The sequence below is a fragment of the Camellia sinensis genome, chromosome 7, assembly GCF_055761805.1.
Source record: "Camellia sinensis isolate YWXY chromosome 7, ASM5576180v1, whole genome shotgun sequence".
Classification (NCBI taxonomy): Eukaryota; Viridiplantae; Streptophyta; class Magnoliopsida; order Ericales; family Theaceae; genus Camellia; species Camellia sinensis.
In genome coordinates, this window is record NC_138967.1 from 43,419,078 (window position 1) to 43,563,256 (window position 144,179).

General features: G+C 38.3%; 5 protein-coding genes across 5 annotated transcripts; 1 reads left to right on the plus strand and 4 right to left on the minus strand.

Annotated features, from left to right (window-relative positions):
• The first annotated feature begins 36,261 nt into the window (after window positions 1–36,261).
• Window positions 36,262–38,705, plus strand: LOC114318954 (serine/threonine-protein phosphatase 7 long form homolog). The gene is made up of 4 exons (XM_082877045.1): window positions 36,262–36,431; window positions 36,530–36,814; window positions 36,986–37,591; window positions 37,695–38,705. Exons 2-4 carry the CDS (start codon window positions 36,680–36,682, stop codon window positions 37,896–37,898), a joined length of 945 nt encoding a protein of 314 aa, XP_082733171.1. The 5' UTR covers window positions 36,262–36,431; window positions 36,530–36,679; the 3' UTR covers window positions 37,899–38,705.
• Window positions 38,706–41,533: 2,828 nt separating this feature from the next.
• LOC114290650 (uncharacterized) lies at window positions 41,534–56,874 on the minus strand. Its single transcript, XM_082877809.1, has 4 exons — window positions 56,512–56,874; window positions 51,633–51,711; window positions 49,355–49,433; window positions 41,534–42,955 (listed from the first exon to the last, which is right to left on the minus strand). Exon 4 carries the CDS (start codon window positions 42,868–42,870, stop codon window positions 41,827–41,829), a length of 1,044 nt encoding a protein of 347 aa, XP_082733935.1. The 5' UTR covers window positions 42,871–42,955; window positions 49,355–49,433; window positions 51,633–51,711; window positions 56,512–56,874; the 3' UTR covers window positions 41,534–41,826.
• LOC145794639 (protein FAR1-RELATED SEQUENCE 5-like) lies at window positions 45,346–47,399 on the minus strand. The gene is made up of 2 exons (XM_082877046.1): window positions 46,230–47,399; window positions 45,346–46,142 (listed from the first exon to the last, which is right to left on the minus strand). The coding sequence occupies exons 1-2, from the start codon at window positions 47,396–47,398 to the stop codon at window positions 45,986–45,988; spliced, it is 1,326 nt and encodes a 441-aa protein (XP_082733172.1). The 5' UTR covers window position 47,399; the 3' UTR covers window positions 45,346–45,985.
• LOC114280975 (protein FAR1-RELATED SEQUENCE 5-like) lies at window positions 47,408–48,391 on the minus strand. The gene has a single exon (XM_082880651.1). The coding sequence runs from the start codon at window positions 48,389–48,391 to the stop codon at window positions 47,408–47,410; it is 984 nt and encodes a 327-aa protein (XP_082736777.1).
• A 703-nt stretch (window positions 56,875–57,577) lies between the features above and the next one.
• LOC114311620 (UPF0481 protein At3g47200) lies at window positions 57,578–59,353 on the minus strand. Its single transcript, XM_082880652.1, has 2 exons — window positions 58,893–59,353; window positions 57,578–58,518 (listed from the first exon to the last, which is right to left on the minus strand). The coding sequence occupies exons 1-2, from the start codon at window positions 59,328–59,330 to the stop codon at window positions 57,670–57,672; spliced, it is 1,287 nt and encodes a 428-aa protein (XP_082736778.1). The 5' UTR covers window positions 59,331–59,353; the 3' UTR covers window positions 57,578–57,669.
• Between the last annotated feature and the right edge of the window lie 84,826 nt (window positions 59,354–144,179).

The window sequence follows — 144,179 nt, forward strand, 5'->3', positions numbered from 1 at the left end:
GATTGTGGAGCTTGAAGCTGTGAATCAAGCCTATGCCAACAATCGAAGGCTGAACGATTAGACTTTCCACAAATTTGACAAACAATGCTATAATTGGATCGATTTCTAGGCTGATACATGTAATGATTCTGATTCGAAGATCTGCCTCTGTTTCTTCCATTAGTAGATCGATTATTGCCTCAATAAGAACCACGAGATGAACCTCGACCATGATAAGATGTAAATCCTTTAGAAGAATTTGAATCCCTCATTGCAGCAATGAGAACTACATCTTCATCATCAAGAGCAGAGGCAGCAAGACTTAATTGATCAACAATATGCTTGATGTTGTTGAGATAGATCTCCATAGAATCTGAATTCTTTGAAATGGAAGTTAATTTGTTTTTGAGTTGATGAATATGTTTCCTGGATAAGGAAGTAAAGTTCTTCTCCAACCATAGCCAAACTTCATAACTGGATTGAAGATGAAGAACAGTAGTAAAGATTGATGGTGAGAGAGTAGCTGTGATAGGCTTAAAAGATGAGCATCGATAAGCCTCTACTGAGATGCTTCAGGATTGACAATCATTGATGTTCCAGATTCATTGCAGATATGATCAATAGGACAAGGATAAGAATCATTGACAAACTTTAAGAGATCTGTAGCTCGCAAATGATAAAGTTCGTATTGTCTAATTTGAAAATTAAGAAAGAACTTAGATTAGAGATCAACATATGAAGATTAGAAAGAATAGTTGGAGACGATGAAGATGAGCTTACACCATTGTTGATTGCTCGGTGGAGCTATGTGTGCTCTGATACCATGATGAAATTCACAAACTCTTCATTGATTATTAACTCTGGTTAAATCCATAGTTTTTATAGCAACAGCGAACACCTACTATTTATTCAGTCCTCCGGCTTTCAAAGCCTCAACAGCCCACAGGAGTTGTTCGTACGGATCGGTGTCCACCTTCACCTTGTTCTTACCTCTTGCCTCAGCTTGGTAGAAGGTTTGGATTGCTACATCAGAGCGGAGCCCCGTTGTTGTCGACATGCCATTGTCAGAACTTGGGATGGCTTCAAGTTGGCTGAGCTAAATTACAATTCGCCCCAATAGCGGGGGCTCTTCCGACATGAAATTCCCAGCATACGATGCAGTCGGTGGCGGAGCCGACATTCCGTAGGCTAAATCAGCCACAGATCTCTGAAGATCACCAATCATTCCCATCAACTCAAAAGTGGTGGGCTCACGGGTTTGAAATAACTGGGGTTCCCTGATTGGACGTGCGGCCGGTGACCTGGGTGGGTGTTGTACTTCAACATCGGTCTCACCCTGTATGGTGATTCCTTGGTTTAGTGCAGCTGCCATGACCACAATTTGTTCTGAATTCTGTGTCATCATGAGTCTGCTGAACTGAACAGAGATGATGCGACTGGTGGCTGACGGATCTGATGAACTGGTGAGCCTGGACTGGCCCCTTTCTGCCTTGCCTCAGCGAAGGAGAACACTGGTTGCTCTGAACCGAATCTCTGGACTGAACGAGAAAACAGGCAGCATCTCAGCCCAATTTCACCAGAATAGACATAAGTATAGCTGAATAATTGTATTCGACCACTGATCACTGTTCCCCAAATTACTGTCCCAAAACTAAATCCGATACCCGCAGATATAACTGATTCTCAAAATACTGATGCCCGCAGACCTGATACTCATACTTGCAAACTGATACGTGCATTCCAGTTGAGACACACTCTAAAAGCACATAGAGAGCAAATAAGAGCCAAAACAACCCTATGTTGGGGTAGGGTTTCCCTGTCCTATTTTGTCAGGAGCTAGGGTTTCACTATGCACGCAGCAGTTTCAAACAACCTATAATCGGGTGAGCAACCTGTCCTAGTTTGGGATAGTCACTATGGATTCCGATATGCACTAGGTCGAATGGTCAAAAGGGGTGCCCCGGAAAAAATCGGGGTTTGTGTTCCCATCGTGGCAGAGCCCGTAACCGGTCAGCCTTACGGCACGCTTCTCAAAGCGAGCCCCCGGCAAACCGTTCAGGAATAGCAGATGGCAAACACGGTGTCTTTGGCGCACCAATGAAAATGCAATGCAAAGAAACACATAAGTATAGTCAAAACAAGATATCATGAGTTCGAGTCAAGTTCTCTAAATCCCCAGCAGAGTCGCTAGAAACGGTAGACGCGCCTGAACGTCCCGGGAAAATCCCGTTTTGTTCATTGGGCTCACTACAGTTCGGACTCAATGTCACGATTCTTAATCTGATCTCGCAAAGTGCAATACGAGATTGATAAATCACCAAAGAGTCCAAATCCGGCAAATCATTTTAAAAAATTGATTTTTAGAAAGAAGCGCCAAACATGGACTGCTTTGCCAGATACAGAGTCGCCACCTAAATATTTTATTTTGGGGGAATTTAAGAAACCCTAACTTGTGCCTAAGGCCACGTGTCCGTCATCACCAAAGTTGCCTCGGCTCGGGAACTTGGGTACGATTGGGGAAGGTCATGCAATGAGAACCCCCGCTCGCCCGATCAAAGATCGACCACTACTAAACATGATAACTTGTTTTTGAAAACATATGTGCTCTTATTCCGGTTTATTAGCCTAGAATGATAAAGGATGCATGAATGCTTGAGTTGCCTTGTCGGGAAATCCATCGCGATGCCCCGGCTTGCCTTTGTTTGCAATTGATTTCAAAAATTTGCACAAAGCTCCAAAAAGATGAAACTCCACCCCGACGGACTGTGGGAAGGCTGCCGACCAGCTTATAGGGATGGGAGACCAACTACCGACCACCTTTTCATGGTGGAAACCAAAGAAGGTGGTCGACCTGCCAGAAAACATGGTTGGTCGACCAGTTTCTTTTCCTGGATTCTGTTTTTCTGCAATAAAGGGAAAGAGAGAGGCACGACAGGGTATTTGCAACACATGTGTGCATGACCACTCTCCCCGTTATTGCATTAGCTCTAGGGAGTGTAGTCCTCGACCCTCGGGCCACCGGTCGCACATCTCGATGCATGATGGCCGAGGAGTCGAATTGCACGACTCAATGTGAAATGAATGCACATACAAGCACCTAAAGCCAACAACTCCGTCATGGGTAGTGAAGAGTGTCGGCGACCGGGAATCGAGGCACGTTTCGTCACTTTGAGTACGAAACGTCCCTCATTTCTCGTGTTCGGACTAACTCCTATTTCGAACACAATGCAACAAACAATGGCATGCACAATGCGACTTTCAGTATGCAACCTAAATGCTATGCAACTAAGTGATGCAAACATGCAAATGATGACATACAAATATGCAACTAGCATATACAATGCTATGAACAAACAATGGCATACTCAATACACGTGGTACTTAGCATACACAATGCACCTAAGAACTAACATACACAATGAGATGAACAAAGTATGCACAATGCAATGATCAATCATGCGACAATGTAGCATACTCAATGCTATGGAATACAATGGCATACTCAATGCAAAAATGGACTTAAACCAAAATGGATGGGCCTCAGCCACACCCAAATCAGTGGCCAAACATGATGAAAACAAGACTCCAAAACTCATGCTAGCATACACAATGCAAGGACCTAAGCCCAAGGGCACAAAATGCAACTCTACAAAAGCATTGAAAGGATGAAATATGGCATACAATGACACATGTTCCAGCTCTGAAATGACATACAAAATGGCTCCGAATCATGCAAACAACTCACACAATGCATGTTGAAAGCTCAAGTACCAAAGCTAGTGAAGCACATTACACTAGAAGCATGCAAGGCGATGCTCAAATGACAAAACCAACTCCAAACAGACCTTAAGCAGGCCCAAAACAGTGGCAAAGTGAGCCAAGATGGTGGCTTGAAAGGCATAAGAATGAAGCTTAATGCAAAGGCTCATAAATGGGGTATAGTGATGCAACTCTCAAACATATTGAAAGAGTGACGAACATGAGAATATGGCCAAGAAATAAACTCTGAAATATCATGCTCAATGATGCTAAAACATGCAAACACCTCAAGTTAAGCATGTAAGGGGATTCAAAACTTAAGGCTAAGCAAGGCTATTACACTACAACCATACATGGCAAGCATCATTCGACCAAGGGACCTCAAAACAGAGCTAAGGCAGCCCAAAATATGAACAAAATCAGTTTGGAGCATGGCCAAAATATGCTAGCATAGAGGGCCAAAACAACATGCATTATAAGCTAGTGAACATGATTTACACTACAAGCATGTGAAACATATGAGAGGCTACCAAACCAGCCAAAAAAAGAATCATGGCATGCCAAATGATGGCCAAAAACCCACTGAAACATGACCAGTACATGCGAGAATGAGGTGTTACTTTGATAGGCTATGCAAGGGATTGTTCTACATATGCAAGAGGCAAACAAAAGGTGACCAAACCAGCCATAGACAAAGTCTAGGCAGGTCCTAAAAGTCACTAAAAAGGGCCTGAACCAAGGCTAGGAAGTGTGAAAATATATGCTCCCTTAGAAAGCCAAAAATGCAAGCAAACAAGGCCAAAAGAGAGAGGGTCACCCTCTTTGATTTTGGCCCTCAAAACCACATGCCAACCACTGAAAATCCGCTGGATTTCAGTGGCTAAAGGGCCAAGCAAAGCTCAATACAAAGGTCTCATGGCATGGCTCAAAATAAGGGTAAATAGAACATGCAAGAGGGTAGATGACCCCAAACACCAAAAAAGCCTTAAACAAACATGAAATCACTTAAATATGAACCTTTTTTCAGTTGACAACAAAGCTCAAATAAGCATGCAAATGAGGCTAAGAGAAGGATCAAAATAGTGCTTAAAAGAAGGAAAAGTGATTACCCTTGAAGCTCAGCAAAACCGGCAAACTTTGGGACCAAAAACCAGCTCTTTAACCTCTGAAAACAACCTCCAAGAACCTCAAATCAATGGTGGAAGTGTATGGCTATGTGATGTAGTGTAAAAGGGTCAAGAACAATGCACCTTATGAGCCAAAATATAAAGATATAGAGAGATATGTATGCCTAAGCCTTAGAGGATTTTTCCGAACCTGGTTCAAGGAGGGGGAGGGCCTCTCTTATAGACAAACAAGGCCAAAGCTTCTTCAAGAAGCTAAAAACAAGGCTCAAGATCCTCCATACACGTGTATGGAGGATACAGTCTGTGCCTTCCAGCTGGCACAACTGGCATGCACTCAGACAGACAAAACAGGAGGAAGCTGGCCGACCAGAAGAGGTGGTCGGCCGACCACTTTCCCTGGTCGGCCGACCAGGGCAAGTGGTCTTCCACAAAACAAGGTGGTCGTCAGGCACAATAGGTGGTTTGCACTTTGAAAGCAAGCTAGTGATGTGGTGGGAGACCAGCAAATGTGGCCCAAAGACCAAGAAAACCAGCTTCCCGACAAGAAAATCGGCTGGTGGGGAGAAAGTGGTCTCCAAGGAGAAAAGGTGGTCTCCCACCCTTGTACCACCTCCCAAACAAGGAAAGCAAGGTTCATGCCAAAAATGAACCAACACGGATGCAAAACGAGAGTTCGGGGGGCAAAGCGCGCGGCCGGGTGCCCCGAAAATTGGCTGTTGAGCACCAAAAGTGGCGTACGGCCACAAAAGTGGTCTCCCGGACCATAGTGTCACTCTAGATAGAGGAAACAAGATGTGTTCCAAAAACCGTGCCAAATGGAGAATGTTAAGCGGTCCCGAGCCGAGGCGCGCGACCGACGGCTCTGAAAACCAAAAACTAGTCTCCAAACGGGAACAATGGCCTACGACCATGAAAAGTAGTCTACGACCACTGAGAGATGGTCTACAAGACCTCTCCCTCCCTCCAGGAAGAGAAAACAAAACTTGGTCCGCGGACCGAGTCAAAGTACAAAGGGTCCCGAGGTCCGGAGGCGAGGCTCTCAACCAAGACTCCGAAACCTCGAAACGAGCACAACATGCGCGATCACCGAGCGCTCAATCGATGACGTCTGAGTCTTAAGGTCGGTCAAAAATGGGGTGTCTACAGTTGCCCCTCTTTGACAAAACTCGAAAGTCATAAGTGACGGGAGTGAATGTCAAAGATCAGAGACGACCCATTTTTGACAAGGCCGAAGACTTAGATAAACAGGCATGATAATCAAAGAGATATGCCCACAGGCAGGGACAGAATGCAAAAGACATGCACAAAGCCGAACATAACTTATGATCATGCAAAGAAAGCTATAACGAAGTAAATATACACAATAAATGCAATGATTTAAGCAGGTGAATATAAAACAAACTATATTACATGCAGAAAGGATGTAAGAGAATTATATAATTTTTACTACGTCTCTCACGAAGTACATACAATACCCTCTAGTTCGTCTAGTCGCTCCAGCTTCAAATGAACCGTACATACAATATCATGCCTACATAAGAAAGAAACTCAACAAGTATAATATCGTTAGAAACATGCATGGCAATGCAAGTGAAAAGTGCATGACAACGCAAGCAAAGTGTGGGTACATGACAATGCAACCTAAGCGTGACGCATAACAATGCGAAATGGGGTGCATAACAATGCAACCTAAGTGTGACACATAACAATGCGGAAGGGATGCATAACAATGCGACGAGACGTGCATACGGCTCGCACATAGCACAATACTGATTTGGCACGCAGCTTATTTAGGATATGATGTTGACTTGGCACACAGCTCACAACACAATATTCTATTAATTTGGTACACAGCTCACTCCGAACACACAGTTCGTCCTGACCACACAGTTTATTTCGAGCACACAGTACATTTTCAGGCACACAGCTCACTTTTCGAGCCCACAGCTCATTCTTTGGGTACGCAGCTCACTTTTCGGGCACACAGCTCATTCTTTGGGTACGCAGCACATTTAGGCACACAGATTATAACGCTGCTCAATCTGAACACTCAGTCCATAACACAGCATTCTGTTAGGTTGGCACACAACTCATAATACTGCTCAATCTGAAAACACAGCCCATAACACTGCATTCTGATTTGATTTGGCACACAGCTCAAACTTTTCAATGTGAACACGCAGCTCAAATTTGATTGTGAACGCGCAGCTCACGATTTGAAATCTGAACAAGCAGCTCAAATTTTGATTGTGAACATGCAGCTCACGATATGAACACGCAGCCCATATTTTGTTTGTGAACACGCAGCTCACAATTTGAAATATGAACACGCAGCCCATATTTTTTTGAAAGATCTGAACACACAGCTCAAACTTTGGTGGTGAACACGTAGCCCACATTTGCAAATATGAACACGCAGCCCATATTTTGTTGGTGAACACGCAGCTCACAATTTTGAATATAAACACGCAGCCCATATTTTGTAGGTGAACACGCAGCTCACAAAATTTTGAAATTCTGAATACGCAGCTCAACTTTTTGAATTTCTGAACACGCAGCTTCACTTCTTTTTTTTTTTTTTTGAAATTCTGAACACACAGCTCAACTTTTTTTGAATTTTCTGAACACGCAGCTCAACTTTTTTGAAGTGAACATGCAGCTCATGAATTTGAAGCTATAAACACGCAGCTCATATTTTTTTGAAATTTTGAACACGCAGCTCAACTTTTTTGAAGTGAACACGCAGCTCACGAATTTGAAATTATGAACACGCAGCTCATATTTTTTGAAGTGAACACGCAGTTCACGAATTTGAAATTATGAACACGCAACTCATTTATTTGTTGAAGTGAACACGCAGCTCATACTGTTGATTCTAAACACACAGCTCATTCATTTCACTTTGAACACACAGTTCATACATTTTATCTGCACGCAGCCTATTCATAAACTATAATTTGCACGCAGCTCACAAACTATAATTTGCACGCAGCTCATACATTTTATCTGCATGCGGCTCATTCATTTTATCTGCACGCAGCTCATAAACTACAATTTGCACGCAGCTCATAAATTTTATCTGCACGCGGCTCATTCATTTTATCTGCACGCAGCTTATAAACTACAATTTGCACGCAGCTCATTCATTTCAATTCTGAATGCAGGTATCCTTCCGTTTCGCATGGGGTTGTGGATCGATCCTGGCGAGGGAGTAGTATATGGAGCTCCCGGATGCTGTCCGACACATTGTAGACGAGGCAGGGTTTGGCCCATTCTGTGCAGGGTTGTCACGTCATCCAATGAGCAGGACCCTCCTGGGCGCACTTGTAGAGAGATAGTGGGAAACTACCAACTCCTTTCATTTCTCGGCTACCGGGGACATGATGATGACCCCATTTGACTTCTCCATGCTGACGAGCCTTGACCTGGCAGGCCGGCCGATCCCATACGATGTAGATATGGGCGAGTGGGAGGCAGCTTGGATTTACCTGCTTGGAGCTCGTCCGCCAATCGACAGATCATTAGGCAGGGTCAGGTACACCTGGTTCTCCAAGCGATACAGGAGGACTTCGCCCCGGACCATTGAGACCGTACAACAGTATGCCCGGGGATTTTTGATGTTCCTCATCAGGACCACTCTATTCTCCGACAGGGGGAACACAGTTGGGCTTTATCTACTTAGTGCTCTGGTGGACCTATCACGGGTTAGTCAATATGATTGGGGTGGCGCTGGCCTCGCTACCCTTTACTGCTACATGAGCACGATTTCCCTAGAGTGGGGAACCATATTAGGCGGCTACTGGCGAGCTTGGGAGGTACATTCTGCCCTCTTGATTTACAGTTCTGCTTTTCATTATCTGTACATTGCACACTGCACACATTAGATTCTGTATTCTACCTTCTGCACTCAGCATTCTGCATTTCCTATATATTTTGTATATTGTACACTGCATACAACATTCTGTACTCAGCATTCTGTATATTGACAGCCAATGTATTACCTTTCACAGCTGTAGGTTTATGCGTATTTCCCGTCATTGGCCCCTGAGCTGGAGGTCGAGACACCTCTTAAGATCCCCTTCTCGTACAGATTTGAGGGTCGGTGCCAGCCCAGGCCTCGAGAGACTTTTCCGTACCTCCGGCAGTTCTTTGATACTGTACGGGCGACGGAGGTAATCTAGAACTCTCAGTTCTTCATGCTTTCCGCTTTGATTTGTCTTGCATACTTATGACATCTAATCAATTTATGCACTTGCTACCCGCAGGTGACCTGGCAACCTTAGATAGCCATGCCAAGGAATCCTCGATTTCTGTTTGCTGGGGGACGGGGCACTTCGCGATACAAGGTTCTGCTTAAGGGACCGGTCGATAGAGCCTGGTTCCTCAGAGAGCTTTTCATGCGTTAGACGATGGGCAACTCCGATCGGGACGTTTCCTCATTGCCTCCACCAGAGATGCGGTCCGCAAGGGATCTCCATTTGTGTTCTGTTGTTCGAACACTTACCTTCAACTCACAGTACAAAGGTGCTGAAATGCTGACAAGGAGCAACATCTGCTGGGGAAGCCACGGATGCCGCTTTTCTTCCTGATCATATTCACAACTTTCCCTATTCTTCAACGGGGTGATAGACTAGGTTGGTTCAGTATCCAGAATTGAGAAGCACACCAGCTACCTCAACCTATGGGGCTTCCATACAGATTTCAAGTCGGAGATACACCCCTAGGTATTTAAACCAGACTTTAGTCTCGGAAATTCCAAACCTTTGTGTTCTAGACATCAGCCATTCGAACTCTAGTTTCCACCGTCGCAATTGATCTCCTAGGAACTCATTGCGAACACAGCCAAGATGCCTCTGGCAGGGATTGGTACTCCGGGAGAGCACTTCTGATTGTCATTCTGGCTTTGAGGAAGTTGACACAATATTCTATTCACTTGGAACACACAGCTCGTACGGCACACTGCTCATTCTGAACACACAGCTCATAACATAGTACTCGATTTATTCTGCACACGGCTCATACAACGCACTGCTCATTCTGAACACACAGCTCAAAACACAGTACTTGGTTCACTTGGCACACAGCTTATATATCGCACTGCTCATTCTGAACACACAGCTCATAACATAGTACTCGATTTATTCTGCACACGGCTCATACAACGCACTGCTCACTCTGAACACACAGCTCAAAACATAGTGTTAGGTTCATTTTGAACACACGGGACGGAAAGACGGAACTTGTAGGAGTTGCAACAAACTCAGATGCTCCGAATTTTCCCTCTTTTCTTTTGTTTTGCAACCTGGAACCTATAGCTTCAGATAGGTCCTGATTCTACTGCTCTGAGATGACCTGGGTTGAACCCTGTGATTTTATGAAAGAACGAATTCTATTTTTCACAAATGTGGCGAATGGCACAGCACTCTTGAGGACAAAACGATTCATTTTTGAAATTGCAATGAGAAAAGGGTTCTCAACCGGATATTGAGCCTACAGCTGACCACAGTCAAAACGACTCAACAAAGACAAACAAAAGGTAAACAACCTAAACACATCGAGAAACACTCGAAACGACTCAAAACAAGAATCAAGACAAAACAAAAGGCACGACACTCAGACGTGCACAGGGAGCCTGTTTCTCTGGGTATTGTTTCCCACCCTTTCTCATTTGTGATTCTCACATCACTCGGCTCTCAGGCTCCGTTTTTCTGAAAAGCCCTTTCCTCACTTTTTCTCTCAGCGCATATCTCTATATTCTTCAATCTCTCATTTTTTATCCCTCCCCTGGGTGGTTGGTGGATAAACAAGAAATTGCGGGCTCTTGCCCCTAGCATTCCGCTATATTCTTCTTCTTCTGGGCACAGCTATTGAGTTCCTCACACAGAGGTGTTGCACTACAACTGGGTGTGTAGCAAATCTGCAGCTAACATCGGTTGACGATGTTCTGCTGGGGAGTTTGGACATGATCAAATGTGTCCAGACGAGGGAGTGGAATATCTTGATCCATTCCAGTTCACGCTTTGCACTTGGCTTGATACCTCGTTACTTGGAGGATGTTGAGAGCTTTCAGCCCTTTGTTGTTAGCTTCAGTTATGCCCTTTGTGGTGAGTAGAGTGCCCTTTCTGGCAAGTGTGGTAACAATGGGGAAAAGACAGAGCACCTGACTCAACTGTGCCCCTAGTTCATCATTTTGACCATTTTTTTGTTTTGGTTTTCTACTAAAACAATTTTGACCGACATGAGAGTTAGATTAACATGCTTGTTCGATTTTCTGATTTAAAATCATGCAAGTCAGGTTATGAGCACTGAAAATTTTCCTTTTCTGGGTCCAAAAAATGGTCCAGTTTTGGAAAAATAGAATAATTTTCGAGAAAATTAGTCAACCTCAGTAAAAATTCTCCAAAAACTATTTTTGCAAATAGCCACTGCTTGACTAACACGGAACTTACTCTTGAGATGCACAACCTCATATCCAAAATAATGGAAAATTGCCCTTTGTCTGAACGGCACTGCATGGCAACTGAAAGTTTCCCCTAGTCTAAATAGCACCGCAGCACTGCACGGCAACGGAAAGTTGCCCCTAGTCTGAATAGCGCCGCAGCACGTGGCAACCAGTCTTCACAGTGACAATTACAACCAAATTCTTGGATACAAAGAAGACAAAAATGACCAAAACCATCACATGGACACAGTCAAATTTGAAGTGTTTTACGGCTGGACTTCAGAATGAAGTTGCCTACGTATCCCAAAGATGGGAATCAAGCCTTACGTAGTTCGGGTTAAGGTACACTCATGTATTAACCCTCACCTTTACGCTCTAACTTTTGCCAAGGCCGCCCTTCTGGGTTTTCAACCTTGCAAGCTATGTTTTTCTTTTCTTTTCAATTCTTTTCATTTCTTTTTTCATCTTTTCTTTTTCATTCTTTGTATTTTTTTTCTTTTCTCTTTTCTTTTTTCTTGCTCTAACTTTTGCCTGGGTCGTCCTTCTGGGTTTTCGGCCCAACGAGCCTCTCAAGGGTAAAAGTGTAGCTTTGTCCATGTCAAATGGTTTTGAGATCCTGAAGTCATCTGAATCCAGGAGAATAGCTGATGTTCACTGATGATGTAGGAGTCCATCTAATGGGAGCTGAATTTGCCCCTAGTGTTGTGGATAGGAACTCAGTTGTCCTTCAGCACAAACTTTCTTCTTTCCTCCCTTCTGGGATTTGGCATTCTTGCCAGTCTTCATTGATTTGCAGAATGATCCATCTTCGGCTCTTAGAGAACGTCTGATATTTTTTGCCTTTTGATCTAGCTTCGCAAGCTTCCTTTGATCACATCTGATATTCTCGCCCCTAGTTCATGGGCTGTGTAGACACCCCATTTTTGACCGTCCTCAAGACTTGGACGTCACCGCTCTAACACTCGGTGATCACCCTTGTTCGTGTTCGTCTTGAGTTCCCGGAGGTCTCGGCTACGCGCCTTGCCTCAGGACCTCCCGACTCGACTGTTTTGTGTCTGGTTTTGCACCAAACACTTGTGTTTTTCCTTGAAGGGGCAAGGAATGCCTTGTGAGGCATCCCCATACATCACCGGCCATGGCTCGAGGCCACCGGCTAGTGATTTTATGCCATCAGCAATATATATTGTCGGTCGGCATTCTTTGTTGCCGATCGGCCATTTATTTTGTCAAAGTGGCAATTTTGGATGGTCGATCATTGTTCATCTACTTTTAGTAGATATTTTGTGCCAGCTGTGATAGCTGGCACCTACTCTGTTCCCCTCCATACACGTGTATGGAGGGATTTCCCTCTTGGATGGCTTGTTTTGGAAGCCTTACAAGAGGGAGTTGCCTATAAGAAGAGGTCCCCTCTCTTGGAATTATGGTTAGAAAACATTGTTAGAGGAGCTCTGGTTCTAGGTTTAGGGTTTTGTATCTATCTTATATCTATATCTCTCCTTCTCTTGTATTGTGTGTGTTTAAGCCTTAGTTTTGTACACAAACACACACTACCACACCTTTCCTTGGAGCTGAGGCCCTTGAGGGTTGTCTTTAGAGTTTTGAAGTTGATTTCAACCTCAAGAAGCTGCTGGAGCTCCATTGTTGAAGAAGGTCTACAAGGGTAATCACTTTTCCCTTTTATCCCCCCATTTTTGCACACTACTTTTACCTATCTTGAAACTATTTTTTGGCTTTGCATATAATACGTAAAAGTTCTGTTTTTAAGGCCTCTAAATAGTTTGTTAAGAGTGTTTTAAGCTTTGGGGTTGTTTGACCCCTTTTAAGCCTTGTTTGGCCCTTGTTTTGTGCTATTTTGTGTGAGCTCCGGGACCATAGTGTTTAGGCCTCCTCACCACTGAAATCTTGAGGGATTTCAGAGGTGAGGATGGTGCCTTGAGGTCCTAAGAAGGAGAGGGCCACCCCCTCTCATTGTTGTCCTTGAAAAGGGCACTTTTTGCCTCTTGAGGGAGCACCTAGCTTAGGCTCATGTTGACCATGCCTTGGCTGTTTTTTATGCTTATTATGTCATAATATAGCATTTTTGTATGTTGGTTTTGGTACACCATGCTTGCTTAGCATACATGCCTTGTAATGCCATTTTGTTGCCTTAACATGCATCTAGGTTTTAACCCTTGTTCAAGCATGCTTTAGGCCTAGCTTTGTGAAGCTTTCATGTTTATTTTGCCATGTTTAAGGCCTGCCCTTGGTTGTTTTGGTCGACCATAGCTTGCATTGCATGCCCCCTTTGCATTTTGGACTTGTTGGCCTTAAGTATATAAGTATGTAGCATGCCTTGTTTGTATCATTTCAATGGTTTGGAACCGCTTAACATGTTATCTCAGTCCTTATGACATGCTTGTATGCTTGCATTTAATCCTCCTTCAATGTGTTTAAAGGTTGTTACCTTATGCCCCTTGTTTAGGCCTCGGAGTATGCTTGCACTTTTAGACCACTTAGATGCCATCTAAGTGCACCCTTGGCTTTGTTTAAGTCTGCATTTGACTTGTTTTAAGTCCCCTTAGCCTTGTGAGGTTTGGTGGACTTGACCTTGGTTTAAGCCTCCTTGGCTTGTCTTAAGCACTTGGGCCATTGTGGCATGTTTTGCTTGCTTTGTTTAGTTGGTTTGGCACCTCCTATAGCAGGATTTTCAGAGCTTCATTTGCATGTTAATTGTCCATGCTATGCCTATTTTAAAGTGCGCTTAAAAGTTGCCTTTATGTGCTTAAATGTTGGTCCATGTTGTCATGTATGCTTGCATGTGCATTTGGCCTCATTTCCTTGGTTAATGGCCACTGTTTTGGGCTTCCTTAAGGGCTGCCCAAACGAGCTTAAGTCCATCCTTTGCTTGTTTGCATGCTTACCTTGCATGTTCGCTTGCATACTTGCATAAATGCATTGTATGCCCATGTTGCATGCTAGTTCACATGCCTAGGTTGCACTCCATCTAGCATGCATGCCTTGTTCCTTGATTTAGTGATGAAAGTCGGGCCTTTGTTTGTTGGTTTGCATTGCATTTGAAATCAACATGCATAACTTGGTCTCTTGGGCCATCACGCATTGAAATGCGCGATTGATGGTCCGAGAACCAAGGACCATGTCCCTTTGAGTCATAAACATGATAAGGGATATGGTTGGTGCATACATTGCTTGAATTGCATTGCCATGCAAAGCTCTGTCCTCTGCTGCTGTCAAACAGATTCTGCAGGAACTTTTTGCCAATCGACTGCACAGAGTGCCGACCGGCAATCCATCTGTGGCCGATGGATTCATTTTTGGCCAATCGACACCAAATCACAGCCGATGATGATTCCCTCCAGCCGATGGCATTCCCCAACATCCAATGAGCACATCCTGAGACTTTGGCAGTCTTTAGAGAAGCAGAGCAGGGAAAACAGAGGCGGCTTATGCATGGCACTGGACTTCCGAGCAAGACCCGAGCATGCGTGCATTAGACCCTCTTCCCAAGGCCCCTTTTTTTATTGCTTTTCTTAGCTTAGTTAATTTGTTAATTAATTAGGTGATTTGTAATAATTAAATAGCTTGCGAGTTAGTTAATTTGTATTATTCTTTCGGTCCCTCCGAGCGAGGGCGAATTTGTAATAAGTGTGGGTGAGTGTGTGCATGTCTTCCAACCCCCACTTCTTTCTCCATTTTACTTACCTGTTTTGATGGTTAGTAATAGGTCATGTTTAATTTAGCATACCTTATGCTATGCATGTGTGCATCATTCATCAGTATTGCATGCACCGGGCTCGGCGCATCATGCTAACAGCATTAGTATTTCAAATCTAGCTTGAATACATGCTACCTGTGCATTTTCACATGACATTCATAGACTAGCCGAGCCTACTCTAGTGACATTCCGTATGCGTTGCATTAGGCATTTAAACATGGACTTAGATCATGCATTGATTGCTAACGAGTTCTTTGTTTTGGCACGGAGTACGATGTAAGTATTTATGCTTTAGCATACCGCATGCGTGTGGATGTTGACATGACAGCATGCTTACCATGTGGCTAGATGCTTATGTGTTATAAATTGCCTGAATGTCTGTGGGTGAAGGTTGGATTGTCTGAGTTGGAATAGCTCATTGAAATCTGTGTTTTAACCTACTTACGAGTAGCAAATTCCAAAACATTTTTCAAAACAAACGGATATGCAATGCTGATTTCCAAATTAGGCGATCTAGTCTATACTTTTGTGCTGTGCGCATAACATAGTAATTCTAGGCTAATAATCGGGATAAGAACACATAACGTTTTCAAAAACGGATATCACGGTTAGTAGAGGCCGATCTTCGGATCGGGCGAGAGGGGGTGCTCATAGCTGACCTTCCCCAATTGTACCCTAGCTCCCGAGCCGAGGCAACTTTGGTGATGACGGACACGTGGCCTTTGGCACCGAGTCAGGGTTTCCTAAATCCCCCCTTAAAAAATATTTAGGTGGCGACTCTGTATCTGGCTAAGCAGTCCATGTTTGGCACTTCTTTTCTAAAAATCTGTTTTCTCAAAAAGATTTGCCGGATTTGGACTCTTTGGTTCGGATTAAGAACCGTGACACAAATCGAGTCCGAACTGTAGCACGAGGGCCTCACGCGGGCCCGTCTACAGGCTGCTTCTGATCTGGCCACACGGGCCTTACATTGTGGTTGACCGTTGAACATTCTGAATTAAGGTTCAAGGTTTGGAAGAAAAGGGGTTGAGTCTCGAGGCTGAGAGCGATCCTAAGCTGCACAATCTCAAGAGCAATTCCACCCAGGTCTTCGTAGAACCACGCAAAACATTTTTTGAAATTTTTTAAGAAAGCGACTAATCGCTCACGTCGAAGACAATGCAGGACCAATCTGGATCAAGCCAGGATCCTTCTCAGTACTCACATTAACAAACATGATCTCAATCATTAAGAGCTTAGCATGCCTCTCTTTCTCTCAATTATTCAAATTTTTTTGCAAATCCCGAGGAATTCCTTCCTCTTTGTTTTCACCACAGTGTTCAAAAAGTTTTGAAAAACTTATGTCAATGTAATGACTTAAAGGCACAAAAAAACAGGTGAAAAGTACTGTCGTTTTCATTCAAACTTCTGGCACAACTGGCGCAAGGCAAAAGCAAACACAAGAGTGTGAAAATTTACTACTGTTTCATTCAAATCTGTTGGCATTATTGGCTCCAAGGCAGAAACAGACTCAAAAGAAAATGAAAAGACAAACATAAAACAAGCAAGTGATATCCGAGGTAACACCCCCGAAATCACCCGACTCCAACAAAACAGGACTGACTCGGTACAACAAGGCAAACCCAAAACAAAAAGACTGTCTCAAAACAAAGAGACAGACTCAAAATAACACAACAGAACTGACTCAATACCCAAGCCAAAACGTAAAATAACTAGCATTCACAAATGCTCAAAACAGTGTGTGCCATACGCCACATGTGAAGTAAACTGAGCACCCCCCAGGTGGTTCATTCCCTGATCACATACTTGTATTATCCTCGAAGTTCACTGACCCAGTGACGATGGACTTTGCAGAACTAGGTGAGAGGATGATCTCATTGTCAATTAGATCCTGTACTTCGTGGCGAAGACGAAAGCAATTGTCAGTGGTATGACCAGTCTGTTGATGGTACGCACAGCACTGGGTAGCGTCATGCCTAGCTGGAAGGGGATTCGGGAGTGGGCGAGGCTCAAGAGGTTTGAGATGGCCTTTCTCAATAAGGATTTGAAGAGCCTTAGACAAAGGCATATAGAGGGCATGGAAGACCCTACGACCCCAGGGTTGGTACTTCGAGGTTTGTGGATTTTTGCCGGACGCACTGGCAAAGGGGTCGGTAGGTGCTGACTTGGTTTTCTGATCTTTTCCAGGTGCAGGGTTAGGGTTGGAAGGAACGGTTCTGGTACAACGGTCCTTATCCCGATTTTCCCCTTGGCTTGAACTGCTCTCACTCTGAGTGGGAAAAGTGCCATCCACAGTTTTTACAGCAACAGCGAGCAACTGCTGTTTATTCAGTCCTCCGGCTTTCAAAGCCTCAACAGCCCACGGGAGTTGTTCGTAGGGATCGGTGTCCACCTTCACCTTATTCTTACCACTCGCCTCAACTTGGTAGAAGGTTTGGGTTGCTACATCAGAGCGGAGCCCCGTTGTTGTCGATATGCCATTGCCGGAACTTGGGATGGCTTCAGGTTGGCCGAGCTCAATTACAATTCGCCCCAATAGCGGGGGCTCTTCCGGCATGAAATTCCCGGCATACGATTCAGTCGGTGACGGAGCCAACATTCCGTAGGCTAAATCAGCCACAGATCTCTGAAGATCGCCAATCATTCCCATCAACTCAAAAGTGGTGGGCTCACGGGTTTGAAATAACTGGGGTTCCCAGATTGGACGTGCGGCCGGTGGCCTAGGTGGGTGTTGTACTTCACCATCGGTCTCACCCTGTATGGTGATTCCTTGGTTTAGTGCAGCTGCCATGGCCACAATTTCTTCTGAATTCTGTGTCATCACGAGTCTGCTGAACTGAACTGAGGTGATGCAACTGGTGGCTGACGGATCTGACGAACTGGTGAGCCTGGACTGGCCCCTTTCTACCTTGCCTCAGCGAAGGAGAACACTGGTTGCTCTAGACCGAATCTCTGGACTGAAAGAGAAAACAGGCAGCATCTCAGCCTAATTTCACCAGAATAGACATAAGCATAGCTGAATAACTGTATTCGACCACTGATCATTGTTCCCCAAATTACTGTCCCAAAACTGAATCTGATACCCGCAGATATAACTGATTCTCAAAATACTGATGCCCGCAGACCTGATACTCAGACTTGTAAACTGATACGTGCATTCCTATAGAGGCACACTCTAAAAGCACATAGCAAGCAAATAAGAGCCAAAACACCCCTATCTTGGGGTAGGGTTTCCCTGTCCTATTTTGTCAGGAGCTAGGGTTTCACTATGCACGCAGTGGTTTCAAATAACCTATAATCGGGTGAGCAACCTGTCCTAGTTTGGGATAGTCACTATGGATTCCGATATGCACTAGGTCGAATGGTCAAAAGGGGTGCCCCGGTAAAAACTGGGGTTTGTGTTCCCATTGTGGCAGAGTCCGTAACCGGTCAGCCTTACGACACGCTTCTCAAAGCGAGCCTCCGACAAACCGTTCAGGAATAGCAGATGGCAAACACGGTGTCCTAGGCGCACCAATGCAAATGCAATGCAAAAAAACACATAAGTGTAGTCAAAACAAGATATCATGAGTTAGAGTCAAGTTCTCTAAATCCCCAGCAGAGTCGCTAGAAATGGTAGACGCGCCTGAACGTCCCGGGAAAATCCCGTTTTGTTCATTGGGCTCACTACAGTTTGGACTCAATGTCACGGTTCTTAATCTGATCTCGCAAAGTGCAATACGAGTTTGATAAATCACCAAAGAGTCCAAATCCGGCAAATCATTTTGAAAAATTGATTTTTAGAAAGAAGCGCCAAACATGGACTGCTTTGCCAGATACAGAGTCGCCACCTAAATTTTTTATTTTGGGGGAATTTAGGAAACCTTGACTCGTGCCTAAGGCCACGTGTCCGTCATCACCAAAGTTGCCTCGGCTCGGGAACTTGGGTACGATTGGGGAAGGTCATGCAATGAGCACCCACGCTCGCCCGATCAAAGATCGGCCACTACTAAACATGATATCTTGTTTTTGAAAACATATGTGCTCTTATTCCAGTTTATTAGCCTAGAATTGCTACGTGATGTGCACAGCATACAAGTATAGACTGGATCGTCTAAGTTGGAACAAAACATCTCATGTTTGTTTTTGAAAACGTTTTGCACTCGCAAGTAGGCTAAAATGCGGATTTTGCCACCCTCAAGTGGGCTTAGAAAACATGGTGCTTTGCCACTCTCAAGTGGGCTTAAAACTCGCAATCAATGAATTGTTCCAATTCAAGTAATCCAACCTTCACCCACAGGCATTCAGGCAGTTATATCGCATAAGCAGTTAGCCTCATGGCAAGCATGCTATCATAGTAGTCACTCGCACACGTGCGAGGATGCTAAAGCATAAATACTTATTGAGTACTCCAAGCCAAAACAAAAGCTATGTTAGAAATCAATACTTGATCCTAGCTATGTCAAGAATGCCTAATGCAACACATACAAAGTGCAACTAAGATAGGCTCGACTATTCTAAAATGTCATGTGAAATGCAATTTGATACATGTATTCAAACAGGAATTGAAATACAATACGGTTAGTATGATGCGCCGAGGCCGATGCATGCAAGACAGATGAATGAATGCAAACATGCGAACATAAGGATGCTAATTAAAACATGCCCTAAAACTAACCATCGTAAGCTGGTAAATAAAAGGAAGAAAGTCGTGGGGTTGGAAGACATGCATCACACACAAGCACACTTATTACAACAGTTGGCCCTCTCGACGGAGGGTCCGAATAAATAATACAACGCCAACTAGCTAATCTAAGCTAATCTAATTAAGCTAGTTATTACACAATCAAAATGAATAATAAATTACAGCTAATTATTACACAACTCTAATTAATTAACAAACTAACTAAGTAAGCAATTAAACTAGCATGCAAACTACATGAATGTGGATTGCCTCAGCTCTGCCTTGAATGATAAAGGATGCATGCATGCATGCTTGAGTCGCCTTGTCGGGAAATCCATCGCGATGCCCCGGCTTGCCTTTGTTTGCAATTGATTTCAGAAATTTGCACAAAGCTCCAGAGAGATGAAACTCCACCTCGGCGGACTGTGGGAAGGTTGCCGACCAGCTTATAGGCATGGGAGACCAACTACCGACCACTTTTTTGTGGTGGAAACCAAAGAAGGTGGTCGACCTGCCAGAAAACCTAGTCGACCGGCTAGTTTCTTCTCCTGGATTCTGTTTTTCTGCAACAGAGGGAAAGAGAGAGGCACGACAGGGTATTTGCAACACATGTGTGCATGACCACTCTCCCCGTCATTGCATTAGCTCTAGGGAGTGTAGTCCTCGACTCTCGGGCCACCGGTCGCGCATCTCGATGCATGATGGCCGAGGAGTCGAATTGCACGACTCAATGTGAAATGAATGCACATACAAGCACCTAAAGCCAACAACTCCGTCATGGGTAGTGAAGAGTGTCGGCGACCGAGAATCGAGGCACGTTTCGTCACTTTGAGTACGAAACGTCCCTCGTTTCCCGTGTTCGGACTAACTCCTATTCGGAACACAATGCAACAAATAATGGCATGCATAATGCGACTTTAAGTATGCAACCTAAATGCTATGCAACTAACTGATGCAAACATGCAAAGGATGACATGCAAACATGCAACTAGCATATACAATGCTATGAACTAACAATGGCATACTCAATACATGTGGTACTTAGCATACACAATGCACCTAAGAACTAACATACACAATGAGATGAACAAAGTATGCACAATGCAATGATCAATCATGCGACAATGTGGCATACTCAATGCTATGGAATACAATGGCATATTCAATGCAAAAATGGACTTAAACCAAAATGAATGGGCCTCAGCCACACCCAAATCAGTGGCCAAACATGATGAAAACAAGGCTCCAAAACTCATGCTAGCATACACAATGCAAGGACCTAAGCCCAAGGGCACAAAATGCAACTCTACAAAAGCATTGAAAGGATGAAATATGGCATACAATGACACATGTTTCAGCTCTGAAATGACGTACAAAATGGCTCCGAATCATGCAAACAACTCACACAATGCATGTTGAAAGGCTCAAGTACCGAAACTAGTGAAGCACATTACACTAGAGGCATGCAAGGCGATGCTCAAATGACAAAACCAACTCCAAACAGACCTTAAGCAGGCCCAAAACAGTGGCAAAGTGAGCCAAGATGGTGGCTTGAAAGGCATAAGAATGAAGCTCAATGCAAAGGCTCATAAATGAGGTATAATGATGCAACTCTCAAACATATTGAAAGAGTGACGAACATGAGAATATGGCCAAGAAACAAACTCTAAAATATCATGCTTAATGATGCTAAAACATGCAAACACCTCAAGTTAAGCATGTAAGGTGATTCAAAACTCAAGGCTAAGCAAGGTTATTACACTACAACCATACATGGCAAGCATCATTCGACCAAGGGACCTCAAAATAGAGCTAAGGCAGCCCAAAATATGAACAAAATCAGTTTGGAGCATAGTCAAAATATGCTAGCATAGAGGGCCAAAACAACATGCATTATAAGCTAGTGAACATTATTTACACTACAAGCATGTGAAACATATGAGAGGCTACCAAACCAGCCAAAAACAGAATCATGGCATGCCAAATGATGGCCAAAAACCCACTGAATCATGACCAATACATGCGAGAATGAGGTGTTACTTTGATAGGCTATGCAAGGGATTGTTCTACACATGCAAGAGGCAAACAAAAGGTGACTAAACCAGCCATAGGCAGAGTCTAGGTAGGTCCTAAAAGTCACTAAAAAGGGCCTGAACCAAGGCTAGGAAGTGTGGAAATATATGCTCCCTTAGAAAGCTAAAAATGCAAGCAAACAAGGCCAAAAGAGAGAGGGTCACCCCTCTCTGATTTTGGCCCTCAAAACCAAATGCCAACCACTGAAAATCTGCTGGATTTCAGTGGCTAAAGGGCCAAGCAAAGCTCAATACAAAGGTCTCATGGCATGGCTCAAAACAAGGCTAAATAGAGCATGCAAGAGGGTAGATGACCCCCAACACCAAAAAAGCCTTAAACAAACATGAAAATTACTTAAATATGAACCTTTTTTCACTTGACAACAAAGCTCAAATAAGCATGCAAATGAGGCTAAGAGAAGGATCAAAATAGTGCTTAAAAGAGGGAAAAGTGATTACCCTTGAAGCTCAGCAAAACCAGCAAACTTTGGGACCAAAAACCAGCTCTTTAACCTCTGAAAATAACCTCCAAGAACCTCAAATCAATGGTGGAAGTGTATGGCTATGAGATGTAGTGTAAAAGGGTCAAGAACAATACACCTTATGAGCCAAAATATAGAGATATAGAGAGATATGTATGCCTAAGCCTTAGAGGATTTTTCCGAACTTGGTTCAAGGATGGGGAGGGCCTCTCTTATAGACAAACAAGGCCAAAGCTTCTTCAAGAAGCTAAAAACAAGGCTCAAGATCCTCCATACACGTGTATGGAGGATACAGTCTGTGCCTTCAGCTGGCACAACTGGCATGCACTCAGACAGACAAAACAGAAGGAAGCTGGCTGACCAGAAGAGGTGGTCGGCCGACCACTTTCCCTGGTCAGCCGACCAGGGCAAGTGGTCTCCCACAAAACAAGGTGGTCGACAGGCACAATAGGTGGTCTCCACTTTGAAAGCAAGCTGGTGGTGTGGTGGGAGACCAGCAAATGTGGCCCAAAGACCAAGAAAACCAGCTTCCCGACAAGAAAACCGGCTAGCGGGGAGAAAGTGGTCTCCAACGAGAAAAGGTGGTCTCCCACCCTTGTACCACCTCCCAAACAAGGAAAGCAAGGTTCATGCCAAAAATGAACCAACACGGATGCAAAACGAGAGTTCAGGGGGCAAAGCGTGCGACCGGGTGCCCCGAAAATTGGCTGTTGAGCACCAAAAGTGGCGTACGGCCACAAAAGTGGTCTCCCGGACCACAGTGTCCCTCTAGACAGAGGAAACAAGGTGTGTTCCAAAAACCGTGCCAAACGGAGAATGTTAAGCAGTCTCGAGTCGAGGCGCGCGACCGACTGCTCTAAAAACCGGAAACTAGTCTCCAAACGGGAACAGTGGCCTATGACCACGAAAAGTAGTTTACGACCACTGAGAGATGGTCTACAAGACCTCTCCTTCCCTCCGGGAAGAGAAAACAAAACTTGGTCCGCGGACCGAGTCAAAGTACAAAGGGTCCCGAGGTCCGGAGGCGAGGCTCTCAGCCAAGACTCCGAAACCTCGAAACGAGTACAACATGCGCGATCACCGAGCGCTCAATCGATGACGTCAAAGTCTTAAAGTCGGTCAAAAATGAGGTGTCTACAGGGTGCTTTTGTTTGGTTGGCTCTGGAAAAAAAAAATACAAATAAACAAAAAGAAAAGTACACCTACTCCTAGTTGTCCAAAGTGAATTTGAAGTAACATGAACATCCAATTTAATTTCTACACTTTTGAGGAACTCTACAAGCCAGTAAGAACCATAAAAATGGATATGCTAAGGGTGGGGGTGTTAATTAAACGTTCATTATCCAGTTTGAACATTAATGAAAGTCAATTTGTTAGCCACGACTTAAACATATTTGAGACTGAAGACAAAAATCTAATCAAAGCCATTTTTACAATTTAATTTATTTTTTTCGTTATCGTAATTTTATGAGGCCCTTTTTGTATTCAATAAGAGAGGATGCTTGCTCCCTGTTTAGTTTATTGAGGGTCCACATTTTACCTCCTGTCATTTTGGTTTTTATATTTTTAATTAACTCAAATTTAATTTTAAATTTTAAATTTTATGTTAATTTAGTTTAATTGATAATATTATTAGTGTTTTTTACGAAAAATTATCACTAAATTTGTTGAGGTTAACTAACTGAGTTTAGTAAATTTATAATTTTGTCTTTCAAAATATGATACGTGAGAATTATGTGCATATTTTTTTTTTTTTTTATGAAAAGATAGTAGGAGTTATAATCAATTTGACTAAATTAAGACAAATTTATAAGTTCATGATCAAAATCGAGTCAATTAAAATTGTAAGGACCAAGATGGCACAAGAGTCAAAATATAAAGGGATTACCATCGTAGTTTGCCTTTGATAATTTAATATGTAAATACTTTCATTTACTTATTGAGAGATTTTTGACTATTTTTTTTTTTTCAAAAATTATTTTAACTATAATTGTTTTATGTATATACACAGTATAGTGAATATATAATAAAAGGAGAATTCTATATTACACACTTTATACCATATGTAATTTACCTAGAATTCTATATTACACACTTTATACCACATGTAATTTACCTTTTTAATTAGGGTAAATTATAAATACACCCCCTGAGGTTTGATTAAATACAAATGACCACCTGTAGTTTTGAAAATTACATTCCACCCTTTGAAATTTTTAATTTCATAATAAATCGCTCATTTTATTAATAAATTATCAAATCAATTAACAGTTTTTAATGATGTTAGAAATATGTTTCAATTAACAATTTAGGTAATTTTATTATTGTATAAAAGAGCAATTATGAATTTTATTTTTTTTAATTAATTCTGTGAAATAAATTTTTTTAATAAGGGGGTATTTGTAATTTTTCAAACCACGGAAGATAATTTGTACATTAAGCAAATCTCAGGGGTGCATCTATAATTTACCCTTTTAATTATTATATTATTTTGAGATATTTAGTTATGAATTTTTATATTTGATTATATATATTTAGGAAAAGTCTACAATGTGCACCTTATAAAAGGGCACATGATATGCACTTATTGTATGGCCCATATCGTGCCACATCATAAAAAATGACCTGCTAAACCGGTCATGTAACAGGTTATAGAAAAAATCATAACATTCATTGTAATATCATAACAATATTACAATGAATCATAACAATGTCATAATATTCACCAAAGTGTCATAACAAAGACACTATAAATCATAACAATATGATAACAACTCATAACAAATATAATTATTTGTAATTAATTATCATAACATTTGAATCGTAACATTTTTTATTATGATTCACCATGGCAAATCATAACTTTTGGTGGTACAAATCATAACTTTTAGTGATGAATCATAACCATAACACATTGAGTATAACTTTTTTTCCCACAATCATAACGACATTAACAAATTATCATAACTTTTATTAATGAATCATAACATGGCATGTTGATTATAATTTTGTCCCGAAAATCATAACAATATTAACAAAACATCATAACTTTTAAATTTTCAAACACAATTGATTGTGTAATCAATTGGTATAGCATATTGGACTGAATGGAAAATCATAATTGATTGCAAAATCGATTGGATTGAAAGACCATAATCGATTATACAATCGATTAGTGGCTAGAGTTTTGAACTTTCACAATTGATTGTACAATCCATTAGAATGTAAGGGAGATTGAAATATGACAATTGATTGCACAATTGATTGTAGGAATCCTTGATATAATAAACCTAATTGATTCAACAATCAATTCATTAATATCAATTTAGTAAATATTAGAATAGTAATTGATCGGTTTATCGGTTGCCATTTATATGTAATTTTGTTGTTATGTTTTCATTACCTCAAACATTATCACTAACAAAAACGCATGACACTCCAACTATGTTTCTCGTTTGTAATTCTGTCTCTCTCTCTCTCTCTCAGAGTCATTATCGTCAATGTTAATGTTACCTGAAATGTTGTTGCTATAACTATCTCATCGACTCTCACTCTTTCTTTCGTTGTCATTATTAGTGAATTAGACAATAATGTTATTGTTACCAACTTCAATTAATCATGCCCTTTGATCCACTGAAACACAACCATCATCATCGACTTAGCCCATTATAATAGCATTGTTGCCACTACTAGTGTTATGTTGTCATTATGTCCAAATGATGACATCGGGTATAAATGACTTTGACACACACTACAAGAATTTTCACTTTTGGCGACTAAATTTTTAGTCGCCCAAAGTCAATTTTTGTATACAAAAAATAAATAACTTTAACTTTAACTTTAACTTTAACTGTCAAAGTACATCTATGTACGACGACAAAAAATCATATATATGTACGACGACAAAAGGTGATTCATGTACCATGCCAGTAATTATCTGTTGGCTGCCAAAAGTTTTTTGTATCAGTAATAGTGAACTGCACAAACGCCAGGGATGACAAAAGTATTACATTAGTTCTATACAAAAGTGAAATTTCTTCTCCATATACCAAAGTATTACTCTGAAAGTCCACGCAACAAAGTCATCTACAAAAAACAAAAAAAACAAAAAAAAGTTAGAATTGGACCCAAAAATGCCCAACTTCATGAATGAATTTAGGAACAAGTGACAAATAACATATCAAAGAAGCAATCTTCCATGATGAATCAATTATCAGTCTTTCTAAAGTCTTTTGTTATAAGGAACATTGTTAAATGCAGAACAATCATTACTAAATCTGTCATTACTAACATAAAGCTAATGTAACAATCTTCTATTTGTATGCAACATGTATCCAAATTCTATGGCTAAACCAATATCAAAGCCCGATGTGAATAGAAACTATTCTTTTTACCAACTTCCTCATTAATTGTTTGCAAAAAACACTTGAATCATTAGATTGGATATAAAACTATCCTTACTTATTAATGTCTGTCAGTGCCATTTCATTGAAGATATTAGAACACGTGAGAAAAATGTGTCAATCAAAAAAAAGTTCAATCACAAAAAGAAATATGTAGAAATGTATGTTCAATCACAAAAGCAACCTTCCACGATGAATCAATTATCAGTTTTGGGTATATTCGGCTCTAACTCCTAACCAACGGATCCGAATTACATTCCGTTAGTTGTCACAAGTCCTATTTGTCATGGGGAAGCTGCCCGTAAGAGTCACACGGTGGTTCGGGGATTGTTTTGAATTTTCGCCCCCAAACTGCCATTTTTCGAGTAAGTTTTGGGCGTATTCGGCTCTAACTCCCAACCTACGGGTCCGGAATTACATTCTGTCAATTGTCACAAGTCCTATTTTTCATGGGAAAGCTGCCCGTGAGAGCCACATGGTGGTTCGGGGGCTATTTTGAATTTTCGGCCCCGAAACGCCTTTTTTTGGAGTAAGTTTTGGGCATATTCGGGTCTAAATCCCAACTTACGAGTCCGAATAACATTCTGTCAGCTGTCACAAGTCGTATTTGTCATAGGGAAGCTGCCGGTGGGATTCACACGGTGGTTCGGGGTTTGTTTTGAATGTTCGCCCCCAAACCGCCCTTTTTCGAGTAAGTTTTTGGCGTATTCGGCTCTAACTCTCAACGTATGGGTCCGGATTATATTTCGTCAGTTGTCACAAGTCCTATTTGTCATGGGGAAGCTGCCTGTGAGAGTCACATGGTGGTTCGGGGGCTGTTTTGATTTTTCGCCTCCGAAACGCCCTTTTTCGAGTAAGGTTAGGGCGTATTCGGCTCTAACTCCCAACCTACGGACCCGGATTACATTCCGTCAATTGTCACAAGTCCTATTTGTCATGGGGAAGCTATCTGTGAGAGCCACAAGGTGGTTTGGGGGTTGTTTTGAATTTTTGCCCTCGGAATGCCTTTTTTCAACCGAGTTTAAGGCGTTTTCGGCTCAAACTCGAAGCCTACGAGTCCGAATTACATTCCGTTAGTTCAATTCTCTTTCAAAAAATGGTTTTTTTTTTTAATCAATATTATGTTAAAGATTCCATGATTCTCATGCCATGCCATGCCAATTTCTTTATATCATCATTTCTTTATGTCATCACAAGTTATATGGCATCAAGCAATTTCCCAAATGCCCATTCCATTGTCATTTAATCAGACTTTCATCCCTTACATTCTCAAGAAACAAAATTAGCCTCAACCAACAACCCAGAAAAATTTAATCTTGCAAGTTCAAACCATCATATATTATATAGCCTACAATGAGATGCAGAAGCTTATGCGAACGATCTAGCATCTATCAGACAAATTTACCAAAACATGCACCAATGTCTTGTATAAAAACAGTGGATAACATTTTAGTGGTATAGCTCAGAATCATGAGTGGTAAAGTACGTGAAGTTGTAAATAAATCCTCTGTTTAAGAATAAATTAATAAACCAAATACGTCAAATTTATAACTCATTTACAAACAAACAGTAAATGCTAAACTCATTCTTGGGTCTTGATCTAATAAAGTGAATATAATAAAACCAAGTTTCAGTTACCTTCAGAGCATACATTGACAAGGTCATACACTACAAAACAGCCATAAGAGAGCACAAAATCTCTCAAGGATAATTTCTCATAACTTTCCTAACCATCTAAACTTGAAATATGATCAGTAAAACGTACTGGCTTGTCCACAGATTAAACATGTTGAAGATCAAGGAAAACTAGAAAAAACAACTGACAGTAAACAACATCAAAAAATGCATTACCTCCACAATGGCCATTAAAAAATGAGTAGATCCCACCAGGTTTCAACAATGAAGGAAGATGTTGGTGGATCTCTCTCATATCTTCATAATACTCCCCATAAGTGTCAAAGAATACACCTGGAAAAAATAGAATCACTAGTGAGAAAATAATATCTAATTTAATGAGGTTTGCATGTCTATGGGTTGGTATATTAAATGGGATGGAAAGGGGAGTGAGTAGTAACCACTAGTGAGAAAAGAAAGTAGATTCCAAAAGTTCATAATAAAGTACCACCAAAGTCCATTTCTGTTGCAATGGAAATTCAATATACTCCTAGCCACTTCTTGTGCAGTATATGCAACAGTGGTAGAAGTTTCCGTCTTGTTTCGATTTTCTTCAATACCAGATGTTGTCCCATCTATATCAAGTGATTGTGCATACAGAAATTTTCCTTTTTTGGTTTAAAAGAAATAGTTAAAGACTCAACTAATCATTCCACTTAGGGTCAGAGCAGAACAGATCAGTTGTGGCCTTGGTAGCAGGTCAGCAAGACAGAACAGATCAGTTGTGGCCTTGATCAGCAAGACAGAGCAGATCATCAATACACGGCCATACCAGCTTCATCTGGGTCTCAGCCAGAAGCAGTACTAACAGATTCTACCCATACTGGCAGCCTAGCAGCAAGCTCACCTTAGCAAAACTGGCAGCCCAACCCAGAAACTTGCAGCCAGATTTTACCCAGCAGTCCACCAGCCCTTCACCATCAGACCAACAGATTCAATCACCCACAGGACTTGACTAACAGCCTAACAGCAAGCTCACCTTACCATAGTAGCATCCCAATCCCAGAACTTGCAGCCAGATTCTGCCCAGCAGACCACCAGCCATCCACCATCAGACTAGCAGATTAGCCTAAGCATAACTGGAAGCAGCATAACAGACATCAAAGCACCAATTGCACCCACAATCTTAACACAACCATACCAGCAGAACCCCAGCAGATTGGATCAGATCACACACAGGACTGGACTTGCAGCCTAACAGCAAGCTCACCTTATCATACCAGCATCCCAGCCCAGAACTTGCAGCCAGATTCTACCTTCGCATTGTAACAGATCATCTACCCAGCAGATCACCAGCCATCCACCATCAGACCAACAGATTCAAACACACAAAACACCCCACAGGCAGAACCACAGCAGATTGGATCAGATGACACACAGGACTTGACTTGTAGCCTACCAGCAAGCTCCCCTTAGCAAACCACCAGCCCAGCCCAGTGGTTGCAGCCAGATTCTATCTTACACAGCCCACTTGCAGCCAGTACTTGACACAGATCACCATTGCAGTAGCACAACCAGACCAGCAGTAGCTAAACCAGACCAGCAGTAGCACAACATTGCAGTGTAACAGCAGAGCACAGATAGTAGCAGATTCAGCCTCCATTCCTGATGCAGTACTGCATTTGTTGCATATTATACACAAGATCAGTAACAGAGAACACCACAGCCATTTCAGAAGACTTTATCCACATTGCTACTCTCACCTTCACAATATCACACAACTCGTCCGAATTCGGTTGGATGCCCTGGAACACACTCTCATTTCTGTGTGTCCAGATGGACCAGAGAATGGGTAGAGGAATAACTGTCCAAATTTTCTTTTCCAACGTTTTCATTCTACACCCAGACCACCACTGTAGCACTCCATTGACGGAACCAGGAATAACCCACTGAAGACCCCACCATTTTACAATGATAGACCAAGGCCTCCAAACAAAAGGGCAAGAAAGAAGAATATGTTCCACTGTTTTAACCTCACTTTGACAAAACACACATACAATATTCGCATTCCCGTCAAGGATCCCGGGTCAATTGTCACAAGAACAATTCAAACTCGAAACATTCATAAACTTTATTAACCAATCATCAAATTTCCAATTTCAGTAGAAGAAAGTCATTGGTTCTTATTCTCATGGTATCAATGAATTCTAAGTAGTCATTACTCTTGGACTATGATAGAGTAATCTTAATTATTGATATGACCACGGTAATGTTCTTAAGCATTCTTAGAACTTGGAAAACTTTGTTCTCCCACTTCAAAATAGATAGGTCATGGCAAACGGTAAATGGAAGTGTTGTACGATGGAGGATTGCATGTTCAGGTGGTCTACAGCGGAGGTCTTCGTACAAATGAAGGTCAACTTGACCCATCCCGCATTTTCCGTCACCAAAGTATAACATGTGTTACAATTTGGACCAAACTGAAAAGAATATAATAGTTTGGTCATTTCAAAAACAAATGTAGGTCAACTTTACCCATGCCGCATTTTCCGTCACAAAAGTATAACATCTCTTACAATTTGGACCAAAGTGAAAAGAATATAATAGCTTGAAGTCCAAAGTGAGAAAGTATTCATAGGTAAGCAAGGTGACGGTGTAATTTACCATTTTACAAAATGTAAACCATGCCTTAATCTGTGAAGAAATTGTTGATGTAATTAATATCATAATAATTAATATTTATTATTACAAAATATGCTAACATAATTTAATATGAAGATTTAATAATTTCAATAAAGGTAAAAAAAAAAATATCATTTTGCCTCTCATACTATCGCTGAAAATTAAGTTAACCTGTATTATTTTAGTAAAATTAATTGTACACTTAGTTTATTTAATTTTGGATTAATTTTACCCCCGTTGTTAGGTTATGTTTGTAATCCAATGAAAGTTACTGACATGGAAATAACATTTGAAATTTCATTTTACTGTCCAAACTATCTATAAAATATCAATTAGACCTCCAAACTTCATTTTATTCAGAGAACTAATTGATATTTTGGGTGCCACATGAGCAACTTTTATTTTACGGGTATTTTTTTTAAGGTCCCTGATATTATGATTTTATAGTATAAAGAACATCAAATATTTGCATGATGTCTAAGGTCCCTCAACAACAATCCAGAGAAAATTGGTCCAGAGAAAATTCAAGTCAGAGAAAATTCAAGTCAGAGAAAATTGGTCCAGAGAAATTTTGAATTTCTCTGACCTCCTTAGCCTTTCATGGACACTGCCAGAGAAATTTCCTTAGCCTTTCATGGACTCCAGAGAAAATTGAAATTTATCTGCCGTGGGTTTGATCCTCTACTAGCAGCATCCTGGTTATATGATTATGAATTACAAATTCTTCAATTCTGCCAAAAGATTTCGTTAATGTTAATTCTGCCAAAAGTCTATATCTGCAATTGTTTGGTCTTTGGACTTTTATACATAAAGACTTTTGGTTGGTGACTTTTGGTGAAGTTACTGGATAGAGCCACACAAATTTCTCTACATAGCTTCATATCTGTTTTTTTTTTTTTTTTTTTTTTTTTTTTTTGTCTTTTGATCAATTTTGTCTGGTTTGATCAAAACCACAAATTTTATCTATACAATTTTCTCTAGATAGAGCCACATAAGACCACACAAATTTTCTCTACACAATTTTCTTTGGATAGAGCCACACAAAGTCACACAAATTTTCTCTAACACAATTTTCTCTGGATAGAGTCACACAAAGCCACACAAATTTTCTCTAGCATAATCTTCTTTGATAAAACCACACAAAACTACACAAATTTTCTCTACACAATTTGCTGCCAATGTGAGTCACTAAAATCAGCATCTCCCTCAAACATTAAGGTCAAATCCACTTTTATAGTGAAGTAGAGGGACTAACCTACTATTTGTAGTTCTATTTAATAAGCCAACTATACTCTTAAGTTGATTCTTGTCTGCTTGAGGGTTATCCCCCGATGATTGATCTACTATCTTTAAGCAGAGAAAATCTCTCTATTGCCAATAACTGCTTCGGTAAGGTATTCTCTGTTATTTTGTAAACAATGTAAAATTAAAGACGTCATTATAGAATGTATATTTTCTACCAAGAGGAAGATCGGGGTTGACTTTCTAAGCATTTTAGTATATTTGGTAATCTCCATGTTAGCTAATTTTGGTTGGATCAATTTGTAAGTTATATACCCAGTATAGCACTGCAAGCACATAGATTGGGGTCAAAGGTATCTCTATTGGTGTGCTAGCTGCTTTCTATATACTTCTGTGGATTTGTATAAGAGATAGAGAATTGAGCAAGAAGAAGAAGAGGAGGTTGTATGGACTAAGACTAAAAATTGAAGACAACAAAGTTGTATGGGCTTACCAGGCAGTGATGAGCTTCCAATTATCAAAGATCTATACCAACTATACATAAGTTTCATAGCTCACACTGGATTCAGATTCATTCTCTAGTTTCCTCAGACTGGATTTTCTCTGGATTTCTTTGGTACTCAGAGAAATTTCAATTCTCTCTGGTTTGAACCCAGAATTTCTCTGGGAAATTGACAGAGAAATTCTCTGAAGGATTTCTCCGGAAAATTTCTCTGGGCAAAGAATTTCTCTGGGAAATTCCCAGAATTTGTCTGGGTTGGATTGAATTTTCTAGCAGCATCCTGGTTATATGATTATGAATTACAAATTCTTCAATTCTGCCAAAAGATTTCGTTAATGGTACTGGATGTGTGGAACCTAAGGAAAATTTCTTTAATGTTAAACATGCCAAAAGATCCATGCTTGAAACCAGAGAAATTCTCTGGATCAACCCAGAAAGTTGAACCCAGAGATGTTGCCTTCCATAATATATACCTTTGACTCTAACAACCAAACAATGCAGAAAGCTGAGAATTTAATTACCAGAGCTAGAGCTAGATGAAACGAGAGTGAGCCAAGCAAGAAGAAAACGAAGCAGCATTAGAGTTCGCATCTTCTCTCTTCTTCACATCTTTCGGGGTTCAAGATTGTGCTGCTGGTTGTTGGTGTAAAAAAAAAAAAAAAAAAGAGATACACACACAGCAACACACAAGCTCCCTCACTCTCTCGGTGATGGTCTCGTCCTCCGCCGACTTCTTCTTGCAGATCATGCAAATGCCGTCTTCGTCGCAGGGGTGGTTGCTAGAGTGCGCCATTGAAGAAGGAAAGGCAGGCCGGGTTCCGATGATCATCTCAGCTCTCCATGATCGATCTGTATTTCAGAAACAGAGTGATGATGATTGCGTTTCCAATCACGAACAGTGAACTCTGTGTGTGTGCGTATTTGATCGTGGTGATGAGTGAGAGTAGAGAAAATGAAGGGGGCTGAATTTCTCTGTGATAGATGGGAGGGACCTTAGACATCAAAAAATAATATCGTGGATCTCTTCCATTACGAAAAGTGGGCGAGGGACCGTAGACCAATTTTCCCTTTATTTTATTATAGACTGTAATTGATGGTGGAGTAATATTTTATTTGAGTTATAGTTTGAGAGAAAAATGATATTTTGTAAAAGTGAAATTTCAATAAAAAAAGAAATTGTAAAAAAAATAGTCCGTGGAAAATAGAAAATAAAAAAATATTAATAAATTTGCATAATTATTTGACCTCACCAAATTTAAAAAGGTTGATTACCTCAACCCCCCATAATTTGGATCTGAGGGTACTGTTTGGGCCCGTGAGGCCCATCACGGTTTCTAAATTTGAATCCAAACCATTAATTTTGTGTATTTCATTAACACAAAAACATAGAGCAATCCGTGGTGGTCACTAAAAAAATGTATAAACTTGGTGTATTTAAAATTAAATCATCACTTTTTGTAATGACATTTGCGATAATTTGAAAAGATTATGATCATTTTAGGGACCTAATTTTTTTTTAAAAATTAAAATACACCTAAATTATTTATTTCTGATTATCAAAACGGGATGAATTGGGCCTCAAAAAGTCCAAACAATACGGTCCAGTCCAGATTGTGGACTGTAGGCACTCCACCTCCATTAAAATAGTTATATTTTGTTTCCAAAAAAATAATAGAAGACTTCTTAAAAGTCCACACAGTCTGTGCGTGTTTCCAAAAAAAACAAATTGAAACTTCCTACAAAATCAAAACATGCTTAATTTGGCCACCCAAAAGCTCCCACAGAAACATATGTTTTGGGGTTTTGGCATATCATTCTTCTCTCTCACGTTGCTGGTCTCAATTTCCCTCAACCCGCCAGTCTGATATTGTCTGTATCAGCCACTGTTTGATCCCACAATAGAGTTGTTGCTGCTGCCACCACAACTATTAGCCAACACCTTCATGCTGTGGAGACCTACGGTATGTTCTTTTTTTTTATTGTTGATATTGTTTGAGTCCAGGGTTTGCTGTGTTTTTTGGAGACTTAGTTGTTTTTGATGAGTTATATATGATGAAATACTCATGTTTTTGTTCATATTGCATATACAATACCCATTCGAATAAGAAAATTCTGAACTTCAAAATCTTCTACTATCCCTTTCTTACTTTTCTCCATAATAGGTAGGTTAGAGTTTTAAATTTCTTTGTCATTGAAAAGTGAAAGGAATTTCAGATTGTGCAGTAAAAAAACAGGGGAAAACAGAGGAATCAAACTAAGCCTAATTTCTGCTAGGATATTCATTGATTATAGTGTTACCCCATATTGTCAAATCTATCATAGTATAACTACAAACTCTCAACTCAAGAAATAGTGAAACCACAAAAACCAAAAAAAAAGTACAAAGGGAGAGACTAGTTTATAGCACAACAAAACCAGAAATTGAGACCTCATTGTCACTGGAATAGTTATTTTTAAAATTTTATTTATGATAGTCATTAATTTGTACAATCCTTGGAAGAGAATGATTTGGAGTTAGAAAATGAGCGCAACAGAGGACCTAAATAAGCTAAATATACCCATCCGAGACTCAAAACAACTCAGCCGTAGCAGTCCCCTAAGGTACCCACAACAATCCCCTAAGCTACATAAAATTGGTATCAACTAGCAGCAGCAAAATGGCCCAAAACAGAGAAGCAACAGCAGCATCTAGCCACAGCAACTTGAACCAGCAGCAACACCACCTGTACTTTAAACATTATTTGACCTGATTTGCTTCAAGTTGCAGATCCTGGACTGAATAAGAACACCCCTTAAAATGAGCATTGATCCAAAATGCCACTCTCACCATAATCAACTCACCGAAGTCAGCAAGGCAAAAAGGGTATCCACTGCGTCCCTCGTTGGTCGCCATGTGATGATGTAAATAGTCCAATCTTTAACAAATTTTTTTTTTTTGTTATTTTTTCTGGGTGTCCAATTGTACCATGATGAATTTGTTATACCTAACAAACAAATAAAGTGATTCTAACTTCCAGAAATTTATAAAATGGGACCTATTTAAGCTTCCAAACGATTTGTAAAATGGGACTTTACAGATTAACAAAGAAGTCATGGGAACAAGTTAATGCCATGGGATTTTCACTAATTTTCCCTTAAAAAATGGAGAGGGATGGAAAAGATCACTTTGAAGATGCATTCCAAAATGTTGTACTTGGAGAATGGAATTTAAAATCCTATTCTTTTCTCTCTCTTTCCTCCTCATCCTTCTCTTTCCCTTTTTGAGATGAAATAGAAAATAGAATATAGAATTTTGGCATTTGGTGCCACAGAACATGACGTGCAACATTTTAACTCTCAGTGTGCTTGTGCTTGGATTTACTGTTATTAAGTCATCAGTCTGCTACATTTTAAGGACTAGATGTTCTTCAATACATGAAATTAGAGAAAACATGAGACGGTAGTAACAGTCCCCATCAAGTCATCAGCTACAACTAGTGTGTGCTTGTATTATTGCGTCAACTAAATACAACTAATCAGTACATTGCTTTTCTTGTATTCATAGTATATATCTCTCAAAAAAGGAAGGGGTTGTGTTTATTATTATTTGTCTTTTGGTGTGTATACTTTTCTTGCATTTACTAACTTGATTTTGTCTCATATGATTATTTCACCTTTGCTTATGTAGATAATATATAACAATACACAATGAGCGAAGGAAGCAACAAACCTTGCATACACAAACGATTTACACCAGCTTTCTTCTTCTACAAGTATTATTTCTTCACACTATTCAATGTATGATTTTAAATACATGTTTTATGTTCGGTTTAAATATTAGCCCTTATTATACATTTGGTTGAACCTGTAGCAAAGATGAAAACAAAAGCATGCAAGAAGCACAAATAACAGTTACCGACACGGTTTGCACATTGCCTACCTACCACATACTGTTTACATATTTTATATTATCTTTGTCTTTTATGTTCTACTTGCATCACTTATATTTACTTTTGAGGCAATGTATATGAAGAAGGACATAGGACATGAATGGAGAACCCGGCAGAAGCAAGACAAGGAGTACAAAGAGATGGACATGTGGACTGTTGATAAGCAAGCCAAGTGCGAAGGTCCCCTTCCCACAAAACCAAGAAAGGTGAAATACAAAGAGAACAACAATTTATTGTTTTATTATGACATATTTCACACATTGTAATAACATGTTTGTATTTTCATATTTCTCACAGAAATTGATTCACACACTATTATGAAGTTATTTAAAGTGTCTTTCTTAAATTATTCTAATACCCACTATATTCTTTGTCAGTGGCATTTCCAAACACGAATTGCCTTGAGATCAATTGTTAAAATAATAAGAAGATTGAGCATGGAACAACGTGAAGCAGTTACTAGTAGTGGGTTAGGAGGGCTCTTGAATCTCAGATGTACCAAGCTTGATCATGACCTCTGCGAATGGTTGGTTCAGAAATTTGATCCGAAAACTTGTTCGTTGAATGTTCATGGGCGCCGACTCCTCCTTACTGAACTAGACGTTCACAAGTTATTGGGCATTCCTGCCGAAGGCAAAACAATAGAACTAAAAAATTCCTCACAAGCATTTCCCAAGCTATTTAAAGAACTTGGAGTTGTCCAAGGACCTATCAAACTGAATGCTTTGAGAGAGTATTTGACCAAAACAGAGGGAGCTGGAGAGGAATTTATGAGGATATTTGCCCTATACATGTTAGGTGCCTTCTTATGCCCAACCACAAAGGATGTTGTTAAACAATCATTCATTCACCTCATTCAGAATGTGGATGGCATGAAGGATTATAATTGGTCAAAGTTCACTCTTCAATTCTTTGTTCGTGGTTTATGCAAGTACAATTCGAAAAGTCACTCACAACCAAATGGATGCTTATTTCTTATAATGGTATGCTCCTAACCAATTACAAATTGTTTTGTTAGAAATACTTGACTTCAATGCCTTTTTCATTACATAGTACATGTTAAATTAATACATTTTTTTGATGCAGTTGTTTTACTTTGATCGTGTTGCTCCTAGTGGTTGTGATGCTGGTCGTGCTCGTTCGATCCCCTCCTTGGCTTATTGGGGTGATGCAGAAATAAAGGCGACACTGAAACTATTCCAAAAATCAGGAGGTTACCAGAATGAGGAGGTCATCCTTAGCGTAGCCCTTCTTTTATGTTTGGTTTTTGTTTGTTATTTTTCATGTTGAAATGGAAAACTAAATTGTTTACGATGTGTCTATAAATAGGTTGATGTTAATTTTGTTGTTGACGAGCCAATGCAACCATTTGTACAAAGTGAGGAAATGAAAAATATGAATGATATTCGGATTTCAAAAATTGAGACGACTGTTTGTGACATGAAAAGTGTTTTGGAAGAACTAGTTGTTATTGTTAAAAGTGGAATAACTAATTCTTCCATTCCAAAGGTCATGGAAAAATGTGAGCCACTGCAAATGTCAAAACAACAGGAAGCGGGGCACGGCCATTGTAAATGTGAACCTGGCATAGTTGCACCTGGAGTTGTGGTAGAATCTACAGTTGTACCTATAGTGGAACATGTCAGCCCTATACTCGTGCCAAAACCTAATGTTGTGGTTGAATCTACGGTTGTACCTACAGTTGAACATGAGAACAATACACTCCCGCCAAAACCTAATGTTGTGGTAGCATTAGAGAACATGGAGGAAAATAGAATCCCGCTCACACCATCCAACTTGCAATTGGATGCCCATCTTCATGAGCAAACCAAACAAGCGAAGAACAAAATCAAGGTAAGATTGAACAACAATCGAAGAAAGAAAATCCCAAAACTCCAACTTATTGATGAATCTAGTTCATCCATTGGTCCATATGGCGGACCTTGCACTCAACATTCGGATGCGCGGGTGGACATACATTCACCTTTTACAGCCATTGCTGGTAAGAAAAGGAAAGCCACTCAGAAAGTACCAACCAAGACAAAGCTTCATTTAGATGAATCAGATTCATCTCTCGATACAAAGGAGGATAAGTTTGATCAAGTAAGTCATGTACATAATATATGTGTTATACAATGTTGCTATTCCTATAAATATATTTTAGGATTTTTCATTATTTATTATTTATTGTTCGTTGTAATTTGTTTTAGAGTTTGAACTTACTTGGAAAACTACTTGGCCTCAATTTTGAAGCATCTGCTACTGCCATTGAGGTTATTACTAATTTCATTATTATTCTTGATCTCCAATCCCCTTATTTTAATGCACTGCAAGAAGTATGACAATTTATTGTTTATGTGTTCGGTTAAATTCACAAGTCATCGACTACACAAATTGTGAGGCCATGTCCTTTATCTGCTGAGGAGCAAATTGTTAAGGCTTATTGTTTCGATAAGGATTTGGAAAGCAGGTAATTTTATTGCGTTTGTATGTTCCTCTCTATCACCAATAAGTGAAACTCTTCAATTGTACATGATGCAGTGAGGATATTGTGGTCATGGAGTTGTTTTACACGCCGGTTGAATTTGCCACCCGATTCGATTTGTGCTCATTACAACCAAAAACATGGATTTGTGGTTCCGTAAGTGTTCATTTCATGCATCAATATTGCTATGTGAAGTCATTTTTAAGGATATAGGTTTCAAATTATTATTTGATGCATGTATTTCAGATTATTAATTTAGTTGTAGCACAATTGACAAACGCACAAAGGAGGCTCTTCCCCGATAAGTGTCATAGGACGTGGTACTTTCCCACATATGTATCGGTGAGTAGTCTAGTGTGTCATGTTTATGTTTGGTTATTCATGTATACTTATTGATGTATACTTGTGCATTATCAATTGTAGCAACATATTATCAATGGGGCGGACCATGCAAAGCTATGTGACGAATATTTTGGGGAGTCTCGATACACTGGGAAGCTTCATGCCTGTCAAGAAGTAATGTGTCAAGCATTCTTCCATTTCACAGGATTATTTTAAATATCCCCTCCATTTTACTAATATTTTTATTATTTATTAAGTTTTTTAGGGTATCAACGTCGTCACTATTTTTTTTTTATAAATTTTCTAAACTGGTTGGGCAACGTTGCATGACCCTTTTTTTATTATTGTCACTCAGATATATATTCCGGTGAACGACCATGAAGAACATTGGTTTTGTGTCAACATAGATATGGCACATCGCATGGCTTATATATTTGACTCGAGTCCCAGCCTCACAAATGACAAACGTCGTGAATTAATGGCAAGGAAATTGGTAAGTCGTTTATTTTATTTTATTTTTTTAAAGAAAAAAAACAATCAGCTGCATCTATCTTACAACATTCATGCATAGGTTCAAACAATGCATTTGTTATTGCAACAATATTTTGGAGACCTTTATGTTGCAAATGTGAAGGAGTTCGAATTAGAGAGGTTGAAAGACGCTTGTCTCCAACATAAAACCGATAGGTATTCTAAAATTTTTTCATTCGCTATTCATTTTTGGCTTTCTTATTAACATTACACACAAGTTTGACATTCATATGTATGTTGTCATGAAGCTACGACTGTGGTATGTTTGTCATGAAGTACATGCAAGGTGTTGTTATGCCGACCGGCGTACACAAGGTGACTGTTCAATGTTAACCACATAATTACACTATTGCAATTACAATGTCATATGATGGTATTGTTGATGGAAAATTTTTTGTTTTGTTTCCTTAGTTTGATAAACTGGAAAGGTTTAGGCTACTAGTTGACCTAGTGAACGATTCGTCCAACCGTATTTACATTGAGGTTATGAATAGGCTTGAACAATACAAAGAGAGGTGCGTCCCCAAACCATGAACAACTTATGCCCTTCATAAACTCAGCTGATTACTTACTGAATGCAATTTCTTTTGTAACAGGTACTCTAGGCTCCGGAAGGTTACAAGGAAAAAAAAAGTTTGATTGTAAACATGGCTGTTTGAAAAAGATTGATTCGCCTTACCGTACTTTTGCCACTATGCTTATTCACAATTATGAACATATTAGATGGTTGAAGAAACATGGATGACTAAAGTAACCCAGTTTGGTAGTATTTTGTGGACGATTGAAAAAACATATTATTTTTTGGGTTTCAATTTGTATGGAATTTATATTGTTGCTCAAGATTGGGGTGATGAAACTATTTGTGATATTTAACTGTACCACATTAATCTTGGTTGTTACATTTACAATCCATCAAAAATTACACACATGTACCAAATGTTAGTGGGGAAACTGTTTTAAAAACTGGAGTACGAGTCCATGCATTGCTACATATATAGTACAAAATAATTTTTGTTGCTTAATCAGTTCATGTCCAACTAAAATTGTGCCATTAGTGAATACTATCATGTACACATTTCAAATGACAAGAGTGTAATAGGACTAGTCCTTGGCAGAGTAACAAAATAACTAATAAATTTTCTAAATTTTACGTTTAAGAAAACACATAAAATGAACAATACAAAAAAAAATTAAATAAAAAATATATTGTTAATACAGAGAAAGTGATAATTCATTTCATCTCCCCACTTAGAAGGCGCGCAAAGGTAGTTCTTTGCAAATTTTAAAAACACCAAGAACAATGACAGTATTTGCTACAAAAAAGCAACAGAGGACCTGCATTTCCTTGCTAGTAAGCAACACCTAATGTACCCTTCAACGACTTAGAAAGAAAGAACGTCTAAGAAATCTAAGGAATTATAGTTGTTAATCACATTCCGTGCATAAATATCATACTAAGTTTTGGAATCGATGTATCAACTGTGTAGTCAATTGGTATCCATAAATTTCAGCAAGCTATACATACATCGTTGGATTTGAACCAAAAAAAAAAATTTATAATTGGACATGTCTATCAAAAATGTCGAAGCATCATACTAAATAATATTGTTGACATAAACCATCCAAATGTTGTCCATCACATAAGCCATCCATGAATCCTAACATTGTTTCAATTTTTTTTTCAAAATACATGGGACAAAAAGTAACACTGTTCGCAAAAGTATGGGACAAAAAGTAACACTGTTCGCAAAAGTATGGGACAAAAAGTAACACTGTTCGCAAAAGTATGGGACAAAAAGTAACACTGTTTGCAAAAAAAAGTAACAGTGTCAGCTAAATCATTGGCCTTGCAAACTTTGTTCAACCATCATTGTCTGTGTCCATTTGTTGGCTGTCATCATGGTTGGACCCATTAGATTCCTGCTCACTATCATTAGAACTAGTTGAATTCTCAAAATCTTCACCACAAAAGGCTTTCCGCATTTTTTTTAGCTCTAACTTGACCTTCCTCATGTCTTTCTTGTGCTGCAACTCCATCCGGTTCAACATGGACACAGCCTCGTACAAACGAGTTGATATGCTCTCCAATGAAGTAGGATCTTGTCTTTCACGGTGCTTTCGACTTTGCCCTTGTGTTTTCCCATACGTTCCACGACCTATGTGGCTCATCTGCCCCTTCCATTCATCATCTGGTCGAGTCGGTACACAAAGCTCAAGTAGCATATCAGTCACAAGGAGGCCGAATGGTAATGCTGCATGTGGATTGTTAGCTTTTGCGACAGAATCCACAACTTGCCAAATTATCTTCGGAACATCTAGAGGGCTGAAATTATGGACAGCATACAACATGAGTGCTCGTTCATGGTCAAAAGTGGATTTCACCCCCCTTGGGTCAAGATTGTACCACAAGATAAGATGAAGAACGGCAACGTCAGGCTTCAGGAACTTTACATGATACTTGTCTTGTGGTATGACTCCTTCAATGTACAAATCATCAACAATTTGGGCTTCATTAGGAAGGTCAACACCAGGAAGGTATGGATATTGTGTTTTGTCATCATGTGTTGGTCGCTGAATGTCTAAGAATTTTGATATGCAATCCGCAGAAAACACCACATCTTTCCCCCTCAGTTTTGTTTTCAGAATCAAGTTCTCTGTATCAGTTGGCTTTTGTATGCTACCAAAGAATTCCCGTACCAGGTTGACATTAGCCTTCCCTTCCCGTTCGATTAGGTTTTGGATATGCAGGTGGCCCACAATTGCTGGAATATCAGTATGAGTTAACTCCTTCAACTTGACAGCCCGCTCTACCGTAATAGCCCGTTTAGCAAAAATACCAAGGTCAACGTGAGGAGCTTCCGCTTTTCCTTTACTCGGTTTTTTTGTTGTCTTTTTCCGTGGCATCTTCAAGTTTGATTAGTTGCTGCTCTGAATCAAGGAATATTACCCAATAATCACGGACAACTTCCACAGATTCCCGAGTAGAAGCCTAACACAAAAAATAGTAGATAAGCAATAGTTATTGTGCAAAAACTAACTACAAGATATAAGAAAGTAAAACAAAAAATCTAACATGGGAACTTGCTATAAGAACTAACAAGAAAGAGTACATGCTTCAGGGGAAAAAAAAATTGGCAGAACAACAATACCAGCTGGCTCCTATTTCTGAAATTAAGTTCTTTTTATTAATGCGTAATAAAAGCACAGTCAGAAATTGAAAGAGAGTTCATCTCATTCAAAAGCACAGTCAGAAATTGAAAGAGAGTTCATCTCATTCAAATTGCACTAACGGCTAGGAGTGGATTGATACCATACAATAGTACAATCAAATTTAAATTTAATCCAATAGTGTTCCAATACAATTAAGAGCTTCTAAGTTTGTGTGTTCAACTACTAACCTCAATTGCACCCTTATATAGAAACTTCTAAGAAGACACCTATATAAAAAACAAATATAATGCCATTTTGTGTTCACATACCTCAGAAGCAGCAGAAGGAACTGAGTCACTTTAGGAGTGTTCACATGCCTTATATAGTCACTTTAACTGTACTGTTAGGACATTTTTCGTCCATATTTGGGGAAAAATAGAAACTTCAGCTGGAACATTATCAACAACTGAAAAGATTGTTTCTGGTTTGGCGAGCGTTTTATTTACAGAAAATTTACTCTTTAAGATGGGTCAAGTAACACAAGAAACTATTATATATTTATTAGAAAACAAAAAATTACAACAGTTCTTTTGTGTGGTGCAAAGCAATGGTGCACGTTTAATCGTCCCTAAAAGTGAACACATCTAGGAAAATGAAAAAGATAACAATTGTAGACCCTAAATTCCCAACCAAAAAAGGTGAAGTTTAGATTTGAAAAGAAGAAATGAAATAGGTATAGAAAACCAGTTACAAAACACAAAAGTGAAACTTGCTATACTATAGAACATTAATGTACAGTATTTCATTCCAAATCTGTTAATCCCATAACCGTTGTGAAGATTCTCTCTTAACAATTCTTCCTTCCATCCTTTTATGACCTTGTCGATGAATCCCTCAATTCTGCTCTCCAAATCATTGTTAAATTCGTCTTTATCATCATCCTAACCAACAACACCATCGCTACCATTGTCATCATGATAAATGGCTTATATATTTTTGTCATCGTCATCATTGTAATTGTCGTTGTACTTGCTGCCGTGTTGGCTGCTCTGCTCCTCATAGGTACTGTCTGTGTATTCGGTGTGCTCTTCCTCTACTCCATAACGAAAGTGGAGGACAGGCAAGAATGGATCAAGTACATCAGTAGATGATGGGCTGTAACTTTTGACAATAACGACGCATATAGCATGAAACACCAAAAACATGAAAAGACGACTACATGAAAATCCGAGAATTTTGTGATATAATGTCACAGAGAAATTTAGAAGTGCCACATAAGTAGCTGCACATAGAATGAGCACTAGAAGTACTGGTAACCAGACAAGTCTCACGCCATGTGTTGCGTACAATTGGTTGATGTGGGTAACCATTTTATAGGTCTATATCAGACTTATGGAATAGGCAAGAGATATTTTCTCAGAAAGTGAATAGGCAAGAGTTATTGTTCTCAGAAAGTTTAAATATAATATATTCTCAGTTTACATTTGAGATATAGACAGATTGATCAAGTCTACTCTAGAAAAGTTGAAATTTTCAAGCATAAAGTAGGAAGTCTCTCATCATCTCTTGGCATTGCCAAGACAAGTAGAAAGTATGAGCTTTTCATAAATAGAGAGGGGGGAGAGAGAGAGAGAGACCCTCATATAGCTCTGATCGGGATTTGCTGCACCTTCTACTCGAATGATCGTCAGTGGGACGATGACGGCGTCGGAGTAGGGCGACACCGGTGGGAGGATGGCAGACTGAGGTAGTGCCACCAATGGCAGCAAGAGATACAGGTATTAGAATCATAGGACTTGAGTGAATCTCCAGATTATTTGGTTGCGTTGAATATATATCTTGCATTTATTTTTTTATGAGATTACATATTTGAAAATAATTTTTTTTAGTAAATTTAACGTTTGGTTAGATGGAATGGATAGAATAAATAAATAAAAGACTATTTTATTTTTTTTTAATTATTTACTAAGTAATAGCAATATTAAATATATCTTTAATATTTTAATTATTTTTAATTAGATTAAATAAAAATTTATTTTATTTTATTTTTTACACAATTAAATAAATTTATTTTTAAGAAATTAAATAAATAAAATATCAATACAAATATACATTATTTTTTTAATTAAAATTTTAAATAAATTTGTTTTTAAAAATAATAATAATCAAACAATGAAATTAAATAATATATATATTAAATTTAAATAATGAAATTAAATAAAATATAAATAAAATTTTAAAATGAAGATTATTCCATGATTCGGATCTCTTGTGTGAGCAAATAGCCAAATAAGCTCAAGTCCTAATTTGACTGCATCAACAGCCTCAAGTCCAAAATTTTCTTAGATGCTTTTAGTTTTAAGGAAGTACATTTGCAAAGTTGGTTTAATGGTACGCTATTGTTTGAATGACAAGTTGGGTTCATGTTACTAAATTTTTTGTTGGGTGATGAAGTTGTTTATATTTTGACAATGCACATCTCCATCATCTCTTATTATACCTATACATCGATACCATACCATTCCACTATAAGCATAGTTATGTGTCACCTAACAGCAATGTCCACCATTTCTTACCAAGCAAACAGACAATTAAAAAAATCTACAAAAGAGAAATAGAGACAGTTCGGTATTATTAACAGTGATTGTTTGTAAAGTAATGGCATGAGCAACTCCCTATTTTATCAGCAATCAAACAAATTTTGAATGTTTTCACCTTTATTTTCAAAATTATTCTCCAAACTACGAAATTTATTAAGAATGCCTAAGATTAAAACAACTAAGACATTAACAAAACATAACTACTAGCCACTAATGTCTCCTTGTAAAAACAATGTTTCGATCACTGTAAGCCTCATCATGAAAGTCAACTACACTGGATCATTTGGATAAATTGGCAATTCATCGATATCATCCGTGTGGGGATCCAACTCTGTGTTCATGAATGGTTCACTGTCTGAGTTGCTACCCTCTCTGTGGCTACTTGAAGCCAATTTTTTACACGTCCGCTTCGTGTGTCCGATGCTCCTACAGTAGCAAATAATGCATAAACGATTTTAATAATCATATGCATGTAACAGGATATTAAAAGGTCATACAATGAAAGTACCATACCTACAATACCCACACCGCCTTGGTTTTGGAGGTTTACCCATAGAAGATGTCCCTCCGGGGTTCCCTTTGGTCTTCACTACATTCGGATCACCAACGCCATATAGTTTGGGTGCAATATTTTTGTCCCCAGCCTCGGCGTTACATTCTTTTCTCATTGCCCAACGTTTTTTCATCTGCGATGTCAGCTGGAAAGCTATTTCCCTTGCCTCTTCAAAATCTTTGTCCGCGTGTGAGGCATAATATGACATTTCACTAAAACAGGAGCTGAGTATACCAAACCGAGCTGTCTGTGTTAGGGTGCTACAAATTTGGGTAAGACTTGGTTGTTGACACTTTGACCTACCACGTCTTGTCCATCTCTGCAAGACACAACTCGGTGGAATACACATTAATTGTTCAGATTTCATAACAGCAATCATGTGGCAGCAAGGGATGCCAAACGACTCAAACTTCAAGCAACAACATTTCATTGTGATATTAGCTGGAAAATACTCAACCGTCCACGTGCATGTTGGTGACTTGTACTCACCAAAACGGTAGGTGCGATGATCCTCAAGCTGAACTCTTTCCATCACAAACAATTTACCCTCTTTCCTGATTTCATGTTGAAACAATGAGAAAATCTTCCGAGTAAAGAGTTCAGCTGCATGTTTCTCCAAACTCCTCAATGGCGTAGTCAAAACCGGGAAACTATTCTCTGTTTTAGATTCTGTTTCTGCCTCATTAACACGCATTCTAGCAAGAGCCCTATCATACTGCGCTACAAATTCATACAGCCTAACCTTTTGGTTTAGGAATATATTGAAATATGCATTTATACCCTCGACACGTTGAGTGCTCCTCATTCCAGCAAACATGTGACCACGGAGATATGCCTCAGCCCAATTATCACGCTTCAGATGAATATCCGACACCCAGTTATTGTTCTCCAACTTGTACTGTTTCACCATAGCAGCCCAGGCATTGTCAAACTCTTCAATTTTACATTTCTTCAACATCAACTGTGCAAAATCAGTTGTAAATTCTGGTATGTGGACATTTGTTGAGGCATTTTTCTCCAGATGCCAAGAACATAAACGATGTCTGCAGTTTGGAATAACTCTTTTGATTGCCTGACGCATTGCCCTATCACCATCTGTTACAACGGAGATGGGTCTTTTACCATCCATGGCCTCCATTCACATTTCCAGCACCCACGTGTATGTCTCCATTGTCTCATCAGGCAACAAAGCACATCCGAATATAGTTGTCATGAAATGGTTACTCACGCCAGCTAGAATTACAAATGGCTTCTTATATGCATTTGTACGATAAGTTGTATCAAATACCAATACATCACCAAATGCAGCATAATCCATTCGAGACCTACAATCTGCCCAGAAAATCTTGTCCAACCGGTTGTCCTTATCGACGTTGTATTTGAAAAAAAATAATGGATCTGCATCTAATTTAGCTGACAAGTATCCTAACGCACCCTCTGCATCCCCTTCTGCGAGTTGTACTTTGCGCTCAGCTTGGAATTGATTGTGCAAATCTCTATGAATGAAGCCCACCTTCTCATAACCCCCTGACTGATGGACCATAAAATCCATGATCTGACTCGTTTTCATACCCACATTGCGCATGGCCTTTGCTTGAGCTTGGTCTGCACTTGTTACAAACCTATGCGACCAAAGAAAAGGGACGCAGTGTGGTGCTGCCAACGGATGGTTGTGTTCCCCTACAAAGTGGGTCACAACATATTTCCTAGCTGTCTTGTCATAACGCACACGAAATGTGGCATTACAAAAAAGTCTAGTTTCTGCCCTAGGAGTTCTTACCCGTTCCACACGTTGCAAGTATTTCTTTTCTCTTACACCTTCCCTTGAACAAACCCATTTCCTACTCTCTACAAATTTGTTGTCTCCAGTAATTCTTTTTCTACTTCTTCGTACGCTAAAACCGATGACCTTAGCGTATGCATTGTAGAAAGTATAAGCATCATCCTCTGAATTGAATTTCATTTGCAACACATCTTCCTTAGTAAGCATTCGTAAACTATCATAGGTTTGGGAAGATAACCCTTCTTTCACATCAACAACATCATCCTTGCCATCTAGAGCAAATTGATCATCAATTTCAGTATTGACCTCTTCAGGCCTACTACTTTCAGGTTCATCCATTGTATATACACTTCTAAGTACCCTATTAGCAATTAAAACGAAACAAGTCAACTAAAAAACACACATGCCATTGCGCTGCTATAATTTACATCTCCAGGACAAATAAATATAATAGCACACCTGCGAGTGCCTTGCAATCAATTTAAAAAAAAATTCAAACATGTCTGCAAGCACCCTACTAACAACTAAAACCAAACAAAAAACCAAAAAAACCACACCCGCCAATATTGTGCTACCAATTATTACTTCTTTATAGAAAATGAACAAATAAGCACACCAGTCCGTGCTATGCTATCAATTATATGCCAATAATAAAAAAGCACCTGTAAGTACCCTACTATAAATTAAAATAAAATTAATTAATTACAAACACACCTGCCAGTGTTCTGTTATAAATTAAAATCAAACAAATAAATAAAATAGCACACCCGCCCGTGCCCTGCTATTCGTTAAAATCAAATAAATAAATAAGCACACCAGCCAGTGCACTGCTATCAATTCAAAACAAATAAATTAAAAAACACAAAAGCAATTACCCTACTATTAATTAAAATGAAACAAATAACTAAAGTAGCACACCCGCCAGTGCCCTGCTATTCATTAAAATCAAAGAAGTAAATAAGCACACCAGCCAGTGCCCTGCTATAAATTCAAAAACACAGAATCAAGTACCCTACAATCAATTAGAATGAAACAAATAAATATAATAGCACACCTGCCAGTGCCCTGCTATTCATTAAAACAAACAAATAAATAAGCACACCAGCCAGTGCCCTGCTACCAATTCAAAGCAAAAAATTTCAAAAACACAGAATCAAGTACCCTAATATCAATTAAAATGAAACAAATAAATAAAATAGCACACCCGCCAGTGCCCTGCTATTCATTAAAAGCAAATAAATAAAATAGCACACCCGCCAGTGCCCTGCTATTAATTAAAAGCAAATAAATTAAAAAGCAGACCTGCTAATGCAACCGCTACGGAGGAAGGGATGGAGGAGGTATAAGTTTACTTGTACGTTAAGATGGAGAAATTGAGGACCTATGACAAACAAAAAACAGAACATCGAAATAGAGTTAGTAAAGAAGACAATACTTAAGGAAAGTAATGATTATGGCGAGAAAAGAAAGAATCTATCTACGAAAAATATTATTTTGCACATCTTTTCACCTTAACAAACTGCATAAGCAATAACAGAGATAAAAGTCTACGACTCAATTAAAAGTCTAATTGTAGGTTATTTTATCCAATTTGTGCTTATGACCTATTGGCGATGCTTACGACTCAATTAATGGGCTTACTAGTTCTGACCTGATTCTTGTTTCATTCAATCATAATATATATTATGAGTTATTTTGAGGATTAGGGTTATGAGATTAAACAGAAGTTTTGCTACAAAAATGACTTTTGATAGAAACAGTCGGTCATTATAATTTCTCTTCTTTTGATAGTTAAACCCTTTGTCGTTTTTTGCTCGTGGATGTAGGCTTTTAGACAAACCACTCGTATGTTTGTATTCTTGTGTGATTCCGCTGTGTTACTTTGTTTTCGTTTGTTCCGTCATGACAAAGTTCAAAAACTTGTGATAGCGGTTTTCAAAAATGAATATATGATATTTCTAAACATTTTGTTTTCAGAAAAAGTTTGCCAAACTAGTTTTCTACTTTTTCTTTTCCCAAAAAATTTGAAAACAAACCAAACATATCCATGAGCAGTGACTGAGCATGGTATTGTTGTCACAACAAAAAGCACAAACCTACCCTTCTGGTAGCTTTATCAACTAACATGTTAATGTTAATCAAATTACCTCAAAAAGGGCTTAAGGGAACATTAAACATTAATCTTTTGGGAAACCTCTTCTTAAATTCTGTAAAGACAATGTTATCATGGGCCTACCTTTTTCTTACATCTCTATCCACCTGACAAGCATGGATTTAACAAAATTTAAACCCTATGGCAAGCAAGGTATAACATGATTCAATTATAGAATTTATTCCAACTTTTCGTCCTTATGTATAGCTTACCCTGAGCCACTGCAAAACCACACAAAAACCCATTTTATCCCCATCCTGCCTTCTTAATTCCCAAAAAAATGGAAAAGAAGCCCATAATGCAGCAACTGGCCAAGAATGTCCGTCGGATGTCATTATCTGATGACAGTGCCATGATGAAGCAAATTCAGGGAACCCATTCGCCTGATGGGCGTGATGTCTATGCCAAGCCCAATCTCCAAGTCATTGAGGACATCCTGAACCATGTCACTCCTGACTTTTCTGGTGTATGTACAAATCCTCTTATCCTTTCTCCTCAAAACAGAACGTTGGCGCTGTTTGGGAAGCTGCCAACGAGGCTATTATAGCCTCATTTGATAAATAAGCCAAAAAGTGGCACTGTTCACAGTTTTTTTGGAGAAACAAAAAAAAAAAAAAAAAAGGCACTGCGCTGGACAGTGTAGGCTGTGCCTACACTGTCACAGCCAGAATTGATACATCAATGGGAAAATTACCATTTTGCCCCTCTATATCAATTTAAAAAATAAAAAGTTAGGGACAAATTTGTCATTTTAAATTTAAACATCATTTCAACACACGTTCCAATACAAGAACCCAACTAAAAATTCATCTCATCTTCCCAAACACCAAAACTGAAATAACCTACTAAAATAGCCAAAAAGCCAAATGGCCTACTAAAATAGCCACTTTCCAAACGAGGCCATTATGTTCTACAAGTTTCATGCTATTTGTCGCTAGGGGTCAATTGTGTTGTTTGTTAATTCAAAACAAATAAATTTAAAAACACAAAAGCAATTACCCTAATATTAATTACAATGAAACAAATAAATAAAATAGCACACCCGCCAGTGCCCTGCTATTCATTAAAAACAAACAAGTAAATAAGCACACTAGCCAGTGCCATGCTATAAATTCAAAAACACAGAAGCAAGTACCCTACTATCAATTAAAATGAAACAAATAAATAAAATAGCACACTTGGCAGTGCCCTGCTATTCATTTAAAAAAACAAATAAATAAGCACACCAGCCAGTGCCCTGCTACCAATTCAAAGCAAAAAAAATTCAAAAACACAGAAGCAAGTACCCTAATATCAATTAAAATGAAACAAATAAATACAATAGCACACCCGCCAGTGCCCTGCTATTCATTAAAAGCAAATAAATAAAATAGCACACCCGCCAGTGCCCTGCCTATTAATTAACAGCAAATAAATTAAAAAGCATACCTGCTAATGCAACCGCTACGAAGGAAGGGATGTCGGAGGTATAGGTTTATTTTGACGTTAAGATGGAGTAATTGAGGACCTATGACAAACAAAAACAAAACATCGAAATTGAGTTAGTAAAGAAGACAATAGTTAAGGAAAGTAATGATTATGGCGAGAAAAGAAAGAATCTATATACGAAAAATATTTAACAGATTTTAGTACCCCATGCCATGTGAGTCAATTAAACAAAAATACCTTTAGATTGTATTTGAATCTTGCATTTATGGGCAAAAAGGAAAAACAAGGGAAAAATGACAAAATTTAATAGTTTAGTACACCATGTAATGCGAGTCAATTAAACAATAAGTACTGATAGGTTATGCTTGAATATTGAATTTGAATAGGAATTGTGAATAGAAACGAAAATAGACGAAATTAGACAATTTTTAATTCATGCCATTTTTTTACAACACTAAATGGTGGAACAAAGAAGTGGATGATCCCATAAAAAAAATGCTCATATGATTATGATGTTACTAGGCAAGCGCGCTTTCTATTGCCTACCTTGCTAGCCATATCATCAAAAGATGCATTACCTCCATGTTCACTGTTAATACATATTTTTCTATTTTCAAACAATGTCACAATCAATTTAAAAGGCTGTTGAGGCTTATGGATTAAGACTCACTTCGAAGATCAAGGAATGCAGCTTACAAGAAAACCTTGCAGCTTAAAAAAACAAAGGCTCGAGCCCAAGAAGCAAGGCTCGTATAAAAGACAAGCATCACACTTAGACTGATCTTATGCCTACAATGCATGCTTGTCTACCTAGCCTAATGCAAGCAACCTATACCGATCATCACAAACTTACTTTTTAACTATCCGTCTTGCTACTTTATTTCAACACATTAAGATACACACGTTCTACAAATCACACCACTAGTTATAGATATCCCTATTTTTACTTTTGCACGGTCAATTACAAGTTCAAATCATAACAACTTGGTAGCTAAATTAAATTTCTATGAACTTTGCACAAATAATTTGCTCCTCAAACATAGAATCCCAAAAATAGTTGTAAGACATTGGTGTCCTCATACACTGTTAAAAATCTCATCATTTCATAACTTTTATTATATTGTTAATACCTTGTAGATTTTCTAATGTAGGCCTTAGTCCTATCAAATTTTGGCATTTCATCGCCTCCAAGGTAACTCATAAACCATTTTAGAGCATCTCCAACCTTTCACCAATTCTTTCAACTAATTTGATTTCAAATTTGAGTAAAAAAAACTTGATTTTATATGAACTACTCAAATCCTTTCAGTAAAATCTTTTTAAACACCTTCCTCTTATCCAAAATTCCCCTTTTCATCAAATTTGATCAGGCCCATCTCCAATGCTTCTTCTTTTTTTTTTTCCCATGAAATTTTGATTTACTGTATTGGTTCTCAATTTGCTAAAAGAAATAACTCTCCCTTCATGAGATTTAATGAAATAATTTCAGATAATTTTTTAACGCTTTTGATGAAAAAAAAAACAAAAATAACTAAATGGATATTCAACTAAGTCACAATAACATCAAAAAATCCATTCGTTTCTCACTTTCCACAATTCCCAAACAATTGCTAAAGGTAATACATCCCAAACCACTGTAATTTTCTTTCTAATAGGAAAAACAAGCCAGCACAAGAGTAATTGTTACAAACATAACAGATTTCAATAAACAAATAAAAAATTACAGTCTCATATCAGTTACATGAGTACAAAATTCAATCACCCACAAATCAGATTTCACACACTTAAGCCAAATTTGAAGTGTATATATGTATATATATATGAAATCAAAACAACTACCAAAGCAAACAAACATCAAAAACCTAAACCGATTCAATTCATATTTTGACATCCTTTTTATTAAGGCGAAAGCAATCGGAGCTGATAGATACTGTATAGACATATCGATTATCAATGCTAAATTTTATATTTAGTGTAAAAGAGATGAAAAATGAGACAAAATTTTATATGAATTAAAATTTTAAGGGAGCACAGTGAATTTCCTTGTGAATTATGGCAAACTTATGAGTTTCCTTCTCATAGTGCAGCATTATTATTTTCTTCATCTCCTAATTCTCTTTTGTCTTGTTTTTCAAATGCCAAATCAAGAACCTCAGCAAAACTCTTGCAGGAGGAGTTATGTTGTCTAAGGATGAAGCATGATGAGATCCTTCAAAGAATTAACAACATGTGGTACTGGTCAATAATTGTGAATGTGCATGAAAAAATAAATATCACAATGGTCAAAATCCTCCAAATACCATTTTTATTAAAAAGAAAGTCACTATAATGAATCGTGATGAACACCACGTTGGGTTATAACTGAATATCACAATGGGTTGTGACCAACTTATTAAATTAAATACAATTTAAAATTCGTTAGGTTCTCAAGTCAACTATTAGGTCAACTCGGTTGGTTTAGAGTCCTAATCTTAATAACTTAACAGTGAACCAATGCTGAACTAACACATGAAGAAAGAAAACTAATTTGCAACAAATATGGTGATGCATCTAGACACAAAACACATATTTGTAAATTATATGTATATTAGCAGTAGGCCCTTCTACCTACTATAAAATAAAATAATGGCAGGCCCTTCTTAATCTGGTGTTTTTTTTTTCTGTAACAGATTTGACACACTGTTTTGGGTACTTTATTGTAAATAGAACTTAAGAATTTCATAACTTGTATATTCAAGAAGATGTAAAAAAAATATACAAGTATAACCATCTTCTCAGGCAAAAACAAGTTTACTTCCTAAAACAGTTTAATGCAGGATATGCAAATACAAATACGAAAACTTTAAGATTATGTTCGGATCATTGATTATATGTGGAGGCCAACAAAGGAAAAGAAAAGGAAAAGAAGAAAATAAAGTCAAAAATATTTATTTGTTTCAATATTTCCCTTTCCTTGATAAATCCAAATTTCATAGCTAACATAAAATTTTCATTATGATGTGATCATCATCATGAAAATTAATGTCGCCTTTGGCTCTACTATGCATATAATATGTGCAAACAACTAAAAAAACACTCTTTACATTGACAATCGATACAAATAATCAAAAAGCAAACACAAACATGCGATGGTAAATGGAGGGCACAATTGTGGGTAGAAAGTATTTGAAGTGTTAAATTATGTTTCTAGAAACAGTTATAGTACTACTTTTGAATAAGATACTTATCACCAACTTGAGATAAAAGGTTCATGTATGTTCATTTTATGGTTAAACTAAATTCTCAAGAAGTCAATGTGTCATTCCTCTGAAAAATCCAAGTAGGTCTACCTTTTTGACAACTTGCAAAGCAGATTACCACTAGAAAACAATTAAAAAAGAAAAAGAAAAAGAGGCTAAGTTACATACAAAAGGAAAGTAAATAAATAAATAAATGAGAAGACAACAACTTTGAATACATCCATAGTTTTTTGAATTCAAGGACTGCTACTATGTCCTTAGCCTAATTTGTGTTGTGGGCTTCTATTTAAGGCTTAAATTTTCAAAAATTTCATTGTCGCGCATGTTATTCTTGTCATGAAATATACAAAATCTCTCTAAAAGTAGACTTTTCCACGAACATTCCTAGCTTTTAAGGATATCAAAAAGTAAATCCAAGTGCATAAATGATTTTCACATAATCATTCATAGTTGTCATACCAAGTAATCTGACTATGAAGATTCCTTGAACCAATACAACATTCTCATAAATCTTATAAATACCCAAAATTGGATAACTCTTACAACACTTCACCTTTCTTGGCTCAAAGGTTTTAAGTATTTTGTGTTCAATCTCTCTTCATATTGTGGTCATGTTGTCTATGTTCTTCAGGTTCTCTCTTTGCAGCAAAAACCATAGCTAATCCTTCTCACGATATGAGCTTCGCAATCCTTCTACTATATATACAAACGTGAAAGGGGCACTTTGAAGAATGGGAAGCAAGAATCGATACAGGAAATGGGGGTTAACAAAAGGGGATTTCGAAGAAGGGAATCAAAACAACTATCAAAGCAAACAAACATAAAAAACCCATAACCAATGTTTGTTTTCCAAATATATATGAGATTAGGATGGAATTGTCTCAATGGCTCTCTTGTTCTATTGAGCCAGTTAAATCAATGGCATAAAAAATGGTGGTCAAAAAAATATCGGGCAATATACATGATATTACAAGAAATGTTGTTGTACTTGATTCAAGGTTAAAAAATTAGTGTATTGGAGTTCTATTTTGATTGGAGACAATGATGCAAGGGAAATTGAGAGAGTTCACCAACTTTTTATGATTTGTTGCATGAGTAACAAGACATAATTAATTTGAGGAGCAAGGCTACTAGTGAATCTACTACGAGTTCAAATCAATGTTAGTAAAAGTGTGAGGCACACTTAAGCACAAATACCTCCTAGGCCCTAAATGCAAAGTTCAAAGTCAAGCCTGATTGACATAAAATCAAATTTTTCAAAAATAATGTATTATGACAAACGATTCATAATACATAATAAATAAATAAAAAGTTATAGAAAATCAAATAACAATATATTTAACCTTTTAGCTAACCTCTCCAAAATACTGATAAGGTTGTGTCAGCAACAATCGATACAGGAAATGGGGGTTAACAAAAGGGGATTTCGAAGAAGGGAATCAAAACAACTATCAAAGCAAACAAACATAAAAAACCTAAACCTAATATTTTCCTATTTTTATAAACAAACCCAGTGAGTTCACAAACGTGGACTCACAGTTTCAAAGAAAGGGATTGCGGCGGTCTAGGGTTTCATACAATGGACATGGAGAAAGGGGGAGAGAAAAAAGTTACAGAGAGAGAGAGAGAGAGAGACATACCTTCAGGCGAAGTCGATGGTGGGTCGTCTTCGCAGGGATGGCCTTCGAGTGATGGTCTTCGAGGGCGAAGAGGGAGGGTCTGCGTGCTGTCTCCCTTCAGGCGAAGTCGATGGTGGGTCGTCTTCGCAGGGATGGCCTTCGAGTGATGGTCTTCGAGGGCGAAGACGGAGGGTCTGCGTGCTGTCTCCAAAACAGAGGGGTTTGGGGAAAAAACTGAAACAATTTGAAAAAAAAAGTAACCGGTTGAAGGGGTTGCCAATATTCCAAATCAAATTCTTCATTGGCTGAGATTTATTTGTGAAAATCTAATGGCTTAAAATATATGTGTATATGATGTGCACATCTTATTGAGGTGCACATCTTAACAGCTCCCATATATTTATATATATTTTAAAAAAACAATTAGGAGTCAAATAATATAAAATAATACCATTTTTGTTTTATAATTATAAGACATATATAATACACCATCTTAAAAAAGGGTCTACAAAATCTTTCCCAAAAAAGGACGCTTCCTTTACTCTTGTGCCTAGACGAACACCTAATTAATTGCCGATCCTTTTTTTTTTTTTTTTTTTTTTTAGTAAAGATAAATTTCATTAAAAAACATGAAATAAAATGTAAAGAAAAATGACAAGTATTGAGAAAGATTCGAGAAAGTACATATTATTTTTATTACTGTTACTCGCAACCATCTAACCAACCTCTCAACCTCATAAAACTCGTGCATTGATTGAAATTTCCAAACCATTCAACTAATTGGTCAAATATACGATGGTGTTACGTAATGTATTAACTAATATATTAATATTAATTATGATATTATTATTGACCTTATTCATCATACAAATTAAAAATATCAAAAATCTTTTAAATTATGTCATATTATTAATTGATACATTAATTAATACACTAATTGATACATATAACATTATTTATATATATACATATTTGTTCTTTTTATGTTGAACAGTAGAAAGAGATATTATTGATAAGTGAAAAGAAACCATCACACAAGGCTCCCATTCTTCAACAAAGAACCGCGGAGCTAAAACAAGAGGAGTAACAAAACCAACCAACCTACCTCACTCACATAGTCTAGCTTATTTTTATTTAGTGGCATAACAAGAAACAAAACAAGACTTGAAGCAGAGATATCTAGTTAGATTTTCCAAAAGGATGAATAGTAAATATGGTTTGTAACACAGTGAATATGGTTTGTAACACAGTGAGCAAAAGCAACACAACAGCAGCAAGAAACGAGCAGAATGCCCATGGAGTGTTGAAATAATCCCGTCTTAAGATCGCAAACCGTATGTTCCATTTCCCCCTGCAATGCTCATTCACATTGTTATAAACTTCTTCGTAACCTAGGCCAGATATTATGACATTGTTGCCGAGCTTGTTTAACATAGTCGCAACCACTTCATTTTCACCTAAAAGGCTATGAATAATTCCATAGTGAGTAAGTATTTCGACATCTTTTGAGGTGTTCACGAGGTAATCCATAAACATGTGATAAGCAGTGAAATGATGCCATGAAGTATCTGGATGGTATTGCTCATATGCAATTAAATTTCTGAAAACAGACTCTGTATCGTCTTCAACTTTTAGAGTCGGGATTTTCAATGTCCCTTTTACATACGTTATGTCGAACAAAGTCTTTCCCTCAATCTTCTCGAATTTGATCCCGGCTTCTTGGAGCTCTGTTGCAGTTTTTAGGGACACTTCTTCTATTTCATCAGGATTGCTTGGGGAGGATACCGTTGAATGAAATTGGTAGCAGCAACAATGATGCAACAGGCCTAGAAGATGGTTGTTGGGCAAATGACCTTTTAGAAAGTCACCTGGTTCTGGTGTTATCCAATCAAAACACCCAAAGAACTTGCCAATGAGGTTGTCTAGCGAGTCTGTAGAATTTCCGGTCCTGGTCATCTCGAAAAACTTCTTGACGATAAAGAATGGAAGTTGATTTTCAAATAACACTAAATCACGTATGATGGCATTCTGAATATAGCCGTCCCGGTCTGCAGGGGTTGTCATCGGGCCGGTCAGGTTTGTCGCCGAGTCTATCGGTTCTACCAGGTCTATCAGGTTGTTCCGGTCTACCGGGGTTATCAGGTTGTTCGGGTATACCAGGTTTGTCGCTGGGTTTATCGGGTCGTTCGGGCCTACCAAGCTCGTCGCTGTATCTATCGGTTCTACTGGGTTTGTTATGGGGTTTATCAGGGTGTTGGGGTCTACCGAGTTTGTCATCGGGTCATTCGGGTCTACCAGGTTTGTCGCTGGGTCTATTGGGTTGTTCGGGCCAACCAAGTTTGGCGCAGAGTCTATCGGTTCTACTGATTCGGCATCGGGTCTATCAGGTCGGCCGGGTTTACCATTGGGTTTGTCGGGTCACTCGGGTCTATTGGGTTTTTCTTCATCCCATTCTTGCGAAACAACTCAATGATGAAGCAACTGTCAAGAAGCATCATTTCTACAAACTTATTTGAATCAAGGCTAATGGGATCTGCATATGACTTGCGTGCTTTTTGTTCAGATTCTCGCATCGCCATGATGTATCTTTCCGCACTGGTTTCATTTCTTCGGTTAAGAAGCTGTTTCAAGTAGCGTAATTTGTGCTCTTCCATTAGTTGTAGATTATCCTTACCACGGTGATAAGGACCAATAGCAACTACTTCTGGTTCGTAAGCTTTTTTATTTTCGTTGCGCAGTACATCATGTACTCTAAAGATGCAACGTTCAGATGGTATAGGAGTCAACTCAGCAAGCTTTCTGTCAATTTCGAGGATATGATCGGCATTTATCCCTGCCATGTTCTGTCTGTCACACGCAAATTTCCAAGACCTTGTGTCAGAAATAATTGTAGAAATTTTCATGCCTTCAATGTAACCACATGTACAATTAATCAAGAAGGAAAATTGCATCTCTCTCAACTTGGTTTTCATTGCTATGAAATATGAATTAAAATGTAAATTCAGACTTAAGTTTCCTAAAAGACAATGAACAAGACAATAAAATATAATTTTCAATGTTAAATATTCTTATAATGACAAAATTAAAAAATAAGGGTAAATTAGACTTGCATCTCCTGAGATTTAGCATAATTTCAAGTATCTACCTTGTGATTTTAATAATAACATTAATTAACCTTACTTTTGAAATTATTATTAAGATTCCTCACTATTAATTCTCCATTAAACCATTTAATGGAATTCACTGATGCCATATGTTATAAGGTCTAAACTGCCAATATAATCCCTTAATTACCTTATCTATTCAATGATAAATTTGACTCACCTCCCCAAAGTTTTGCATATAAATTAACAAACACTCATGCTTATTTTGGCAATATTGAACAAAATTCTTAAATTCTATATAATATTAAACAAAACCCCTAAATGTTTTTGGGTAAAAAACAAAATCTCTAAATTGTTAAGATATTATTAAAAAACTTAACAGGGAAAAAAACTAATTTTCATTGATAAAATACCTAAAAAGAAATAATATTTCTAAAATAAATATTAGATGACATGTGAATATTTTAATATAAGACATATTTCACACTACATAAATAATGTAATATTTATTATTTTAACTAATGCGTATATTATTTTTAATTTCTATTTTTTTTAAAAAGTTAAAACAATTAAATTTTATTTTTTAAAATAAAATGAACTCATTGGAATTCATGAAATAGTATTTGAATATTGCATATTTCTACAATGGGATCATATTTTACTTTATAAGTCAAACATACTTCTTTCAGTATTTTATGTTTTACTCTGTAATGTAAGAGAACTAGTCAAGTCACTCATTTTTGTTCATCAATATATATAAATTTATTTGTGATCGAGGAGTTGGCAAGTGAGGCAGAGGGCGGCAGATTTGATGAAACGGGTGGTGGGAAGGGTTGTCACAGTTGATTTGAGGGAAGGGTTGGTAGGAAAAGGTTGTAGGTGGTGGATCTTAGGAAAGGGGAAGTGTAAGAGGGACTTCAGTGGTGGATTTGAGTTATGATTGGGGTGGGAGAGGAGTTGAGGGAGAGGTGTTGTGGTGGTGTCTTACTGGTGGAGAATTTGAGGGAGGGAGTGGTAGGAAAATGCTACTAGTGATGATTTGGTGTAAGCATAAAATTAAAATCAATGGCTGCATTTGGTTTGAGTGTGAAATTAATTTTCAAAATACTTTTCAAAATTAATAACCAAACACACAATTCAAAATTACTCAAAACTTAATTCAAAAATTAATTTCAAAACTCATAACTAAACACACAACTCAAAACTCAATTCAAAATTCTTTTCAAAACTCAAAACTAAAACTATTTTCAAAACTCTATTATTAAAAAAAATCAGAAAAAATATTTTTTTATTTTATTTTTTAAAATTATTTTTAGAATCATGATTTGAGTGTTGTCTTTTAAAATTTTTTGGATTTATTATTTTAAATATTTAAAAATTTTCTTACTTCTATGTTTTGGGATACATATTTTATATTTTAAATATTTATTTATTTATTATTTTAATGTGAACTATATTTCATACATTTTTATGTTGTATTTTTTTAAATACTAAAATTTATTTTCTATTTTAAATATATAGTTTTTATTTTAAATATTTTTATTGTTTTATTGTAAATATTTTATTTTATTTTATTTTATAAAAATATTTTTAATTTTTTTTTTTGGTTATGTGTTTGGTTACAATTTAAGTGTAGAGTTTTAAAAATAATGTGGAGTTTTGAGTTATGCATTTGGTTATGAGTTTTGAAAATAATTTTTGAATTGAGTTTTTAGTTATTGTCACGTTTGTTTAGCGGATTAGGTTGCTGGGATTGTTAGTGAAGGAATGGTCAGTGAAAAGATTGTTAATGTGTGAATTGTTAGTGAGGAGATTAGGTAAAAATATGTTTGTTTTGATGATATAGTGTTGAAAACAATTATTGGTGGGATTGTTAAATTATTCTTATAAAAAATCTTCAAAAAAAATAATTTCTATATTAAACAAATATCTAAAACAAATATAGATTTTATTTTTCAAATAACAGGTTGCAATTGCAGAAAATAAAATAAAATAAAATTGCACTGTTCCGGTTAACCGACCAGACGTCTGGGACTTAAGTCTTGTTTCTTATTCCATTCATAATAGTCCATGTACTTTGCCTCTTGTGTCATTTTAGTCTCTATACTTTCAATTGGCTCGATTTTCACTATCTCAATTTGGTCAAATTAATTAAAACTCTTAACATTTTTTTTTATGAAAAACAGGCACATAAGTGTCACATGCATATTTTTAAAGACAAAATTATAAACTTACTCAACCCAATTAGGTACCCTCAACCAATTTAGTGATAATTTTTCTTAAACAATACTAACGATATTATTAATTAGATTAAATTGAAACAAAATCAATCTAAAATTAAAATCAAAATTGAGCCAATTGAAAGTGTAGGAACCAAAATGACACAATATAAGAACCATGATTTTCTCAATTTTTTACTATTTTGCTCAAAAATTTTGATTGTTTATTTTTATAATAAAAATAAAGACCCAACTTTTATATTTGATAATAGTAAATATAATTACTAAATAAAATGTCCTTTTTTTTAACACAAAGAATAAAAGCATAACATCATATTCTTAGGAGTTGTACGGGGAGGAAATAATTCTCCTCGTATAATCCTGTTGACCAAGTCCACGCTCCTCCGTACGACGTCGCTTTGTCACCTGAAAACACAAACGTGAGCTAGCCGGCGGGTGTGTGCCGGAAACCTCTCCGATGCCTAAGTCAGAAAACTTGACAAATAGACAAAGCTCTAAGTTCTCAGAAAGATTGTGTTCAATTACCTCCTCCAAGGTGATGCTTGTGAGCTTTTATAAGTTTCATATGGCACAATCCTAGTAGGACTTGTATTTCTCCATTAGAGTCCTCCTAGGATTCATATTCTTAAGGATAATGCTTATCCTTTCACACCCTCCCCCACTGCTTAAACCAAGTGGGATGGTTTTCTCCATAACCGAACTACCACACGGCCGAAATAACACTGGCTATGCGGAGCCACAGAGAAGGCCGAACTATCCTTAGCTCGGTCTTCTCCTTTTAACTCATTACTTCGGCTGCCCCTGTTCAACCTTGGTGTGCTTAGATCAAACTTCCAAATAACAAGTTCTGATCGACCTAACCATTGTAAGTCACGACCGGACTAATTCCGACTGCGACCGGACTAACTCTGAAACCGGTCTTACTCCGAGTTGTCTCTGGACCGGAGTAGCCTTACTCTTTCTTGGGCCGAAGCAACTATCTCTACTTGAGCCGGAATAAACTCACCTCCTTGGGCCGAAGTAACTTTGTCTCCCCAGGGCCGGAGTAACCTTGCCCTCTAGGCCGGAGTATTCAGTACGGCCTTTTTACGTAGTCCTTCGCGTTTTGGGCCTCAATGCCCAACTCTCAGCTCGGCCCAATTTTTCCCAAAAATTACCCTCTCAATTGCCCCTTAATTCCATCTGTGCAACATGATTGGGATTACCAGCCTTTTGGCCGAGCTAGAGTTTGTTACGCTTTCTCAGCCGAGCTAAAAAACCCTTTTAGCCTTTCTAGCCGAACTAAAAAACCCTTAAGCCTTTCCAGCCGAGCTAAAAACCCTTTAGCCTTTCCAGCCGAGCTAAGTTTACCTCGGGTATCACTATGTCCGGTCAAAACGTCTCTTCAATCACAGCGACTGTAACGCTTCCAATTCCAGTGACACGTGGCTAGCTCTGATAAGCTGTGGCCAACTGTCACGCCGTCCTTCAGAATTTTTGTATTGTTCCCGCTTCTTTTTGCCGCCTTTTTCTCTCTCCCTTTTACACAAAACAGCCCTTTCGATTCTAGAATCATTTACTCTATTGTTTTCATCTTCTTCTCTCTCTGTGCCTCTGCTTCTCCAGCCTCTGAGCCTCCTGAATCTGTGTTCTTCGTTGGTTCCGTTGCTCCTGTCCTCTGCTTCATCTTTTCCTGGTAAGCAATCCTTTTTCCTTTCCTTTGTTTTGCTTTCATATTCCGTTTTCCATGCTCTGCTTGCTTTTGCAAAACATTTTTCTTCTAGCTCTAATTTACTTTAGTACTTTCTATGAAGAAACCAGTAGAACTTGTATGTGTATGAACTGTTATGTAGAAAAACAAGCCTTAGATCAAAAATCACATTGCGACCGAACTAGGATTCTGTTTGCCCCTAATTATGTAGATTTCTGTAGTTAATAACCGAGCTAGAACTTGTAGGAATGCCAGTAGTTTATCCTGAACCACTCTAGCCAAGATAAGATTACCGAATAAGCTTGCACATACCGAACTAGGTACTTCGGTCTCCAACCGAGGTAAGACCTTGGGGGCCAAGCCGGCTTTCTTAGTTCTGAAACCGAACTCAGAAAGCCGCCCCTAGGGGCTCAGTCCGGAGCAACTTTCCTCACACCGCAACCGATTTAAGCCTTGGGACTAAACCAGCTTTCTTAGTTTTTTAGACCGAACTCAGAAAGCTGCCCCCAGACGTTAAACCGGTCTAAACTGCTCAAAACCGAGCTAAGAAACCTTCTGACGAGCCGAGGTAGAACCAGCCCGCTAAACCGAAGTAGGATTTGTATATCTTGCTTATAATTTGTAGCGCGGTCCAACGATCTGTGCTTAACCCCTTTGTTTTCTACTTTGCAGACTTAGGTTGCCCAGGCACTCCTGCGTGTGCTCAACCGAGCTACTGAGCCTAGTCTTTGTACCGAAATAATTTATTCATAAATTATACAACAAATGGGTAAGTATAGATATTTAGTCGAAACCCCTGGTGGCATGGCCGAATTTAGGCAAGATTACCAGATTCCTGACGATGTCCATCTGGCGTTGGCCGAAAAAGATGCTACCCCCTGGAACAATGAAGGCTTCGTGCCTTTTACCCTTCAATCCATAATAGAAACCGGACTACGGTTTCCTGTCCAACCGCTAATCTGCGAATTTCTCAGACAGACTAGGTTATGTCCCACCCAACTATCCACCAATACATATCGTATTATAATGGGGATAGCCGCTTTAAACCACCAAACCGGACTGAATCTTGGTCTGGCCGAGATCTTTCATCAATACTCTATTGGCTCAAAGAATGCTGGGTGGGTATACTACCTTAGAATTCGTCGCCGTCGAGAGAAGATAATTAAACACACTCCGGATAAAGATCTAAATGATGATGATTTCCTTTGGGTCTCTGGGAACTTTGAGGATTTTCAGGCTCAAATTCCTGGCCGACCTATAAATTGGAAAATGGGAGAGCCTGGTAATTTTACTTCGGTCTTCTGCTTTGTAAGTTATCTCGGTTGTTTAGTCTATTAGCCGAACTAACACTTCTCTTTTTTGCAGATTTCGCCCATCTCCATTCCTTGTATAGCTATCCCAACCTCGGAGTTTTGCGAGCCGCATTTCGGGTTAAAGAAAGAGATTGGGCCAAGCTTCTAAATTTCGAACCGACCTACCGCTACAGCGGTCGACGGAAAGCAAAGGTAACCGATTTTCTTCTCGAGGAAGACCCAGAACCGGACCCAACTTTGCCCGAGATAAAACTTGTTCCACTAACAGCTGAAGAAGAAATGGCAAAGAAAAGCAGAGTTAGGGCCCTCCTGACCGCAACAACCAGGGCCGAAGTAACACCAACTACTGAGGTTCAGCCCGCCGTCATAGCCCTTCCTTCACAACGGCCTTCTTCATCTCGCCCTTCAAAACGCGCCCGATCTACGTCAGCCGAACAGCAACTTGTTGACGAAGTCGAATCCGTCCCCCAAAGTCCTCATCCTGCCTCCCAACCAGAGCAAACTGACCGAGCTCGTTCTCCGAAGTGGGCTCCGCCTTTGATCTTCAATGACCGAAACATCAAAGCCACTGATTCGGTCGTGGCTGAAAAAGACCACCAACTGGCCTTTAACCTGGCCAAAAGTGTGTGCCTCCCCAAGGACATGGAGCACCACTTGAAGCAACTGAACACCGAAATGAAATCAATTCGGTCTGCTTCCAAGTCCATGATCTTGGTAAGTAGCTCTGTCTGCTTTATCCTGTCTAAATTTTTCTAACTTTTACTTCGGCTGAGATGAGATTTTTGTTTTGCCAGGCCTTGCAAAAGAACAATGTCACTTATAGGAAAGTCCAAGAGCTCCGCAAAACCACAAGGCAGGCAATGGCGGAAGCCGAAGCCAAGTCGGCCGAACTACTACAAGCCGAAAAGAGGATGGCCGAGCTAGAAGCAGAAAACGGCCGTCTTGCCGATCTAGTTAATTCGGCGGAAGCGGAGAAGCAGAAAGCTGCCATCGTTATGAAGGACAAGTATTTGCGGGAGTTGGTGAAGCTTGAGAGGAGGAAAGACGCCGAAATAGGCGAATTAAGAAAAAACATGGTGGAAGCCGAAAAGGAGGGCTATAAACAAGGTTACAAGAAGGCCGAAGACGCCTACGTCAAACAATGTGACGTAGCAAAGGAGCTGTTCTTCAAATGCGGCTGGAGGGCGGCAGTGGAGAAGCTCGGTCAAGATCAACAGACCGAGGTCTTCAACCCTCCAGATTATTTTATACCGAAGTCCCTGGCGGAGTACGCGGCTGCTCTGCAACAACAGTTTTTGGAAGACTCTGACTCTGATGATGCCTCTGATGAAGATACTCCGGCCGAAAATGTGGACCAGCCAGTTCGGTCGGTGCCCACTGCTGAAGACCTAACTGTTGATCCTCCCAGTGGAACCGTAGCCGAAGTGGCTCACCCTAGTGTGAATGAGCTCCCTCCGGAGACCGGTCTTCAAGTTGATGCCGATGCGGTTTTCGACGCTGAAATTGATGAACTTTTCTCTTGATTTTTTACTTTTTCTCCTTTGTAACCGAACTAAGCCCCCTTGTAATGACTTCTTTTTGAATGAAAATTTTACTTCTCTTATTCCGGTTATTGTGTGTATGCTTGCGTTTGTAATGTCTTCCTTTCACTCCAAGTGTTATTTCGGTTTTTGGTTGGTTAAACTATACTTACCAGCCAACCACTCTTTAGCCGATATAATTACTTCGGCTGAGGAGTACTAAGTGTTGGTTTAATCCAGCCAACCACTCTTCAGCCTTGCACTTACTTCGGCTGAAGAGTAACAAGAGTTGGTTTATTCCAGCCAACCACTCTTCAGCCTCACACTTACTTCGGCTGAAGAGTAACGAGAGTTGGTTTATTCCAGCCAACCACTCTTCAGCCTCACACTTACTTCGGCTGAAGAGTAACAAGAGTTGGTTTATTCCAGCCAACCACTCTTCAGCCTCACACTTACTTCGGCTGAAGAGTAACAAGAGTTGGTTTATTCCAGCCAACCACTCCTTAGTCATGCACTTACTTCGGCTAAGGAGTACAAAGTGTTGGTTTATTCCAGCCAACCACTCTTCAGCTTTACACTTACTTCAGCTGAAGAGTAACAAGAGTTGGTTTATTCCAGCCAACCACTCTTCAGCCTTACACTTACTTTGGCTGAAGAGTAACAAGTGTTGGTTTATTCCAGCCAACTATTGAAGTTAGTTTTTCCAGCTAACTTCTAGTATTTGGTTATTCCGACCAAATGTCCTGCAGCCTGGATCCTTATTCTGGGCTTAGGAAGGGTGTTGGTTTAATCCAGCCAACCACTCTTCAGCCTTGCACTTACTTCGGCTGAAGAGTAACAAGAGTTGGTTTATTCCAGCCAACCACTCTTCAGCCTCACACTTACTTTGGCTGAAGAGTAACGAGAGTTGGTTTATTCCAGCCAACTATTGAAGTTAGTTTTTCCAGCTAACTTCTAGTATTTGGTTATTCCGACCAAATGTCCTGCAGCCTGGATCCTTATTCTGGGCTTAGGAAGGGTGTTGGTTTAATCCAGCCAACCTCTAAGTTTGTTTTTCCGGCTAACTTAGGATGGAATGCTTGTAATATACTTAGTCTTGAAAGCTAACTTTTACAAAGAGTAATCTGTGCTAAAAAGAATCTCATTTTATTGAAGGAAGAGAAAATTACATAATGTTCGAAAGAGAAAAGCTAAAAGTAAAATATCTTGAGATTGGCCGTATTCCATGGCCTAGGGATTGCCTTGCCATCCTTGTCTTCTAGGTGGTATGCTCCTTTGCCGGCTAACCCAACCACCTTATAAGGACCTTCCCAATTTGGGCCTAACTTGCCGTCTCCTGGGACCAAGGTGTTTCCCATTACTTTGCGCAATACCCAATCGCCAATTTTGAATTGTCTTGGATGAACCTTTTTGCTGTATTTTTTGATTAATTCTCGTTGGTATGCGGCGATGTGGACCAACGCTCTTTCTCTTCTTTCTTCTGCAAGGTTGAGTTCTAAGGCTATGGCTTCTCCATTTAAGTCTGGATCAAAATTTTCGCTTCGAATTGTGGGAAGGCCAACTTCTAGTGGGATCACTGCTTCCATGCCATAGGCTAAGGAAAATGGTGTTTCTCCAGTTGATCGCCGAGGTGTGGTGCGGTAAGCCCATAACACATGAGGAAGTTCATCCGCCCACTTGCCTTTTGCTTTCTCTAGCCTTTTCTTTAGTCCATCCAAGACGACTTTATTTGATGCTTCAGCCTGGCCATTTGCTTGAGGATACGCCGGTGTGGAATTGTAGAACTCTATCTTGTATTCTTCACAAAAGCTTCTGAAGATTCTGCCGTCGAACTGAGTTCCATTGTCTGAGATCAGTGCTTTTGGTATGCCAAACCGAGTGATAATATTTTGCCAAACAAACTTCTTCACATCTTTTTCTTTGATTGACGCCAATGCTTCTGCTTCTACCCACTTTGTGAAGTAGTCTGTTGCTGCGAGAAAGAATTTTCTGCCTCCGGGTGCTGTTGGAAGTGGTCCTACTATGTCTAAGCCCCACATTGCGAAAGGCCATGGGCTAGTTAAAGGTAGGAGTTCTCTTGCTGGTTGATGTATTTGGTGTGCGAATTTCTGGCATTTTTCACACTTCTTCACGTATTTCTCTGAGTCTGCTTGCATATATGGCCACCAATATCCTTGTGAAATAGCCCTGTAGGCGAGCGACCTTCCCCCTTGATGACTTCCACATACCCCTTCATGTATTTCGAACAGGAATGCTTCTACTTTGCTGGGATGAACGCACTTGAGGTAAGGCCCAGAGAACGACTTCTTATGTAATGCCAAAGATGGAGATAGCCAAAATCGTTGTGACTTTGCCCTTATTCTGTTGGCTTCTTTTTTCTCTTCTGGTAGGATGCCGTCTTTCAAGAACAGGATAATGGGATCCATCCAAGAAGGGCCTAATTCTGCGCAACATACTTCTTCTGCTTCGGGGTCTTCTATGCTTGGTCTTGGTAAGAAGTCAATGAGTAATGGATGAGGGATTGATGTATCTGCCATTGAGGCAAGGCCTGCTAGCTCGTCCGCTCGGCTGTTTTCCTCCCTGCCAATTTGTTCTATCCTTACCACATCAAACTTCTTGATCTCCGTTCTGACTAGCTCTTGGTACTTGGCCATTCTGTCATCCTTTGCTTCGTATTCGCCAGAAATTTGGTTTACCACTAGCAGTGAGTCACTGTATACCATTAGTTCGGTTGCTTTCATGAAGTGTGCCGACTTGAGTCCTGCGAGAAGCGCCTCATATTCTGCTTCGTTGTTGGATGCTGGGAAGCCAAGGTTGATTGCTTGCTCTATAACCAGGCCGTCTGGAGAGATGAGGACTATGCCAAGCCCTGCACCATGTCGGTTGGATGCTCCATCCACAAAGAGCTTCCACATCTCCCCAACGAATAGTTTCCAGCAGGTGGAAGGGTCAGACGATGCCGTGGGGTCAAGAAGGGTGTTTTCTTCAAAGTCCAGGTTGGCTGTCTCCCCTTCGTCCTCTGTTTGAACTGCTGGTGAGCCTTTGTTTGGCTCCTCCTTGTTGTCCTTAGTATGGTCTGCCTTTGTGCTTGATGGACTACCTTCCACTAGGGGTTGCGCTATTCCGGCGTCAACTTCCGTCCCTAGTTCGGTTGAGTCAGTCAGGTCGACTGGGCAGATATGATGACTTCCAGGAGTAAACTCTGCGACGAAGTCTGCCAAAGATTGAGCTTTTATTGCGGTCTTGGGTTGGAACTTGATGTCGAATTGTCCCAACTCTACTGCCCATTTCAAAATTCGCCCACTGAAGTTCGCCCTTTCAAACAGAGCTTTTAATGGAAAGGCTGTGAGGACGACTATGGTGTGGGCGTGAAAGTAATGCGCCAACTTTCTGGATGCCATCATTAACGCTAATGCTAGCTTCTCTAAGGGCAAGTACCTTGTTTCGGCTCCCAACAATGTCTTGCTTACATAAAAGATGGGCAGGTGTTGTATTCCTTCTGCACGAACCAACACTGCGCTAACTGCGTGCTGAGAAACTGCCAGGTATAAAAAGAGTTCTTCACCAGGAACTGGAGTTACAAGTAGTGGTGGGGAAGACATGTACTCCTTCAAGCTTTCCAGAGCTCGGTCGCATTCTTCATCCCACTCAAACTTGGCTTTTAAAGCTTGGAAGAATGGTCGTAGTCTGTCTGACGACCTGCTTATGAACCGGTTTAGCGCAGCCGCCATACCAGTGAGATGCTGCACTTCTTTGACTGAGTTTGGTCTCTCCAACTCCTGGATTGCTTTGATCTGAGAGGGGTCTGCTTCTATACCTCGGTTGGTCACCAGGAAGCCCAAGAATTTTCCAGATCCAACTCCGAATGCGCATTTGGATGCGTTGAGGCGCAACTTGTGTTTCTTCAGGATCTGGAACATCTCGCCCAAATCTTTCAGATGGTCATTCTTATCCTTGCTTTTGACCACCATGTCGTCGATGTAAGCCTCCATTGTTCTGCCTAACAATGGTTCAAACATCTTGGTGACCATCCTTTGGAATGTCGCCCCTGCGTTCTTTAGGCCAAAGGGCATGACCTTGTAGCAATATAACCCTCTTGGTGTTGTGAAGGATGTGACCTCCTGGTCTGGTTCATGCATGGCGATCTGGTGGTAGCCTCTGTATGCATCCAAAAAGCTAAGTCGGTTATGTCCTGCCGTTAAGTCCACCAGTTGATCTATCCTTGGTAGAGGGAAGCTATCTTTTGGGCACGCTTTGTTGACCGTTTTGTAGTCGACGCAGACACGCCATTTACCATTCTTTTTTGGCACTACGACGGTGTTGGAGATCCATTTTGGGTAGTGCACTTCCCTTATCGCTCCTGCCTCCAGCAGGTTGCCTACCTCTTCTGCCACTATTTCGGCGTGGTGGAGTGCCGATCTGCGTGTGCGTTGAATGACTGGTCTGGCGGATGGGTGGACATTGAGTTGGTGACTGATGAAGTTTGGATCAATGCCTGGCATGTCGTAGGGTGTCCAGGCAAACACTTCGATATTAGAGGTCAAGAATTCCAAGACCTCTAATCTCTCAGCGCTGGATAATGATGAGCCAAGCAAGAAGAACTTATCCGGGTTCTTCTCATCTATTTTTACCTCCACCAAGTCTTCCACCGCTTTCTGATCAGCCTCTTTGCCGACGTCCGCGAATAGTTCATTACTCTCTGGTTCTTCCACTGAATGAACGTATCCTTTGGCAGCTCGGCTTCCATTTTCTGTGGCGAAGCACTGTTTTGACATGATCTGATCGCCATAGACTTCTTCAATTATACCGGCGTCATTGGGGAACCGCATTACCTGATGGTATGATGATGCTACCGAACGCATGGCATGCAGCCATGTTCTGCCCAGGATGATGTTGTAGGTGGAGGGGACCTTCAATACCCAGAACTCCACCTGTTTTGATACACTTCCTGCTCTGACTGGAAGGATTATTTTGCCGACAGGCCACTCTGGCATGGAGTTGAATCCAATCAGGGGAGAAACTGCAGGTGCTAAGTCTTTGTCTTGCAGCTTTAGTTGTTTGAATGTGTCGTAATACATGATCTCACAAGAACTACCCTGGTCAATCAGAATCCGCTTGACGTCAAAATCCTTGACTCAGAGAGTGACAACCAGGGCATCATTATGGGGGCAGTAAATTCGTTCCAAGTCCTTATCCGAAAAGGACATGACGTTTGTTGCCTCTGTCCTCCCCTTTTTGATGGCGGGTTGGGCGCTTAATACTTCCCTAAAGTGTTCAGCCTTCTTGATTGAACCTCTAAGCTCGCATACGCGCTCAGGTTCAAAAACTCCATGAATTACATTGATAATGCCTTGTGGTGGTGCGTCGTTTGGCATTCTGTTGGGTTGGTCATTATGATCTTGGGGGGCCGGTTGCGCTCCTCCTTCAATGTATTCGTCCAAGTGGCCTGCTGCCACCAATTCTTCTAAATGCTGTCTTAGTGGCGTGCAATTCTCGGTTCGGTGCCCCTTTTCTTTATGGAAGGTGCACCGTGATCTGTCGTCGTAATTCTTCTGAGCTTCCCCAAGCTTGGCTGGCCACTTGACAAAAGGCTTGTCTTTGATTTCGCTCAGAATCCGATATATTGGTTTTTTGAACACCGTTGTTATGGCAGTGCGGATTCTCAACCATCTTTTGTCTGAGTCTTCTCCGTTATCTCGTCTGCCACGTCCGTTCTTGTTACTTCGGTCAACCGTGTTGACCTTGGCAGGGGTTTTCTTTTCCGGTGTTGCGGTCGTGCTTGTTCTTGCTTTAGCACGCGCGCCATCCTCTTCTACCCTGATGTGCTGATGCACTCTTTCCATCAGGGCCTCCATGGTGAGGGGTGGCGTCATGGTGATCGAGTCCCTTAATCGGTTTCCTACTGGTAGGCCTCTTTTATATTGTGCAATGGCTAGATTGGTGGGGCAGTCTCCAATCTGGTTGAATGTCTCCCAGTAGCGACTGTTGTAAGATCTGAGGGTCTCTTTTTCACCCATGTCGATGGAGAGTAACTGATCTATCTCCACCGGTGTCTTAGTATTTGTCCGAAACCTTGTTACGAACGCTTCTGCCAATTGGGCCCAGGAGGCTATGCTACCCTCTGGGAGCTTTTCGAACCAAGTCAAGCCCAGGTCGCCCAGACTTGATGGGAAAAGTATGCACATTAAGGCCTCGTTTCGCCTGTACACGGCCATGACTTGGCGAAAGTGGCTCAAGTGTGAATACGGGTCCGTCTTCCCTTCATATGTATTGAACTTCGGCTGAAGGAAGCCTGATGGTAGGGGTGCGTTTTCGATCGCTGGGACAAACGGCGAGGTCTGTAGTCTTGCCAATGCCTTGTCCGTTGGTTCGTAAGCCGGTCGCGGTATTGACATTCCAACCTCGACGCTTCCGTGCGTCCGAGGAGCCAACCGTTGTAAGGCCGAAACTCGGTGTGGATCCCTTGCCCTGGCATCTTCCTTGCATCGTGCTTTTTCTTCTAGCACGGTTCGTAAGTCGGATGACCTGGGTAGCTCGGTTTGTCTGGATCTGGTTTGGTGTGAATGTGAAGGCCAATACGTGCTTCCTTCAGTGTATGATCTTTCGGATCTCGTCCTCTCAGACCTGGAGTGACGAGTCCTTGAAGATAAGGAGTGAGTGTCGCCTGTCCTGAGGCTTCTGCTCTCTCCTTGAGAGGGTGTAGTATTCCTACTACGACTTTCTGAGTGGCGAGGGGGCGTCTTGTGCTTGCGCCCCTCTCCTGTCGCCACATCCTTGGTCTTCATCTGGCGTTTCAAGGCCTCCATGTCCGCCGCCATCCTCCGAATCAGTTCATCCTGTTCCTTTACGCGATCTTCCAGGGCTTGAGGATCAATCCTCCTCCTTTGCCTGTCGGGACTTTGAGAGTGACGAGGGCTGCCATTCCGCCTTCCCCTGCCGCTCCTCCTGGAATTATGTTGTTGGGGCTCCAAGTCCGCCATGGGAGGGACAGCGGGTAATCCCTCACGCCTTGCGCCCCCTTCTGGAGTTAGTCCGTCGACGGCGGACTGCGGCAAGTCTTCAATGTGTGCCATTGAATGGGAAAAGGAGAAGCTTAGTCAAGAGGTTTTTGTTCTTGTCTGTTCTTCCCACAGACGGCGCCAATTGTACGGGGAGGAAATAATTCTCCTCGTATAATCCTGTTGACCAAGTCCACGCTCCTCCGTACGACGTCGCTTTGTCACCTGAAAACACAAACGTGAGCTAGCCGGCGGGTGTGTGCCGGAAACCTCTCCGATGCCTAAGTCAGAAAACTTGACAAATAGACAAAGCTCTAAGTTCTCAGAAAGATTGTGTTCAATTACCTCCTCCAAGGTGATGCTTGTGAGCTTTTATAAGTTTCATATGGCACAATCCTAGTAGGACTTGTATTTCTCCATTAGAGTCCTCCTAGGATTCATATTCTTAAGGATAATGCTTATCCTTTCACACCCTCCCCCACTGCTTAAACCAAGTGGGATGATTTTCTCCATAGCCGAACTACCACACGGCCGAAATAACACTGGCTATGCGGAGCCACAGAGAAGGCCGAACTATCCTTAGCTCGGTCTTCTCCTTTTAACTCATTACTTCGGCTGCCCCTGTTCAACCTTGGTGTGCTTAGATCAAACTTCCAAATAACAAGTTCTGATCGACCTAACCATTGTAAGTCACGACCGGACTAATTCCGACTGCGACCGGACTAACTCTGAAACCGGTCTTACTCCGAGTTGTCTCTGGACCGGAGTAGCCTTACTCTTTCTTGGGCCGAAGCAACTATCTCTACTTGAGCCGGAATAAACTCACCTCCTTGGGCCGAAGTAACTTTGTCTCCCCAGGGCCGGAGTAACCTTGCCCTCTAGGCCGGAGTATTCAGTACGGCCTTTTTACGTAGTCCTTCGCGTTTTGGGCCTCAATGCCCAACTCTCAGCTCGGCCCAATTTTTCCCAAAAATTACCCTCTCAGGAGTGTTGGTGAATCGGGTGGCTTCTTACCTACCATCCGTCCGAATATAGGCGAATTAAAAAAAAAACATATGTATCCATTTGGTTGGACTATTGAAACATCTACTATGTAGTGGATTGGTTCGGACTATTCACTTTTAGCGGGTCTTATGGATGCTTATCCAATCCTAAACCTAAGAAGAGACTTAGTGACCAAAAGGCTAACCACACAGGCTTTCCCTTTCGTCGAAACTTAACATTTTTATGAAATGCAAATATGTGCATTGTATTTTTTCCAATCCTATTTGTTTGGTTTTATTTTACAGAAATTATTTTTAGACAGATTTTCATTTGTCTGTATAGAACTTTTTTCATATGTTGTCAAATATTTTTACTTTTAGATATATCGAGATTAGATGTATCTAGAAAGTAAAATAAAAATAAAAATTAATTAAAATATGAAAAATCATTAAAAACAAATGAAATTCCTAACAAAAATGCACAGTATTTTGTTCAAATTTTTTTATTATTTTTAATAAATTATTTTTATATTTTAGTCAATTTATTTTAATTTTTAGATGCATCTAGATTTGGTGCATCTAATATATATATATATATATATATATATATAAGTAACTAAAATATAAAATAAACAAAAGCACGTCTAAAAATATTTTGGAAAAATTATAATAAAAAAGTGGTTTTAAGCTTAAGGTCCTTGATATTAAGATTTTTTTTTTAAAAAAGGGCATGCAATATTTTCATAGTAGTTGGGATCTATCAACATTTCCACAGAGAAGTTTCGGCACAAAGAAATTTCATTGCAGGGAATTTCAACTTTACAGAGAATTTTCAGAAATGACGAGCTGAAATTTCTCCGATAATATTATTAAGGGATCTTATAACAGAAAAAATATTTTGGACCTCTCCTACTACCAAAAGTTGGAGAGACGTGTTTCACTAATTTTTCCAATAGAGAAAACACAAGGATTTGACCTTTATAACAAAATATACTCTGAATTTTTTATTTTGTTAATCTAAACGGTAATCTTTCGATTTGTTTTTAATCTAAACTATTTGTTTACTTTTTAAAAGTAAAACTGAGGAAAAAAATAGCATTTTTGCCATTAAACTCAACAAAAAACAATATTTTGGAACATTTTATATAAATTTACATTAAGTTTAATAACTGAAATACTATTTTTTTCATCTACTTACTTAACGAAAATTGATAAATAGTTTAAATTGAAAACAAATTAAAAATTTATTTTTTTACATGATTAAACCCTGAATTTTTTTATTTCTTTTTATAATTTGTCTAAATGTTTTTAAAAAATTAAAATAAACATAACAATATTTAGAAACTCGTACGACTTACTTGTTAGAAACTCCGCAACTATGCTCCGCTTCCCAAATGAAGAGTGGATATGAGAAGGGGAGAAGCACTTGTCCTTTTTATAGAATGGAAAAATGCATCTTTTTGGATTGGTGCAGTTCTTTTTAAAAATTAAATTTTTTTTTTTAAATTTAATAGTGATATAATTTATTAGAATATGTAAGATAACTTTTTCTCTCTTTAATAACTTTTCTAATAATCAATTAATTATTTATTTTACATATTATTAAGTCCTAAAAATAAATTTAAAAGTGGTCTTTCATATTATTATTTTTTTATTTTACGTATAATTATTACTATGCATGATGCATGAGTTTCATTCAAAAAAAAAAAAAAAAAAAAATTAGGAGACTAGTCGGCATCTAGAGTCTGAGATGATATTTGGTGGTAACACTTGGTTAATGTTGTCTCAAAAATCAACATAAATGTGATCGTTCAATTTCAACTAATAAAAAAGTACAAATTATATTGACCTCCCATTACATTTGTTGAAATTATGGAGAGTTCTATTGAAAGTTTTGAAATTACACTGACCTCCCATATTAGACTTTTTGACTTAACATCATAAATGGAAATAATCATTTCACCTTTTAGTTGAAGGTCTAAGAATTTATTCTTTATTAGGCTGCCATATATTATATTTTATTTGATTTGTGAAAAATAGGTTGAAAGTGATTCAGACAAATTAACTGATATGAGCTCAAAATTGGTATAGTGATCTATAAAATTTTGGGCCATGATCCATCTTAGTATATTTATTAGGAGGAGGATTCCCTCCAGTCCAAAGATGATGTTTAGGCCCATAAGGCCCACCACGGACCAAAGATGATGTTTAGGCCCATAAGGCCCACCACGGACCTCGTTTAAAATTGTTCATTTTATCGGACATTTCGTGTATTTCATCTACAAAAAAAACTAGGTTGATCTGATAACTACAACTTATTCAATTTATTACGTTTCTCACTGAAAAAATGAACGGTTCAGATCATCAAAATGGGCCCCGAGATGGGCCTCACGAGCCCCAACATCACCCTCCAGTCCATATTTTGGACTGGATGGGATCCTCCTCCTATTTATTCTTAGGAAAATAACCAATAAGTTTTATTTTTTTCTTAAGATTCCATACGAGTTTTATCAAGTTTCAATATGGACAATTAAGTCCTATTTGTGATAAAAGATTCTCAAAAGATTCATTGCTCTATAATGATGTGTCTTATCCCAATTTTAACCTTATTATTTAATAAGAAAAATCATTTTTAATTGTAAAAATTATTAATCTTATACTTATAATTTTGTTTATGAAAAATCATTTAATTTGAACAATTAAAAATAATTTAATTATAAAATTTCTAATAAATTAAAATTATTTATGATTTTTTTTGTTTCTATTTTAATGAAAACAAAATATTCTATTATGAACGATTGATTTCTTTTTTTCATTGTGATTTATGATTTTTTTTTAATACAATATCATAATTTTTACAATTAATTTTTTTTTATTTTACTTAGATTAAAAATATTTTCATACTAAATGAGGGGTAAAATTGAGATAACATCCACCATTAAATAAAACTTAGTTGTCCATATTGAAACTTGATAGGACTTTATAGTAATCTTAAGAGCAAATAGAACTTATTGATTATTTTTTCTTTATTATTTTATATGTGGGTATGTAGTATGAAAGTGCAAGGTCTATTTTAAGTTATTTGGTTATTTAGGTTCGGTCCCTCTCCTATTCTATTAGGATTTACATATATCTATATATATATGTAGATCAAACAGTTGTCGGTTCCATTGAAAGACAACGTAAAGAATAGAAGAATGAGGGGAAGATTGGTGCTAGGATTTTCTAATTATGAAAACCATTCATCAATATCTCATGGTAATGGTGAAATTAAACAATACGCATTTAAATTTATTTTAATTGTTTAATTTAATCAAATTATTATGATATTTTAATTTCTGATATATAAATCCTAAAAAGTGACTTTTAGTAATTGCATGACAAGGGAAGAAGACCTTTCTCCTTTTTATAGAGTGAAAAAGTGTTTCCTTTAGGAGTAGTGCTATTATTTCTTCAAAGTAAAATTTATTTTTTAAATTTAGTGATATGATAATCTATCAGAATATATAAGACAATTTTGTCTCTCTTTTATTTATTTTCTAATAATAATCAATCAATCATTTATTTTACATAATACCAAGTTTTGAAATAAATCTAAAAATTGCCTTCTATATCATTTTCTTTCATTTCCTGTACAATTATTAATATGCATCACTACAATAAAAACATACTTTAGTGGCACTACACTAGTGACATATTTTTAGAAAATGCCACAAAAAATGATATTTAGTGGCACGTTTTTGAAAAATGCCACAAAACGACAAACATAAAAGGCTCTAGTGACATTTCAATGAACAAGTGTCACAAAACTACAACAAAAACATACTTTAGTGGCACTACACTAGTGGCATATTTTTAGAAAATGCCACAAAAATGATATTTAGTGGCACGTTTTTGAAAAATGTCACAAAACGACAAACATAAAAGGCTCTAGTTTGTTTGTTCTTCAATGACATTTTTCAAAAACGTGCCACTAAATATCATTTTTGTGGCATTTTCTAAAAATATGCCACTAGTGTAGTGCCACTAAAGTATGTTTTTGTTGTAGTTTTGTGACACTTGTTCATTGAAATGTCACTAGAACCTTTTATGTTTGTCGTTTTGTGGCATTTTTCAAAAGCGTGCCACTAAATATCATTTTTGTGGCATTTTCTAAAAATATGCCACTAGCGTAGTGCTACTAAAGTATGTTTTTGTTGTAGTTTTGTGACACTTGTTCATTGAAATGTCACTAGAGCCTTTTATGTTTGTCGTTTTGTGGCATTTTTCAAAAACGTGCCACTAAATATCATTTTTTGTGGCATTTTCTAAAAATATGTCACTACTGTAATGCCACTAAAGTATGTTTTTGTTGTAGTGAAGGTTTATGGTGCGGAAGGTTGGCGGTTCGAGTCTCTGCAAGAGCGGATCAAATTGTTCTACAATGAATTATCGTCATGAATGGTACTTGATAGCGTCACGAATAGTGCCTACCATGACATTAAAGTGTCACTGAAAGGTTTTAGTCTTGATGGTGTAATGACACTTACAAATGTCACTAACTCTTTTTTTTAATGGCGCTTGATAGTGTCACAAATAATATCTACCATGACATTAAAATGTCATTGAAAGTTTTCAGCCATGATGGTGCAGTGGCACTTGCAAGTATCTACCGTGGCCCTTGTATCTACCGTGGCACCGATAGAAGTGGCACTTGTTCAAAATGCCACAAGACGAAAAAATGTCATTAGAAGAATAGTTTTGTGGCACTTTCAAATGTCACTAAACTAAGAAAATGTTGTAGTGCATGATGCATAAGTTTCACCAAATCAGTAACTTGTCGGGACAGAGAATCCGAGATGATAATTGGGGGTTTCTACGCGTTCTCAACCATCTAAATCAGATGGGATTGTGTGCTATCACTGAGTTCGCATCGATGATTCAAACTATTCATTGTGTCGAATTCGTCAAGTACTTTATACTTATAAAAAATCACATTGATTAGATATATGTAGTCACTTGATCAGGTCACTATTGTGTCAATGGTAAAAATAATTTTTAAAATAAATCGTCAACACAAATATGATATAATCAAGTAGTTATGGATATCTGATCAATGTGATTTTTTATAAGAATAAAATACTCAACGAGTTTTATACATTAAAAATTTTAAATTATCAATACGAGTTCTGTGATAGGACCACAAATACCCAACAACCACCTCCATTTAAGATTCTTAACTGAAGAGAACCAGTGGCCTTTGAAAAAATCTTCCCCATCATTCATCAACACTCTGGTTGTCTAAAAAATCAACATATATGTGATTGCTCTATTTTTTAACTAATAAAAAAGAATAAATTACACTAACCTCTCTTGAGGTTTGTTAAAATTACAAATACCTCTTTTAAAGTTTATAAAATTATATTGGCCACTCCTAATAGACTTTTTAACTTAATACTGTAAATGAAAATAATCATTTTACTAAATCACCCTTTAGTCCAAGCAACAAGAAATACAAAACATCTCATTGCATTCGGATTGCTGCATAATGGTCATTTATGTATAATGTAGCAAGGTAATGACATGGTTAGGTAGCTAAAGGGTTGGCCTAATGGTAAAGCTTTGGGACTTGATCCTTCAAAGTCTCAAGTTCGAAACTTTCTAAGTAAAAACAATTTTTTAGGACAATCCATATAGGACTTTGTTCTGACTTTAATTGGAACCCCCACAAGTTGACGATAGAATTGATCCCCCAAATTAATTGGTCCAATGGGTTGGATACCGAGTTATTTAAAAAAAAAAAAAAAGTTATGTGTACAATGTGGAAATCCCTTCGGTATATGTAACAAGCTTGTTGCATATTTTATTTTTTTTGGTAATTTATCTTATTTTTGTGATAAATCATACATAAACTTCTAGTAGAGTTACGATAATTTGTGGTTAATTCATTTTTGAACCACAAATTGTTATAATTCTATCAGAAAATTAAGTATTATTTATCACAAAATATACGTAACATTTACTAAAAAAATACGAAAGAAGATCCATATAGTACACCTCTTCATAAAAAATGTGTACCAAAAGGATTCCCCTAAACTGTATGTCTGGTATTGAGTTGCTGCATAATGGCATGTATGTATGAAAAATTAGAGGGTCATTTATTCATAAATCCCTCTTCATTTACTCCCTTCTTTTGAGAATAGCTAATTCTATCTGATTTTTTGACTTTTTGACTAATTTAGCATAGTTAAATTAGTTTTGTTAGGGAAGAACTTTTGGATTTTTTTAGTTTGAATGTGATGGTTATGAGAGAGAAAGTCAAATGGTTATAGTTTGGATATGACATTTTGTCTTATTGACTAAATTAGCATATTTTATCTTTTTGTACTTATTTAGTCATTTTAGTATGTTTCACTTTAGTTTAAATTATTTACTTATATTCCAATAAGTCCTATGGACGACATTGTTATCAAAATACTCGTAATAATAATTGGGCATTTCGAAAAAAGGGAAGTTTCTCTCCAGTCCAAATCGGATTTGATGGTGTTATTAGGCCTCCATGGGCCTACCACGAAGCCTACATCGATGATCCATACTGTTTAATGTGTAGAACTCGTTGAATACTTTTTCTTTGCAAAAAATCACGTTAACAGATATCGGTAGCCACTTGATCAGATCACTTTTGTGTCAACGGTAAATATGATTTTTAAAATAAATTGTTAACAAAAATGTGATCTGATCAAATGGCTACCGATATCCGATCAATATGAGTTTTTAGTGGGATGAAGTACTTGACGAGTTTTACACATCAAACGGTTTGGATTATCAATGCAGGCTCTATGGTGGGCCCACAGAGGCCCAAAAGTACAATTCCTAGTTTGAGAAAGCTAGTCTCCTTTGAAAAAATCATTCCCACCATTCATTAACACTTGGGTTGTCTCAAAAATCAACATAAATGCGATTGCTCTATTTTTCAACTAATAAAAAAGAATAAATTATAATGACCTCCCTTGAGGTTTATTGAAATTACAAACACCTCCCTTAAAGTTATTAAAATTATATTGACCTCCCCTATTAGACTTTTTTTTTACTCAACATTACAAATGAAAATAATCATTTTACTAAATCACCGTTTAGCCCAGGCAACAAGAAATACAAAACATCTTATTGTATTTGGATTGCTTCATAATGGTTATTTATGTACAATGCAGCAAGGTAATAACACGGTAGGGAAAGGTTGGCCTAATGGTAAAGATTTGGGACCTGACCCTTCAAAGTCTCAAGCTGGAAACTTTCTAAGTAAAAACAATTTTTTTTGGATAATCCATATAGGACTTTGTCCTGGCTTTAATTGGAACCCCCACAAGGTGACAATGGGATTGATCCCCGAGATTAGTCGGTCTAATAAGTTGGACATCAAGTTATTAAAAAAAAGAAAGAGAAGAAGAAGTTGTGTGTACAATGTGGAAATCCCTTCGATATATGTAACAGGCTTGTTACATATTTTTTTTGGTAATTTATCTTATTTTTGTGATAAATCTTATATAAACTTCTAATAGAATTATGAAAATTTGTGGTTAATTCATTTTTTAACCACAAATTGTCATAATTCTATTAAAAAATTAAGTATCATTTATCACAAAAAAAATATGTAACATTTACTTAAAAATAATTAAGAGGGTCCATATAGTACACCTCTTCATAAAAAAATGTGTATCAAATGGATTCCCCTACATTGTATATCTGATATTGAGATGCTGCATAATGGTTTGTATGTATGAAAAATTATAAGGTCATTTATTCATAAATCCCTCTTCATTTACTCCCTTCTTTTGAGAAGAGCTAATTTAGTTTTATTTTTTGGCTTTTTGGCTAATTTAACCTGATTAAATTAGCTTTGTTAAGGAAGAACTTTTGGCTTTTTTTAGTTTGAATGTGATGGTTATGAGAGAAAAAGTCAAATGATTACAGTTTGGATATGACATTATTGACTAAATTAACCTATACTTATTTAGTCATTTTAGTATGTTCCACCTTACTTTAAATTCTTTACTTATATTCCAATAAGTCCTATGGATGACATTGTTATCAAAATACTCATAATAACAATTGAGGGTTTCGAAAAAAGGGAAGTTTCTCTCTAGGCCAAATCGGATTCGAGAGTGTTATTGGGCCTCCATGGGCCTACCACGAAGCCCGCATCGATGATCCATACCGTTCAATATGTAAAACTCATCGAGTACTTCATCTTTGCAAAAAATCACATTGATAGATATCGGTAGCCACTTGATCAAATCACTTTTGTGACAATGGTAAATATGATTTTTAAAATAAATTGTTAACACAAATATGATCTGATCAAGTGGTTACCAATATCCGATCAATATGATTTTTTACCGGGATGAAGTACTTGACGAGTTTTACACATCAAACGGTTTGGATTATCAATGTGGGCTTTGTGATGGGCTCACGGAGGCCCAAAAGCACCCTTCAACTAGGATTCCCAATTGGAAAGAACCAATCCTCTTTGAAAAAATCTTTCCCTCCATTCATTTACACTTGGGTTGTCTCAAAAATCAACATAAATGCGATTGCTCTATTTTTCAACTAATAAAAAAGAATAAATTACAATGACCTCCGTTAAGGTTTGTTGAAATTACAAACACCTCCCTTAAAATTTTTAAAATTATATTGACCTCCCCTATTAGACTTTTTGACTTAACATTGTAAATGAAAATAGTCATTTTACTAAATCACCTTTTAATCCAACCAATAAGAAACACAAAACATCTCATTGTATTTGGATTGTTGCATAATGGTGATTTATGTATAATGCTGCAAAGTAATGACATGGTTGGGTAGATAAAGGGTTGGCCTAATGGTAAAGATTTGGGACCTGACCCTTCAGAGTCTCAAATTCAAAACTTTCTAAGTAAAAATAATTTTTTTAGAACAATCCATATGGGACTTTGTCCTGGCTTTAATTGGAACCCCCGCAAGTTGATGATGGGATTGATCCTTCAGATTAGTCAGTCTAATGGGTTGGATACTGAGTTATTTAAATTAAAAAAAGAAAAAAGAAGAAGTTATGTGTACAATGTGGAAATCCCTTCGGTATATGTAACAAGCTTGTTACATATTTTTTTGGTAATTTATCTTATTTTTGTGAGAAATCTTACATAAACTTGTACTAGAGTTATGATAATTTGTGGTGAATTCATTTTTTAACCACAAATTGTTATAATTCTATCAAAAAGTTAAGTATCATTTATCACAAAAAAATAGGTAACATTTACTAAAAAATACGTAAGAAGGTCCATATAGTACTCCTCTTCATAAAAAATGTGTACCAAAGGGATTCCCCTACACTGTATATATGTCTGATATTGAGTTGCCGCATAATGGTATGTATGTATGAAAAATGTTATAAAACCTTTGTATGTTACACGGAAAAGTTGAAGCCTTTTTAATTGTACACGGTGAGAGTTTGAACACCTTCTCATAAAATTTAAAGGAGTTTCTTTGGTACATAGAGAAGAATTTTCAAGTAAAAATGGGGAATTTTTTTTATTTTTTTTTTCAATGCATAATGTGTAGAGAGTCCTTTAACCTTGTATGAAAATATTGTGTAACGAACTAAGCTTGGATTGCTAACTATGTGGTTGTGTATTTTGTTACTCATAGCGCCATTTGTGACCACACCCATTTAATCTTGTTTCTTGGAAACCCATACATAATGGGAACTCTGTTTTGTTTGACCAAAATTGCTTTTGTTTTTAGTAGATGAATCGTGAGTGACTCACTATGCATTATCTTTCTATCTTTGTTACTCGGGTGTCCTTAGGGCACCGAGATGAAAGGCTGAAATCTGGAAAACTATCTCAAGTATTGATTTATATTTTGAATTGGTGGTTGTAGTCCTTTGTGATTGTCCCATCTTGAACCTTAGTGTCAATTGTTATCATACCATTTTAATCAATTTATTGTCATAATTTCAAGGACAAAATTTCAAAAAGAGGAACGGTTCCCAGGTCATTGACCTGATTTGAGTGTGCCTTTCGAACTTATCATTTTACATTTGGAATCTTGAGTGTCGTGTGGTGTGTCGATGTTTGAGAGTTGAACTTGGTTTAACCTTCTTGGAGATTGAGCGAGTGAAAATTTTTGAGTTCTGGATGTAAGGATAGATCAGAGAAGTGTGGGATTACATTTGACTCCCTTACTATCATAATTAGAACCTCTTTAGTTGATGTTAGAGCATGGATTGGGGTGGCATTCTGACAGTGGAGTGAGATTTGACCAAAAGCCTTGATTCAAATTATTGTCCTTTGAGTAGTCATCATTCTTTTACTATTTTCTATCTTTGCACTTTAAATCTTAATATGAGGCTAGAACCATTGAAAAGCTTAATTCCTAGGCTTCGATTTATACATAAGAATGACCAAAATGAAGTCCAAACAAGAGAGTTATACTCGTTTGAAGTTTGCAAATCTGAGTTGTGGGCATAGTTTGCTCGAGTACAAATTTGAGCGCTTGAGTGGATAAAATTTTTCTGAGATACTACAAGTATTAATTCATTGCTCGAGCACACTTTTGACCGCTTGAGTGGTCTGTTCAAGAAAGTAGAGATACTGAGAGTTTTCATTCACCGTCCGTAGTGATTCCAGTTTTGACCCGTCACTTGTTGTATTCCGGACTCAGGTTTAATGCTTTCATATTGTTGTTTACATCTTGCTCCCCTTGTATCTCTTTAGAATTGGCTTTCGGATTGTAGTTGTGCATTTGGAACAGGTTGGTTGCTTGTTTTTCTAAACCTTTGTTGCCCAGATTTTTGCTCCTCCGCTCAAGCGGTCTTTGTAAATTTTGCTCCTCCGTTTGAGCGTCACTTCTCACGCTCGAGTGAGACTTGGAAACTCTCAGTACTTTGCAAGTCTGCAAAACTACTAGGAGAGTGTTTTCTACGCTCGAGTGGCGTTTCCTACGCTCGAGCATGTGGGCTCTCGAACGGCCTTTCTTGCACTCAAGCGTTGGCTTGTTGTCTGCAAAACTTCTGATTATGTGTTTTCTACACTCGAGTGGAGAAATTATTGCGCTCGAGCGGGTAGCGTTCATTGTGTCTTGGTGCTCGAGCGACTTTTATTGCGCTTGATCGGAATAACTTTTTTGTGTCTAACGCTCGAGCGTTAACTCCTTCGCTTAAGCAGACTGTGCGTATATCAGATCGCGAAAGTGACATTTTACATCACTTTTTCATTCTTCTCTCTCTCTCTCTCTCTAAAATTTTCTAAAAACCTAGATCTTGACTATCTCTCTAAAACACACACACACACACACTCTCTCTCTCTCTCTCTCTCTCTCTTACACACACACTCTCTCTCTCTCTACATTTTGGCCTAGATCCTTTGATCTCTTCAGCCTAGTGTCTTTAGGAAAAAGTTAGAGCATCTTGAAAGCTCCATTTTGACCTGATTAGAGTTGGGTTTTAGCGTCATTGAAGTTTCACCCTTGCTCTATTGATCTTCTAGACTTGAGGTAGGGATTTTCTATACTTTGTTGTGGTTTTTAACTTAGTTATTTGTGGTTGTGTGACAATGGTGGATTTTGGGGGCATTTTAAACAAACCTAGGGTTTATGGGGGTAAATGGAAAGAGGGGTTTCTGATGAATGAGGGATAAGTGGTTGTGGGGTTTGAAAATGATGTTGTGTGCGGTCAAAATTGTTGATTTTGGTGCTTGGTTAGTATTTGGGAAAAGATGAGGGGTTGTCCTAAAAAGATTATGATATTTATTTTGTATAAATAAATGAAATTGGTGTTATAGGTATGAAATTGAATGAGTATTGAAACAAATGGTGGAATTGAGTAGATGATATGTCTCATCTTTGGAAATTTTGAATAAATTATCTGCCTTGAGAATATATATCTATTTAGAAATATTTGTATTGGGCTTTCGGTGGAGGATAGCTTTGATTGTTGTAAAAATTGCATGTGGATTAGGTGAATTGAAACTAATCTTTTGTTGGTTGTCATTGAATATGACTATGTTTATATACATTGCATATATATGATTATTTGGGAGGAGAAATGGGTTGTACTCCCTTGTTTGGGAGAAGAAATGTGATGGACTCCATTATAATTAGGTAGGCCAGAGTGTCTTAGGTGAAAGTCCCAAAATTTATACAAGGGTGCCAATTCCGCGAACAAAATATCCGTAAAATAAAAAATTAAAATTATACATGGGTGTCGATCCCGCGGACGAAATATCCATAAAATGGCAGTTTGAAGTGTTTGTATGTTGATGATGTGATTGTGGAACCATTGAGTTGTAGTCTTATTTGGATTATTAAAGAAATAATGAAATTGGCTTATATATATTGAAATGAATTAGAGGAAAATGAAATGGAATATGGAATTGGTATCCTATGGCAATATAAAAGTATGAAAGTTTTATCCCGAGCATTGTATATGCGCTTGCACTTATATCTATGTTAAGTCTCATATATTGTATTAGATCTTTCCTACTGGGCTGTGGCTCACCCTATTTGGGAACAATATTTTCAGGTAATGATGGCATGCCGTAACCAAGGCAATAGCATTGGAGGGACCTTTTGGGAAGCAAGAGCTTCTTGTTTTGTTTCTTTTGTATAGCATAGGGCTTAAATTGTATGAGCTAGTCTCACTTTTGTTGTAACCAAGCCAAGACTTGGAAAGATGTAAGCCTATAGGACATTTATTTATGTTAAACTTTTTGTACTATTTATGTTATGAAATGAAAGAACACTATACTCTGATTTACGCTATCATTCATGTATGCTTTGGGTTATATTTATTGTGTACTTTTGGGGGTGTTACACTGTTTAAGCGGTTTGTTCGAATACAATGTATTTATCTGTCAATTTGAGTCATATTTGTGCGTCCAAATCGGTTTTTTTTTCTTGCACTATATATAGACCCATACTCACTCTCTCTCTCTCTCTCTCGCTCTCTCTCATCTCTTGTAGAACCATTTTCAAAACTATACAAATCCTTCAATCCAAGCAAATCAAAGAAGATTTTGATAATAGTTCTTTAGATCAAAATGACAAGTTCGACAAGGGCTACATTTTGATTGATTGGATCGAAATTCTTGCGAAGTTGATTTTTTGGGTGTTTCTCTTCATTTCAAGAGGCAGGGATTTCTTTGCTTCTTTTCAATATTTCGTTACAGATAGATATGTGGTACTTTTTATTGCATAAAAATATGATTGTGCTATGAGAATTCGAAATACATATAGATAAAGGTTCGGGTCTCAAATTAAAAGTATTTAATGTTGGATTTTGCTGTTGATTATGGGAATTGTGAGCTAATGAAACATATTTACGATGTTTAAAGTAAGAAGCTCTAATTTTTTTTTAATTTATGATTTATGAGAAATGATGAATTTATAAGTGTTGAGCCATATTGATTTTGTTGAGAATTAGAAAGAGAAAGAAGTAATTGGTTGCCATGAATTTGGGCTAGGTTGAAAATTATTGATTATTGAAAACGATGGAATTGATTATGGAATTCATGGAACATTATGATTTGTTAATAACAAATTAGACTATATTGATGTTATTGAAGGTATGAAAATTATGAGAATTACGTTGTTTTATTTATAAGAGCTTATGTTAATTAATACTTAGAGGTTTTGTCATTTGTTATCGATAGAGGATGGTATTGGTTGTTGTACAATAGGTTATGTGTTGTTGATCAATTGTGTGATCTAGAATGGCTTGAAAACATTATGGGTTTGTGTAATCATGTAAGTAGATGAGAATAAATAGAAGTAATTTGAGAAGCTAATGTTTTGTGGAATGTGATTGTACTATATAAAGGTAATGTGATCCTGCAGCTAGCAACCAGTAAAGCATGCTAAGTTATATAGAGGTAATGCGTTCCTTCCGGTTAGCCACCGGTAAAGCAGATGATGCTATATAGAGGTAATGCATTCCTTAAGTCCAACAACTGGTAAAACAGACCGTGCTATATATAGGTACCACGTTCCTTCCGACTAGCAACTGGTAAAGTGGGGCTCTAATGTATTATGTAGGGCTTGGCGAGACCATGCACTACAAAAAAAAACACAAATGGCGACCAAAAAAAAAAAAATCGTCGCTGAAAGTGCATGAAATGGCGACTAAAATGGAATTAGTCGCCGAACATAAGGGTTTTAGCGACTAAAAGAGTTTAGTCGCCGAAAAGCAGGGTTTTAGCGACTAAAAAGAAGTTTAGTCGCCGAATATAGGGTTTTTAGCGACTAAAGTTTGTTTAGTAGCCAAAAGTCACAGTTTTTGGCGACTAAAATAATTTAGTAGCGAAAAGTTATGGTTTTGGTGACAAAAAACAGGTTTAGTCGCTGATTATAGCAGTTTTGCCGACTAAACACAATTTAGTCGCTGAAAGTGACGTTTTTTGGCTACAAAAAAAAAATTAGTAGCTAAAGGTCAAGAATTGCCGACTAAAATGCATTTTAGTCCCCCAAAGTAGAGGTTTTGGCGACCAAAATTGAGTTTAGTCGCCAAATGTGCTAGCCTTAGTCGGGTTGTAACTGTTTTAGCGACAAAAAAGAAATTAGTAGCCAAAAAATGGAGTATTGGCGACTAAAATTCAGATTTAGTCGCCAAAAGTGCATACCCTATTTTTTTTGTAAATATTTTATTTTTTACATAAAATATATTAAATAAAAAAAATTATTTTCATATATACAATTTTGTATTAATACCAATGAATATAGTATATAAATAATATTTGTTGCAATAATATTCATGTGAATTGGGAGTGGCGTAGTGGGTGAGCATGTGTTGCTAAAGGCGTAGTGGGTGCCAGTGTTGGGACACAGGTTCAAACCTTGGGGAATCCAGCAGAGGGAATTTTTTTTTTTTTTTTTTCTGAAATATGGTTTTGGCGACTAAAAGAGTTTAGTCGCCGAAAGGTGTACCTTTTGGCGACGAAAATCTTAGTTGGGAAATGTTTAAATAATAAATTAAAAAATCACTATTGGCGACTAAAAATTTAGTCGCTAAATGTATAATTTCAAAAAATGGAATTGCATTTGGCGACAATTTGTTTCGTCGCTGAAGACCTGTGAATTGGCGACTAACAGGTTTTTAGTCGCCAAAGGCATTGCCGACCATGGATTCGCGACAACAGTGGCGACTAAAAGTTTTTGTCGGGGAAAGTAAAAATTCGACCTTTGGCGACTAAAAAAGGACCTTTGGCGACTAAAAATTTAGTCGCCAAAGGTGTATTTTGTTGTAGTGATGGGATGTTGTGTATTTGAGATTTCATAGTTGGTGTATGTATATCTGTTGAGTTACTGGTTGATAATCAACATGTCTAACTGAGCTAGTAGTCATGTGTGTTATCCACGGATTGTTAATTGTTAGCTATTGAGATTATCTACATGAACATGGTTTTGATTATAAACAAAGTGAAGGGAAAACTTTTGAATAATTGAAAGTGAATTTGGAAAGGTGAGAATTTACTTTCTTAAATTACTAAACATGGATTCTTTGGAATTATATACTATTGTATGTATATTTTGGATATCAAAGAGAACATTACGTATATGTATATGTATTAACTTGGAACATTCATGATCAAATATATTTATAGGTTATTATTGTTTAGAATCATCGGAGATCCATACTTGATATATTTGTTCATCCCAGTTGTTACACCACTTTTCAGGAGGTGCGGAGTCGAATGCTTCGTCCAAGAATCGAGAAGTTTAATTTATTTGTGGGATTTGAAGTTTGTTAATATTAAGCGAAATGTCAAGGTGTGGTGGGAAAAATGTATTTCTTTTCATTGTAGTTGTCTATTTTGAAATTCTATAACATAAGCTTAAAGACATTTGTTATAAGTATTATGTTTGAACATTTCATCAATGTATATGCGCGATGAGACATTTATGGTTTATTCTTTCTTTATCGTGCTTCCGCATTTTATTATTTTATAAATTAATTTAAATATGAAAAATTGGTAAAGATATATGAGTAATAAAATGTTACAAAAATCTTAATTTGTTGTAGTGACGTTAAATTTGTAGGACAAATCAATTACCACGTGCCAAAATTAACATTAGAATAAGTTAACAACAAGATTGCCTCTTTGAAATTTAAATTTGAACTTGGAATAATTGTTTGGGCATGTGAGACCCACCAAGGGTCCTATTTTTATAATCTAAAATCATTAAATTTACAAGGCCCTCGGTATATCATTCAAAAAAATAATTAGGTTGATCCAGTAATCGTAATCTTATCATTTTATCATGTTTGTCTCTGAAAATAGACAATAAATATGTTTTTGAAAATAAACTATCTATTTTTTTTAACACAAATGTGATAAAATGGTAAGATTATGGTTATCCGAATTTAGATTAGCAAAATGAGAGGTGGACCCTACGTGTCCAAACAATTTTTTCAAATTTAAATTTAAATTTAAATTTGAGAAATCTCAGCCATAAAGCTAAATGGAAAATAGCTACCTTCTCTGCATATGACCAGAATTAAGGGGGGGAGGGGGAAATACAAAACAAAACAAAACAGCCGAGACAACTGATTCCCCCACTATTCCCCAGTGTTTTTGATAAAAGGCTGCTATTATTCCTTCAGGACCTGGGGCTTTAAGCCCTCCCATGGAAAACACAGCCTCTCTAACCTCCTCCATCACGAAAGGGGAATCCAGCAAAACTTTATGTTCTTCAGAAATTTTACAGTTTATAGCAGACAACAATTGAAAATTACTTGGATAGTCACAAGGAGTTAGGAGTACCTGAATCAACAAGGCCATGGCTATAGTATAGCTTCTTAAAATAATCCACAAAAGCATGTTGAATTTCTTTATGATCAGTAACAAACACACCATCCTCCAAACGCAATTTGTGCTGCCAGACTTCTATTTGAGCAATAATGCCAATTTCGCAAGTGTCTGATTGCAATCTATTGATGCTGCGTTAAAACAAAATCCCATGAGCCCTGAATTGGAATTTTCCACACTTTATCATCATTAGTGACCCCATCCAACAACCATCCTGCTTCAAACCTTCTAAAGCCCTTTTTTCTCTGGAATATTGGACTTGTATCCATTGTTAACATATAATATCTACTACACCCTACTACCTGTAAAGGCACATACAATATATATATACACCCCACTACCTGTAAAGGCCACAATGTATACCTGTAATGTAGCTGTAAAGCCGGAGACTTTCACTTTAGCTTTAGCCTATCTCAATGTAATCAACATGCATCCGATTCCATTTGTCTCCCTCTCCTCTCTATAAAGAGAGGGAGCTCACTCTCTTGTAATATACTGAAACATAATATAACAACACCAACTTTCAGTCCCTCTCTTTTTCTCTCCCTTGTTACCAACCTTACATTCTCTCTGTTCTCTTCCTCGTTACCAAACTTACATGGTATCAGAGCTTAGAAACACAATTCTGGCATCCCTCAATTTTAGGTCTTAGTTCCGTACACAGTGGACTATACCAAACAGCTCGGAATTTCCCTACGATCCCAACGACACCAAGCCCATCACCAAACAAGCCTTCACGCGCTCTCACGCGCCGCTTCTTCTCTCGGCGCGTCTCTGCTTCCGTTGCCACTCTCACACGCGCTGCCACGCGCCTTCCATCCTGACCTGTCGTGCGCCGCACCTGCTACCGTGCACCAGCGTGCGCCGTTCGACTACCGTGAACCGCGCGTGCGCCGTTCCGCTATTGTGCACCCGCGTGCGCCGTTCCGCTATTGTGCACCCGCGTGCGCCATTCTGCTAACATACGCTGCCAGTCCCCTCTGCTACCGTGCGCCGCACGCCCTTCCTGCTAACGTGCGCCGCTGACCTCATTTTCCACCCTACTGACATCATCCCTGCACAGCCCACCTTTCCTAGCTATTTTCGACCTTACACTCTGTTTTACCTAATTTTGCTCCTACAGGTCTCTCCCTATCCATTTAGCCCTACTCCACTATTATTATGGATCGTCCTGATGCCTCCCATCCCATTTCCGTTATTTTGGATGGTTCCAACTATGTTCTATGGGCCCAAGCCATGTCTTCCTTCCTCAAAGGAAAGAAGCTCTGGCGAATTATCACCGGGGACATGACCCAACCGGTCAAAGACACTGCTGAAACCACTGTTTCCTCTGCTACTCCTACCTATGAAGATCGACTTGAGGAATGGGACAGTAAAAATTACCAAATCATTACCTGGTTTCGCAATACTTCTGTTACCTCTATCAGTCTTCAGTTTGGTCGCTTTCAGCTTGACTCTGTCACTACTCCTGCAAAAGACATCTGGGATTTTTTGAAAGAACGATACCAGATTACTGGTCTTGCTCATCAGTACCAACTTCAGAGTCAACTCCATCGGATGCGCCAAGAATCTGGTCAGTCTATCAATGACTTCCTTTCTCAAATGTACTCCGTTTGGGACCAGCTTGCTCTTTCCGAACCAACTTGGCCTCACCACGAAGATGCTGTTTTATTTACTGCTTATCGTAATCAGCAAAGATTGGTGAACTTTCTCATGGCTCTCACTTCATCTTTTGAGCCCGTACGTGCCTCTCTTCTTCATCGTCATCCCTTGCCCACTCTGGAACAAGCTATTTCTGAGTTGCTATCAGAAGAGACTCGTCTTGGTACTCTCCAAACTCATCATGTGGACTCTGTTCTTGCCACTCCCCCGTATCGGCCATCATTCCCACAGCGGACCACTGCCTGTCTCTACTGTCAGAATCGGGGCCTTTCTTCCACACACCTCCTGGTCAATTGTCCCGTCAGAACCTGCCGATATTGCAACAAACTTAGTCCTGGCCATCTGCAACAGGATTGTTTTCGCCATCCATCCCGCTCATCCTCCAACAACCACTCTTCTCGCGGTGGTTCTTCTCGGGGGAGCTTTCATCGTTCCAGGAATCAATCTCATTCTGGGAATCAGCCTCCTCACACCGCCACTGCTGCTGCTGCCGCTGAGGGTTTTTCTAAGTCTCCGGCTCCGTCTACCCCTCTCTTTTCTCCAACGGATGTCGAGGCCATGTTCAAACACCTTCTCTCCCCTTCTGGTACACCTCCTCCTACTGCTTTGTCTGTAATTCCAGGTAACTCTTCTTGGTATTTTGATTCTGCCTGTTGTAATCATATGACCTCCAGTTCCACTATATTTTCTTCCATCTCTTCATCTCCTCATATTCCCTCAATTCAAACTGCCGATGGTTCTCTCATGACTGTCCGTCATCTTGGTACTGTTTCCACATCTTCCTTAACTTTACCTCAAGTTTATCATATTCCTGCTCTCACTTTAAACCTTATCTCTATTGGTCAATTATGTGAACTTGGTCTAACTGTCACCTTTTCTGCTACTCATTGTTTGGTGCAGGACCCTCAGACGAGGCAGACTATTGGGATCGGCCGTAAGCACGGACGTCTCTATGAGCTCATTCACCTTCATGTTCCTGCCTCTCCTCAGATCGCTGCGCCTGCATCTGCTTCCTCATTATCTCCTTTTCATCTTTGGCATTGTCGCTTAGGACATATTTCTATTTCTCGCTTAAAGTCTTTGGTTTCTACTGGACAATTGGGTCATGTAATTCCTGATACTTTCGATTGTATACCCTGTCAACTTGCCAAACAACCTGCTTTATCATTTAATAAAAGTACTTCTGTTTCCAGTGCACCTTTTGATCTTATACATTCGGATATTTGGGGCCCTTCCCCTACCACTACTATGGGGGGATCTCGTTATTTTGTTGTTTTCATTGATGATTTTTCACGGTTTACTTGGATTTTTCTCATGAAAACTCGGTCTGACCTCAAAACTCTTTATTATCAATTTGCCCAAATGGTCCACACCCAATTTTCCAAAACCATCAAACTTTTTCGCTCCGACAATGCTATGGAATATCGGGATTCCGATTTCCTTTCTTTTCTTCAGAGTCATGGTACACTGCCTCATCGTTCCTGTGCTGGCACATCCCAGCAAAATGGCCGTGCTGAACGGAAACATAGGCATATTCTTGACACTACTCGCGCTCTCCTTCTCTCTTCTTCCTGCCCTGAACACTTTTGGGGGGAAGCTGCCCTCACTGCTGTCTACACTATCAATTGTGCCCCTTCCCCTGTCATCCATAATCAAACTCCCTTTGAACGTCTGCATGGCACCCCCCCTCCCTATGCTAATCTTCGGGTTTTTGGCTCTGCTTGCTTTGTTCTCCTTCAATCTCATGAACGCACCAAGCTTGAACCTCGCTCTCGTCTTTGTTGCTTTCTTGGGTATGGCATTGAACATAAAGGTTTTCGCTGTTGGGACCCTCTCTCTAAACGTCTCCGTATCTCCCGCCATGTCGTTTTTTGGGAGCACCAAATGTTTTCCTCCTTATCCTCCTTTCACTTGCCTGCACTTTCCACTAATGTACTGTTTACTAATCCTTCCATCGATCTCTTCTCTGATGATTTTGATACAGGTCCCTCCGTCATTGAGACGCCCTTGCTCACTCCTGCTCCCGACCAGACTGCTCTCCCTGAAGGTCCACCTCTCCCTGCACCACCTTCTTCTCCACCGGTTCTTCCTCCCACCGATCCTCCTACGGGTCGACCACACCGGGTAACTCAACCTCCTATCCACCTTCGTGATTATATTGTTGGGTCTGCTGCCTTTTCTACTTATGAACCTACCTCCTATCGTGAGGCTTGTACTAATCCTCTTTGGCAGAAAGCTATGACTGATGAACTTCAAGCTTTGGACAAAACTCATACTTGGGATCTTGTTGACCTTCCTCCTGGAAAAACTGCGATTGGCTGCAAATGGGTTTACAAAATCAAGACTCATTCTGATGGCTCTATTGAACGCTATAAAGCTCGTCTTGTTGCCAAAGGTTTCAACCAGGAATATGGGATTGATTATGAGGAAACCTTCTCCCCTGTTGCTCGGCTTACCTCTGTTCGCAGTTTACTGGCTGTTGCTGCTGCTCGCCACTGGGAGCTTTTTCAAATGGATGTCACAAATGCCTTCCTCAATGGTAATCCTCTCGAGGAGGTCTACATGCAACCTCCACCTGGGTCTACTTTTCCCCCTAATAAGGTTTGCAGACTACAGCGTGCCCTCTATGGCCTCAAGCAAGCACCCCGGGCCTGGTTTGCTAAGTTCAGTTCTACCATTCATGACTTCGGGTTCACCTCTAGCTCCTATGACTCTGCTCTTTTTATACGGACTACTCCTCATGGTACCACTCTCCTCCTTCTGTATGTGGATGATATGATTATCACTGGTAATGATGCCGCAGGTATTCTCCACCTCAAACGTTTTCTCCACCGCCAGTTTGAGATGAAGGACCTTGGGACTCTCAACTACTTCTTAGGCCTTGAAGTCTCTCATGATTCTACTGGCTCTTATTTATCTCAGGCCAAATATGCATCCGATCTTCTGGCTCGTGCTGGTCTTACTGATTGCAAAACTACCTCTACTCCAGTTGATCCTCAGATTCGTCTCACTCCTCTCGACGGGGCTCTCCTCCCTGATGTTACTCTTTATCGTCAGCTCGTCGGTAGTCTTGTCTATCTCACAGTGACTCGTCCTGACATTGCCTATGCTGTTCACATTGTTAGTCAGTACATGTCGGCTCCTCGCACTCCCCACTATACTGCTCTACTACACATCCTCCGATACATCAAAGGCACCCTGTTCCATGGCCTTCACTACTCTGCTTCCTCCTCTCTTGAACTGCGTGCCTTCTCTGATGCTGATTGGGCTGGGGATCCTACGGATAGACGCTCCACCACGGGATTTTGTTTCTTCTTAGGGGATTCTCTTCTTACTTGGCGTAGCAAAAAACAATCCCTCACTGCCCGTTCTAGCACCGAAACTGAATACCGAGCCCTTGCTGATACTACTCAGGAACTTCTCTGGCTTCGCTGGCTCCTCACTGATATGGGTATTTCCTCTTCTGCCGCTACCCCACTTTATTGTGACAATCAGAGTGCCATTCAGATTGCTCACAATGATGTTTTTCATGATCGCACCAAGCATATTGAGATTGATTGCCATTTCATTCGACAACACGTTACACGCGGTACTGTTCATCTTCTCCCCATTGCTTCTGCCGATCAACCTGCTGATATTTCACCAAGGCTCATCCTCCTGGGCGCTTCCGTGATCTTGTTTCCAAACTCAACTTGGTCGATGCCTACCCTCCTTGAGTTTGCGGGGGGCTGTTAACATATAATATCTACTACACCCTACTACCTGTAAAGGCACATACAATATATATATATACACCCCACTACCTGTAAAGGCCACAATGTATACCTGTAATGTAGCTGTAAAGCCAGAGACTTTCACTTTAGCTTTAGCCTATCTCAATGTAATCAACATGCATCCGATTCCATTTGTCTCCCTCTCCTCTCTATAAAGAGAGGGAGCTCACTCTCTTGTAATATACTGAAACATAATATAACAACACCAACTTTCAGTCCCTCTCTTTTTCTCTCCCTTGTTACCAACCTTACATTCTCTCTGTTCTCTTCCTCGTTACCAAACTTACATCCATAACAAGAGGACTGTAATCGGAATCCATAGGATATCTTTGTTTTAACAGTTCTTTCTCCAAACACATTTGGCGGGGCAGCCGGTTAGGTTTTGACTTTGATTTGGGTCAGCGGATTTCAGTAGGAGAATGGATTGAGAATTGGTTCCAAACTGCTCCAGATGATGAGGCTATTGCTGAATCAATTAAAGTCCTTTGGGGAATTTGGATATACAGGAACAAAGCAGTGTTTGAGAAAGTGGTGGCGGATCTATATCAGATTTTATCTAGTATTAATCAAATGAATTGGGAATGCAGCAAACTTGCTTCAAAGGTGGTTAATGGACAAATTGATTTGAATACAGTCCATGTCTCAGATTGGTCAACTTTTATTTTTAATAGTAGTGCAAAGTGGTGTCCAAATCCTTGTCTTGACAGGTTTATAATTGATGGAGCTTGGTTGCCGAATTCATCAAGAGCTGGTGCTGCGTGGATTGCATTAGATAACAGGGGGAATCAGATTGCTTTCAAGAAGTTTTCCTTTTTTGCAACTTTGGCATTGGTGGCTGAAGCTCGAGCTTGCCTTGAGGCGCTAAAATGGTGTGAGCTTAACCATATTAGGGCAATCACTATTCTTACAGATTGCCTTTTGTTAGTTTCAAAGGATCAAAGGACAGGAAATGGAGTGGGATATTAAATATATTTTGCTAGCTATTTGTAATCCATGTAAGCGTTTTGATTTTGTATGTATAACAAAAGTTACCAGACATGTAGTGCAAAATGAACATAAGTTAGCTAAAGCAACTTCTAGATGGGGCTGCTAAGCTCCTTTTTATTTGCTGTATGTTTTGTATCTCAACTGTCATACATATGTTTTGTATCTTTACCTTCCTCGAAAAAAAAAATTATAATTATTGTAGTTTCATTTCAAAAAATAGTAGCGCAAATTATTATATCTGTCAGTCTCAATAATTTATTTTTTTTATGTTAATTTGGTCGTTTCAGCTTGTTTGGTTTAGGTTTTTAGGATTTACTTTTCATAAAATTGAAAAAAAAAATCATTTTTTTTTTATTTTCACTGATTGTTTTTAATATTCTAAGCAATTTTTTTGATTTTTAGATACGCCTAACATATATACAGTTAAAAAGTATAATATTTGTGAAAAAAATCTTTAAAAATTTCACTAAATACTCTTCTGCCGCAGCTGCTGCAGCTGCCGCATCGACCACCTTCTCTCACTCATCTCTGTCATCGTCGCCGTCCTTCTCTTTTTCTTTGTCCTTCTCTTATTTCTCTCTCCTCCGATCACCAATCATAACTCGGTATTTCTTCATCTCTCTGTATCTTATTATTGATTTTTATTACATTGGATTGGAGTCATCACTCTCTCATTTGTCTATACAGTCCATATAATTTCTCTGCCAAGAAGAGAAATGATTGGTGATCGGGGGAAAGAGAGTAATGATTTGTGCTAAAAAATTTCTAGTTTGGTTAAAACAATTTTCTCTGGTTTAAAACTGTGAACAAGCACAGAGAAATTTGTGAACAAAACCAAAGAAATTCTCTGTAAACAAAGCTAGAGAAATTTTCAATTTTCTTTGGATTTCTCTGGTTTAAACACAAAGAAATTCTCCTTTCAGTGAGTCTTTCTCTCTCTTTCTCTCTCTCTCTCTATATATATATATATATTGGTTATTGTTATTATTTATTTGGGTGATCGATTTGTGTATGGCACATCGTGATTGGAAAGACAGAGAATTTTTCTGATTTGAATCCAGAGAAATTCTCTGGAAATCCAAAGAAAATCTCTAGATTAGAATCCAGAGAAATTCTCCGGTCTTCCCAAAATTTTTCTAGAGAGAAATTCTCTGCAAAGAAATTCTCTTGGAAGTAGAATTTCTCTAGAGAGAATTTCTCTAGGCTGGATCGATGTTGAGAGACCTTAGACATTATGAAAATAGTGAATGTCCTTTATGCTATAAAATCTTAATATCAGGAACCCTGAAAAAAATCTCCTAAAAAAAATTGCCCTAAACAAAACTCCTAAATTGTTGAAATATTATTAAAAAAACTTAACAGGAAAAAAAAACTAATATTTATTGATAAAATACTTAAAAAGAAAAAATATTTCTAAAATTAATATTAGATAACATTTTAATATTTTAATTTAAGATGTATTTTACACTACATAAATAATATAAAATTTATTATTTTAATTAATACCTATACTATAACGCGACTGTCAAAATCTCACACCTACACTTGATTTTGTCTATATATATTATTTATTATCATTGATATTATATAATTCATACTAATTATTTTTTTTATTATATTACTAGACTAACAGTCCATTTCGAAGTGTAAGAATGAGTGTGTTTTCAATGGATCTCAGCCTCAACTGGATGTATTATGTGAATTGGTGAAGGTTAGTATTGCATCGTGGATTAAATACCACTTTTCTCGCACTACTTGGTCAGTGCATGATATGGTGTTCAATTTACATCAGATTAGAGCACATTAATTGTGCTAATGATTGAACAGCAGGGGAGTATTTGGATCTGAGTTGTTGTGTACTCTCGTAGAAGCTTTGAAGGCGTTGTCTATGATATCGAGCTGCTCTGTTTTTTCTATTTCGGTTTTTTGCTCCACACAATTCCCCTCCCCTTCTTTCGTTGGTTTCTCACCAACTCACTTGGCTTGGTTTGGTTAACATTAGAATAAGCTTTCGCTTTGTATATGGACTGATTTTTCAACTTTTTCGTTATTTTAGCCTGGGGCTGAAAAGCTTCATTTGGATGGGCTTTTTGGCTTTTTTTAACCTTTGTGACAGAAAAAATAAAATGATTATGATTTGGATGTGACATGTTTGGGATAATCTAAATAAGTGTACTTTTTTTACTTTTTATGAAATATGGGTTTGGGTTGGGTTTGAAGTGATGTGTTAGAAATATGATATGACTTAAATAAGATGATGTGACTTAAATAGGATAGTGATTTTTTGGCTTTTTGGCTTTTTTCAAACATGCCAAAACAAGCCTTTGTCTTATTGACTTTTTAGCCTATTTTGTCTTTTTGTGGCTATTTTAGCCCAAATAGCCTATGCCAAACATAGCCACAGGATTGCCTTCTCTCAAATTTTTGAACTTAGAATAATTGTTTGGGCATGTGAGACGTCTTGTTTTGATAATTCAAAATCGTTAAATTTACATGTGTATATCATTTTATCATGTTTGTCCCTGAAAATAGAAGATAAATGTGTATTTGAAAATAGACTATATTTTTTTTTTAAACACAACTGTAAGATTTTGATTCTCGAAATTTGGATCATCAAAATGAGGGGTGGATCCTACCTATCCAAACAATTTTCTCAAATTTAAATTTAAATGCTAAGTGGAAAATAGATACCTTCTCTGCATATGACCAGAATTAGGGGGGGGCTTTTATCAAAAACACCGGGGGATAGTTTATAGCAGACAACAATTGAAAATTACTTGGATAGGACAAGGAGTTAGGAGTGCCTGAATCAACAAGATCATGGCTATAATATAGGTTCTTAGAATAATCCACAAAAGCATGTTGAATTTCGTTTTGATCAGTAACCAACACACCATCCTCCAAGCGCAATTTGTGCTCGCAGACTTCTATTTGAGCAATAACGCCAATTTTGAAAGTGTCTGATTGCAATCTGTTGATGCTGCGTTAAAACAAAAGCCCGTGAGCCCTGAATTGGAATTTTCCACGCTTTTTCAACAATATCTTTAGTGACTCCATCCAACAACCTGTTGCCTCCTTGTTAGAGTATGAGACTCAATTGGTTTATTAAAATATTTAGTTTGATTTGATATTGGTTATAATATATTTTTAATATATTATACCTCACTTTTGGAGGCCCAATGGATATTTTATAATCAATTTGGTAGCAGTTAAGGTTTTGATAAAAAGTTCAAAAGTTCACAATATATATATATATTGGTATTGTTTTGTTTTGTTTTCTCAAGAGGTGAAAAAGGCAGCCGTTTTTGCTTGGTGGAGGAGCAGCCATGATGATCAATTCAGTGAGTTGATTGTGCTTGGTTCGTGGCTGTTATTGCTCTTGATTCGAAGCTGATTTGGTTATATTATTTTGAATCTTCGACAACTCTTTGGTTGATAGTGGAATCGGATTTCGATCTTGTAGATGTACCTTACATTGAGAGAACTATGTAAAATTCTTGTATCGATATTGATTTAATTTTTCCGCATTAGTTTTTATTCCCATTGATTGATGTACTTATGAGAAATTATATATTTTCCCTAACAATTGGTATCAGAGCTTATGGTTTATTTGGGTTTATTTATTTGTGTAAATCTATGGAGGGGAATGTGGGTCGTATGTCTAGCTTCAATTGAAGCAATTGTGTAACTTAGAAAACTAAAATGGAGGACCTATTATTTTGTAAAGATTTGTATGGACCCATTGAGGGTGATATTGGCGAACCCGAGAGTGTGAATGATGATGAATGGAAGAGGCTTAATCAAAAAGCCATTGGTGTTATCCGTCAATGAATTGATGACAGTGTGTTTCATCATGTTGCCACTGAAACATCAGCACATGATTTGTAGAAAAATTAGAAGGCCTTTATGACAGAAAATTAGCCACAAATACAACTTTTTGTTTCGAAAGTTGGTTAATTTAAAATATAAAGATGACAGCCCTATTCTGGAACATTTGAATGAAATAAAGAGTATTGTTAACCAATTTGCTTCTATGAAAATTATTTTTAATGATGAGTTGCAGGCTTTGATGCTTCTTAGTTCTTTGCCCGAAAGTTGGGAGACTTTGGTTGTGACGGTTAGTAATTCGGCACCCGATGGAGTTGTCACAATGAGCCAAGTTACTAGTAGCTTGTTAAATGAAGAAATTAGAAGAAAATCAGCGGGTTTTTCTCATTCGGAGGCATTTGTTATAAGAGACCGAAACAAAACAAGGGGGAGGAGTAAAACTCCTCATGGTCGTGATCAAAACCGCGACAAATCAAGAGATGGTTCTTTTTTCAAGAAAGACATTGAGTGTCATTATTTTCATGAGAAAGGGCACATGAATCGGGAATGCCGAAAGCTCTAGAACAAGGAGAAAATGCGTGACAAAAGTGTAAATAAGAAGCAAGAAGACACAACAGCGGGTTATTATCGATGATCTCATGGTCATTTGTGAAGATGATTGTATCAATTTTGTGGGCCAAGAGAACAATTGGGTGATTGATTCTGGTGCTTCTTTTCATGTGACTTATCGAGTTGATTTCTTTACTACCTACACCCAAGGAGATTATGGTTGCGTTAGAATGGGTAATGAAGGTTTGTCCAAGATTATTGGCATGGGTGATTTTTCTTGGAAACAAATTTGGGCTGCAAGTTGTTGCGTAAAGATGTGAGGCATGTTCCCAACATTCGCTTCAATTTGATCTCTACTGGGAAGCTAGATGATGAAGGCTTCAACAACAAATTTGGTGATGGAATATGGAAGCTCACAAAGGGTTCTTTGGCGGTAGCTAAGTGCAAGAAGACTCATACACTTTATTCGATACAAGGAAAAATTTGTAAATGTGTTGTCAATGCACTTAAAGATGATACTTCTACAAAATTGTAGCACAAGCGGCTTGGATACTTCTTCTAGTTTTGTTCAAAAAAGAGCTTCTACCAAGTTTGAAAGGTACACATCTTAAAACTTGTGTTCATTATTTGGCAGGTAAACAACATAGAGTTTCTTTTCATAAAAATGTTGCTTCTACAAAAGAAAATATTTTGGAGTTGATTCATTTGGATATTTATGGTCCTTTAAAAGTTAGAACACATAGTGGTGCACTTTATTTTGTTACTTTCATTGATGATAATTCAAAGAAAGTTTGGACTTTTATACTAAAAACTAAAGATCAAGTTCTAGATGTATTTAAGCATTTTCAGGCCATGGATGAAAGAGAAACAGGGCATAAATTGAAGTGCATCCGAACAGACAATGGTGGTGAATACATTAGAGCATTTGATGAATATTGTTGCAGCCAAGGTATTCGGCATCAAAAGATAGTTAAGAAGACTCCTCAACAAAATGGTGTTGCTGAGAGAATGAACTGCACCATTGTAAAAAGATCAAGGTGTCTGCTTTCACATGCTAAATTGCCAAAATCCTTTTGCGGTGAGGCAATGAGGATAGCGGTTGACGTGATCAATTTGTCTCCTTCTTATCCTTTGAATGATAATGTTCCTGAAAGAGTTTGGACCGGCAAAGATGTGTCTTATGAGCACTTAAGAGTGTTTGGTTGTCGAACCTTTGTTGACATTCCAAAGGATGAAAAATCCAAGCTTAAGTCAAGACAATGTATTTTTCTTGGCTATGGGCGTGATGAATTTGGTTATAGATTTTGGGATTTGGTCGACAAGAAAGTCATTCGAAGCTGTGATGTTGTGTTTCTTGAAGACCAAACAATTGAAGACTTTGGCAAAAGTGATCAACCGGAGCCAAAAACAAGTAATCTCATTGACATTGATCCATCTCCTTCATCTTCGGTGGATAATGAAAATGGGGGAGATATGTAACCACCTCTTGAACATGTAAATGATGATGCTATTCCAAATGAAGTTGAGTCCGAAATTGAAGAAAGGCATCCAACTCAAGAACCACCACCACAACTTAAGTTGAGAAAATCTACAAGGGACCGACAACCTTCGAGAAAGTATCCTCCCAATGAATTTGTGTTGATTTCCGATCAAGGGGAGCCCGAGAGCTACCAAGAAGCAATTGAGCATGCAAAGAAAGATGATTGGAAAAAGGCCATGAAAGAGGAGATGAATTCCTTACCTGAAAATCACACTTATGATTTAGTGAAGTTGCCTAAGGAGAGGAAAATTTTGAAAAATAAGTGGGTCTTTAAGTTAAAGAATGATGGCAAGAATCTAAGGTACAAGGCAAGCCTTGTTATGAAAAGTTTTGGGCAAAAGAAAGGTATTGACTTTGATGAGATTTTCTCGCCGGTTCTGAAGATGTCTTTTATTCGGGTTGTACTTGGCATGACCGCAAATATGAACCTTGAAATTGAACAACTTGATGTGAAGACAGCATTTCTTCATGGTGACCTTGAAAAAGAAATTTACATGGAGTAACCGGAAAGTTTTGTAGAGAAAGGGAAAGAGAAAGAGAAATTTGTTTGCAAATTGAAGAAAAGTTTGTATGGCCTCAAGCAAGCCCCGCGACAATAGTACAAAAAATTTGACTCTTTCATGGTGAATAATGGTTTTTCTAAAACCACTTCGGACCATTGTGTGTTTGTGAAAAATTTTCCGGATGGTAAATTTATTATTCTTTTTCTTTATGTTGATGACATGTTAATTGTGGGTCAAGATTACACTATGATTAACTGGTTGAAATTGGAGTTGAGCAAGTCTTTTGCTATGAAAAATTTGGGACCGGTAAAGCAAATACTTGGTACGAAAATTGTTTGTGATCACAAAAAGGGGCTGATTTGGTTGTCTCAAGAAAACTACAATGAAAAAGTTCTTGAGAGATTCAACATGGATAAAGCAAAGTCGGTTGGTTGTCCACTTGCGGGTCACTTCAAACTTAGTTTGAATCAATGTCTTACAAGTGAGAAAGATAATGAAAAGATGCTGAAAATTCCTTATGCTTCAGCGGTTGATTCTTTGATATATGCCATGGTTTGTACAAGGTTAGATATTGCTCACTTCGTTGGTGTGGTGAGTCATTTTCTCTCTAATCTAGGTAAAGAACACTGGGCAGCGGTGAAATGGATTCTAAGATATCTTCGAGAGACTTTGAAGGTGTGTTTGTGTTTCGGGGATGGTAAGCCGATACTTGATGGGTTCACAGATTTTGACATGGCCGATGATATTGACTCTAGGAAATCTACTTCGAGATATTTGATGACATTTGCAGGGGAAGCTGTGGCATGATAATCTAAATTACAAAATTTTTTTTGCTCTCTCAACTACCGAAGTTGAATTTATTGTCATTACAGAAGCTTGCAAAGAAGAGTTATGGTTGAAGAAATTTTTGCAAGAGTTTGGTTTAAAGCAAGAAAAGTATGTGCTTTATTGTGATAGTTAAAGTGCTATTCATTTGAGTAAAAATTTCAGTTTTCATTCGAGATTGAAACACATTGATGTGAGATACCATTGGATTCATGATGTATTATATTCGAAATTATTGCAACTCAAAAAGGTTCACACGGATGATAAAAATTCAGATATGTTGACTAAGACTTTGTTGAGGGACAAATATTTGAAGTGTTGAACTTTAGTGGGTATGGTTGATGTCTCCACCTAAGTCGGTAGGGGGAGAATTGTTGGGTATACCTCCTTATTGGAGTATGTGACCCAATTGGTTTATTAAAATATTTAGTTTGGTTTGGTGTTGGTTATAATATATATTTAATATATTATACCTAACTCTTTGAGGCGTAATAGGTATTTTATAATCAGTTTGGTAGCAATTAGGGTTTTAATAAAAAGCCCAAAAGTTCATAACATATGTATTGGTATTGTTTTGTTTTTTCAAAAGGAGAAAAAGGCTGTCGTTTTTGCTTGGTGGAGGAGCAGCCGTGATGATCAATTCAGTGAGTTGATTGTGCTTGGTTTGTGGCTGTTATTGCTCTTGATTTGAAACTGATTTGGTTATATTATTTTAGATCTTCTGCAACTCTGTTTCGAAAATTTTTGGTTCATCTATTTGGTGAGGTCTTCCCTCTTGATTATTTGTGATTATTTGGAATTCACCTAAGAGTGGTTTTGTGAGACCATTAGTGTCTCATTTGTAATCGTTTGGAAACTCTTTGGTTGATAGTGGAATCGGATTTCGATCCCGTAGACATACCTCACATTGAGGGAATCGCGTAAAATTCTTGTGTCGCTGTTGATTTAATTCTTCTGCATTAGTTTTTATTCCTATTGATTGATTTACTTGTGGAAAATCATATATTTTCCCTAACACAACCATCCCGCTTCAAACTTTCTAAACCTTCTTTTTTCTCTGGAATATTGGACTTGTGTCCATAACAAGAGGACTGTGATCGGAATCCATAAAATATCTTTGTTTCAACTGTTCTTTCTCCAAACACATTTGGCGGTGGTGTTCCCAGTTAGGTTTTAACTTCGATTTGGGTCAGCGGATTTCAGTGGGAGAATGGATTGAGAATTGGTTCCAAACTGCTCCAGATGATGAGGCTATTGCCGAATCAATTAAAGTCCTTTGGGAATTTTGGATATATAGGAACAAAGCAGTGTTTGAGAAAAGGGTGGTGGACCTATATCAGATTTTATCTAGTATTAATCAAATGAATTGGGAATGCAGCAAACTTGCTTCAAAGGTGGTTAATGGGGTGATTGATTTGAATACAGGCCATGTCTCAGATTGGTCAACTTGTATTTTTAATAATAGTGCAAAGTGGTGTCCAAATCCTTGTTTTGACAGGTTTATAATTGATGGAGCTTGGTTTCCGAATTCATCAAGAGCTGGTGTTGCGTGAATTGCATTAGATAACAGGGGGAATCAGATTGCTTACAAGAAGTTTTCCTTTTTTGCAACTTTGGCATTGGTGGCTGAAGCTCGAGCTTGCCTTGAGGCGCTAAAATGATGTGAGCTTAACCATATTAGGGCAATCATAATTCTTACAGATTGCCTTTTGTTAGTTCAAAGTGTTAGAGAAAATATGATTTCTCACAAGTAAATCAATCAATGGGAATAAAAATTAATGCAGAAAAATTAAATCAATAGCAACACAAGAATTTTACGTGGTTCTCTCAATGTGAGGTACGTCTACGAGATCGAAATTCGATTCCACTATCAACCAAATAGTTTCCAAACTGTTATAAACGAGACACGAATGGTCTCACAAAATCACCCTTAGGTGAATTCCAAATAATCACAAATAAATAAGAAGAAAGACCTCACCAAATAAATGAACAAAAATCTTCGAAACCAGAGTTGTAGAAGACCTAAAATAATAGACCCAAATCAGTCAAGAACCTTGGACCAATCTTAGCCACCAAAAAAAGTGAATACACACAGCACTATGATTCAACAAATTGAATTATCGATGCACTGTCTCCGAGGATCACCAAAATCATATAACTACTGCTTTTTCACCAAGCCAAACGGCTGCTTCTATTGTTTTCTCACCCACGGAAAAACAAACAATACCAATATATATATTTATGGTACACTTGTGGACTTTTTTTTTATCAAACCCTAGTTGTGACCAAATTGAATTGGGTCTCCACAAATTAGATATAATATATACAAATATATTATAACTAATACCAAACCAAACTAAACTCTTTTCATAAACCATTGGGTCCCATACTCCAATAAGGAGATATACCCCAACAATTCTCCCCTTATCGACTTAGGTGGAGACATCAATCATACCCGCCAAAGTTCGACACTTTAAATGTTTGTCCTTCGACAAGTCTTAGTCAACATATCTGAAATATTATCATCTATGTAAACCTTTCCGAGTTGCAACAATTTTGAATTTAACACATCACAAATCCAATAGTATCTTACATCAATGTGTTTCGATCTTGAATGAAAAGTAGAATTTTTGCTCAAATGAATAGCATTTTGACTATCACAATAAAGCACATACCTTTCTTGCTTCAAACCCAACTCTTGCAAAAATTTCTTCAACCATAACTCTCATTTGCAAGCTTCCATAATAGCAATAAATTCAGCTTCGGTAGTTGAGAGAGCAACACATTTTTGTAATTTAGATTGCCATGCCACAGCTCCCCTTGCAAAAGTCATCAAATACCCTGAAGTAGATTTCCTAGAATCAACATCACCAGCCATTTCAGAATCCGTGAACCCATCAAGCATCGGCTTACCATTCCCAAAACACAAACACACCTTCGAAGTCCCTCGAAGATACCTTAGAATCCATTTTACCGCTGCCCAATGTTCTTTACCCGGATTAGAGAGAAACCGACTCACCACACCAACGGCATGAGCAATATCCGGCCTTGTACAAACCATGTCGTACATCAAAGAACCAACTGCTGAAGCACAAGGAATTTTCAGCATCTCTTCCTTATCTTTCTCACTTGTAGGACATTGATTCGAACTAAGTTTGAAGTGACCCACAAGCGGACAACCAATCGACTTTGTTTTATGCATGTTGAATCTCTCAAGAACCTTCTCAATGTAGCTTTCTTGAGACAACCAAATTAGTCATTCTTTGTGATCATGAACAATTTTCATACCAAGAATTTGCTTTGCCGGCCCCAAATCTTTCATAGTAAAAGACTTGCTCAACTCCAATTTTAACTTCTTTATCATGGTAGAATCTTGACACACAATTAACACGTCATCAACATAAAGAAAAAGAATAATAAATTTACCATCCGAGAAATTTTTCACAAACACACAATGGTCCGAAGTGGTTTTAGAAAAACCATTATTCATCATGAAAGAGTCAAATTTTTTGTACCATTGTCGTGGGGCTTGCTTGATGCCATACAAACTTTTCTTCAATTTGCAAACAAATTTTTCTTTCCCTTTCTTTAAAAAACCTTCCGGTTGCTCCACGTAAATTTCTTCTTCAAGGTCACCATGAAAAAATGCGGTCTTCACATCAAGTTGTTCAACTTCAAGGTTCATACTTGCAGCCATACCAAATACAACCCGAATAGAAGACATCTTCACAACCGGCGAGAAAATCTTATCAAAGTCAATACCTTTCTTTTGCCCAAAACCTTTCACAACAAGACATGCTTTGTACCTCAGATTCTTTCTATCATTCTTCAATTTGAAAATCCACTTATTTTTTAGAATTTTCCTCCCCTTAGGCAACTTCACTAAATCATAAGTGTGATTTTCAAGTAAGGAATTCATCTCCTCTTCCATTGCCTTTTTCCAATCATCTTTCTTTGTATACTCAACTGCTTCTTGGTAGCTCTCAGGCTCTCCTTGATCGGAAATCAACACAAATTCATTGGAAGGATACTTTCTTGAAGTTTGTCAGTCCCTTGTAGATTTTCTCAACTTAAGTTGTGGTGGCGGTTCTTGAGTTGGATGCTCTTCCTCAATTTCTAGCTCAACTTCATTAGGATTAGCATCATCCTCCACTTCTTCAATAGGTAGCTGCACATCTCTCCCATTTTCATCATCAACTGAAGATGAAGGAGATGGATCCATGTCGATGGATCCATCTCTCCCGGTTGATCACCTTTGCCAAAGTCTTCAATTGTTTGGTCTTCAAGAAACACAACATCACGACTTTGAATGACTTTCTTGTCGACTGGATCCCATAATCTATACCCGAATTCATCACGCCCATAGCCAAGAAAAATACATTGTCTTGACTTACTATCAAGCTTGGACCTCTTATCCTTTGGAATGTTAACAAAGGGTCAACAACCAAACACTCTCAAGTACTCATAAGATACATCTTTGCAAGTCCAAACTCTTTCAGGAACATCACCATTCAAAGGATAGGAATGAGACAAATTGATCATGTTAACCGCTGTCTTCATTGCCTCACCCCAAAAGGATCTTGGCAATTTAGCTTGTGAAAGCAAACACCTTGTTCTTTCCACAATGGTGCGGTGCATCCTCTCGGCAACGTCATTTTGTTGAGGAGTCTTCTTAACTGTCTTTTGGTGCTGAATACCTTGGCAGCGATAATACTCATCAAATGGCCCAATGTATTCACCACCATTGTCTGATCGGATGCACTTCAATTTCTGCCCTGTTTCTCTTTTAACCATGGCCTGAAAATGCTTAAATACTTCTAGAACTTGATCTTTAGTTTTTAGTATAAAAGCCCAAACTTTCCTTGAATGATCATCAATGAAAGTAACAAAATAAAGTGCACCACTATGTGTTCTAACCTTTAAAGGACCACAAACATCCGAATGAATCAATTCCAAAATATTTTCTTTTCTAGAAGCAACATTTTTATGAAAAGAAACTCTATGTTGTTTACCCGCCAAACAATGAACACAAGTTTTGAGATGTGTACGTTTCAAACTAGGTAGAAGCTCTTTTTTGAACAAAACTTGCAGCCCCTTTTCACTCATATGCCCAAGTTGCTTGTGCCACAATTTAGTAGAAGTATCATCTTCAAGTGCATTGACAACACCTTTACAAATTTTTCATTACATCGAATAAAGTGTATGAGTCTTCTTGCACTTAGCCGCCACCAAAGAGCCCTTTGTGAGCTTCCATATTCCATCACCAAATTTGTTGTTGAAGCCTTCATCATCTAGCTTCCCGGTAGAGGTCAAATTAAGGCGAATGTCGGGAACATGCCTTACATCTTTAAGCAACAACTTGAAGCCCAAATTTGTTTCCAAGCAAATATCACCCATGCTAATAATCTTGGACAAACCTTCATTACCCATTCGAACAGAACCATAATCTCTTTTGGTGTAGGTAGTGAAGAAATCAACTCGAGAAGTCACATGAAAAGAAGCACCGTAATCAATCACCCAATTGCTCTCTTGGCCCACAAAATTGATACAATCATCTTCACAAACGACCATGAGATCACCATTGGTAATAACTATTGTTGTGTCTTCTTACTTCTTATCCACACTTTTGTCATGCCTTTTCTCCTTGTTCTTGAGCTTTCGGCATTCTCGCTTCATATGCCCTTTCTCATGGCAATAATAGCACTCAATGTCTTTCTTTGAAAAAGAACCATCTTTTGATTTGTCACGGTTTTGATCACGACCATGAGGAGTCTTACTCCTCCCCCTTGTTTTGCTTCGGCCTGAGAGGAACCAACTGATTTTCTTCTAGTTTATTCATTCAATAAGCTACTAGTGACTTGGCCCATTGTGACAAATCCATCGGGCGCCGAATTACTAACTGTCACAACCAAAGTCTCCCAACTTTCGGGCAAAGAACTAAGTAGCATCAAAGCCTGCAACTCATCATCAAAAAAAAATTTCATAGAGGCAAGTTGGTTAACAATACTCTTTATTTCATTCAGATGTTCCGGAATAGGGCTACCCTCTTTATATTTTAAATTAATCAACTTACGAAACAGAAAAGCTTTATTGGTGGCTGATTTCCTATCATAGAAGCTTTCTAATTTTTTTCATAAATCACGTGCTGAAGTTTCAGTAGCAACATGAAGAAACACATTGTCATCAATCCATTGACGGATAACACCAACGGCTTTTCAATTAAGCCTCTTCCATTCATCATCTTTCATATCATCAGGTTTACCACTATCACCCTCAATAGGCCCATACAAATCTTTACAAAATAATAGGTCCTCTATTTTATTTTTCCAAGTTATCCAATTGCTTCCATTAAAGCTAGACATATGAACCATATTCCCTTCCATTGATTTACACAAATAAATAAACCCAAATAAACCGTAAACTCTGATACCAGTTATTAGAGAAAATATGATTTCTCACAAGTAAATCAATCAATGGAAATAAAAACTAATGCGAAAAAATTAAATCAATAACAACACAAGAATTTTACGTGATTCCCTCAATGTGAGGTACGTCTACGTGATCGAAATCCGATTTCATTATCAACCAAACAGTTTCCAAACAGTTACAAACGAGACACGAATGGTCTCACAAAATCACTCTTAGCTGAATTCCAAATAATCACAAATAAGTAAGAGGAAAGACCTCACCAAATAGATGAACAAAAATCTTCGAAACCAGAGTTGTAGAAGACCCAAAATAATAGACCCAAATCAGTCAAAAACCTTGGACCAATCTTAGCCACCAAAAAAAGTGAATACACACACAGCTCTATGATTCAACAAATTGAATTGCTGATGCACTGTCTCCGAGGATCACCAAAATCATATAATTGCTGCTTTTTCACCAAGTCAAATGGCTGCCTCTATTGTTTTCTCACCCACAGAAAAACAAAACAATACCAATATATATATATATATATATGGTACACTTGTGGACTTTTTTATCAAACCCTAGTTGAGACCAAATTGAATTGGGTCTCCACAAATTAGATATAATATATAAAAACATATTATAACTAATACCAAACCAAATTAAACTCTTTTAATAAACCATTGGTCCCGTACTCCAATAAGGAGATATACCCCAACACAAAGGATCAAAGAAGGATAGGCAATGGAGTGGGATATTAAACATATTTTGCTAGATATTTGTAATATATGTAAGCGCTTTGATTTTATGTGTATAACAAAAGCTACCAGACATGTAGTGCAAAATGCACATTTGTGTGTGTCAATTTCCGACCACACTACCAACTCAGTATTCAGCTAGAGAGCACTGGTAGAATAGATGGTGCCTGATTGGCCTGCAACAGAAAGAAGAGATTTCGACAGTGGTTCGTCCACTCGGGGGCACTCCGATGATCAAGTCAGTTATCTCTCAAAGATAATCAAGTGCTAAACTCACTGTTCAGAATATAAATTGCGTACCTTAGACCTATGGGGGTGCCTCTCTTTTATAGTTTACTCAATCTTAGTCCCAATAGAAGCCTTGCTCTAATGGACTTTAGCTCAGTGCTTATCCTGGACTCTTCAACAGATAAAGATAAACTCCCTAAGAGCTTTATCCTTATCCAGGCTGAGTTCCTTTCTCATTCCAGGACTCTTGTCCCTTATCCGTTTATCTCGGACTCCAATATCTTCGGAGATAACCTCAGCCTAGCCAAGATCACCTCGGCGTCACGACCAGGACACGCGGTACCTCGACTAACACGTCGGCGTCACCTTGGCCACGTGTTGGTACTCAGAAAATATATCCCAACAACTGCGACCTAGGTTCTATTACCTCAGCATCCTGAGGTGATGGAACCTATATCGTCATATCATATAGCATGTTGGCCATCTCGCTGTATCATCCTTTTACCGAGGTCATAATACATCGGCTTCACACAATCAGGTCTTGCAATCTTGTCTCATCAAGGCTTCAAAATTAACTATCTGCCAATGTCATTGTTTCATTAAACCAAGAACTCCAAGAGTTTTGTCACGCGTCTGAGCTGTTATGCAAAATACATCAACCGTTTTTGTCACGTGCCTTCTCCTCATTGGATCGTACTCGATACGGGCCTGTAAGTCGTCTCGCAGCCGTCTGACAAATTCGTCGTTCTAGGCTCATCAATTCCATTTTGCCGCCTTTTCTCATTTTTGAAAAAACCAGTACCCTCTCTCTTTGTCTTTTCATTTTACATCGTTATTTCTGTAGCTTTTTCTCTCTCTAGCTTTTTCTTCCAAATCCTCCATTGCTGCTTTCACGAAGCTTTCTGCGACCAGCCTGACTCTCTCTTTCGGCGAGGTTTCTGCCGTATTTCCTTGCTTCCGGCTACCGTTTGATCCCGACGAAAATTTACTTCGGCTTCATTTTTCTTGGGTAAGTCACAATTCCCTTTTATTTCAATTTCTCGTTGCTCTTTAAGAAGTTTCACTTCATTATCTGTTACCATTGCTGTTTTGCTTAAGTATTCGATTTATGAATCACGTATTCAAGCACGTTTACCTTACGATTTTGTTTCTACCCAATTTCTGTCTTGAATACGCACACACTATTCACAAATTTGCTCACTTTTTCCACTGCCCTTGGCCTCGCGCCCTTGTGCACATTTTGTCACAATTTTCTTGATAGTTCACCACTGTTCTTGATTCTGAAACACATTCTTGCTTTTCTATTTTCTGTGAATTTTCCAGATTCGTGCCTTCAATCTTCATTTCCATAGATCTAGGTTTGGGATTTGTTTGTAGAACCCACAATTTTTTAGGAAAAACTGAGAGGATTCCCCACAGATTCTGTGTATTCTTAGGCTTTAGCCGAGGTCCGTAAAACCCTCCAAAACACTCATTTCTAAAATCCAACTCCTTCAGTTAAGCCGATATCATGGGTATGTGGAAGCACAGGGTAGATACCTCGACCAAGTTAGAGCACTTTAGGCAAGAGTTTGACATCCCGGGCGACGTTCATCTGAGGTTGGCTGGGGAGGATGACTCTATCATGCCCACAACTGATTCTATGCCCTTCCCTGTTGTAGCTTTTATCGAGTGCGGACTTAGGCTCCCACTTGACATCCTCTTTCGTGAGATAATCCACTACTATAAGTTGAACCCAATGCAACTTGCCATCAACTCCTACCGAGTCATAAATGGTATAATAGCCTTAGCCAAATAGGAAAATGCTAGGGTTACCTTAGCCGACATCCAATACTGCTACACCATGTGTGGCCTAAAAAAAGATACATGCTATATTTACTACCTCAAACCGAGGTTCACAGAGTACAAAATTGTTGCCGACCTCCCAGACTCCAACAAAGGAGCTGGGGATGATTATTTCATTACCTCAGGAACTGGGAGTTCTCTCCAGATGAGGACCTCCACCTCTACCCTCTTCCTCGAATAGTCTTTGTAGAGGGTAATGGTAAAAGCCCAGTGTTTGTACTTTTACTTGTTTTTAAAGTCTTCAATACTTTGTTTGTTCTAATGTTGATTTTTCTTGCAGCTCTTCCCTAGCCAGAAAAAGGCTTCCGAAAGTCCTTTTTCCCCAGCAAGGGTTTGAAAAAGCTTTTGGATTTGCCAGTCCATAAGCGCAGAGCCCCTTTGGTCCTCAATTTCATCCCGACCTACAAATCGGTACTCCCCGACGTCCCAAATAGGAAGAAAAGCCAATCTCCCCCTTCTGCTACAACTCCTCCTGCTGCCTCCATATCTTGGCCAGATCAAGGATTGACCTCTGATCCTGCAGAGCAGCCGTCAACCTCGGCTCCATATCTGATCCCACCATCTCAACGCTAACGCCGGCGACGAACTGTTTTTGCTACCGAGATGGGCCGCCAAAAGGTAGTTGCTAAAGATCTCCTGGCCAACATTTCATCCTCTGTTGATGCAGGCTGAAGCCAAACAAAAAAGGCTGAAGAAGGCTCAACCAAAGGCAACGGTGACTCAGGTTGATACTAAGGACACTCTACCAATTTTGAAATTGGCTGAGAGTGAGAAGACGGATCTGTTGTCGAGAAGAGGCCAGTCGAGGCCTAAACATCCGAATCCACAAGATCAAAGAGGCCAAGGTCGTCTTCTGCAAGAGCTTCAGGTTCCATGAAATCTGATGCCCCTTGGGCTCCACCCATTACTTTGGAAGATAGGCCAGTCAAAGTTGACGATAGTGCTGACGACGTTAATGTCGGCGTCGCTCTTAGTACTGCTTTGCTTCTTCCTGGCGATCTTGATCGAAACGCCGAGATGAGCGAGTATGAAAACTTTGCTCTGATGCTCCAGCGTTCTGTTCAAGTAAGTCTTCACACTTGGTATCTTTCTTTTTTTTTTATACTTAGAAAATTTTCTAATAGCTTATGTTCTGTCCATTTTTGTTTAGGCAATCCAGCACGCCTACTGCTTCTCAATGCAATCTTTTGAGAATAGGAAAGCGTTGGCCGACAAGACTAGGGAGGTCGCTAGTCTACAGAAGACCAATAAAAATTTGCAATAAAAAATGAAGACTTTGGCAGACCAGGCCGAGGCTGCTGTCAAAGCCAAAGACGATGCCAAGGAAAAAGCAGGTGCCACTAAGGCTATAAACAAAGTCCTTGAGGCCCAAATGAAAGAGGCCAAAGATAAGACAGCCGAGGCCCAAAAAGAGCTACGACACGCCTTGGCCACAAAAGACGCTGAGCTCAAGGCCACCAACAAGAAGGGATACAATGAGGGGGTGGCCGATGTCACGGCGGATTATGAGAAACAGGTAAAGCAAGCATGCAACAAGGGTTTCACCCTTGGTTGGATGACTTTACTGAAAAAGCTCGAAATCCCCAAGGACTCCCCCCTCAGGAACACCGACGTCCTCACCCTGCCATTCCCTCCAACTCCAAGCCAATCCGACGACGATTCTGAGTCTAAGGAGGAAGCCTTGGTGAGGAAATCAAAGGAAGCTGCTGGGGCCAAGTCCCTACTCCAAATGAGCAAGTCCTGGACTTGACTCAAGATGAGGAGGGTGAGGAGGTTCCCAAGGATGCTACTCCTGAGAAGGCATCATCGAACGTGCCTCTCGCCGACAAGAGCCTTAATCAAACCCTTCAAGAAATAAATGCCGAGCTCGCGGCTGAAAAGGCTGTCGAGATGTCCTCCCAGTAGTCTTCTGAACTTCAAACCCAACCATCTGGTGTTGCTGAAGAATCTTAATCTTGATTTCCTTTTCCTTTGTATTTTGTACTTTTGTTTTTCTTCTTTTTGGAAGAATTGTAAGCTTTGGCCGACATGTCATCTTTTGAATGTAAATACAACTTCTTATCCAGAATGCTTGTATTTTTGTCTTCTCTTTACTGCTCTTGTATGATTCCATACTTAGAATATTTTGTATATCTTCAATGCACACTTTAACTGTGTAATTTTCTCGGGGTGAAATTCCTCGGCTATATCCACCAACGGTTTATATCGGCAAGTACATAAGTACTCAGTTTAATACAACCTTGGCCTTAACTTGTAAATTTTTCACAAATTTCAACAAGTGTTAGACATAACCTTGGTTTAACTTCAACTTGTAAATTTTTCACAAATTTCGACAAGTGTTAAACATGATCTCGGTCGAACTTCAACTTGTAAATATTTCTCAAATTTCAACAAGTGTTAGACATAACCTTAGTTTAACTTCAACCTGTAAATTTTTCTCAAATTTCAACAAGTGTTAAACATGATCTCGGTCTAATTTCAACTTGTAAATTTTTCACAAATTTCAACAAGTGTTAGACATGATCTCGGTCTAACTTCAACTTGTAAATTTTTTCACAAATTTCAACAAGTGTTAAACATGATCTTGGTCTAACTTCAACTTGTAAATTTTTCACAAATTTTAACAAGTGTTAGACATGATCTCGGTCTAATTTCAACTTGTAAATTTTTTCACAAATTTCAACAAGTGTTAAACATGATCTCGGTCTAACTTCAACTTGTAAATTTTTCACAAATTTCAACAAGTGTTAGACATGATCTCGGTCTAACTTCAACTTGTAATTTTTTTCACAAATTTCAACATGTGTTAAACATGATCTCGGCCTAACTTCAACTTGTAAATTTTTCACAAATTTCAACAAGTGTTAGATATGATCTCGGCCTAACTTCAACTTGTAAATTTTTCACAAATTTCAACAAGTGTTAAACTATTTTTAGCTTGTATATTCTATCTTGCCAGGAACCATTTTCCAACTTTCTACTCCCTAATGTGAACTTAAGTTCCACTCGGGTTCTCATTATGCATGTATTCTAGAAACATCATCACCTATCTTATCAGTCACAAGTGTGAAAAATCAAACTAGAATTTTATTTATTACTTCCTCTAATAACAAAGAACATGATAATCTAATGATAGAAAAATTTTAGATTGCAAGTATTCCAAGGCCTTGACAACTCTTTGCCTTCATTATCTTCAAGCCGATATGCCCCATTGCCCAACACCGAGGTGATTCTATAGGGTCCCTCCCAATTCGGGCCAAGCTTTCCTTCTCTGGAATTCTTCATGTTGCCGACGACCTTTTGTAAGACGAGGTCACCGATTTGAAACTCCCTTGGATTGACCTTCTTATTATAAGTCCTGGCAAGCTGCTGCTGGTATGCTGCCAGCTGAATTGTAGCTCTCTCCCTTCTTTTTTCTAGCAGATCTAGATCTCAGGCTAATAATATATCATTAGTTCCATTCTCTACTCCCTGGGTTCTGATTCCTGGGATGATGACTTCTAGAGGAATGACTGCTTCTGTGCCATAAGCCATGGCAAATGGGGATTCCCCAGTTGATCTTCTTGGCGTTGTCCGATATGCCTAGAGTACACTTGGCAGTTCATCTACCCACTTTCCTTTTGCTGCCTGCAACCTCTTCTTTATCCCATCCAAGATAACTTTTTTGGATGCTTCTGCTTGTCCATTGCTTTGAGGAAAGCTTGGGGTTGAAAAGTAATTCTTGATTTTGAACTTTGCACAGAAGCTCTTAATTAGCTTACTGTCAAATTGTGTTCCATTGTCTGCAACTGTAGCTCTTGGGATCCCAAACCTTGTGATTATGTTCTTCCATATGAAGTTCTTCACATCCACGTCCCGCATCTCGGCTAGGGGCTCAGCGTCTATCCACTTGGTGAAGTAATCTGTGGCTACCAGCAGGTACTTTCTTTGCCCAATTGCTTGGGGTAATTGTCCGACAAGATCCATTCCTCGATGGGCAAACGGCCAAGGACTGGATACTGGGTTTAGGTCTGCTGCATGTTGGTGTATCAGAGGTGCAAACCTTTGGCACTTTTCACACTTCTTGACATAGGCTTCTGTATCTCTCTGCATGTAGGGCCACCAATACCCTTGGGTAATGGCCCTATAAGCGAGTGATATGCCCCTAGCGTGGCTTCCACATACTCCTTCATGAATTTCGTACAAAAAATCTTCGACTTGTGAAGGATGTACACACCTCAAAAGGGGTCCAGTGAAGAATCATCTATAGAGATGTCCCTCTGCTGTCAGACTGAATCTTGCCAACTTCAGTCTGATCTTGTGTGCCTCTTTGTGGTCATCTGGCAGCTTTCCTTCTTTCAGGAATGCTACAATTGCATCCATCCAACTTGGTCCCATGTCCACACACATTGCTTCACGCTCTATGGTCAGTGGTTCGATGCTTGGGCCTGACAAGTAGTCAACCATTATCGTCCTTGCTTTTCCAGGTTGTATTGCACTAGCCAGGTTGGCCAGTGCATCAGCGTGACTGTTATCATCTCGGCTAACTTGATGCAGTCGGCAATTCTAAAACAAGGCCATCAACTTGCTGACCTCCTTTGCGTAGGCCGACATCCTATCATCTCGAGCTGCAAACTCACCTGTTGTCTGGTTGACTATAAGCTGAGAGTCATAGAAGACTATCATTTCATCTGCTTCTATTGTTGCTGCCAGTTTCAGTCCTGCAATCAATGCTTCATACTCTGCTTCATTGTTTGAGGCCTTGAACCCCAAACGAATGGACTGTTCCAATATCTGTCCATCTGGTGATACCAGTACTACTCCTGCCCCCGCTCCTTGTCGGTTTGAACTCCTATCGACAAACAGTCGAAAGGAGTCGCCGATGTAAATGCTTCAGGGTCTTAGTTTTTCTTCCTTCCTTTGTTCCATTGCCCTTGGTTGGGCTTCTCCTTGCTAGCTTGGACACCGTTCACCTTAGCTCAACGGAGCCCGATGTACGATGGATTCTAGCATGAACTCGGCCACGAAGTCGGCCAAAACTTAGCCTTTGATTGCTGTTCTGGGTCTGAACTCCAGGTCATACTGGCCCAAGGCCACTACCCATCTGGCTATTCTGTCTGTCAGATCTCCTTGCTGCAACAGGGACTGGTTTCTGCATTAGCTAGGGTTTTGCTTACATAATAAACAACCCTTTGTTCCCCTCTTTCTTCTCGGATTACCACTGCACTTACCGCATGTTCTGAAACTGCCAAGTACAGGAACAGCTCCTCTCCAGGTTCTGGATTTGAAAGAACTGGAGCCGTGGTCAAATACTTCTTCAAGTTGGCCAAGGTGGCTTCACATTCCTCGGTCTATAAGAAGTCTGTGGCTTTCTTCACTAAGTAAAAGAAAGGTTTGCACTTTTCTAAGCTTCTGCTTATGAACCTATTCAGGGCTGCAGCCCTTTCAGTCAGCATTTGCACCTGTTTTGCCGACGTCGGGCTCTTCAACTCTAGGATAGCCTTAATCTGATCTGGGCTGGCCTCAATGCCCCTTCTAGTCACCAGGTACCCCAAGAACTTACCAGATCCAACTCCAAATGCACACTTCGATGCATTAAGTCGGAGCTGATATGTTTTAAGGATATCAAAAACTGTTTTTAGGTCGGCCAGATGACCTTCAGATTCCTTGGTCTTCACGACCATGTCGTCGATGTAAACTTCCACCGTTCGGCCAATCAAGTGTTTGAACATCTTGGTTGCTAATCTTTGGTAAGTTGCTCTTACGTTTTTTAACCCAAAAGGCATCACTCTGTAACAATACAGGCCTTTTGGAGTGATAAACACAGTCTTCTCCTCATCTGGAGGGTACATGGCTATCTGATGGTACCCCCTATAGGCATCCAAGAAGCTCATCATTCCATGCCCTGATGTGGCATCCACCAATTGGTCAATCTTGGGTAGAGGAAAACTGTCTTTGGGACAGGTCTTGTTTAGGCTGGTAAAGTCCACGCAGACCCTCCATTTTCTGTTCTTTTTCTTTACCACCACTGTGTTTGATAGCCATGTCGGGTAATTTACCTCTCGTATGGCCCTGTCCTCCAGAAGTCTGTCTACTTCCTCTTCCACTGCTTTGACGTGCATCAATGTCAGTCTACTTGCTCGTTGGATTACAGGTTTGGCTAACCTGTCAATGTTTAGTTTATGGCAAGTGACATCGGGGTTAATGCCTGGCATTTCGTAAAGTGCCCAGGCAAACACCTCAATGTTTGCTCTCAAGAAAGCCTCCAACTCTTTTTTCTCTTCTTCGGCTAAACTCAAGCCGAGAAGGAAGAAGCGTTCTTCATCCCCCTCCTGGCCGAGGATTTTCTTCAATGCTTCTTCACTCTTCTCGGCTGGCTCCTTACCAAAGTCCTCTAGGACCTCCACGTCCTCGCCTTCGATCTCTGCCCTTTCTGGTTCTCGTATACTGCTAGTGGATTTCATTGCTGCTATGGAACAGTTCTTTGCCTGTAGCTGATCTCTTCTGACCTCCTCTATCCCATGCTCTGTTGGGAACCACAATAGTTGATGCAATGATGAGGGAACAACCCCCATTGCATGCAACCATGGCCTTCCTAGGATAGCATTGTAAGGGGAGGGTGTGTCGATTATGGTGAACTCTGTCTTTATCTTCTTGGTGCCAGCTTGCACATCCAAGCTTACTGCTCCCAGTGGCCACGTCGGCGTTCCATTGAACCCGACCATTGGGCCATTAGATTGCTCCATATCGTCTAGGTGAAGGCCAAGCTCCTTGTAACATCTGGCACACATGATGTCACAAGAGCTGCCTTAGTTAATGAGGATGCGCTTCACTTGGCACTCCACAACCTAGAGAGATACTACCAAGGCATCGTTGTGCGGATATTGGACCATCTCCAGGTCGGCTTCAGTAAAGGACACTACTGGTCCCTGGCACTGCTCGGCCCAAGGTCTTTTCTCACGAACTTGGTACACATGCTGCAAGTGCCTCACCTTCTGGGTCTCCCCCCGTATTTCATTTTCGTTAATTTTCGAGTAAATTACATTAATTACCCGAGGTCCGCCTGCCTGCGGCTGTTGTGCTGAGAGAGGTGGAGCTGCTAGTGCCTGAGGCAGTCTTGCCTGCTCTTCCCTTGTCCTGGCCTCATCTACAAGGTCTCTTAGATGGCCTTGCCTTACCAGGTCTTCTAGGTGCGCCTTCAGGGCTCTGCAACCCTGAGTCATATGCCCATCTTCGTTATGGTAAGTGCAATGCTTACCAAGGCTCCTTCCCATAAACTCTCCTAGTACCCTTGCTGGTGCTCTGAAATAGGGTTGGGTTCGAATTTTATCCAGGACTTTGTGAATTGGGATTCGGAACATAGTTGTGACTGCCTGTGCAGCCCTCAGTCCTATCTCTTGCTTGTTGGATCCATTGTTACCTCGGCCTCGCTTCGGCGAGCCGTTTCCTTTCTCTTGCTTTGTCTCCTTAGTCCCTGATGTGTCTTTCTTGGCTCTGGCATATTTCTCAATTCTGGCCATGAGCTCTTCCATGTTTTTTGGCAATGTCTTTGCCAAAGACTTTCGTAGTAGACAGTCATCTTTTAGGCCGTTCTTGAAAGATACGACCGCTACTGTGATAACCCTGTTCCTTAATATGCTAATTGGTCCTTAACATGAATATGATTATGTGTTTAATATGATTTTGTGTGCCATTATGTGAAAATATGTGGTTTGAATTTCTATCTGTTCACCGTAGGAATATCTGTTTGATTATCTGCTTTGGAATTTAAATTGAAGGCCTTATCGGCCACAGAACCCGAAATTGATTGCGCCATTGTGAGTGGCATAATTTTTAGAGCCTACGGTGAAATTTAATTGAAAATTAATTCGAATCAAATTAATTGGCTTAAATTAGTGGGTTAGTGCTCAATTATTTGACATTAGAATAATGTATTTCAGAGGGGGCTTTTAGAGGCCATTATACACCCTCACTTTGTTCTTTTTTTGAGCTCATCATCCGAAATTCCTCTTCAAAGAGAGGGAGAACCGAATTTAGAGAGAGAGAGGGTTCAACTTTGAAGATTTTGCTAAGGAGCTTAAGCTTTGAAGGGCTAGGCTCAAGAAGTAACAATGATTTGTGAAGATTGAAGCTCCTAGGTGAGTATTTGAGCATAAATTTATGAATTGAGTATGCAATTTTGTGAAATCCAGTGGTATGATAGCTCATGGCTAAGATTGAGCTGGATTTGAAGTTAAAATGAACATGCATGTGCATAATTGTTGCAATTTTGGGTGTTCTAGCATGTAGCATGTTAAATATGAAGAATGGAGCATCAAACCTTACATGCATGAGTAGTTTTGTGTAGCTTCATGATTTGGAGCATCATTTGTATCATTTGTAACAGAAATGAAGTCAAAATTTGACATGCATGCATGATTGATGAAGATATGAAGTTTAAATGCATGAATTTAATGTATTGGAAGTAAGTTTGGTATACTTTGGGTTTGCATGTGATTGATCCACAAGAATTGAGCTTCAATATGTTGTAATTTGGTGTTTATATCATGTTGGTATATGTATATGGGAGTTATGGCCTGTGAAATGCAAGAAATACCAGCTTGAATGTGTATTTGAAGCTCAAGAACAGTTCTGGAAAACCCAGAATTTATGACGTCCGCTCGAGCATGGAAGGCTCTGCTCGAGCGGGGAATACGTACTCCCAGAACTTTTTGCAGACATGGTGTCCACTCGAGCGGGGAAGTTCACGCTCGAGCAGGGAGCTATGTAGACAGACCTTCAGCTTGAGTGCTAGACTTCACACTCGAGCGTGAATTCGATGTATCCAGTACTTTTGCAGACCTCATGAGTCTGCTCGAGCGGGGAAGTCCACGCTCGAGCGGGGACCCTGTTTTCTGGAATTCTGAAAAGACATTCTGTGTTTCGTTTTCCGTTCTCTTTCACTTGCAAGCACTCGTAGACATGCATTAAGCATTGTAATTGAGTTAAAGAGATAAAAATGAAGCCTAAAGAGGAGTATGTGAATTAAAGAACGGATTGGATCGTTTGTGACCCATATGTGTTATATGATGTGTAGGGTCAAGCTCTAGGAAAAATCCACATGCCGATCACTGTGAGTAATATCGATATTTTGAAGTTTGTCAATTGTCCAATTGCTTATTTCTTTGTAAGATTGCTAGTTTGAATTATGGACAACCGATTGACATGACTGATTGGGCCGAAGGCTGATTGACGTAAATGATTGGGCCGAAGGCCGATTGACATGACTGATTGGGCCGAAGGCCGATTGACATGAATGATTGGGCCGAAGGCCGACTGACATAAATGATTGGGCCGAAGGCCGATTGACATGAATGATTGGGCCGAAGGCCGATTGACGTGACTGATTGGGCCGAAGGCCGATTGACATGAATGATTGGGCCGAAGGCTGACTGGCATAAATCATTGGGCCAAAGGCCCATAGATATAAATGATTGGGCCAAAGGCCATCTGCTGTAGCTGTTTCAATGATTGCTTATGTATCTTCCTTATTTGATATTATTCACTGGGCATTCACTCACACTCATTCATGTGTTTGTAGGTGAGCCCAGAGAAGTCCAAACCCAGCCCCAGTGAAGTCCATATAAAGCAACAAAGGTTTTGGGAGAGTCAGCCCTTGTGTCTCACGCACGAGACCGTCTTCGCCCTTTTGTTATGTATTCATATTCTGTCGTGTTGGCGAAGACTTTGCATCTGTTGTGTATAGGCATGATGGGTTGACTTAGACTTATATGATCCTGTGTGTATAGAACCGTATGTAATATATATTTTGTTGTGAGTTATTAATATGCATATCTATGGTTTGTTATGATGTGCCATGTAAGCACAACTCTATGGACAAAGTTTTAAATTGCTTCCGTTTGGCCCCCATTAACTCTGTTAAAATACGTTTGGTTTGGTTTGAGGTCGTAGGTAATCTCATGATTACTGGCCGGTTATGTCCTTAACCCACGGGGGCGGGTTCGGGTCATGACAGCCACCTCCTGGTTGCACTCGAGTATTTGGTTGAACACCTCATAGTACCTTTTTGCGTAAGCCCTAAGGCCTTCATCCTTACTGATTCTCAGAGCCATTAAGGCATCTGCCCTTAATGGCTGTAGTTTGTTTGTCACGAACCTGGCCACGAACATCTCGGCCAAGCCTTCCCAGGTCTTCACACTTCCCTTTAGCAATTTGTGAAACCAATCCGATGCAATCTCCCCAAAGGATGAGGGGAACACTTTACAGAGCAACGGCTCGTTCCCAGGGTACAGTGCCATCGAGTTCAGGTATAGTCTGACGTGAAAGTTGGGGTCCAACTTTCCATCGTATATCTGGAACCTGGGCATACTAAATCTTTTTGGGGCCTCAAATTTATCCAACTCTGCCAAGAATGGTGTTTTCGACATAACAGGGGAAGTTACCTCGGCATCTTGTTGATTCCTTTTGAGGTAATCTCTCAAGTCCTCTTTGGTTCGTCCGGGAGCTCGGCTATCTCCTAAGTTCAGTCTTTTCGGCGCACTACTTTCAGCTTCGTTGTGAGCCCTTTTCGACCTTTCTCCATTAGTTGCGTCGAAGCACAACTCCTGTCTTTGAACATGCTGATGTTCTCTGGGATCCGCTTCCTTGGTGCAATGTGTCCTTCAAGACACTTCCCTCCTCGACTCTCCTTGCCTAGCCTCCCTTGAAGGCCAGTGAGAGTGTTTTTCGCTCCTGGCGTGCTGGGGGACTACAGGGATTGTTTTCTGCCCTCCCTTCTGGGCGTTGGCCGTTGGAATCGGCGTGTCGTACAGCGGGAATGGTGGCTACATGACGTTGTTTTGCATCATGAAATTGATGACCGATTGCAGGTCTGCCAATTTGTCCACCATCTCTTTCACCTCTTCGTCCCTCCGTAGGCATCTATCTTTCCATACCTGGAGGTTGTCCTCGTTGTAATATCCGCTTTGATATAATTTCTTTGGTACGTCGCCCTCCTGGCCGATGTCTTTCTTGCCGTGATTCTGGTTTTGAGTCTTCTCGTTGCAACCATCTTCCTCCATATTGGGATCAATGTGTTTACCATTCCCAGCAAGGGTTTCATCCCCAACCTTATCCTTCTGTCCGTCGCTGGCCATCTATTCTCCTTTCTTTCCCACAGACGGCGCCAAATTGTGTGTGTCAATTTCTGACCACACTACCAACTCAGTATTTAGCTGGAGAGCACTGGTAGAATAGATGACACCTGATTGGCCTGCAACAGAAAGAAGAGATTCCGGCGATGGTTCGTCCACCCGAGGGCACTCCGACGATCTAGTCAGTTATCTCTCAAAGATAAATCAAGTGCTAAACTCACTGTTCAGAATATAAATTGCGTACCTTAGACCCATGGGGGTGCCTCTCTTTTATAGTTTACTCAATCTTAATCCCAATAGAAGCCTTGCTCTAATGGACTTTAGCTCAGTGCTTATCCTAGACTCTTCAACAGAAAAAGATAAACTCCCTAAGAACTTTATCCTTATCCAGGCTAAGTTCCTTCCTCATTCCAGGACTCTTGTCCCTTATCCGCTTATCCCGAACTCCGATATCTTCGGAGATAACCTCGGCCTAGCCGAGATCACCTCGGCATCACGACCAGGACACGCGGCACCTCGGCTGACACGTTGGCGTCACCTTGGCCACGTGTTGGTACTCAGAAAATATATCCCCACAAGTTAGCTAAAGCAGCTTCTACATGGGGCTGCTAAACTCCTTTTTATTTGCTGTATGTTTTGTATCTTGACTGTCATATATATGCATCTTTCCCTTCCTCCAAAAAAAATAAAAATAAAATAATAATAATAATAATAATAATAATAATAATAATAATAATAATAATAATAATTATTATTATTATTATTATTATTATTATTATTATTATTATTATTATTGTAGTTTCATTTAAAAAAAATAGTAGGGAAAATTATTATATTTGTCAGTCTCTGTAATTTATTTTTTTATGTTAATCTGCTCATTTCAGCTTGTTTAGTTTGGGTTTTCAAGATTTACTTTTTAGAAAATTGAAATTTTTTGTTTCCATATTTTTTGGTTTTCAATAATTTTTTTAATATTCTTAGCAATTTTTCTATTTTTTAGATACACGTAACATAAATACACTTAAAAAGTATAATATTTGTCAAAAAAATGTTTTTAGAAAATTCACTAAATACCAAAAATATAAAAAAAAAAACAAAAAAAATGAGAATTCAAGACATTTTTCATATTCTTGTGTATTTATTGATTTTTTAAAATATTTTACTTTTTAAATACATCTACGTAAAGTGAATCTAAAAATGTAAAAAAAATTGCTTAAAATTTTAAAAGTATTCACTAAAAATATATATATATATATATATGAACAAAAAAAATTCAATTTTTAGAAAATTGAATCCAAAAAATTGAAACCAAACACAGTAGCGGTTTCGTCTTTAAATTGTTACATTTATATTAATTTAATTTAATTAATAATATATATTAAGAAATTAAAAATAAAATAATAAAATTTTCAAAAGAGAATTAATCATTTCAAATTGGACGGCCACGCTCCAATGGATTGATCATTTTAAATATTAATTGACAAATTTATTTGAATTGGTTGTTAGTTTTAAGGGTAAATTATGTAAATGGTTCCTATAATTTACACGATGTGTCAATTTGGATTCTGTTGTTTCATTTTGCTCGATTTTGCCCCTTAATTTAGCAAAGTGTGTCATTTTAGCCCAATAAATAACTGTTGTTAAGTTTGGTAGGCGGAAAGTCTACACAATGTGTCAATTTGGTCCCTGTTGTTTTAATTTGTTCGATTTTGACAGAGACTAAATTGATAGGTTGTGTAAACTACAGGGACCAAATTGACACATAGTTTGGCTTTCTTGTGACGACGGTAAATCAATGGCTTTTGTGACGATTTAACTTGATATAAAAAAAAAAGAAGGGAAAAACTTCACTTTTAGTGATGATTTTGGTTGCCGTCGCCAAACACTTTTTTAGAGACGGTAGTTGACGTCGCAAAAAGTATTATTAGCGATGATCTTAAACGTAGCAAAAAAAAAAACATAATTAAATTAATAATGTATTCGCGACAGTTTAAACTGTGGCTAAAGATGACACTAATATGTATGTGCAATAGGTTAACTCGTCGCTAATAAAACGCAAGGAAATGATGATTACATTAGCAACAATTTATTACTGTCACAAAAAAAATTATTTTCATAAAATAAATATATATTTTATTAATTCATTCCCTGTACAAATTATTAATATTTTTTAAAATAAAATAATTCCATATCCATACACATTCACATTTACATTCATGAAATCATATATATAAATAATATATATATATATATATATATATGCCCTGTAATAATACAATGTCAACCAAACATTCTTTACAAAAATACATAAATCATTCTATAACAATACTAATAATTTTTAATAATTTAAGAACTCAAAATTTTATCTAAAACAAAACAAAAGTATCGACAATACAAATAAAAAAAAACATATATTATAGCTTGTTTTAGTATCAACAATAAGCTCTAATAACGATATGTGAAGATATCATCACGAACTCAAAAGGGTAGCATCTTCAAAAAGAAACAAAAAAATAATAATAATTATTTACAATAAAATTCATTTCAAGCTTACAAAAAATATAAAACATTTTACATTTATTTCAAATAAATAAATAAGTAACATATACACGAATCAAGTGCCACCAATGTATCTTCCAATAGCTTCTCCAACTATTCTTAGACCTTGGGAAGGTGTTTCCGAACGAGCATTCGGCTTTTTCACTTTTAAGACAAAGAATTTGCAATATTCGGGCCCACTTGGAACTCCGTCAATGTCACACAACGAATTATCACTAATAAGAAGTCCCTCCACCAATTGGACTGTTGGTATATATGAACTATCCAAAGAAACTGTAATTATATCTTACAATGATGATAATACTATCAAAATCAGGTATTAATTGAACACATTCTGTTATAATATAACAATAATCAAATAAATACAAAATAAGAAATCTAGCCAAATAATTGTACTTAAACAAAGCCACAGTAGTCCCTAGTAGTTCATGCTAATAGACATGAAACATATGTGAGAATAACACCAACAAAAGGCAATATAGGTGACACAAAACAAAGAACACAATCAATGTCAATAGGCCGATTCCCGTCTTTAATTCTGACAATTCATTTGTGCCTAGTTGGTCGTGTGTGACAAATTTTGTCGACATTCGACTCTATTTGACCATTTTAGTGTGTCAATCGGCTCGAAAAAAGAGTTTCTAAAGGACAAGTTTTCACAAATGAGAATTAGGCTTTAGATTCAAAATCAAAAACCGGTTTCGAGTCCCGTCTTTTCCTACTAGTCATTTGTGCCTAGTTAGTCATGTGTGTTAAGTTTCGTTGACATCCGACGCCGATTGAGCATTTTAGTGTACTAAAAACCAATTTTTACATGGACTAGGAAAGCATTTGAGCATTGTTACTTCAGTAAGGCACTCAAATTGTGCCACATGAACAACACAATAGTCATAATGGTGATGTGTTGTCAACATAATCTACTAGCAAGACTTAAGAGTTGCTATTTGGGTGCAGTTGAGTGATTTTAAAACCAAATTGGACTAAATGGGTAATACATTGCACGATTTCATCCACAAGTCACAGTGCAAAAGGTTTGCACCACATGAAAGTTTATTATGTAGCTATATATTGAGCAAGCACATTTGACCAATATGTATAAAAATATTACAATAAACTACTATAAAAAAAAAAAAAAAATCAACCAGGTAGTGGTGGAGCCAAGAAATTAAGGTAGAGGGGGCACTTTATAATTTTAATTTTTTTTGGCAATCAACAATAAAATAATAATAATTTTATGAGCTAAATTTAAGCATAAAAATTTAATTATTTATTATTAATAGCAACTAATCAAAATTCTATAATAATGTGGAATAACTCGGATACAATAGTAATGTGAGTATGCAATTTTAGCACAAAAAATTACAAATTAAAAATCTTAATTTTAGAAAATAGAAGCAAATCATTTATAGCACAAATCATTATAAAATTTCTATAATTTTTATTTCATAGAAAAATATTAGAGAGATAATATCGATTATAAAAATGTGTTTTAAGTAGAAATTATTAGATAACCCCAGAAAATTATGTGGTGTTGATGACGTGGTGCTTTGGATATAAGAAATCACAACTCACACTAAGTGATTCATTTATTATCTTCCAATTACCTAACAATAATGAGTTACTATGTTCCATTCATAAAATTTGACACTATATTATTGATTTAGACCACCACATAAATAACACCACATGGCACTCCAAGAGTACTAAATAAACTACATATTGTGTGTGAGCAATGCAACAACAAAAAAAATAACAATAATTCAAAACTGAGGAGGGGCACATGACCCCCCCAGCCCTGCAGTGGCGCTTGGACATAAATACGTGAAAACCTCAATGAACAGTTAAACATAAAAACAAATTCACAACCCAATAGAAAATGTTACAATCTGCAATTTATGCTCTTTTAATCAAAACTACCAACCACTATAATAACATCAAGCAATGAATCAAGATATTTCTAAACTCAGTACCTTCGCCACAAGGGGACTTCTTGGTAGTGATGTGAAGAACCTTGGTGGCCATCCTAACAGGTCCCTTCACCCTTAGCCTCTTGTCCTTGGCACCGCGAACCAAATCCCCACACACTATCAATCAAAAACAAACACTAAAAACAAGACATCAACACCTCATGAAAAAATTTCACAAACAAACTTCACTATCAAAGCTACCATACAAAAATTTCATCAAAATTCTGAAATTTAAAATAATTTCAACATCTAGTAACACATATAAATGAGATTAAATTATACACGGATAACATAAAACACCAATTTTACAGTTAGCCAATAAAAAACCACCACATAAGCAAAAATAAGTAAACTCGACAACATTGTTTCAATTTTCCTTATTCAATTTTTTTAGTGAATATTTTTAAAATTTTAAATAATTTTTTTTAAATTTTTTTTTAGATGTACCTTACTTAGATGTATCTAAAAAGTAAAATATTTATAAAAAAAAATATTTTAAAAAATTAATAAATATATAAGAATATGAAAAATGTATTGAATTTTCTTTTTTTATTTTTTTTTATTTTTATTTTTATTTTTTTTGTATTTTTGGTATATAGTGATTTTTTAAAGATTTCTTTTCATAAATATTATACTTTTTAAGTGTATTTATAAATATTAAGAAAATTCAATAAAAACAATAAAACACTGAAAACAAAAACATTTCAATTTTCTAAAATGTGAATTTTGAGTTATGAAACCAAACAATTTTTTTTAGCACCTTTAATTTTGTTTGACTTATTGTAGCGGTTTAGCGTAAATGTAACTAAAAAAATTATATACCAGCACTTTAGAAGAAAAAAAAAATGTGACTAAAGGTTTTATTTTTAACTGCGGTCAACAACTATCACAATAGTCAATTTGTAGCAGCATTTTTCATGACTGCTACAATAAAAAACGCTACTAAAAATTAGTATACCATGACTAAAACAAACTTTAGTAGCCTAAAACCTAAATTAATGCTGACCAATATTCTTTCAGTCGCCTATTGTGGCATATTTAGCGATTAAATTTTTTTTAGTCGCCAATAATTAACATACAGCTACCAAATAATTTAGTAGCTAAAAGCTTAAATAACGCTGACCAATGTAATTTTTAGTTGCTTATTGTACAACTTTTGGTAACCAAATTCTTTTAAGACGCCAAATTTGGTCACCAAAAGTGTAAATTGTTGTAGTGAGCTCTGAAAGCTTTTGTGTCAAATTTATATATGTGCAATTTAGGGTTAGGGTTTTTTTTCTTTTTTAGTATTTGTGAGTGAGAACAATGATTGAGATTGTAATGGGTTGGGTTGAGAGGCAAATAAGTAAATGGCCAATCGCCGGTAGAGAAGATTGATGGTTTATTTATTTATTTTTTTATCCGAAGAGAAGTCTGAAAGTTTAGGGATGAGCGGGAAAGAGGGTGATGGGAGAGGGCGCGGAGGTAATTAGGGATTAAGTTTTTGAGACGAGTTTAAGAACCGTCACTAATGAGCAAAAATAAAATCTTTTGCGACGGACTAACAAAGGGCGTTGCAAAAAAATAAATAAAAAATACGACGGGTAACGTACCATCGCGTATAATATCATTTTTTGCCATGATCTTGAAATTTCCGTCTCTAATAATGGTATTTAGTCAGTGCCTTTTTGCGACAATCAAATGCCGTCGTAAAAAAATAATTTCGCGACCTTTTTTTTTTTTTGCCGTCGCAAAAGCTTACTTTTTGCCACGATTTTCTAACCGTCGCAAAAAGTTTGGTGTCTAAAGCCTTGTTTTCTAGTAGTGACGGTCAGATTTAACTCAACTCAAAAGAAAGGATCTACTATCGGGGTAAACTCCTAGCACAAAAAGCACAGTCACAAGCAAAATACATCACTATCAACTTTTCCAAATAAATAAGTCCCTAGTTGTACCCTCAGAAATCAAAGTCCTGCTCATCTGTATAGAAAAGCTAGTGCCTTCCCACGCCACGGGGCTAATTGTTACTTTGATCTCCCAAGATTGTTGCAATTGATATGCAATGCCATTTCTACTTTCTCCATAATTTTTTAAAAAAAGCAAAACCAATAAGCATATTTGGTTTTAAGTTTTTAAAAACAATTTCTAAATTTTAATTCATATTTTTATATTTTTAATAATTTTTAAAATATTTTAATTAAATTTTTAAATTTTTAAATTCATTTAATATAACAAAATATGAAAATGTATTGATTTTTTTTTTTGTTTCTTGTATTTTTTTTTAATTTTTTCATAGATATTATAATTTTTAAGCGTATTTAGATTAAGTGTATCTAAAAAATAAAAATTTTGAGTAAAATATTAAAAAATTCAATAAAAATAAAATCAAAACACGAAAAATAAAAAATTCAATTTTTTGAAAAGTTGACTCAATTTTTTAAAAGTAATTATGGTAAATTAGAATTTTTTAAAAATTTTGTGTAATCTTATTTGTACCCTGAGGGTTAAATTTTGTGTAATCTTATTTGTACCTAATTTGTACCCTGAGGGTTGGTTTGATTTGACTGATTATAGTATAGAATTGGTATTATTAACCGATAGGACTCATAGTCCATTGTTTGATTGTAAATTTTATTATTCAAATTAGGAAGCTTTTTTGATAAATCCATTTTCTAAGAGCTTTATTTCATCCAACCCATATTCTTTTTGACTATTCCATTAGGTCCAATTTGAGATAAGAAGACCAAAATACCTTTTTCATCTACTTATGTTCCATTTAGTTCACATTATTTTCTTATGTTTCAAAAAGTCCTATAGGTGACATAATTACCAAAATACCCTTAATGTGAATGTTCACACCGTCAATATAAATGTTTATATCGTCAATGTGTAGGGGCCCGGCTCATGTCGATCCTCGTGGGTACCCGAAAAAATTCAAGTCGGGCCGGGCCGACCCACAAGCCAAAAAAATAGGCCCGACTTGGCCCATTGATAATATGAATATTCACATTGACAAGTTAACATTCACATTGATAAGAGTGTAAAATTGGCCCGCGGCCCGTGGGCGGCCCAAAACCAACCCGTCGCCCGGGGCGGGCCCGTTCACAATATGAATATTCACATTGACATATTAACAACATTAACATTGACAAGAGTGTAAAATTGGCCCATGACCCGTGGGCAGCCTGAAGCCCGGGCCCGGGTCGGGCGGGCCCGGCCCGGCCCGTTGACAATGTGAATATTCACATTGACATGTTAACATTCATATTGATAGGAGTGTAAAATTAGCCCGCGGCCTGGTCGGCCCGAAACCCGCCTGCGGATCGTGGGCTGCCCTGGGCGGGCCCGGCCCGACCCATTGATAATGCAAATATTCACATTGACATGTTAACATTCACATTGATAAGAGTATAAAATTAGCCCGCGCCCCGTGGCTGCCCGAAACTAGCCCACGGCCCGTGGGCGGCCCGGGGCGGGCCCGGCTTGGCCTGTTGACAATGTGAATATTCACATTGACATATTAACATTCACATTGATAGGAGTGTAAAATTGACCCGCGGCCCGTGGGCGGCCCGAAGCCCGCCCGCTGCCCAGGGCGGGCCCGGCCCGGCTCGTTGACAATGTGAATATTCACATTGACATATTAACATTAACATTGATAAGAGTGTAAAATTAGCCCGTGACCTATGGGCAGCTCGAAGCCCGGCCCTGGGCCGACGCGGGCCCAGCCTGTTGGCAACGTGAATATTCACATTGACATGTTAACATTCACATTGATAAGAGTGTAACATTGGCCCGTGCCCCGTGGCTGCCCGAAACACGCCCACGGCCCGTGGACGGCCCGAGGCGGGCCTGGCCCGGCCTGTTGACAATGTGAATATTCACATTGACATGTTAACATTCACATTAATAAGAGTGTAAAATTGACTCACGTCCCATGGGTGGCCCGAAGCTCGTGGGTGACCCGGGTTTGGGTTCGGGCCTACCCCGGGCCGCGGGCAAGCTTCGGACAGCGGACAAGTTTTACACTCCTATCAATGTTAATGTTAACATGTCAATGTGAATATTTACATTGTCACAGGTCGGGCCAAGCCTGCCTCGGGCTACGATCGGGCTTCGGGCCGCCCACGGGCTGCGGGCCAATTTTACACTCCAATCAATGTGAATGTTAACATGTCAATGTGAATATTCACATTGCCAACGGGCCGGGCCCGCTCTGGCCCGAGGTCGGGCTTTGGGCTGTCTACGGGTCACGGGCCAATTGTACACTCTTATCAATGTGAATGTTAACATGTCAATATGAATATTCACAATGTCAACAGGCCGGGCCGGGCCCGCCCCGGGCCACCCACGGGCCGTGGACGGGTTTCGGGCAGCCACGAGGCGCGGCCTAATTTTACACTCCTATCAATGTGCATGTTAACATGTTAATGTGAATATTCACATTGTCACGGGTCGGCCCAAGCCCGCCTCGGGCTGCAGTCAGGCTTCGGGCCACCCACGAGCTGCGGGCCAATTTTACACTCTTATCAATGTGAATGTTAACATGTCAATGTGAATATTCACATTGTCAACGAGCCGGACCGGGCCCGCCCCGGGCTGCGGGTGGGCTTTTGGCCATCCATGGGCCGCGGGCCAATTTTATACTCTTATCAATGTGAATGTTAACATGTCAATGTGAATATTTACATTGTCAACGGGCCGTCCCGGGCCCGTCCCGGGCCGCCTATGGGCCGCGGGCGGGTTTCGCGACGCCACGGGACGGGGGCCAATTTTACACTCCTATTAATGTGAATGTTAACATGTCAATGTGAATATTCACATTGTCAACGGCTGGGCCAGGCCGAGTCGGGCCCGCCCTAGGCTGCTGTCTAGTTTTATACTCTTATCAATGTGAATGTTAACATGTCAATGTGAACATTCACATTGTCAACAGGCCAGGCCGGGCCCGCCCACGGACCGTGGGCAGGTTTCGGGTAGCTACGAGGCACGGGCTAATTTTACACTCCTATTAATGTGAATGTTAACATATCAATGTGAATATTCACATTGTCAACGGGCCGGGTCTGGCCCGCCCCGGGCTGCGGGCGGGCTTTTGGCCGCCCATGGGCCGTGGCCCAATTTTATACTCTTATCAATGTGAATGTTAACATGTCAATGTGAATATTCACATTGTCAACGGGCCGGACCGGGCCCGCCCCGGGCCGCCAATGGCCGCGGGCGGGTTTCGAGCCGCCACGGGACGGGGGCCAATTTTACACTCCTATTAATGTGAATTTTAACATGTCAATGTGAATATTCACATTGTCAATGGGTCGGGCCCGCCCTGGCTTGCGGGCGGGTTTCGGGCCACCCACGGGCCAATTTACATTCCTACAAATGTGAATTTTAAAATATGAATGTTCACATCATTAAATTGCTAATCATTGAAAAAATATTTATAAGGGTATCAAAATTAAATATAAGGGCATAAGTGTCCAAAAAAATAGTGTAAATCAAGAAAATGGACTTTATGGAATAAAACTATACATACATGGGACTAAATGGGTTAAAAAATTCCTTCCTGGACTTCTTGGGTTAAAACACTTCTAAATTGGACTTATCAATAAAAATCCCTTCAAATTATATTCTATTGGTTATTTTATCCAACAAAATTGATGAATTTTTTAATACTATAATTAATAATGCAAAACATACATATAATTGGAATTATATTTTTTCATATTTATTACAAAACAAACGTGAACCAGAGGGAATTGTGTATCTCACTAATCTAGCTACATAACTAATCCAATACTAATCTCATGAATTCCTCACTATCAATCCTGCTAATCAAACAGACCTTTTTTTTTTTTGATCAACAAAAAGAAACTTTATTGATGAAGAAAACATACATTATATATGAGAATACATCAATAAAGAAGTGGAAGTGCAAAGAGCATCAAAGCGACACTACCCCAATCTCAACTAAGTTGACACCAAGGAGAGCGTTCAATCATCTGCTAGCACAACCCCCAAAGGTTGGTGGGACACTAACACAGCACCATGGAAAAAAAAAGAAAAAGAAAACCACCCAACAACCTAACAGCTAACCCAGAACATACCATAACTAACACTACTACAAGCTGAAAACCAAAAATGGCCTAAATGCACTAGCAGCAGGATGGACACAGACAAAACAGCAAACAGATCAAGGAGAGACAAGAAAGATTAGAACCACAAAACCAGCCAAAACAAGAAAACAACACACCACTCTTCAAGGCCCAACCCTCACAGCCCACCACCCATGATTTAGCTAGACAGTAACCTCAGCCAAGGCAGACTATAACCTGTTGAACATGATGAACAATCTCATTGACTGAGTATACCACAGCTGGGCAAGAGATTTGATCCACAATGCAATCCTCACCTTGATGGAATCACACCAACTCACAACATCAGCCTAAGCACTTTTGAAAAGACAGTCATTCCTCTGCTTCCATATGGACTAGAGCACAACTAAAGGAACAACATTCCAGATTAACTTCAGCTGCTTTGATAATTTCTAACCCTGCCACCAATTGAGTAGACTACTCACAAACCCAAGTGTTGCCCAAAGAATACCCCACCATTTGATAATATTAGACCAGATCCTCCAGGTAAAAGGACAAAGCAACAGCACTTTCCTTCCCCCCCCCCATTACAAAAAATACAATTGACAGTTGATCCAGCATTTAGAACACCAATTTTTTGCAGGTAGCTAGAAGACTTGACTCTCCATTTCCATGCAAACCAACAAAAAAATTGAACATTGGGAGGAGATACATTCTTCCAAATGAACTCAGCAGTCTTGCTATTAGCTCCATGACCCAATTGACTCCATCTATAAGCTGATGCAACTGAGAAAGACCTTGAGGCATTTGTAATCCAACTCAATATATCCCTCCTACCTTCCCTGAGAGCTGGAGAATTAAGTAACATTGCAGTCATTCTCCTCAACTCCTTCACTTTCCACTGAAACAAAGACCTTTTGAAATTCATATTCCACTCCTCAGCACCAGTTCTTCTGCTATACACCAAGTCCACAGATTCATCATTTCCCACTATTACAAAATATAATCTAGGAATACATCTTTCAAACAAACATTTCCAAACCATTTATCCTTCCAGAAAAGTGTTCTCTTTCCATCTCTAATAACAAGGGCTATGTTATTTTTAAAAAACTCCACTAGATCAAGCCTACCCGAAGCAAGCCCTACTATATCTTTCTAGATCAAAGAGCACCTGAGATGTTCCACAAGTTCAGGCCACCATCCCCTCCCAACCTCGTTATACTTGATGCATATCACCTGTTTCCATAGGGTTTTTTCTTCAGCCCCAAACCTCCACCATCATTTTAAGAGAAGACAATCATTCATAAGCCTGATCCTTTTAACTCCTAAGCCCCCTTGACTTTTACTTTTTGAAATCTCCTCCCACTTTACCACATGAATCTTTCTTTTAAGTTCATCACCTCCCCATAAAAATCTAGACTAAACTCTATCAATTTCTTTTGCAACCCCTTCTGGCATTCTGAACAAAGATAAGTAGTAGATTGGTAAACTAGACAGCGCATACTTTATCAGTGTTCATCTCCCTGCAAAGGATTGGAATCTCCTCTTCCAAGAAGCTAGCATTTTTTTTTGCATTTTCCAATCACAGGTTGCCAGAACCTTCTTCTCCCTGGACAATCCCCCAAAGACATCCCCAAGTATTTTAAAGGCAGATTTTGATGTAAGCTGTTCAGTTTGTCAGCAAATCCTTTAGTGAGGTCCTGACTAATGCCAATCCCATACACCACACTCTAATGGTAATTAATTTTCAACCCTGAATGCATTTCAAAAAATCTCAGAATCCTCTTAACATTCCCAATCTCCTCCCATTCTGCCTTACAAAATAATATTGTATCATCTGCAAATTGAAGATGGGTGTTCACAAGATCGTTAGAGCCTAGCACAGCCCCTCTAATCAATCCCAGTTTTAGAGCTCTACCCAAAAGAATATTCTGACCTTTCAGCTACAACATTGAAAAGAAATGGTGATAATGGATCACCTTGTCTAAGACCCCTTTGAGGAGTGAACTCAGATGTTGGTGATCCATTGACTAAAATAGAAACTCTGGCTAAAAGCATAAACTCTCTCATTCAACTAATCCATTTGGTGCCAAACCCAAAATTTGTGAGCATAGAGAAGAGGAACTCCCAGTTAATTGAATCATAGGCTTTCTCAAAGTCAAGTTTTAATATAATGCCTTTCGTATGCTTCTTCTTCCAACCGTCAACTATTTCATTTGCAATCAACGCACCATCCAAAATGCTTCTACCTCAAATGAAGGCTGATTGAGAATCACTAATGATCTTTGGCATTACATTCTTGATCCTATTAGACAAGACCTTTGCGAGAATTTTATACAGAGAGCCTAGGAGGCTAATAGGTTGATAATCATTAAGACAAGAAGGATTATCAGATTTTGGAATCAAAGCAACAAAGGAACCATTAATTCCATGAACCAACTTAGAGTTTTTGTGGAAATCTTTCATGAATTAAATCACATCCCCCTTAACAATCTGCCAACATTTCTTAAATAACATCAAATTAAAATCATCCAAACCAAGTGCTTTATTACCTTCACACTGCTTCAAGGCTCTAATTATTTCCATTTTGAAAATTTAGCTTCAAGTGCTTCCCTAACCTCTACCGCCCCCCCCAATGGATTTGTAAGGGCCAGATAAACTTGGACTTCTTGACCAACTTTTAGCAAAATGATTCCTAAAATGATCCAACATTGTAACCCTTATATCCTCAGGATCTTCCAAGACAACTCCATTCACATTAATTGAACATAAGGCATTCCTATTGTTACGAGAAGAAGCCATAACATGAAATTTTTTTGTATTTGTATCTCTTTTTAATGCCCAGTTCACTCTGGACTTCTACTCAATTTCCAAGCTTTCCATTTTACATCCCTTCTTCGAGTTAACTCTGATTCAGAAAGTGAACTTTCCTTTGCTTTCAAGTCCAGAACATGTAATTCCTCCTCAAGTAGTTTGAGCTTAGATTCCATATTTCCAAAGACCTCAACATTCCATTGTTTCAATGCTAGTTTAAGCACTTTGAATTTTCTAAGACATTTGAAACCACTCTAACCCTCCACAATAGTCTCCTTTCAAACTTTTCCACAAAGGCAAAGAAACTAGGATGGAGGGTCCAAGCATTTATGAATTTAAATGGTTTTAGACCCCAATCCCTCTCATCTTCCATGAGTAAAATAGGGCAATCATTACAGACCCTTCTTGGTAGCCCCCATAGTTTGAAATTGAACTTATTCATCCACTCAGGACTGAGCAAAAATCTGTCAATCCTACTCCACTTCTCATCAGCCTAAGAATTACACCAAGTAAATTTCCTCTCCAACATTGGAATATCATACACTTCCAGGTTGTCAATTAGCTCATTGAACTCTCTTATACCCTTATCTCTCCTAGAGCAACCCTTTCTCTCTGATATGCACCTAACTTCATTAAAATCTCCTCTCCAAACACCAAGGTTTTTCATACAATAGATTCAATCTAATCAAAGAATCTCACACTCACCTCCTATTGGTACTTTCATTTGGACCATAGATATTAACTATGACACATTCAAAACTGGAATAAAGGGTACTTGACAAGATGATGAAGTTCTTAGTACAACAGCAGTCCACCAATTGAAAGACATCTAGATTCCAAATGCATAACAACCCTCCAGCTGCTCCCATTGAACCTATTTCCATGAAATCCATCTTTTTACCATGCCAAAGTGATCTAACAAAATTGTCATTAACTGATTGCTTTTTAGTTTCCTGTAATAGCACCATCTCCACCTTCCTTTCAAAAAATAGATTTTTTTTTTTTATTTTTCTCCCTTTAGCAGACTTACCTAGCCCTCTTATATTCCAGGATAATAACTTCATTGAGGAAACAGATACAAACACCAACCCACCTTGAGATACAATTCCATCTACTCCCACATCTCTCATCTTCATCTTCTCCTTATTCTTTGCTTCCAGCTCTATTAGTTTGCTTATCACTTCCAGTTCTATTATTTTGGTGATTAAAATTTTTTTAAAAGCTGAAAATAAATTCTTGACGATCAAAAAAAAAATTATTTTTAATTCGTTGACTAAATAATTTTAGTAATTAAAACTTATTTTTTGGCAATTATAAATTTTTTTAATAGTTGAAAATAAATTTTTGACGATCAAACTTTTGATCGCTAAAGATAAAAAGTAAATTTTTATTTTTCATTCGACGACTAAATAATTTTAGTTGCCAAAACTCATTTTTTGGCGACGAAAATTTTTTTTAGTCGCCAATTGTGGCATTTTTAGTGACTAAAATTTTTTTAGTAGCAAATAATCAATATATCCTCACTAAAAAAAATTAGTAACTTAAAATTTTCAATATTTTAATCAATTAAAAAAATAATTAAAATATTTAAAAAATTCACTAAATATTAAAAAAATAAAGATTGAAACTTGAAAAATAGTTTTCAAAAATTGAAACCAAATGAAAAATAGTTGTAGTGTTAATAATCGGTGACCAAATTTTTTTGTTGCAAAAAAATTTCAATTCCCGCCTCCACGTTTGAAATTTCCCTCCCAAACTTTTGGCGACCAAAAGACCAGATTAGTCGCAAAAAAGCTACCTTCGCCGACAAACTTTTTTAGTCGTCAAATCTCAATCAACGGCGACTAAAATATTAGTCGCTAAAAGTACTAATTTGGCGACTAATTTTTTTTGGTTGTTGAAAATAAGTTTTTGGTGACCAAATTTTTAGTCGCCAAAGAAAAATAATAATTTTTTATTTTTCATTCAGCGACTAAATTGTTTTAATAGCCAAAACTCAATATACAGCAACTAAAATATTTTTGATCGGGGAAAATAAGTTTTTGGCGACTAAAATTTTGGTCGCCAATTCCACAACCAACTTATTTTTGATCTTCCGCGACCAACTTATTTTTTGGTCACTAAAAGCATACCACTTTCTGCGACAAACTCATTTTTTGGTTGCCAAAATATCACCTTCTGCGACCAACTCATATTTGGTCGCCAAAAGGTAACTTTTAGCTATCAACTTTTATATTTGTCGCAGAAAGTGGTCTCTAAAAGTGCAGATTCTTATAGTGGGTACTCCGAAACTATCTAATAATTTTATTTTTTTTTTCAATGACATTTCCATGTTAACAATATAGGCTTGTGGTATAAATGAACAATGTTCCGAGGGGGGGGGGGGGGGAAATCACAAAAAAATGTATATAAAAATATAAATATGTTACATTCACTTCACTGAAATGCCAACACTATTTTAAAAATAGACATTCTTGTGGCATTATTTCACTAAGTTTGATTAAATTTAAATATCTCTATCATATTTATTCCCATCCTAAATATCACTTTTTTTTTTTTGATAATTCAAGTATTTTCCATTCATCTCAATTTGATTAAATTTAAATAGTTGAGAACTAATTCTTAATTAACGGTCAAGAAATTCTTTAATGACCTCTTAAAAGACTCGAACTAACGATCATATTCTCATATTTTTACCGCTAGACTAACTCATTTGCAATTGTGGTGTCATTGAATAATGTTACACACAAAAAATTAAAATAAATACATATTTTCATTGATTTCTCATAACTCCTAAAAGTAAATAAAAAATAAAAGATTTTCTTGCATGGGGTGGGAACAAACTACTTCAATATCATAGAAAATTGAGTAATGCTACAATAATTACCATTATAAATTGCATGTGGCATTATTATGTTGGTAACAGGTATAATTACAAACGCCTTGTATAGATTGATCCTAAAACGATAATTTTATAGGCCTCAATCATTTTGAATTTCTTAATTAATAAATGTCCTTAAGACATTTAGTTTAGAAAGTCCAAATTGTTAAATATAGTAATTATTCTATCTATCATACATACCATATTATATTCACTATCATACTTAGGATTACCATACATACCAAATTGTATACATTGTTACATAATTATTTAATATAATGTTCTCCATCTCTCTCTCTAAAATATTGTAACATGGTATCAAAACTAGGTTAAGTACATAATAATTTCGCTTTACCGGCAGACGACAGTCTTGCCTTGGCTACTCGCCGGACCTTAACCCATGCCACTACCATATTTTCCTTTCAGTATCACTTCGTGATGATCTCTTTCGCTGTCCACTGGTTTATTCCCATCCTAAATATCTCTATCATATTTATTGTTTTTACTCGCAATCCTTTTTTTTTTTTTTTTTTGGTAGTGTTTTTGCTCCACTTTGCCTTTCCCTTTCCCTTTGTTTCAATCTCAAATATGTTTCTATCTTCACACCTATTTGAGTTTGAGAGGGGTATTATACCTATATCATGGTGAGCATAGTGATATACCATGTGAACCACCTAAGTTGTCCCTTCTGACGTACAACCCAAGCCGCATCGTCTGTCGCATCATCCAAGCTCCCCCTGGCGCATTTTTTTATAAGCCGCCTCCTGACGCACTTAGTCATCTATTGCCATCATCATTCAACACCACATCATAAATTATGTGTGTGACACGCTTGTCGGTTCAATGTCAAGTCTCTACAACGGTCTGGTATGAACTTAAACTGTCTCGACATTGATTCCAATCTATTACTACTGTTCCAACATTGATTTCGATCAGTTTCTTCAATGGTCCCATGAGACCTTAAACTGTCTCGACATTAGTTTTGACCAGTTTCTACAACGGTCCAGCATGACCATAAACTGTCTCCCGCAATTAGCTCTGGCCTCTAATCTATCTTAAGCACCCTTGTGCACCCATCTAGACTTTGCAATCTATTTGCCTCAGATCTATCCATATTTTATTTTATTTTTAATTTCATTTCATGTCTTGGTTTTTCTCTCCAAACTCAAGTTGGAATCCCTACTTGAATTTGAGAGGGGGTGTTAAATATAATAACTATATATTCTATCTATCACACATACCAAATTATATTCATTACCATACTTAGAATTACCATACTTAGGTTTCTCTCCTCCTATATAAAGGAGTCTTGTATACATTGTTATATAATTATTTAATATAATATTCTCTTTCCCTCTCTTTGATATTGTAACACAAATATATATATATATATATATATATGGAGGAGGATTTCCTCCGGTCCAAAATCTAGACTGGAGGGAGTTGTTTGGGTTCGTGAGGCCCACTATAGGCTTTGTTTCGATGATCAGAATAGTTTATTTTGTTGCATACTTCGTGCATTTCATCCCAAAAAAAAAAAAGAAATAGATCGATCCGATAACTGTAACTTATTCAATTTATCATGTTTTTCATTAAAAAAAAGGATGACAATAGCGTTTTTAAAAAATAAACCATATATTTTTTTGATGATAAAAAAATAAATTGAACAAGTTGCAGTTATTGGATCGACTTAATTTTGTGTGTGGATGAAATGCATAAAGTGCGTGACAAAATGAACAGCTCGTATCGTCGAAATTGGACCTGTGGTGGACCCCACAACCCAAACAATCCCTTCCAATTCAGATTTTGAACTGGAGGGAATCCTCCACCTATATATATATATATATATATTTCGACACACACTTACGCATACAAATAATATGCCTTTGAGAATATATATAACTTGGGAACACCTTATCGTATGCACTTTATTATGTATTTTTGGTTTATATTATTTATTTTTGTAATAAATATTCAATAATTTTTTAATAGAGTTACGATAATTAATGATTTAAAAATGAAATTGCACATTTTTGTCATAATCTAATATACATAAAAAAGTGAATCACAAAAATGTGCATTTTCAATTTCAATCGAAACATAACTATAAATTTTTTATGGTAATATTATGCATTTTTTTATTTTTGAATCATAAGTTATGATAACATTTACAAGAATAAATAATAAATTAAAAGAAAAGGTACAAAACCTTTAAATATTGTGTAATGAAGGAATTTCTATAAAACTTACCTGTTCAAGTTTCTTTCTCAGTGACTTCACTATTTTCGACTCGGCCAAAGAAGGGGTTCGTTGCCATCTTTGCAAGTTTTTAGTGAGAGAAGAAAAGAAGTTGATAAATTATGAGAAGAAAACTCATCTTTATAGTCAATAGCAAGCGTATTAATCACAAAAAGGAGGGGGAGAGGGCAAGGCCGGCCTTGACTTATTAGGAGTTTAAGGCGAATTTTTTAAATTGGGCCTTTCATATATCATTATCAGAAAAAAAAAAAAAAAAAATTTGTATGGATAAAACAAAAAAGATAAAAATTTGTTTCTATTACATTACAATTTAACAAAATTTAGAAAACAAATATATATATATATATATATATAAAATAGTTAAATTTCAATTAGTTGAATCGAATTTTTATTTTTTAGCTTACCAATGTTATAAAAACTGAAATTAATTGGGCATAAGGATGAGAATTT

Bases quoted from the DNA above. Each gene is read 5' to 3' on its own strand.
- LOC114318954 (XM_082877045.1), top strand. From the start codon at position 36,680: ATGTATATGAAGAAGGACATAGGACATGAATGGAGAACCCGGCAGAAG. The intron at 36,815-36,985 runs GTGAAATACAAA...ATTCTTTGTCAG, and splicing joins TTCCCACAAAACCAAGAAAG to TGGCATTTCCAAACACGAAT. The intron at 37,592-37,694 runs GTATGCTCCTAA...TTTTTGATGCAG, and splicing joins GATGCTTATTTCTTATAATG to TTGTTTTACTTTGATCGTGT.
- LOC145794639 (XM_082877046.1), bottom strand. From the start codon at position 47,398: ATGGATGGTAAAAGACCCATCTCCGTTGTAACAGATGGTGATAGGGCA. The intron at 46,143-46,229 runs GTATGGTACTTT...TTGCTACTGTAG, and splicing joins AGGCGGTGTGGGTATTGTAG to GAGCATCGGACACACGAAGC.
- LOC114290650 (XM_082877809.1), bottom strand. From the start codon at position 42,870: ATGCCACGGAAAAAGACAACAAAAAAACCGAGTAAAGGAAAAGCGGAA.
- LOC114280975 (XM_082880651.1), bottom strand. From the start codon at position 48,391: ATGGATGAACCTGAAAGTAGTAGGCCTGAAGAGGTCAATACTGAAATT.
- LOC114311620 (XM_082880652.1), bottom strand. From the start codon at position 59,330: ATGGCAGGGATAAATGCCGATCATATCCTCGAAATTGACAGAAAGCTT. The intron at 58,519-58,892 runs GTAAACCCGGCC...GGCTATATTCAG, and splicing joins GTGACCCGACAAACCCAATG to AATGCCATCATACGTGATTT.